The sequence below is a fragment of the Quercus suber genome, unplaced genomic scaffold (genome assembly GCF_002906115.3).
Source record: "Quercus suber isolate HL8 unplaced genomic scaffold, Cork oak 2.0 scaffold_32, whole genome shotgun sequence".
In the NCBI taxonomy this organism is placed as follows: domain Eukaryota; kingdom Viridiplantae; phylum Streptophyta; class Magnoliopsida; order Fagales; family Fagaceae; genus Quercus; species Quercus suber.
Genome location: NW_027069497.1, coordinates 247,672 through 369,008, shown reverse-complemented (window position 1 = coordinate 369,008; position 121,337 = coordinate 247,672). Strand labels below are relative to the sequence as shown.

The 121,337-nt window shown below is 35.0% G+C and overlaps 7 protein-coding genes and 1 pseudogene across 12 annotated transcripts; 2 read left to right on the top strand and 6 right to left on the bottom strand.

The window, feature by feature from the left end:
* Positions 1-18,838: 18,838 nt before the first annotated feature.
* LOC111998773 (probable aspartic proteinase GIP1) lies at positions 18,839-25,714 on the top strand (annotated as a pseudogene).
* A 3,654-nt stretch (positions 25,715-29,368) lies between these two features.
* LOC111998774 (uncharacterized) lies at positions 29,369-30,571 on the bottom strand. The gene has a single exon (XM_024030870.1). It carries the CDS (start codon positions 30,569-30,571, stop codon positions 29,369-29,371), a length of 1,203 nt encoding a protein of 400 aa, XP_023886638.1.
* A 13,965-nt stretch (positions 30,572-44,536) lies between these two features.
* Positions 44,537-47,576, bottom strand: LOC111998745 (uncharacterized). The gene is made up of 6 exons (XM_024030835.2): positions 47,426-47,576; positions 47,123-47,335; positions 46,120-46,431; positions 45,596-45,757; positions 44,999-45,082; positions 44,537-44,923 (listed from the first exon to the last, which is right to left on the bottom strand). Exons 1-6 carry the CDS (start codon positions 47,453-47,455, stop codon positions 44,816-44,818), a joined length of 909 nt encoding a protein of 302 aa, XP_023886603.1. The 5' UTR covers positions 47,456-47,576; the 3' UTR covers positions 44,537-44,815.
* Positions 47,577-68,272: 20,696 nt separating this feature from the next.
* Positions 68,273-75,063, bottom strand: LOC111998743 (uncharacterized). Of its 4 annotated transcripts, none has more exons than XM_024030834.2 (7): positions 72,196-72,344; positions 71,893-71,948; positions 71,619-71,819; positions 70,385-70,696; positions 69,314-69,475; positions 68,688-68,771; positions 68,273-68,600 (listed from the first exon to the last, which is right to left on the bottom strand). In XM_024030834.2, the coding sequence occupies exons 2-7, from the start codon at positions 71,920-71,922 to the stop codon at positions 68,493-68,495; spliced, it is 897 nt and encodes a 298-aa protein (XP_023886602.1). In that variant the 5' UTR covers positions 71,923-71,948; positions 72,196-72,344; the 3' UTR covers positions 68,273-68,492. The 4 variants fall into 4 exon arrangements, with proteins under 4 accessions (XP_023886602.1, XP_023886600.1, XP_023886601.1 ...); XM_024030832.2 differs by having other exon boundaries at positions 71,893-71,966; positions 72,196-72,343; XM_024030833.2 differs by lacking the exon at positions 72,196-72,344 and adding an exon at positions 72,047-72,181.
* LOC111998746 (uncharacterized) lies at positions 74,937-77,989 on the bottom strand. 2 transcript variants are annotated; one of them, XM_065770484.1, is made up of 6 exons: positions 77,856-77,989; positions 77,573-77,779; positions 76,285-76,596; positions 75,810-75,995; positions 75,337-75,420; positions 74,937-75,261 (listed from the first exon to the last, which is right to left on the bottom strand). In XM_065770484.1, the coding sequence occupies exons 1-6, from the start codon at positions 77,883-77,885 to the stop codon at positions 75,154-75,156; spliced, it is 927 nt and encodes a 308-aa protein (XP_065626556.1). In that variant the 5' UTR covers positions 77,886-77,989; the 3' UTR covers positions 74,937-75,153. The 2 variants fall into 2 exon arrangements, with proteins under 2 accessions (XP_065626556.1, XP_023886604.1); XM_024030836.2 differs by having other exon boundaries at positions 75,810-75,971.
* Positions 77,990-80,190: 2,201 nt separating this feature from the next.
* Positions 80,191-83,816, bottom strand: LOC111998747 (uncharacterized). Of its 2 annotated transcripts, XM_024030837.2 has the most exons (7): positions 83,490-83,816; positions 83,129-83,199; positions 82,565-82,673; positions 82,094-82,176; positions 81,677-81,835; positions 81,117-81,218; positions 80,191-80,727 (listed from the first exon to the last, which is right to left on the bottom strand). In XM_024030837.2, exons 1-7 carry the CDS (start codon positions 83,548-83,550, stop codon positions 80,575-80,577), a joined length of 738 nt encoding a protein of 245 aa, XP_023886605.1. In that variant the 5' UTR covers positions 83,551-83,816; the 3' UTR covers positions 80,191-80,574. The 2 variants fall into 2 exon arrangements, with proteins under 2 accessions (XP_023886605.1, XP_065626558.1); XM_065770486.1 differs by lacking the exon at positions 83,129-83,199 and having other exon boundaries at positions 83,490-83,814.
* A 6,312-nt stretch (positions 83,817-90,128) lies between these two features.
* Positions 90,129-94,572, top strand: LOC111998335 (stromal 70 kDa heat shock-related protein, chloroplastic). The gene is made up of 8 exons (XM_024030434.2): positions 90,129-90,791; positions 91,756-92,008; positions 92,159-92,238; positions 92,424-92,566; positions 92,680-92,778; positions 93,016-93,205; positions 93,413-93,811; positions 93,915-94,572. The coding sequence occupies exons 1-8, from the start codon at positions 90,264-90,266 to the stop codon at positions 94,332-94,334; spliced, it is 2,112 nt and encodes a 703-aa protein (XP_023886202.1). The 5' UTR covers positions 90,129-90,263; the 3' UTR covers positions 94,335-94,572.
* A 224-nt stretch (positions 94,573-94,796) lies between these two features.
* Positions 94,797-97,686, bottom strand: LOC111998338 (uncharacterized). Its single transcript, XM_024030438.2, has 3 exons — positions 97,583-97,686; positions 97,164-97,455; positions 94,797-95,777 (listed from the first exon to the last, which is right to left on the bottom strand). The coding sequence occupies exons 2-3, from the start codon at positions 97,387-97,389 to the stop codon at positions 94,933-94,935; spliced, it is 1,071 nt and encodes a 356-aa protein (XP_023886206.2). The 5' UTR covers positions 97,390-97,455; positions 97,583-97,686; the 3' UTR covers positions 94,797-94,932.
* Between the last annotated feature and the right edge of the window lie 23,651 nt (positions 97,687-121,337).

Genomic DNA, 121,337 nt, shown 5'->3' with positions numbered 1-121,337 from the left:
ACTCCATTTATATATATATATATATACATGAGGTAGGTTCAAATTATACACGATGTAACTTTAAAGAGATACACACTTTTTAAACTATTAGACTTAAGTAGATGCAACGGTTAAAAAAAAAAAAAATTCTCATTAATGCTAATATTCTGATTAGGATGTCATTAATTATCCTTTATTTATTATATTTTATATCTATCTCTAAACTCAAGAAATGTGTTATATTTGACTCTCTCTCTCTCTCTCTCTCTCTCTCCTTTATTGATGTTCCACCTCCATGGATAGATTGCTGGCAAAAGAAGGAAAAAATAATAATATTGCATTGTTTGTCTAATGAGAAATTGTTGATAATTAATTCATTGCGAGGTAGCACCTGAGGTTTGCTATTTAGATCTCCACCAATTTTTGCTGGGATGTTACCCCATGCTTGTGATAGATAGTAAGCTTTTTCAAGAAATTATTGGACCTAACCTAGTTTGATGTCTCCACGATTTGGGTTGAAGAGTATGTATGTATTTTCAACAAATAATCTTTGACTTTGGGTGGGTGCGGACATGGATGTTTTTGGGTTGACCTTTGGATATATATTTGGACATTGATTGAATTTGGATCATAGTTTGTCTTCCCAGATAAGATATAATAGTAGATGGGATAGGTGTTTTTCATTTCTCAGTTTTCAGTGATGGATATTAAAATTTATTTGTATATATATTAACAAAGAAACAAGATTCAATTATATAACGAGGCAACATCACATTTAGTAGCATCCTTCCTGATCACATGCAGAAACTGATCAAGTAAAATAGTTGCCGCTACACCAAAGTCTGAACCGAACCAAACCCAATTCTAAAATTAGTATTTTTTTTTTAAATTTAAAATTCAGTTGGCAAGTTGGCAATTATAAATAGACCAAGCAATAGACTCAAAGATTTCAGAGTTCTTTGTTTCTAAATTTATCAAAAACTTCATATTAGTGAGCTTCCTCCTGCTTCTCTTTCAACAGTAATTTATTTATTTATTTTTTTTCTAATTTTGGTTTCTCTTTCTATTCTTCATTATATTTCATTTCCCCCATTTTTGTGTTCTGAATAAATTTGATTTTTTTGCCAGATCTGCGTGAATCATGATCTAGATTTGGGGCATTGGATTTTTTTTTTTTTGATATAAACTGACGGCCGAGATTTCATTCTTCACAGGTTAGAGAGAGATCAGAAGGAAATGGCACGCAAGAAGATCAAACAATACGATTCCAAGAGATTGTTGAAAGAGCACTTCAAGAGGCTCTTTGGCCATGATCTACCCATTAAATCAGCCCAAGTAAGAGATAGAGAGAGAAACGTAAAGAGAGAGTCAAATATTACACTTTTTTTTTTGGATTTAGAGATAGATATAAAATATAATAAATAAGAGATAATTAATGAGATTCTAATAAGAATATTAACATTAATGAGGGTCTTTTTTTGACCGTTAGATCTACTTAAATCCAACGGTTTAAAAAAAATGAGAAGGTTGGAGGCAGCCAACGACCAACAAGACAAATATAAAGACCAAAATTATATTTTCGCATTATTTGAATACATTATATATGCTTAATTATGCAAGGGACTAGTCAAACACAATGGAATTTTTTTTTTTTTGATAAGTAAACACAATGAAAATTTGAAAATGTCTTATTTCAAGAGTACTAGTGTGATGCTTTTGTATTACAGTCAAGAATGATTTGATTATGATAAAACTTTGACATCTTACGTTATGAATGGGATGGAAACAGATTTACAAAGCCCTTCCAAATCTTTCAGGAAAAAAAAAAAAAAAACCCCTCAAAATCTCAAATTCAAGTATGCTGGCCTTGCTGGTAAGATTATCAGTCAAACTGACTAAGCATATATAATTGAATTCAAAGTTCTGTGATTCTGTGAGCTAATAACATATCATCGGATATGATTATTAAAAAAAAAAAAAAAATCATCGGATAAGATGGAAGAGTATTCATTGGCTGGCAAGCATCTTTAATTATTTAATAATCATAATAATTAATAAACCCTTCTTTTTAAAAAAGAAATCAAAGAGACAAACAGTTGCGGTCATGTTATTAACTTTGTATCCTTGACCAATGAAATTTGAAATATTAAAAAAAAAAAAAAGTAATAAAGAAAAATCTCAGTCAAGGTCAAAAGCATGCAATCTTTTTGATGGGAAGTGAATTGGCATAAATAAGGCTAGCTCCAGTTGACTTTGGCTTTTGTGTGTCCTAGAACCACATCTCTCAAAATTAGCACCTCCCTGTGTATTTGTTTTGTTTAGAAGCAGTTTATTTAATTAAAATTAAAAAAATATATATTAAAAATATTAAAAATAAAAGTAAAAATTAGTTATATAGTGAGACTCATAAATATTAAATAATATTAAAATGTACAATAGGACTTATAAATAGTAAAAAAAAAAAATTGACTTTTTAAGTCAATGCCAAACGCACATGCAATTTACAAAATATTTTTTTTTACATATTTCATGTCTACTTAATAGGTTATTATTGATTTTTATATAAGCATAATTAACTTCATTTTATTATTTATCATTAACAAGTTATCACATTAACAATTGTAATTAAAAAAAAAAAAAAAAAAAAGATAGTGGCAGTATATTGATATATCAGTGAAGGATAGATCCTCAATGAGGATGGTTGAACTTGAAACTCATGGTCATGGGGGAGTTTTCTCCACCCAGAGTAATGCTTTTGTATCACACTCATCAAAAAGAAAAACATGTCAAACTCTTGAGATCAATTCTGTAAACAGAAACATATGCAATCAAATCCTACCAAACTCATCAGTCACCAATGTAGAGCGATTAATCACTACTATATTGCTAATGACCTTTAGGTTCAATGGTATTTTTTAGTGATTCCAAGTCCAACTAACAGATTTAGGATTCAAATTCCCTACTTAAAATGTCTACTGTTAAGCCTATTATTTTACTAAATGAGTATTCATCTTCAAATGTAGTTGTATGATACTATATGATTCTCAAGTTTTAAACCGGAATAAGGAGGGATGAAAAAGAAAAAGAAGAAAAAAAAGTCTTAAACTGGAATTGTCCTTGAGCCCCCAATTTTGGGTTTCTAAGATTTAAATTAAAGGTAGGTGACCTTTCCATGGTACCGTTTTATTTTACTAAAAGGTAAGTGACCTTTTGAATAGACATTTTGTGATTTAAACACTGGTTCGACTATAGTTTGACAGTTTCCTTTTCCTATGGGTATTAAGAGGTTTATTGTCATTTTATTTGCTTTTTAGAAATGAAAATTGCACATATCATTGTATATAGTAGTGTCACAGTCACCTCATCTAAAATTAGATAAGATAGGACAAAGCGTAAGCTGAAATTTTAAAATGAAACCCACTTCCCAAATTTTCAGAAGGTTTTTGTACTTGTGACAAAAAAAAATATTTTATTGATTTATATGAGAGTTAGTTTGGGCAATGTGCATTAAACCCATTGGGATGTTGACATGTGTCAAACTTTTGCCACATGTCACCGTCTTAACAAATCTAATACACAGAAACAATGAACTTAGTCCTTTCCCAATTTATGTATCATCAAGAAGTGTATACTTTGATACACATTCCATATTTTATTCCACAAGTGGATATATGTTAAATTTTAGGATTAACTAACAAATATTAATGGAAGAGACATGAGCAAGGGAAAGGTAATATTTCTTTTTAACATAGAGCAAGGGAGTATATCTTTTTGAGAAATGCTATGTCTATAATATTTTTACAATATTTTCACAACAAATCCTAAATGGTAGGTTGTTACTAGTTGTTATTATTGAGACAAAAAAGTTATCTCAGTGGTAGATTCAAATTTGAACCAATAACAACTAATTACCTATGATTTCTTGAAAAATGTTGTGGACATAGAACTTCTCTCTATTTTTAGGGCAGTAAATGAGTCAAGCTGAGATGAACCGAGCATTTAAAGTTTAAGTTTTTTTGTTTTTTTTTGGGAACATAAGCTGAGCTTGAGCTCATCACCAAATAAGATTTTATATTCAAACTTTGCTCATATTCTTGTCGAGCAAGCTCAAGCTTGTCTACAAACTACTTGATTAACTTATTATTTTCCTATATATTGAGAAATTATGACTAAAATGATTTACCTCTTCACAATATTATAAATTTTTTTTACAAAATTATTTGGATTCTATAAGCTTGTTAATATATTTTTAGACAAGTATACATATATAATATAATATTATATATAGTTAAATTGAGCTCTCATGTTCATGAGCTTATTCACGAAAACATTACTATATTTGGATTTGGCTCATTTAATAATCGAGCATAAGCTTAAGACTTGAATTTGACTTATTTTTTAAACAAACAAACATAAATAAGTGTTTTCCTAAACAAACCTTGAATTATTCACAGAGAACTTAATTCATTTATAACCCTATATATTTTAATCTTTCACACTAAAAAAAGAAAGGAAAAAAATGTTTTTGAATGCTTTAAAGGTATTAATTTAAAAGCTATTTTTAAAAGGGAAATACTAAGGAATACCTTTAGAGCATTTGTTAATAATCTATTTAAAGAAAATTTTTATGAAAAAAGAAAAAAAAAAGTAATTAATGTTTAGACAACTTTTTTCCTTTCCTATAAAAGTGGTGTCAAAACTTTTCTAAAATAAATTGTTAACCAATGTCCTAAGGGAACTCATTAGTATGACCATTTTTTAAAATATTTTATAGAAAAATGAGAAATTTTTTTTGGGCAAATTACAATTTACCTACTTATGGTTCGGCTAAAATTTAAGTTGCCTATTCATGGTTTAAAATTTGACATTTTTCCCACCTTAGGTTTGACTGAAATTTAAAATGACTATCTATGGTTTAAAATCTCACGTTGCAAGTGTTCCACTAGATTATTTTTTATTTTATTTGATCTTATATTTTTATATTTTGTGTTTGGAAAAGAGAGACATAAAAGTAGAGCAAAATTACATATTTAGTCATGTTTTTAATAAAAGTGAGTTATAGAAATTTAATTGAGCTAACTTGAAGTGAAAAAAAATTAGGCATTTTTGGATATACACCACTGTCAATTTTTTTAAAATCTTCTTTCCTCTCCTTATGTATTAAATACTTAGTATTCTAAAATAAAAGTAAAAGAAATTTCAAATTACAAACGACTTTGGCTGCGTTTGGTTCAATGTAAATCAAATTCCGAGAGTAAAATGAATTCAGGGGAAAGTTAATTTCCGTAAAGAAAATAAAATCCGGGTGTTTGGTTGTGCAATGAAAAATAGTCTGGAAAACGATTTTTGGTATTTAGTAACATTCTAAAAATACTATTTTCCTACAAATTTTTCACATTTTTTCAGCCATTTTCTTAGCATCCAAACAAATTTTATTACAGAAAATTTCAATATATACACACTTAAAGGAAAAAAAAATCTGCTTAAAACAATTCATTAAACTAAAAATTTTGGTCAAACTGAGAGAGGGAGGAAGAGAGAGTGATCGAAAACTGAGGGAAAGAGAGAGATCAGTCATGGGTCATGGGCGATGAGATCAAGACAACGAGATCAGTCATGGGCGATGAGATTAAGACGACGAGATCGACAGCGTTGATGAGCTTTGGGTCGAGAACGAGATCGGTTTTGGGTGGTGACGATCTAGATGGTGGTGCCAGTGCTAAGGTGTGATCTCGATGAGATGATCTCGGTGGCGCGAACTCGACGGCATGATCTCGCTGACGCGTTTGGGGTTGGGGCTCTCTCTCTCTCTCTCTCTCTCTCTCTCTCTCTCTCTCTCTTACAAGAAATAGTAGCCTGATTTTACCAAGTAAACTCCAAATTGGGTATGAGGCCAAATAATCTTATCCTTCACCAACTCATGACCAAGTGGGATGCTTTTGATCATAATCACCTACTCTGGGCTGAATAGGCCTCTCAGTAGCTCATCATCCCAGCTTTGAGTTGAACGCTTGATAAGTGAGCTTACTCGTATTTCTGGGAAATCAATTCCCATTGAGTTGGCTAATCTTGGTGATTCTATGAAGGGTAACCAAGCATCACCCCATATGCTAATATCTTCCCCATTCCCCACACGCCATCGTGCCCCCTTCTTTAGGACCTCTCTTCCATGCAAGATGCTTCTCCAAGCATATGACCCCTTGGTAGAATCAGAGGCTTCAAGGATAGTGCAATCTAGAAAAAATCTTGCCTTGAAAACCCAGTCGAACAAGGAGTTTTTATCATGTAGGAGCCTCCAAGCTTGCTTAGCTAATAAAGCATAATTAAACATAGCTAAGGGCACGTTCGGTAGAATGTAATAGGAGCTGAAATGTAATAGTTATTCATATGGTTTAGTTATTCTTTAGTTTGGTTATGTTTTTATTACAAGGAATAATCATTCCTTATGAATAGCTATTCTTCAAAATGAGGAATAACTATTCCTCTTTAAAAGGTTGTATTAGTTATTTCTTAGTAAGTACAATAATTTCAAAACTTAATATGTTTCCAAGTAAACAAACTTTCCATATACATTAAAAAATCATAAAAAATAACACATATCTCTCTTAAATTTAAAAATAACAATTTTTAAGGAAATATAATTGTATGAGTAAGAAATTTCCTAAAATAAATGTTAAGTTTCATTCTAATGTTATAACTCACAGCCAAACTAATGAATAGGTTTAGTTATTACATTACAACACATTTTATTCATAGTAATAAAGATTACAATTCCTGTTGTAATCCTCATTCAGTGTACCAAACTTACCCTAAGTCTTCGAACCCCATCCCTCCTTCACTCTTTGGTTTACACATTGTTTCCCACTTTACCCAATGAATCTTTCGTTGCTCGCCCCTTTGCCCCCACCAAAACTTTCGAACAAGAGCTTCCAGTTCCTCACACAAACCAATCAGTAGCTTAAAACAACTCATCAAATAAGTTGGTATGACTTGGACCACCGCTTTGATCAAGATTTCCCTTCCTACCTTTGAAAGTAATTTCTCTTCCTAACCTTGTAATTTTTTCCACACCCTCTCCTTTATGTATTCAAACGTTGCCTTCCTTCTTTTGCCAATCAAAGATGGTAGACCCAAGTATTTCTCATAATTTTGGATTTCAGGGACGACAAAAGCTTCTTTGATAAATTGCCTCCTTGCTTCTGATGTAGATTTGCTAAAAAAGATGGTGGTTTTGCTTCTGTTTATATGTTGCCTAGAGCATAGGCTATAAGTCTCCAAAATGTCCAACACCTTCCTATATTCCTGTGAAGTAGACCTGCAAAATAACAAATTGTCATCTACAAAGAGAAGATGGGTTAGTTTGGGGCCCTTTCTACAAAGAGAAAAGCCGTGTAGCTCTCCCTCATTTGCTGCTTGGGAGATTAGACCATGTAAGCCTTCTGTGCAAAGTAGAAAAAGGAAAGGAGATAGTGGGTCTCCTTGCCTAATCCCACGAGTTGGCTTGATCATTCCCTGAGGTTCGCCATTCACCAAAATAGAGTAGGTTATAGTTTTCACACAAAGCATCATTAATCGAATCCACTTCTCTGTAAACCCCATTCTTCTCATTACTGCCTCCAAATAGGGCCATTCTATCTTGGCGTAGGCTTTACTCATATCCAGTTTCACTACCATAAAACCCTCTCTACCCGATTTATGATTTTGCATACTGTGAAGGGTTTCAAATGCAACTAGAATGTTATCATAAATAAGGTAGCTCTTAGTGAAGGCACTTTGATGCTCAGATATAATGTGACGCATGACTTTTTTCAACCTATTGGCTAAGACCTTTGAAATTTTTTTATAAAATACATTACAAAGGCTTATAGGTCGAAAATTAGAAACTAATTCGGGGTTTTTAATTTTTAGGATCAAGGAGATGTTTGTATGATTTAATTGAGGTGGAAAAGATGCAATATTCAGAAAATGAAGAACTGATTGGGTTACCTCAGTGCCAACTAATGGCCAATAGTTTTGGAAAAAGATTGGAGACATTCCATTTGGGCCCGGTGCCTTAAGGGGGCCCAAGAGCTTCTCATTCAAATCTGACGTGATTATGCTACGTACTGCCCTTACAGCTACATTGGGTTGATTAGGATTTGCTGAAGTAAAGAGCTCCTAGTAGTACCGAATCACAAAGTCCGTCACTTCGTCTCTGTCCGAGCTCCAAATCCCATCACTGTTTTTTATTTTCTCAATGAAATTTTTACGGTACCGCTTTGTTGCTTTGCTGCGAAAGAAACGTGAATTCTTGTCTCCTTGTGTCGCCCAAAGAGTTTCGGATCTTTGTAACCACATCCTATTCTCCCTGTCAAGCAATACGTCAATTTCCCTCTTTAGGTCCCTAACTCGATAATTCAGACCTGAGACCATGGCTTCCTTCTCGACTTCAGCTAGGAGTCTCCTATTTCGATCCAACTCCTTCCTCACACTCCCAAACTTCTCACGGCTCCATCTGGTAAGTTCTGACCCACACTTTTCTATTTTTTTAATCACACGATCATCAGATTGCTCAAACCCGTTTAATAGCCAAACCGCTTCAACTGTGTCTGTGCATCCTTTGTCAAAAAGCCACATCTCTTCAAACCTAAAAGGTTTATTCTTCCTATCAACAATCAGATCAGAAGGAACTATCCATAAAGGGCGGTGATTAGAGGGACTTTTACCCCTGCAAATTTACTAAGCCATTCATAGTTGGCAAGGCCTCGGTCAAGCCTCTCCCATACCGAATGTCCTACTGCATAGTGTTTACTCCACATAAATTAGGGACCCACAAAACCAAGATCAAGGAAACCACATTCATCAATTTCATCATGAAACAATTGCATTTGAGACTATGAACGATGGCTACCCCCACACTTTTCTTCACTATGCACTATCTCATTAAAGTCCCTTGCACATAACCAAGGAAGATGAAATCTAAAGTTTAATTGTCGGAGCTTAGACCATGATTCATGTCTCAAATGGGTGGTGGGTTCCCCGTAAAAGCCAGGAAACCTCCATGCATCCTCCCTCCCTTTGTTAATGATAGAATCAATGTGGTACTTTGAGAAAGTTTCCACGTTTAAATCAATTGAGTTTCTCCAAAATAAAGCAAGTTCCCCCCCCCCCCCCAATTAATCTTATAGTCTTGCTTTGTCTTTTTCCACGTTTAAATCAATTGAGTTTCTCCAAAATAAAGCAAGTTCCCCCCCCCCCCCCAATTAATCTTATAGTCTTGCTTTGTCTGCCCATGTTTCGGCTATAAACACGACAGATGGATCTTCTACCCAGACTAAAACATCAAATTCTTTCTCTGTACGTAGGTTCCCAAGCTCACGACAGTTCCAAACTAAGCAACTCGTTGATCTTGGCGGGGCTGCCTTGCAGCCTCTGCCATTACGTAGGAAGAGTCCAATAATTCCTGAGACACCTGAATTTTCTTGCATGGAGCTCCTGTTTGTTCTATACCACATTCGTCACCTGTTCTTTTTCTAGAGCTGGAACTTTGCATGGATGAGTCATCAGTATGAGCCAATCTAGCCAATTGCTTCCACTTCCTCGGTGTATGGTTACCCGTAGGCACGGTGATTGAATCTGATGTGGCAAGAGTTCCGTTGGGATTTCCTGAAATTTTGGGATTGCATTCATCAGCATTAATTGATACTTCGTCCATCAAGGGGTTCGAGATCAATTGAAGGGAGATTTTTGTGCCAGCTGTGTCCATCCTAGAATCTGTCAACGTATCATACTTGTTTAATGCCAAATCAATTTCTTCAATTTGACTTTCAAAAGACTTCTACTCAGTATGGAAAGTTGGAAGTAATTGGTTTGGTTGACTCGCATTATTTGGAGCGTGATTCAGGAAGGCATTAATGTCCGAATCTTGTACCATCAAAACAGGGTTTCCTAAATTAGTCCCTCTGCCTTCCATGCTATCTTCGTTGTTCGCCGTGTGGGAAGACGACAGCGGCGAGGTTGTTGCTCCGACAGGTTCCTCAGGGGTTACCTCCTTACGAGAGTGATGCTGCTCAAAAACTTCCACACCTAGTACAGAGCAGAACGTCTTCCTCCCTGCACTGAAGGGCTTGCTCTCATCCACGCCCCAAATTCCTGTGAATTAAGAGGCAGAGACCCTTTACTAGACAGCCACCTATCACAGTCCTTGTCATCGTGGCAAACCATCCCACACTAGGCAGTTTTTCATACTTAAAAGAAATCCAAACCTCTTCCTCATCATCTGTTACCACCATACGGCCATGGCAACGGGGTTTTGAGATGTCCACCTCCACCCTAACCCGCATGAAATCACCACCAATCATGTCCGATTCATGTTCTAATTCTGAGACCATGCCTACAGTCTTCCCAATCTGAATGGCCGTGGGAATGTCCAGTCTGTCTACTGGGAGGCCATGTAGTTGCACCTAGAATTTCGTGGATGTAAAGTTTAAGTTACGAACGTTCCTCGCGCCATTGAGACGACGAAACAAGACCAGATGTTTGTCGAAGCTCTATGGTTCCTTGCGTAGCACCCTTTTAACGTCGTTTGCTGCCTCAAAAAAGAAGAGGAATAAATGATCTCCCACCTCTCGAATATCAAAGCTTTTGCGAGTTCTCCATAAAGATCTGAATGTGCGACCAATAGCATCAACGTTCAGGGCCCTTCTGTTAAGGAACTTAGCTGCCAAGACAACTTCATTGGTGACAGAAGGCTGAGAACGTTTCTCCAGTTTGACCCTATCCCCCTCTTTGTCCGATAACGAAAATCTATTCCAACCCTCGAGAATACTATCCATGACAATAGAGCCAAAAGAGAGTAAAAAAAGAGAAAAGAAAAGCATCTGTTTCCCCACCCCTAAAAGAGACCCCACTAGCCCTACCAGTAACGGTGTTACAAGAGGGGACCAAATATCATTCCAGAGGAAGATAAGAGCGTTCTACCGCCTAAGCAGAGAAAGATGAGAATACCCTTTTTGCCCAAACCTCAAACAAGGTTAATGAAATTTGCCCTTTTTTTTATAATAATAATATAATAATATAGTGGCTATAAAGAGTTAGTTGACTCTTGACCATAGAGTGTGAGATGACTCATGACTAAGGGTCCGTTTGGATTGAGCTTATTGTTGCTGAAACTGAAAACTGAAAATACTGTAGCAAAATAATTTTTAAATGTGTAAATAATATCGTGGGACCCATTTTTAATGAAAATTTTGTTAAAAAGTGATATTAGTGGGTCCGTGAGCAGTGCACGAATGCACTGTTCACAGTGGAAAAGTCAGCCTTTGCGGCTGAAAGAAAAAGAAAAAAAAAAACAAAAACAAAAATGTGTTTTCATCAAAACGCAGACGCTAAACACCGAACCCAAACGGCCACTAAGTGTCCTACGCGTTTTGCAATTTTCACAAAGAGAGAAAGTGCGAATCTTCTTTTTTCTTTTTTTTGACAATGCGCTTTCATGTGCAAACATCTTTATCACTGTAGGTTAGGTAGAGGCAGGTGGGAAATAATAAAAAAAGTGAAGAAAAATATTATTTTTAATAAAAAAATGTGTATAATAGATAAACTAATGTAGGTGTTTTGTAAAAATAAAAGTGTAAAATAGAAAAAAAATAAGTTTTTTTTATGTAAAATAGACGAAATCTTTTAGACATCACATACTGATGCGGTTGCTCTAACTTCTTAATTCTGTCCTTGAACTTAATTAAAAAAAAAAGAAGTGAGTACTCCCTCTGAATTTTTTTTTTTTTTTTTTTTTGCTGAATTTTTTATTGTTTCTTACTACATAACTTCTTGCACGTAAAAGTATACTTCTCGTGAAGGTTGAAAAATGATAAAAAGGGTTTGTAAAATATGAACAAATATAAAAGTTAGAGCATTTGCAGCAGTGGAGCTAAATAGCTATAATGCTATTTTAGCTCCACCAAAATACCAAAAAGGGCCACGCAGCAGTGGAGCCATAGCAATAATTTTTAGCTGAATTGCTACAGTGCACATCTATATATAGATGTGCACTGTAGCAGTCATCTAAAAAAATATATTTTTTTTATTCAACACTCCCGATTAAAATAATACTTGCTTGTTTAGTTTTTTCATTCTTTTCTTCTTCATCTCACCGTCCTCTCTCCATCACTCTCAAGCTCCCATCTGAGAAATTTCTCTCAAGCTCTCACCTCTCTGAAACTCTCAAGTTCACCTCACCATCTCACCATCTCTCAAGCTCACTCTCACCATCTCACCATCTCTCAAGCTGACCGGCGCCGTCCCAGCCGAAGCTCAAGCCACCGCCGTCCCAGCCGCCGATTGCCTCAGACCGAGCCGTCCCAGCCGCCCATCTCTCTCAGACCGCCTCAGACCTCGGCGTCCCAGCCGATCCACTTCAGGTCAGTGAAATTTTCTTTTTTTTTTTTGTGATGAATTAGCGAATTTTTTCATTTGGGTGTTCATTGTTTGGTTTATTTTTTCTGCATTTGTGTCATCATTTATGGTGTTATTTTGTGGTGAAAAATGGTGTGTTGTCTGGTCAGTGAATTTTTTCATCTTTTTTTTTTTTTTTGGATGAATTAGTGAATTTTTTCATTTGGGTGTTCATTGTTTTGGCTTAATTTTTCTGGGTTTGTGTCATCATTTATGGTATTATTTTGTGGTGAAAAATGGTGTGTTGTCGGGTCAGTGAATTTTTTCATCTTTTTTTTTTTTTTTTAATGAATTAGTGAATTTTTTGGTGGCAGCGGTGGCAGTGGCGATGGCGGTGGCGGCGGCAGTGACGATAACGGTGGTGGTTGAAGGTGGTTGTGATTGTTGTTTATTGTATAGGATATATTATTTTATTGTAGTAGATATATTATTTTATTGTGATGTTTATATTATTTTATTGTGTTAAAAGCTAAAATAGATTCATTGCTGCAGCATGCATGTAGGTAAAATAGATAAAGTAACTTGTAGTGGAGCTAAAAAGCTAAATTTTTAGCTCCACTGCTACGAATGCTCTTAAACAAAATTAACGCAAACTTGTTGCTGTCAATTAAGACTGAAAGTGAGAAACTAAACATATAAAAGATTAAAATAATCTTAAATGAAACGTAATGCTGACAAAGTCAAACACATAGAATCAGCTTTAACTTTTTTTTTTTAATTATTATTATTTTAAAATAGTGTTACAATAAACAACATTTTCATAATTGACAACAAAGTCTAAGTGGTAAATTATTACTGATTTCTATTTAGAGTTCATAAGTTATATCACTTTTTTACTTACCATTTGATGGTGAACTAAAAGTTGATTAAAAAATTGATGAACTCCAATATCGTCCATAAGAGTCGTCTAGGCCAAGAAGACAAGAGTGGCCATGCCTAACGAAACAGTTGTCCATTAGCTTGTGGGTCGTCCATGGGCCTATGGTCGTCTATGAGGATTGTACCAAGACAATCCCCAACACTTAGAAAAATTCCAAGGGAAGTTTATCTACGCAAACTAGTAAATTGAACCACGTGTTATTATTCTAAAGATGTAAATAAGGCTCCGCTTCATCACTACATCTTCCTTCTGAATACTTAACTGCCATTAACGGTTATTGAAGATGAATATACGATAACTCCCATAGTGGTTGTGGAAGTTATCCTTGAACCCTCTGACTTCCTCAAATGCAGGGGAAGTTACATGTCAAATAACCGCTCCAAGAGTATACTATATAAACACTCATTTATGACAAGAAAAGGCAAAAGTGTGAAACATTTCCCAAAAAGTTGGAACTCTAGAATTTGAGAGAGAAACTAACTTAAGCATCGGAGGGTTCTTGACCGGTTCACACCAATCACCTTTGATTGTGTTTTTTTTATTGTGTTTTTTCCTTTCAGGCCTTTAAGTGACTACTAGATCGATTAACGCCCGGAGCATTCAGCCTACTGATTTCTTGTGTATCATCAGTTGGTGCCGTCTGTGGGAAAGATCATTTGTGAGTTTTGTAGTTTCTTTCTTCGACAAAAGGTTGCATGATTCGGACAAGATCGAAGGCCACTAGCCTAGGCCATCAGGAGAGTAGGGATGCCTCTAGTAATCCCCACCGTGATCGTCAGTCAGTGCCTGCCATGCAACCGCCTTCCGTTCAACACATGCAGTCCATGGCAGCTGCCTTGGTGGAGTTAACCCGTCAGAACCAAGAGTTGACTAGGAAGATTAATCTAAAGAGGCAATTGCATGAAGTATACGCTAAAGGACAAGCCCAAAGTTAGGAAGATAAAGGAAATGCTAATCTCGAAAGCTAGTCAAGGGGTACCACTTCACGAAGGGTGCCTCACTTGGAGAGGGAGATGGACCAGATGAGGAAGGTTATGGATGAAATAAGGGAGAACATGAGAAGGGCTAATCCCGTAAAGGATTTAGTTCACCGAACATATTCCCCTTTTATGGCTTCCATCAACGGTCACCCCCTGCCTCCAAAGTTCAAGAAGCCTTCCTTGGATTCGTATGATGGAACGCGTGACCCTTTCGATCTTATTGCTACTTTTAAGACCATAATGCATCTTCAAGGGGTTCCGGACGAGATTATGTGTAGAGCCTTCCCTACCACCCTCAAAGGGCCAACACAAGTGTGGTTCAGCAAAATACCTTCGAATACAGTGAGTTCTTTCGAAGAGTTGAGTATGTTGTTTGTCAATAATTTCATCGGAGAACAAAGGCACAAATGTTCCTCGTCCAGCCTGCTAACCATAGAATAAGGAGAAAATGAAAGCTTGCAGTCTTTTTTTACTCATTTCAATAGGGAAGCCCTGACAGTGGACGAGATGGACGACAAGTTATTATTGGTAGCCTTCCATAATAAGGTTAACTCTGACTTATTCATCCACAAGCTTTATGAGCAAAAACCTCAAACCATGGCTAAACTCATCCATTCGGCCCAAATTTTATGAATGCAGAAGACGCGATTATAGCCAAGAAGAGGAAGAGGGCTGAGAGAATGGAAACAGATCTCCTGCGCCACTCTGATCAAGGACCTCGTCCAAAGAAGGGGCGGACGAGAGAAAAGAAAGACTGAGACAACAAAAAGGCTGGCTTTTCAGCACGGAGTCAGCAATACATGCCCTTGAATATGCCACTCGAATAAGTGCTTATGCAAATCAAGGATGATCCTTCCTTGAAGTGGTCGGAAAAAATGAAGGGAGATTCCAATAAGCGCAATAGGAACAAGTATTGCCGCTTCCACAGAGACCATAGGCATGATACGAACGACTGTTTTGATTTGAAGCAGCAGATAGAAAATCTCATCAGGCAAGGGAAGTTAAGAAATTTTGTTGGACGAGATCACAAAGACGAGAAGTTAAAGGCAAAGGTAGAAGAGCCGTCACGACCCCCATTTGGAGAAATAAGAGTTATCATAGGAGAAACCTCGGCAGGGCAATCTTCCAAGTCAAGGAGGACATACCTAAAGGTAGTGTAGAACATCCAACTCTCAGGACGATCTCCAAGGATGAGAGAAACTGAGGAGCAAGCCATTACATTCACAGACAAAGATGCTGAAAAGGTTCACCACCCACATGATAATGCGATCGTCATTACTTTGCTTATTGTTGATTATACAACAAGAAAGGTGTTGGTGGACAATGGTAGTTCGGCAGACATCTTGTATTACCTTGCTTTCCAGCAAATGAGGCTTGGACGAGACCAGTGAATTCACCCTTGGTAGGATTTGAAGGGATGAAAATGCAGCCAATGGGTACCATTACGCTACCTGTGGTGGTGGAAGCATATCCACAACAGATAACCAAAGAAGTAAACTTTCTCGTGGTGGACTGTTCATCATCATACAATGCCATTATTGGAAGACTAACTTTATACAGTTGGAAGGTAGTAACGTCTACTTACCACTTATCAGTCAAGTTCTTAACAGAGTACGGGGTAGGGCAGGTGCAAGGAGACCAGTTAGCAGCAAGAGAATGTTACTTAGCCATGTTGGCTATGGACGAGTAAGTTCAGACACTGAGCATTGAGGAAAGAAGAGTTGTTGCAGAGCCAATCGAGGTGCTGGAAGATGTCCTTTTGGACGAGAATAATCCTGAGAAATTTACTAGGATTGGAAAAAGTATGAAGGAAGAGATGAAGCAAGACCTCGTCCAATTCTTAAGGAGCAGTATTGATGTTTTTGCATGGAGTCATGAAGACGTGCCAGGAATCGACCCAAGTGTTATCACTTATCTGCTGAATTTGTATCCATCTTCCAAGCCTGTTCGTTAGAAGAAAAGGGTCTTTGCTCCTGAGCGAGACAATGTTATTAAGGAAGAGGTCCAGAAGTTAACCACCACGCAATTTATTCGAGAAGTCTATTACCCGAATTGGTTAGCTAATGTGGTGATGGTCAAGAAGGAAAATGACAAGTGGAGAATGTGTGTAGACTTCATTGATTTGAATAAAGCTTGCCCTAAGGATAGTTATTCGTTGCCGCGCATTGATCAGTTGGTGGATTCAACAACAGGTCATCAGTTATTATGCTTCATGGACACTTTCTCAGGATATAATCAGATAAAAATGGACGAGTCAGATCTAGAAAAAACGTCATTTATCACTAGTCAAGGTTTGTTTTGCTATAAAGTGATACCCTTTGGTTTGAAGAACGCAGGGGCAACTTATCAAAGGTTGGTTAATCACATGTTCCGCCCACAAATAGGACAGAATGTGGAGGTTTATGTGGACGATATGTTGGTGAAGTGCTTGGACGAGCAAAAGCATCTGGACAACCTCTAAGAAACCTTTGAAACGCTTAAACGGTATAACATGAAGTTGAATCCAAGCAAGTGCGCTTTCGAAGTTTCGTCAGGAAAATTCATTAGGTTCATGGTTTCACATAGAGGAATTGAAGCAAATCCCAATAAGATTTAGGCAATACTGGATATGAAGCCACTAAGGAATATGAAAGAAGTCCAATCTCTCACTGGGTGAGTTGCTGCCCTTAATAAGTTTGTTTCTAAAGCCATTGACAAATGTTTGCATTTTTCAAGGTTCTCAGGAAGGCATTTGAATGGACAGACGAATGTCAAAAAGCCTTCCAAGACCTTAAGACCTACCACGCCACCGCTCCTCTTTTAAGTCCGTCCGTACCTGGTGAAGAATTATATTTGTATTTGGTTGTATCCCCACATGCAGTAAGCTTAGTGCTGATTAGAGAAGAAGGAAAGGTGTAAAAGCCAGTCTACTACACAAGCTGAGCACTGAGAGGGGCGAAAGGACGATATCATATGATGGAAAAACTAGCTTTTGCTTTGGTTACAGCTTCAAGGAAGTTAAGGCATTATTTCCAAGCTCATGTCATCAATGTCTTGACAGATCATTCATTAAAGAAAGCAATGAACAAGTTGGAGGCTGCAGGATGATTAATCCAATGGGCCATAGAACTTAGCGAGTTCAACATTAGGTATCATCCAAGAAGCATGATAAAAGCACAAGTATTGGCAGATTTTATTGCAGAATTCACTCCAAGTTAGGGAGAGCTAGACGAGCTAGACAAAGCTTGGAGATGGGTCATCCATGTAGATGGATCGTCTACATTGCATACAGGAGGAATAGGAGCTGTTTTACAGTCCCTAGAAGGAGATGAGTTGAAATACAAGGTTCGTCTGTAGTATTCAGCAACCAATAATGAAGTGGAGTATAAAGCCCTTCTTGAAGGATTAGAATTGGCGAAGTTCTTAGGGGCAGAAATAATACTCGTCCAAGGAGACTCCCAGTTGGTTATGGGTCAAGTGAATGGAACATATGAAATTAAGGAAGAACGGATGAAGAAATATCTTAATAAGGTAAGATGCCTTATGAAAAGTTTTAAAGAAGTTACTCTCATTCAAATCCCTAGAGAAGACAACATGGACGCAGACGCCTTAGCAAAGGAAGCCTCAGCGGTTGAATTGATGGATGAGTTTGATGAAATTCAATATATGCCTAGCATAGATCTTCTAGAAGTATAGTAGATAGAAGGCGAAGAAAACTAGATGACCCCAATTGTGGCCTACCTGAGGGATGGAAGGCTTCCAGAGGGAAAAGACGAGGCCAGAAAGTTAAGAATCAGGCCAGCTAGATATGTCCTTATAGACGAGGTGCTATATAAAAGAGGCTTTTCTCAGCCTTATCTAAGATGCCTAGCTCCAAACGAGGCAAACTATGTATTGAGGGAGATTCATGAAGGAGCATGTGGAAACCACTCAGGAGCAAGGGCACTAGTCCATAAAGTCGTCTCTGTAAGTTATTATTGGCCAACCATTCAAGTAGATGCAAAAGCTTACGTTAAGGCATATGACCAATGTCAATGCTTCAGCAATATCTAGGGGTGGAAAAATAAGCCCAAACCCATTTGCTCACCCAAACCCACCCACTATAATTGAACCCAAACCTACCCAATTATTAGTTGGGTTAAATGGGCATCAACCCAATTAGACCCAATGATTATTGGGTTTTAATTAAAAACCCATTGAACCCCATTTAACCCAAAAATAATATACCCAAATTCAACCCAACCATTCCCAAAAAAGAAAAAAAAAACCCAGCCTTCAGACATTTCAGTTTCACGGGGTTTTCATTTTCCCTCATTTTCTCGACCTTCAATCACGTATTAGTCGGAGACCCAATGATCTTTTTTCTTTCTTTCTATTCACCACTTTGCACTGTTTGGTCTCTGAGAAATGATCTGGTACTTACTTCCCTTGTCTTTCTCTCCTCCCTAAACCTATTCACTTCTTTATGCTTCTCTCTCTCTCTCTCTCTCTCTCTCTCTCTCTCTCTCTCTCTCTCTCTAAAATTCTCTTTCTCTCTGATCAATCAATCATGCTTTAGAGCTTGGTTCCACAATCTACAATATCTAACATGAATCCAAAGTGCGTGGACCGCGATAACAGCTCCGGTGACGAAACCATCACAACAACGAAGCGTAGAAATCTCTCCGACGAAGCCTCCATTTCTGGCGAGAAAGCACTCGTTGAAGAACTACACCGTGACGAGAGCGAGCCGAGTGGGCTCAGACTCTTAGGTCTCCTTCTGCAGTATGCCGAGTGCGTCTCCATGGAAAATCTCAATGACGCCACCGATCTCCTCCCCAAAATCGCCGAGCTCTCATCTCCCTACGGTTCTTCGCCACAGAGAGTAGGCGCGTTCTTTGCTCACACGCTCCAAGTGCGTGTGATCACTTTGTGCTTGGGCATTTGTAATTATTGGCCATAGTTGTCCTCTGTTTGGTTGTCGAGAAAGTGGAGGTAATGGAAGGAAAATGATGTTTGCTTAATTTTAATGTTGGTGTTTTGCTGGCATTTGAATAATGAGAGATCTCGGTTTCTCATTTTTTTAATTTCTCTTCCCATTTTCTCTATCATTTTATCGGCAACCAAACGAGGAATAGAGGTTTTGTCTTCTTTTATTTTTGTTTTCTTTTTTTCTCGGCAACCAAACGGTGGACCAGTTATAGTTTCTTACCTTATTCCTCCATTTTCCTGTTGCTGAGCTGTTACTATGTTTATGGGCATTTTGGTAATTTTGATAATTGGAAGGGTTTGGGTTTACCCATTATAATTGGGTTGGGTTGGGTTGGGTTGGGTTTGGGTTAGAAGCAATTAATTAAATGGGTTTTAATAGGTGAATGGGTTCCATATACCCAACCCAATTACACCCACTCCAAACCCACCCATTTGACACCCCCAACAATATCCCCAGGCAGCTGTCAGAGTATCTTACCCCAATGACGGCCCTGTGACCCTTTGCACAATGGGGGTTATATATCTTGGGTCCCTTTCCACTAGGAACCAAGTAGATGAAATTTTTAGTGGTAGGGATTGACTACTTCACTAAATGGCTAAAAGCAGAACCCCTAGCAAAGATCACGCAGCAGAATGTCAAGAACTTTGTGTGGAAAAACATTGTATGCAAGTTTGGGGGTGCCTAAGGCATTGATATCAGACAACATACGACAATTTGATGACACACTTTTTAGGGATTTCTTTGAACACTTTGGAATTCAAAATCATTACTCGTCACCCGCCCTCTCGCAAGCAAATGGTCAAGCAAAAGTGGCAAACCGATCCTTGTTGAAAATCATCAAGACTCGGCTTGGGGGGCAAAGGGAGTATAGCCAGAAGAGTTACCAGGAGTTTTATGGGCCTATAGGACGACTGTGAGAACCCCTACAGGAGAAACTCCTTTCAAGCTAACTTATGAAAGTGAAGCAGTAATACCTGTAGAAGTGTATATAGCCAATTACAGGGTGATGAATTATGAAGAGAAATGTAACGAAGAGTAACTCTGCCTTAACCTTGATCTAATAGATGAGGTAAGGATGGACATGGAACAAAGGACAGCCAGGTATAAAAACCTTATGGCCAGACAATATGATGCAATGGTGAAACCCAGGCGCTTCAACATAGGGGACCTCGTCTTGAAAAGGGTCTCTTTGGTAACCAGAAACCTAGCTCATGGGAAATTAGGACCTAACTGGGAAGAACCTTACAGGGTTATCAATTGCAAAAGGCAAGGGTCGTATTACTTAGAAGCCATGGATGGGAGAAAGTTGGAGCACCCTTGGAATGTTGAGCACCTAAGAAGGTATTATCAGTAAAATATGAGCCTAGACGAGCATTATCTTGGACGAGACCTGTCATTCTGGACGAGCCAAAGTTGAAACCAATGTTATGGATGTGAAAAACATTCGTCCATACAACATGTTTAATAGCAAATGAAAGTAATGAAAATAAAGCATTCATTCATTAAGTTTAAAAAGGGGTAGACGACCACCGTCCAAAAACCCTTATAAAATAAAAAAGAAGCCTAAAAGGCAATTGTTTGAAAGCTCGTCCTAAATGATATAGACTAGTGAAATATACTTACATAATTTTAAATGCTCCTAAACAATGTACCTCATTAAAAAAAAAAAAAAAAAAAAAAAAAAAGGAATGAAATTCTTAATGATCGAATATGGAGTCATGCAAGGAGTTATTGGGATAAGGGTGGTATTCTTGAGTCTCCGGATTCCTTTGTGGAGTCGTTAGTGCAGCATGTTCACAGAGACAGATTCAGGTTTGAATTGGGAGATGCTAGTTCTGGACCACGACTCCACGGGCCCAATCACGCACATATGAGGTGGATCGGGCTAGAGATAACGTGGGACATGTGGGCTTTGGGAGACTTCAGTCAGCCCATGGCCCATTTAGTCAAGAAAGCTTGGGCCAGTTGAATTATTTCGTTCAGAAGATCACTACAAAAAACAGCCATGTTTCTAAAATGTGGCTGTAGACCCTAAAAATGCAGCTATAGGCCCATTTGGTCTATAGCTGCATTTTCTATAGCTGCACTAACACATGCAGCCTAAACCCCATAACTATAGCCCCCTGTGGGTTTGTAGTTGCGTTTTTTTAAATGTGGCTATAGGCTAAGACTTAGAGCTATGTTTTCCAAATGGGGCTAAAGCCTCCTATATGGGTTTTGTCTATAGCCGCGTTTATAAAAAACTATAGACAATTTTTTTTTTCTTGCAAAATTACAAATTCTTGCCCAAATTGCATGAAGAAATACAAAACAAGTTCCCAACAGATACAAAACAGATACTTAAATTTCTGAAGTACATTACCAAAATTTTGCAAGTTCCCAACAAAAATATATCAGTTTGTAAGTTCTACTGATAAAATGTTTGAAATTTAGAATTATTAATCGAACTTGTTTCCAGTTGAAAAAATAAAGAAATTTTCTAATTAGCAGGAAGGGGGCAATGGCAAAACTATGAAGATACACAAAACCATAAAAATCCTCCCTAACAAGCAATGTCTTTCACATGAGTCTATACTAGTTTGGGATAGTCAATAAGAAAAACTCACCACCACAGCAGAAGCCTGCAGCCCCAACTGCAGAAAAACCTTTACCTTTTACAGCTTTAACTACTGGCTTTGCCTCCGCAAATCCCTTGTCCTAATGAAATAATTATAGAGCTTCAGACACTATTAGTGCATACTGAAAATTGCATAGCAATTAGTAGAAAGCAGCAATATCATGGTTGCCAAGCAGATCAATAATTTATGAAGTATGAATCAATGATTTTATAGAATATACAAACATATAAATGGAAAAGGGGGGGGGGGGGGTGGTAGGGGGATATTAACGACTATGACTATACAAAAAACTAATCATCAAGAAAAAGAACACCCATAAGATATAATTTCAAACTTTGATACTGATCAAAGCCTTTTTTTTTTCCCTTTTTTTTTCCTCTATGTTTCCACAAGAATTCTTTACATAGTTATGTGAGAGATAGTTGAATGTAACCGGCAACAAGAATTTAGCAAAACTATCTTTGCTTTTAAAAGGAAGAGAGAACAAAAAAAAGACAAAGAAGATAAGGGTTATTTTGTTTTTGCTTTTAAAAGGAAGAGAAAAAAAAAAAGGCAAAAATACTATTTACGTCCCTATATTTTCATCTCATTTTCACTTTGGTCCATACTTTTTACTTTTACTGTGTTTAGTCCTTATTTTGAAAAACGCGTTCCATTTTGGTTTCTACCGTCATTTCAGTAATAGAAATATCTTACGTGGCAAACAAATTGTTGTGTTGGCACACAAAATGATGACGTGGCCAATAAAATAATAATAAAAATTTTTAATTAAGATTTAAATAAATCCATGTCAGCATTTAAAATATTAAAAAAAGCCATATATGATTTTTAAAATAAAATCAAAATAAACAACAAATCAAAATAAAAATCCAAAACCAAATAAAATAATAAATTAAAATATACATAACATAAATTACCCATTTGGTTGATGAAAAAGTTGAGCTAAAAAAGAAAAAAAAGAAGCAAAAAGCAAAAAAGTTCACATCTTCCAACATGTTTAGTTTTTCTACATTTTCTGGGCAACCAAACGGGGTTCAAAGGATTGAACTTTGCAAAAATAAAATCATAAAAAAGAAAACCCAGCGCCCAGATAGTCAATGCGCATTTCCCAACATCTAAATCCAAATTTAATATTTTCAAAAACTAAAACAACCAAGCCGATCAAACACAATAAATAAATACCAAACTAAAAGCAAACTGATCACAATAAACCAAAAAGTACAAAAAGAAAAAGGAAACGAAATGTACCATTAGAAGGGTCAGTGGTGGCTAGAACAAAAGGAACTAAGGAAGAGAAGCAAAGATCAAGGCAATGAACAGTGACTCAGTGGGTTGAGAACGAGTTAGAGAGTCCGAAAAAGCAGCTTGTTTGTTAGCCATTGTGAGCTGTGTGATAGAGAGTGAGAGTACTGAGTCCAGTGCTATGTTTGCAGGCAGTTTCAGAAGTGGGGTTCAGGTGAGGTAGAGTAGAGTGCATGCAAGAGGAACATGGACTCGAAGAAGAAGAAGAAGAAAAAGAAGAAGAAGAAAAGGAAGAGAGGTTGAGATTGTAGAAAGTGGTTCTAGACATGGTCATTAAGAAAGGGACATAGAGTGAGATGGAGATTCGAAGCTTGGAGTGACGAAGAAAGAGAAAAAAAAACCATAACAAAGTATTCAAAGAAAAAAAAAAAAGTGTATACATATGCTTTTTAAATGCTGACATGGATTTATATAAATCTTAATTAAAATTTATTATTATTATTTTATTGGCCACATCATCATTTAGTGTGCCAATACAGCAATTCGTTTGCCATGCAGGATATTTTCGTTGCTGAGATGAAAGTAGAGACTAAAACGGAACATGTTTTTCAAAATAGGGACTAAAAACAGTAAAAATAAAAAATAGGGACCAAAATGAAAATGGGTAAAAATGTAGGGACGAAAATAATATTTTCACCTAAAGACAATTCTACTGACCCAATCTAGTACATCGTCTAGGTTTACCTTCAAACCCTTCTCCAACCCACCAAATTAAGCCTTGACCTAGACTCCCCATTTTTTGTGGTGGATTGTACCAATGACTATTCTTCCTCCAGTTACCAGTACGTTCCTTGTGATTCCCCTATCTATAGTTCTCTTGAGATTATTGGTGAAACCGAATGCTCCAATTGCAGTGACGTCCCTGGCCCGTCATGCTGCAACAACATTTGTGCTTTCGGTTCTAATGGTAAAGAAATTATTTTGTACACTCAATGCATTACATTTTCATTTTGCTTGATCTCATGAGCAACACACACACACGGGATCATCTTAATATGAGATGATGATGTTGTAGAGCATGAGAAATTATCTTCTGCATCATCCCTCTCACAACGTGTGTATCTTACATGATTGTGGAATAGTTGACCTATATGTTACAAAACAATGTGTCGATTCACAATTGTGAGAGACGATACATATATCTAATTCATTTGACATTACATATATATTGATTTTGATTTGTCTCTCATAGAAAACTTTCTCACTGACTCATTAGCATTGCACACCACGGATGGGTTGATTGAGTTGGGCCAACTAGGCCATATTCCTAAGTTTGTTTTCTTGTGCTTTGATGGTCTAGGTCATATTAAGGCTTTAAGGGTCAATGGTATGGCTGGGCTTGGTAGCTCCAACTATTCACTCCCGACTCAAGTTAGCATTGTAGTCCCTTTTTCTCGCTATTTTGTCCTGTGCTTGTTCGATTCCCGCTTCAAACTTGGTCCACTCTTTTTGGGTACTGGTGGGCCCTACATTTTTAGTTCAAAAAGAAAAGACCTCTTAAAATCACTTACTTATTCTCCATTCATTTGGAACTCGAACTTGGCATGGACCGACACTACAAAAAACTGGACCTATAGTGGCGTTTGTGAAACACCATTATAGGTCCAAAAAATGCCACTATAGGCCCATTTGGGCTATGGCAACATTTGCTATAGTGGCGTTTACAAACGCCATTATTGTACTGCAGCTATAGATAGTGGCGTTCTACAAAAACGCCACTATAGGCCAAGAAGGGTATCTCATAGATTTGACTTCCATAAAAGTCAAAAACAAGGTCATGCCTCTCAAAACCTCGTACCTGAGTATTGATAAACATGGGTACGATGGGACCAAGATCAGCACCTTAGAATCATACACTATGTTAAGTAATTGAGAAATGTTAAAGTGCTTGTCAATATTTTCCTATATGCGTCCCACTTAATAAAAATGACAAAATTATTAAAAGGGTTCTCAAAAAAGAAAAAAAAAATTGCTAAAATATTTTCAAAAAAGACAAAAAGTAAAAAAAAAACTGCAAAAAAAAAAAAAACGGTTGTTGTTAACGGCAATTTACAGTGCCGTTAACACATCCTAAATAATTATACATACGTTGAATTCAGAAAGGTGTTTGTCAGTGAAGCCTCCTCAGCTTTTAACCTAAACTCTGTAACAGACCATACTTTGTCATTTGATTTATGCTATGAAGCAAAGGATGTCACAACTACACCTATGGGACCAAGCGTCCCAACCATTGATCTCATAGAACCGATGCTGTTTGGAGAATTACTAGGTTGAATTCAATGGTTAGGTCTACAAGGGATGATGCTGACTTGTGGTGCTTAGGGTTTATGAATGGTGGTCTTTCTATGAAGACATCGATTGTGATTGGAGGGTATCAAATGGAGGATAATCTTTACAGTTCGATCTTGAATCAACCAGACTTAGATTCACCTCCTCTGTTTTGCTCTAGGGAACCACTTGTGCTGACTTCACTTTTTCTTCAGTTACAAATACACAACCACATTCAAATAAGCCTAAGCACCCTTTTGTGTCTATACTATTTCATTTTTTGTTTTTTCTCATTTTTCTCTAAGCACCCTTTCATTTTAAAGCAAAATTACACTTTCCTTTACCCTAATCTTTGACCTCGATTACACTTACTGAGCTATTGTAATGCACGATCGACCCTTTATTTTAAAAAAGGCTATCGACAATTTACCAATTTATCTCTTTGTTGTCTGTTTTGGAGAGGTATAAATTGGTGTTTCAATCTATCATACTTAACAACAAAAGTGATGGTTAGGGTGATTTTGAAACAAAGTTACAATTTTAGGGGTCAATCATGCATTTTCTTTGTTCCAGGAATTAAGTGTACTTAGGGTAAAAGTTAAAGTGAAAAGGTGTAATTTACCGTATATCTAGTGACTTTAAGAATGTGGAAATACGTATGGGTGAAAACTGAAAATTATTGTTTGAAAACATTTGTAGAAATACGTGTGGGTAAAAAAATGTGTTGAAATGCGTGAAATGTTGTTTAAAAACTGAAAATTATTTTTTGAAAACACTAACCAAACACCCCCTAAAGACTACTTAAACTATGGTTTGATAGTTTCCTTTTTTGTTTTATTTTATTGTTTCCTCTTTTTTTGTCCCTTATTTTTCTAAGCTTCTTTTTATTTTACAAGTGTAAAAGGTTACTGATGACCCTTGGAATAAACATTGTGTTCTTTTTTGTGACTACTTCGAATCTTTGACAATTCGACTATAGTGACAATTTTTTGATGTATAGTTTTCATGGGTATTAAGAGTTTAAGGTGGTCATTTTTAATTATTTGGTTTTCAAATGAAAATAATCCATTTGTTTTTGTTAGTATATAATCATATATAATGTCACATCATCTAAAATTAGATATATATATATATATATATAATCATTCAAAACTAATACGAGTATTCTATCCCAATATATATACTTAGAACTAAAAACAGAATACTAGCAGTAGTTTTTGATTCACATCAAGAAGCGAGTACTTTTTTATACCCATATTCCTTATTCTAGTTCATAAGTAAACACATCTCATTAGTTTTATGATTAACTAACAAATTTAGAGGGAAGGAAATACTTAATTCTTAAATATCATGAAATTTATATACATGAGCAAGCAAAGCGTAAAAATATGAAATGAAAATGTAACATAATCCGATTCTCCCAAAAAAAAAAAAAAAAATGTAACATAATCCCACATCATTTAAAATTTGAAATAAAGTCGCATTTAATATATTTCTAAATTTGTAATATTTAATGTGAATCATAAAATATATCTGTTTCAAATTAAGTGAATTATTTTCAACTCAACTCACATCACTATGCATTTTTGCATGTCACCACATGACACATCAGAATAGTGAGCATTGAATGGTTGTGATGTGGGAGGACCTTGGGCTTGTCCTTGTGGAGGATATCCATATGGTGGATAACCCTGTGGCTGTGGAACATGATTGCTTGGTGGTGAAGGTGGTGGTTTAATGAATTCAATGTTAAAAGTATGATGATGGGGCAAGTTTTTCATTGCATTACAGTTAAGATTTTCACAGCCACCAGCACCAGCACCAGCACCACCATAGCTAGAAGAAGCCTCACAATGACTTGAGCTAGCAGCTTTTGCAGGCTTAAGGTTAGGCCCATCCTTCTTTTCACTTTGAACATCACCAATAGATGCATTTGCATGACCCCCTTTGTAATCATTAAATGTCATTTTCAATGTCCTAGATTGAACAAGCTCCACGTTTTTCAACCTCTCAAGTTTAGCCAATTCTTGAAGTTCTGCTATTTGGAAATCTCTGAATTGCTCTTGTCCATTTTGGTTGTTAGTAGCTGCAACATGTGTGTTATGGTTAGGCACAGAGTGTGGTGATGGAATATGCATTGTTGCACATGGTAGCTCTCTTTTGATATATATTCCTTCAAGACGGTCAGCAAGTGTGTGAGGATCTATTTCAGTTGTAACTTTTACTCTCCCGGATTCTCCATCAGCCTCAATAGAATACACTCCTATCAAAATAATATAAAATGTTACAGTTTTGCAATTTTGACAAAATTTAATCATTATATAAAACCAAAACTTGAAGTTACCATGAAGTTTTGACAACAATTGCCTCACCCTCCTTTGACATTTCAGACAAGGTAGTCTGAAAACGTAAGTCTGTAACAAAATCATTCAAGGAGATTTTATAAGAGTTTAAAAACCAAATAAAACCTATATCATATAATTTCTTTGACGTAAAAGTTAAGGTATTAGTGAAGAGCCTTCTAGCCCAATGACGTTGGTCGGTTTTCTCGATCGAGATAATTTGGATATATTACTAAAGATACACTCATGGATGTATAATTACATGAACGTTTACTAATATATATACTAAAAAGGATCCTTAGTTCCTTAGTCCTAAATTGTATAGTGAAATATATTGGAGAAAATTAACACAAGATAAAAAAAAAAAAAAAATTGACATATTATACTATAAATCGTATGCTAATTAGAAACAAAATAAAAAACTAATTGGCAAGTATAGAACTTTTGTAATCAAAATTGCAATCAATTGCTGTTAAACTCGAAAACCAATGAATCCAAACAATAGGACAAAATGTTGTCTTGCAGCTTGTGACTTGCTTAGAGGACCAACATGACTATCATAAAATATGTAATAAAACCTTACACTAATGCTAGAGGAACTAAAGATAAAAATTCATGAGCCAGACTTCTAAATTCCATGCAATTATCTAAATCCTGTAGCATTCAGCAAGCTACCTGAGGAGCAATATGTGAGTCCATTACATGTGGGTGGTAGTACTCCATTACTCCATTAAAAGGATCTTCAAAAACTTCACAGCCAAATACAAGTACAGAGATCTTCTGTTGCCTTCAAATTACTTATGTTGTTGGGTCAGGATGTACTCGGGAATTCTTGCAAGTGATGAATAATTTTAACAAAAAGGCAGACAGAAATTCCTTGCAATTTGAAGGAAATAAAAAGGCCAATATTTATAAAGGAGAAAAATGATACCTGTCTTAATTTAGAAATTAATTATTGATCTAATGTCATTAAAATGATGATCAAATCTTCATGAATCTTATTTATATCCAAATTAAATGTCAATATGGTGTCTGATTTCATTTTGCTTTTGAAATTTTAGGTGCCTATTAGTAAAGCATTAATTGATATAAGATGAAATCTTATGTTTAATGAGTAAAGATTTGGTGACTACAAGGACTTCACCTGAACTACAACCTGAATTTTTTTTAAATATAATATATCATCAAAATTTGTAGCTATAAATACTGAGGGCATGAGGATTAAGATAGTATCCTCTGTCTGATCTCCTGAAGCAAATCTTTGGATTAAATTATTGGATGGAGAAGATCATTTGCATTTCCTATGGGGAAATGGTTGTGTAAGTTTTGCACAAAGTAGTCCTAATGGAGGAAGAATATTAGGATTTGTTACACGAAAGACAATCACTATTAACACTTCTAAAACAGACACGGGTATGTGTATAACACGATAACGAGAGTGTCCGTGCTTCCTAGACTTCAAAAGACAATAAAATTTGCAAAAGAAAGGAATCAGCTGTGTCGCTTGTTTAACCCCATTAACTATCATTGATTTTTTTTTTTTTTTTGAAAAGGAAATGTATGATATCATTAAACACAGGGAAAAGAAATACAACAGGGGCCAAAGCTAACAACAGTCAGCCAAGGTCTAGCTGAATCAAGTGCTGCAAAAACAGAGGATAAACATCTTTCCATACATAACTGGTATTATTCCATTTGGCAAACTGGGCAAGCCCATGGGCAACCCTGTTGTAAACTCTTTTGACGTGTCTGAAGGAGCAACTTGAGAAGGAAGATTTAGCACTCTGAATTCCTTGAATCAAGTGGCCAATTTCATTGCCACAATGATCATGCAAAACGGCTTGGATAACAAAGGCAGCATTCGATTCAAAGATGACATTGGGAATAGCTAGATTCTGAGCCAATAGGACACCCTGCTCCAAGGCAAAGAACTCAGTCCACTCAGCTGGGTAGTGTGAAGGTAGTGCCTTACTTAGAGCAGCAACAACATTGCCCTTGTCGTCGCGGACAATTGCACCAACCCCCAAGACCCTATGCCCATCTAGAGGTGATGCTCCATCCACAATAACCTTAAAAAACCCTGGCGGAGGGGCCATCCAGCCATCACATGTAGCTTGCATCGCAGGACAGAGCACTGAGTTGGCTTCATGAAAATCATCTATAATACTTTCTGCCAAATTCCAAACTTGTAGAGGAGAGAGGCCCTTTTCATTGTGAGCTAGCAGATTCCGATTATGCCAAATTGCCCAAGAGATTGCAAAAAAATATTCCAAGTACACAGCATTGTGACTTAAGCACAATTTATGCACAACATCAGTGAGGTCCGTGGCATTCAAGAGCAGACTCAAAGGACAGTCCTGCCAAAGCGACCAAACAGAAATAGCAAAATCACATGAAATCAATGCATGAATGAGATTTTCAGGTTCATCACCACAAACTGGACAATCCCAACCCAGATGTATACCTCTTTCCACCATCTTTGCATACACTGGGAGACCATTCACACAGGCTCTCCAGGAAAAAATCTTAACCTTTGCAGGGAGTTTCAACTTCCACAGATTTTTCCAAATAAGGGCATTTAAGTCTCCAGAAGAGCTTTCTCCCATATCCTTACCAGCCTGAAGCTTTGCAGCAATGAAATAGGCGCTTTTGACAGTGAACACACCTCTTTTATTCCCGATCCAAATGAGAGTCTCTTCTGGCAAATTCTGACTTAGAGGTATTTTTAGGATTGTGTCCGCTTCAAAAGGCAAGAAGAGCGCCCTTACCACACTGGCTTTCCACCACTTAGTCTCTTGATTAATGAGAGAGGAGACCATGGGAAAGTCTTCAAATTCCTTAGGAGGGGTGATTACTTTGTATGTGGAGGGAGTAGGGAGTCATTTGTCCTCCCAAATGTGAATTAAGCGCCCATTCCCTACTCTCCAACGGGTTCCATTCTTAATGACTTCAAGACTTTGAAAAATACTACGCCATGTGTAAGAGGGGCTGCTGCCAAGGCTTGCGCTTAGAACGTCATCATAAGGAAAATACTTTGCCTTTAGAATGCGGGTTGCTAAGGAGCTCGGGTTTGTAAGGATCCGCCAAGCCTGCTTTGCTAGCAAGGCTAAGTTAAAAGCTTGCAAATTCCGGAAACCCATACCACCAAGGGATTTAGGCTTGCACATTTTCTTCCATCCGACCCAAGCAATCTTTGTCTCTTGTTGTTTTTGCCCCCACCAAAAGCTTCTCAATTCTCTTTCAAGGTCTTCACATAGGCTCTTTGGAAGAAGGAAACAACTCATTGTGTAGGAAGGAATGGCTTGAGCCACCGCCTTAATGAGAATTTCCTTGCCTCCCAACGAGAGCAACTTACTTTTCCAACCAGCCAACTTCTTGCAGACCTTTTCTTTTATCTCCGCAAAGATTTGCTTTTTTGATCGCCCAATGATTGAGGGGAGACCAAGATACTTTGTGTGGCTATAGTCATTCATAGGTCCCAAAATGCTAAGGATTTCATCTTTAAGCTCCTGTGAAGCATTTGGACTGAAGAAAATTGAGGACTTATCGGTGTTGATCTTTTGCCCCAAGGCAGATTCATAAGTTCTAAAAATTTCTATCAGCTTATTGCATTCGGCTCCATTGGCATTACAGAAGAGAAGGCTGTCATCAGCGAAGAAGAGGTGGCTGATTTTTGGAGACCCTCTACAAATGGCAATACCATTTAGTTGCTGGCATCTTGTTGCTTCATTAATAAGAGCTGAGAAGCCTTCAGCACACAACAGGAACAAATAAGGAGACAGCGGGTCGCCTTGTCTGAGTCCTCTAGTAGGCACCGATTGTCTTTGTATTGATTGTGACATTCGTATTGATCAGGGGCTATTTTTTCATGCTAATGCTGGTTGTGAAAGAAAAAAAAATGATAATTTTTTGTTCAAATGGATAGCAATTTCAAATGGGGAGCAATTTCTAATGCAAAAGCAAAAGCCAATGCCTATCAAAATGCTGAATATGAAATTTGAGGAGAAGTAATTTTCTTTCCCTTGCTCTTAACCACATGTTAAAACTTTGTTGCAATAGATAATGTTACTTACAATAACTGGTTGGAACTGAGAATTTGTCAGAAAAAGAAAGAGCAGAGAAGTATGAGAAGGCATTAGCTTTCCTTCAAGAACAAGAACATGGTATAAAATCTGGACAATTAGGAAAAGGTAGGAAGAGGGGAAGATGAAGCTAACTTCTGAATCTTGTAGTACATGCTATTATTATTTAGGTGGTGTTTACGTATACATAATATTCTTGGAATTGAAGTGAATTGAAGCCTTGGAATTGGAATCAAAGGCGCAATTTTGATTTTGTTGTATTATTATTGTTAACTTAAGAAATTATAAGCAAGTTTTTCCCTTCTCATATTGATTTCATTGTATTTTAAGCAACTGTCCCTCACGCTCATTGCATATTTTTTAAGTGTACAAATTAGAGCCTTAAAGTGCAGCACCTAAAGCAACACATCTAGTGATCTAAATCAAAATCGAAGAATTATTAGAGGAATCAATGGAAGAAGGATCTTATCCCAAACAAAACATCACACCAAGCTCAATATTCTGTTCTAGCTAGTTTGATTTATGTTTTAAACAGGCTGAAGCTAGTTGTAAAGCTTTCTTGGTTGATTTTTTTCCCTTGACACATGATTAATCATCATGGAACATTCGTCCAAATTCTTCTTCACCATTTTCAGCTTAATCCTAACTAGTTTAGCATTATAAGCATCCCTTTTCCTTATTGTTTTGATACACCTCTCACTTTAAGGTTGAAAAGGAGCATACAGTTAACTGCTCCAAGTCTTTTTCAACAACACAAGCGTTGGTCTCTTGGTATTCTCCTCACAGGTAGCATTTTACACAAACATCTGAATCTTCCAATCCTGTGAGCCTTAACGTAACATTGATGCTAGTGAATCTTCCAATTTCATATCAAAACTCTTAACAGAATCTCTATGCTCACCCAATAAGAAAAATTCTAACAATGGATCTAAGACCCTAATTTGAATTCTATCCAAAAAAATTAAAAAAGCAACTTGTAAATCATGACTGATCAATAATAACATGTTACCTAGTAATTGTGCAAACTGCAAACAAACAACTAACCATAGAGGCATTTTCCTGAGGTAACACACAGACAACTAACCATTAATACTACCTAAGGTAAAAGAAAGAATAGTACTAATCAAACCACTATACATAAGATCTTCACCCCCTACCCAGAACCAACATAAAAATAATCAAAAGTTCCAGAGTTCCATTTATACTACAATACAATTACCTGGCACATTGCCAAACCTGATATATGCAATATATGACCAAAATGTTAATCATTCTTCAATAACAACTAACAATACAATCACAGTCATTACCTGGCACATTGCCAAAACTTGATATATTCAATCACCTGGCACCAGCTCTTCCTTTTCCAACACCAGCTCTAGCATCTTTTCTAGATCTACCAACTCCATTGTTTCCAGTAACAATTGTTTAGGTTGAGACCTTTAATAATAGAAACATGGTAAATATGCATACACAACAAACTAAATGACCAAATATTGGCAATTTGCAAATAATAAGCATAATGTATATAATATAGTATGGAAAGTATTATAGTTGGTTGGCTTTTAGCAGCACTTGATGGGCGACAATCCTCTTCCACTCTTAAGCCCTTAAACACATGATTGCCTCCTGTTCTCCTAATCTACAACAAGCTAAAAAAATTTGCACTTATCAACTACAATAAGTAGCATATATCAAAACTTAGTTAGCAATAAGCATGTATGTATACATGATTTTGTCTCCCTACAGTAGATGTTGCTCCTTGTCTCTGCTCAGTCTGGCCCTCACTTGCATCATTAGATTTGGGGGGGTACTTTTCATCCTCTTTTGTTGTGACCTAATTGTCCGCAATTTGTACATTTTTGAGCGGCAGATGACTTTTTCAACTTATGTGAAATTCTTCATGCCTCATCAGCAACTTTCTTCCTTTTGTTCTACTTTGGTCTTCCAGGCTGTAGTAGCATCTTCGGAGGTAGAATTTTATCACTTGCTTCCTTTGGCCAAAACTCCTCACCATTGGTAGGCTGGATAAAATGTGAGTAAGTTCTAAGGTAAGTCTCAACCTTGTAGTAGTGATGCACATAATTTTCTGCATTTTCTTTCTTGTAAGCAATTGTTGAAACCGCATGCTTACAAGGGATGCCTGTTAAATCCCATCTATAGCAAGCACATGTATGCTTATCTAGATCAACTACAAATTGTTTTCCCTTACAATGCACTTCAAACTTTGATCCACCAGACCATGTGGATGTGCAATCCCTAGTTGCTTCCTTGTTAACTTCTAATTTATCTTGAATCCTAGGACAAATTGGGCTAGACTTTTTCAACATTGTATCCCTATTTCTTGGGATCCTTTTCATAAGATACCTATAATCATCTCACACATAGTCAATATGGACTTATCCCTAGCATCAATTATCTTGGAATTAAATGACTCACAAAGGTTGTTTAACAACATGTCACACTTAGGCAAAGTACTAAAAGCATATCTACTCCAATGTGCACAATCAATACCCATCAAATGCCCATAAGCATTGACATCTATATTTCTCATCATCTCCATTTTTGCCTTAAACCCAGATCCGGTGGTCTCTCTTGCTGCTGCCCACATTAAATCCTTCAATAGTTTACCCTTATGCTCTTTCTTGAAGTTGGCATATAAATGCCTAACATAGAACCTTGTATGTGTTTCAAGAGCAACTGTTGCAAGAGCAGGAAGTAAGCCCTACATTAAAAAAAAAAAAAAAAAAAAAGGATATTATGTAGATATTAAATAATTTGAACACTAAATTTAAATATAAATATATACAATGAATACAACATTAAACTTACACAAAAAAGAAACACATACCTTCTGTTAGTCAGAAGTAAAGGTCCAGCCACGTTCCCTCATAGGACCAATATCAGCTAACAACAACTCTAGAAACCATGACCAACTGTCCTTAGTCTCACCCTCACAAACAGCAAATGTTATTGGGTACATCCTATCATTCCCATCAATCCCAACAGCTGCCAATAGTTGACCCTTCAAAAACCCTCTTAAATGATAAGTGACAAGACTAATAATTGGCTTACATTCCTCCATAAATCCGGTTTTACAAGCAGCTAGGCACACATACATTCTCTTGAAGTGCAATGTGGGTGTGTGTAGATTAATTTTGGCTGTAGTGCCTGGATTAGAAACTCTCAACTCTTCACAATAATCTCTAGCTCTTTCAAACTGATAGGCAAACCTTCCTTTAAGCATTTCCAATGCAATCTGCCTACCCCTAAAGGCTTTGTCCAAGGAAATGTTTACTTGGAACTGATTTTTTATACCTTCCTTTATCTCAGTACTTTTGATGTTGGGTCTTCCTCTAAACACCTCAAGCCATGCAACCGCAATCCACCTTGTAGAAACCATCCTACTATGAAAGGCCCTGGAACATGTATGTTTTTCTTGATAGGTTTTCACAAGCAAAGAGTTTTCATCACAGTCCCATGAAGCATAAATTTACCACTCACAATTCTCACATTTGTAACTCACCTTGTGAGACTCATTCTTAACAATTAACAATGGATATCCATGCTTGATTCTATAAGATTGCACAGCCCTTTTAAACTCCTTGTGGTCACTAAACAACATCCCTTTCTCAAAAATGAGGTCGGGCATATCCACCTCAGCTCTAAATCCAATGTACTTGAGGTGCTCTTCATCATCCTCAGAGTTAACAGGTGTGCATAAAACGTCAGAGTGCCCATAATCACTTTCCCCACTTTTTATATTATGCTCCTCATCACTAAAGCAAGTGGGTACCCAATTTGATGTGTTCTGCTCATAAGGGTTTACGTTCAATTGGTCATAGGCAGTGGTTTAGACAATGTGAATGGATGGAGCAATGTAAGTGGATGGGTTAATGGGAGAGGATGGTCTTTCATATCTATCAAATTCATTGTCACTTACAAAATCAGCATAGTCCTCATAAAAAAAAATTCATCTACTCCAACTCCTCCATCAACTTCTTTATAAAATTCATGCTCATCATTACCTTCATTACCTTGATCCTCATCAATTACATACTCCACATATATGTGGATCAACCTTTCAGGTGCAAATTCTAACCAGTCACATAAAGCCCTAACATCATCATCTTTTTTCAATGGAAATAGGCCATTATGAAGTTCCATATGAGGAATTCGGTAAAAAAAATTTGCTACATTCGTAATACCAAGATCTTTAGCATACTTAGGCATATCAAAAACAGCAAAAGTGTCATGATCAACATCTGAGACCCTTGATTCAGTCCCTCTAGCATATTCAACATGTGTATAACTATGTGTAATGAATACCCCTCCATGATGTATTGACATATCGAATGGTTGATCCATATTCAAAGCCCTGCACACACATATAAATGCATTACTAAAACATTATATTTAATTAATAAATTAATAAAATATAATTCACATACATGTGCAGACAAGAGCTATAAAGCAGAACACATGAACCACTCAGTTGGACCACAACCATTCCACTTAGTCAATTTACCAAGTAAAAATTTGCATTATTTTACACCATTCAATACACATAGGTCATCATCACAGGTTGAACCACTAAAATTAAATATCAATAAAGTAAACAATTCTAGACAAAACACAACCAAATATATCATAAACCATTGACAAAATTCTATGCATCTGGTTCCAAGTAATAAAGTAACCAGTTTCAAGTATCAATACAGTATATATCAATACAGTAACCAGTTTCACTTTCAAGTAATCCAAACATTTTGTGTATCCAGCAACAAAATCCCAAACAAAAAAATTGAACAAAAACCTCAACAAACCCCAACAACAAAAGCCCAACCAAACGCAATAAAAAACCCAAAATTCCAATCCAGCAATGACAAGAAACATCCAAAAAGAGAGGGAGAGAGAGCCATAGAGAATTTTTGGCCGTACCTGTCGCCGCCGTTGTTACCGCCTTGGAGATGAACTGGAGCCGACCTGGAACCATCAATGAACCTACTCACATCTGGGTTCATAGTGCAAGGAGCTGGTTGCAAAGCCGATGGGTGGTCTGGGTTCATAAGGGTTAGGAAGGGAAGGGTTGGGTTCGTGGGTTAGGGAGCTAAGGGCTGGTTCGTGGGTTTAGATTTAGGATTTTGAGATTTTTTGTTTGTTTTCTTTCTAGTCAAAACGATGTCGTTTAGCATGTGCCAAGTCATCACATCATTTCCATTGCAACTGTGTCGTTTTGAGCTTATTTGGCAAAAAAAAAAAAAAAAAACATGCCAGTAAGATGACTTGGTAGTTAATAGCAAAATCTAATTGGGGGTGTGATTTGCTAACGGAACCAAACGTTGGGGTATAAAATCAAAGTTCTGAGACGTTGGGGTGTAAAATCCAATCACCCCCAAACGTTAGGGGTGTACTTTGCAATTTAGCCTTACCAAAAATGACAATGTATATATAAGAGAGTTTATTTTATACTTAAATCAAGGACTTATCAGTAGGTACAACCACTATCACATGTCTGCCATCAATCGCACCGATGCAATCCTAATAAAAACATTAATAGTTTTCAGTTCCACATGCATTGTATTATCTTATAGACAATAGCACTTATTCAAATATACAATAGTACACATACTTGGAAATGTGGCCAATAAATTGGATGGTCTTGTAATCGGGTTGGAACTTCACTAAAAGTTGGATCCAAAGGCTTTACATATGCAGTTGCAAAGCGACCACCCAATAGAGTGATTATCTTCTCAAAATGTCTACTTATGGTTTCACCCGAATGCTGAAATATTTCTTGAGCCATTCGGTTATATGTTCCATGACTAAGTATCAGTAAACAGATTGTCATTGACTCTTCTAAACTTTTATTCCTTGAATGTTGAAGTCCATAGTCATGTTGTAAAACTTGACACAAATTATGAAACATCTCCTTTTTCATTCTAAACATGTTGTAACACAATTTCTCATTACCTTCCATACAGCATCTCACCCAAGCCCACCCTGTTCGTTCAGAATCATAACAAAGAGTCTTATTAATGTACTTATTGAAATATGTCACAGCTGCTTCACATGTAATTGCCATAAGCTGGTAAAACTCCTCATCAGAATCATCATTACTATCATCATCATCAGAATCATTGTCACTGTCATCATCACTGTCACTACTCTTATCATCATTGTTATCACCATCATTATTATTGTCAACATTGTTATAATTGCCATCATTCAAGTCACCACCATCATGATCATCATAGTAATTTCTGTAATCCCCATCCATTAACAGTTCCATATAGCCACCCTCATGAGTACCATTATACTCATTCATATTGGTTTAGTCTATACAACAAAGTAACAAATAATCAACCATTGCTAATACTACTTTAATATAAATCAACACAATAATCAACAAAGTAACAAAAGGCAACAATAACACTTTAATGAAAATTTCAAATGTGTTTACATTACACATATATTCGTCCAAAGCTAATACCAAATATCACATAACTTAGTTTAAAGTTAATACGACATAGCTAATACAACATAAAGCTAATATTAGTCCTAAACTAATACAACATAAAGTTAATATTAGTCTTAAGCTAATACAGAGTAACACATAAGGTTGGTCACTTCTTTTGGTTCTAAATCATTTCTTGTAGCCATTGCAGCTGTGACTCTGGCTCCTTGAAATTTAGGAACATCTCCCTACTTGACCTTTTCATTAAGACATAGGAAGCTTGAACCATAAACGTACTGTGCACTCTAGGAAGTTCTCTCACAATCTCCATGACATTATCAATTGAACTTGGTGACTCTCAAGAAGTACCTGTAGACTTATTCTGACATACATTTATTAATTGACTAATACGATCGTCCAACATTGCAACTCCTCCTATCTTCTTCTTTTTCTTCTATGAGGATATTGATTCACTAGTTCGCTTTTGTCCTGAACTACATGATTGACTACTATGTCCTTGCTGCAAACTATCAATGTCTAAACTCATGTCACATTGATTACCCTTAAATTTGAAGCTACCAGATGAATCACTAGCACCCTCCTATGGCATTGTTGGAGGGAGTGTATTTGAAGAAGGGGTCCATGCAACTACTTTAGTTGCTGCAACATCCCTAAACATTCTATCAAGTTATTCTAGATTCTGTAGACCTTTATGTCAAAATTTTGTAGCTTTGGGTACTTCCTACGAAATGTAATTGTCATTTCACTCATATTATAATAATATAAAAAACTATCTCCAACTAACTACATATTAATAAAATACTCAACTCACCTTCAACTTCCGGTCCCACCAATTATCACTAGCATCAATCGTTCCCTTCACTACATCCCAACCTAAACCTCTGTCAAGACTCTTCAATTTTTCCCACACTCTCCAATTTGTTTTTAAATACATCCCACCTACTTTTTAATTAGTCCTTACCATAGTTTAGACCGGTCTCATCATCAATTTGGTCACCAAATTGATCCAACCTTTGGTACTAAAGACAGCACCTTTTGTTCTATTCCTGGCTTCAATCTGTTCCACACAAAGGTTACAAAAAGCAGTTGTCCAACTTGGATCTCCCCATAATGCTCTAGCCTTTTTTGCCTCGGAGTTGGAAGTGGTGTTTTTACCCATCTATAGAGTTAAGCAACCGTAAGATATGCAAAAAATAGAATTCATAATATTCTAATCTAGTGAAATAGTTACAAACATGATCTAATAAATCCACACACAAAAAAAAAAAAAAAATTGATGATTTGGTGTGAAACAATTTTTAGTGTTATATGAGTGAAATTCTCAACCATTGCTCAAACTATGGGCTAGCACTATTAAGTGCCTTATTCAAAGATTACGAGGCATTTGATAATTATAGGCATCCAAGTCATGTTTAATTGTACAGAGCTACTTATATTATAGATAGAGGCATCGTTTAAATAGGCTAGAAGCCACATCTGCATCAATTTCACCTTAACTGATACCACTTCTCCCTAGTCTAACACCCTTTAGTAACTAACTTTAAGCCAACTATGTAACCACCTTGCCAGCCCATTCCCTATAACTAACTAACTATATCAACTAACTCTAATGCCACACAAGACTGATGTAAGCATATCACCAATACAAGTAATACAAGTATATCTATATTGTTAGGATATATGTGGTTCACTTGCTAAAAACATATGTCATTCTTTTATGTAATTGGTTAATCCTTTGACAAAATACACTTTATTTGTAATTGGATAGTTCTAGATGTTTTTAATACTTCAAGAAACTGTGTTTCAAAATCAAGTGTTGAAGTCATCAAGTTTATCTAAGAAACAAGCTGAAGAAGTGCAAGTTCATTAAAGCTCGACAGCTAGCATGTGTCGATGTTTAGAAAGCTGCTCAAGCCCGTGTGCTCGACACTTACTCAACACCTCCTATCTGTCGAGATTTAAGAAAAACAAATTTTTCTGTTTTGTTTTCTTGGGATCCGTGTTTATGTGTTTGTGCCTTCTTTTCTCCTAATTCTAGACATATAAAAGGATTGTTTTAAAGGCCGTCAAAGGATACACAAGTTACACAATCATTGAGCAAAGTTTGTTCAAGCAGTTTGTGACTAGAGACAAAGTTTTGCCCTAGTTCATCATTCTTGAAGAAATTGCTGTGTATGTGCACCTTTGGGTTTTGTGACCAAGCATCTTCTTGATCTTCATCGTTGGGATGAACTGAAGAACTTTGCAGCCAACAACCTTCTACAGTTGGTGATTGAAGTTGCGTACTGGAATCCGTACAATTGGTTAGTCATGTACTTAGGAGCCGTGCATAAAAAAGGAAAAATTATCACTACAAAACAAGTCCAATTGGGTATTGGGGTAAGGGTTCAACTGTAGGTTGGTATAAGGTACTGAGATTCCTTTACTTGTAACCACTTGTTGTGATAATAATGGAATTTCAAAAGTGGTGACCTGAAAATCACCTGATGGGGTTTTTGCCGTTAAGTTTTCCTTATTTGTAAACAAATCGCCATGTTATTTATTTTTCGCTGCATAATTAGTTTATTAGTTATTTGTTTATACTACCATGCGTTTCCATATTAATTAACTTAATTAATTCACTTGGCTAAATTAATTGGTTAATTTATCACAAGAGGTCAATTTGTTTTTGGCCTATCAAGTGGTATCAGAGCAGACACATTCTGATTAGGTTTTAATATTGCTGTGTTGATCCATTGACCCTTGTTTGTCATGGATAGAGGACAGTCGTTAATTATATCTCCTTTATTTGATGGCATTAACTATGCATACTGAAAAGTACGCATGAGAGTTTTCTTGCAGTCTTTAAATGAGAAGGTGTGGCAAGCTGTAGAGATTGGCTAGACCAAGCCAAAAGAAGCGTCGGCCGATTGGGATGAAGCCAAGATTAAAGCGGTAAACTTTAACAGCAGAGCATTGAATGCTTTATTCAGTGTGGTTACTAATAAGGAGTTCAAGAAGGTATCCTCGATTGAAACTGCTAAAGAAGTGTGGACCATTCTCCAGAAAACCTATGAGGGTACAAAGGCTATCAAGAATTCAAATTTTCAGAGGCTCACTACAAGCTTTGAAAAGATAAAGATGGAGGAGGATGAGTCATTCAATGAGTTCTATGTCAAGCTCAAGGACATAGTGAACTCAGTCTTCAATCTTGGGGAAACCATTCCTAAACCCAAGATTGTGAGTAAAGTGCTCAGATCTCTACTCGAGAGATTTCATGCTAAGATTACGGCGATCAAGGAATCAAAGGATATTGACAAGATTCCTTTGACTGAGCTAGTTGGAAACTTGCAGACCTACGAGCTAGGGTTATTAAGGATCGGCAAGTTGGGTAAAGGCAAGAGCATGGTTTTGAAGGCCAAGAGCAGTGACACTAATGAGTCTTTAGATGATAAGAATTATAAGATAAAGTCCTACATTACAAGGCAGTTCAAGAAGTTTATGAAGAATGCATGAAAAACGTGAATCAAGCTGGACCACTCCCTCATTTTCACCCTTAAAATTTTTAAAAACACTCGATTTGTCAGAGAACCGTTTTGGGGGTAACTTCCCCCATCTCGGTAACTAACCTTACCAATCTTGAGGTGCTTAATTAGTCTTAACTTCAATGAAAACGAGGGCTTCAACTTCTGGCCACTTCCAGAGAATATTTCAAGGCTGAAAAAGCTCAAACGTATGATCTTGTCAGCATCCACGTTGCAAGGTCCAATCCCTGCAACAATAGGATACATGACATCACTTGTTGATCTTGAATTTAGTGGAAATTACCTTGTGGGTCAAATTCCAAAAGAGATTGGATTGTTGAAGAACTTGCAACAACATCTTGAGCTTTACCGCAACCTACTTAGTGGAGACATACCAGAGGAGATATGAAATCTGACAGAGCTCATAGACTTGGACATGTCAGTGAATTGGTTAACGGGCAAGATCCCCGAATCCATTTGTCGCCTTCCAAAGCTCCAAGTCTTGCTGCATTACAACAACAGCCTTGGAGGAGAAATCCCAGGTGTGATTGCAAACTCAACAACCTTAATTAACTTCTTTGTCACATGACAATTTTCTGACAGGTGAAGTTCCACAAAATCTGGGACAATCATCATCTATGGTTGTTCTAGACCTGTCAGAAAACAATCTTAGAGGTCCTTTGCCAGCAGAGGCTTGCAAGGGAGGTCAATTGCCTTACCTTCTTGTCTTTCAAAATATGTTCTCTGGAAATTTGCCTGATAGTTACACAAAATGTGAGTCTGTTTTACGGTTTGGAGTTAGTTATAACCTCTTAGAGGGGTCTATGCCTCAAGGACTTTTAAGTCTTCCCCATACTTCACTCATTGACTTGGCTTACAATAATTTTACTGCTCCTCTTCCTATTACAATTGAATATCCCAGAAACTGGTCACAACTGTATGTACAAGGAAACTGGATTTCAGGTGTTATACCTCCTAGTATCTCTCGAGCATCCAACCTAATAAAACTAGATCTTAGTAATAATCTCCTGTCTGCTCCAATACCTTCTGAGACTTGAGTTTAAAGTAAAATTATCAGCTAGAGCCACATGTAGCATTTTATGTTTGTAACTTGAGAATGAAAATTTAATGTAAGAAAAAAGAAAGTGATGGGTCGGGAACAGCTTTAGTATTTGAGTTTGTTAGGGTCAGATCAGAGATCATATTAATGTTGGCTAATTAAAACTCTTTCATGTACTTGATTTGTAAGTTTTGAGTGTCTAGATAGTGGTTGAACTTGAAGTATGATATTCTTATTCAAATTAAGTTGCATTGAAAATAATTGATTTCTTTGAAACAAGGTCTAGCAAAAGACGAAAGCATTTTTGTATTTTTTTATTTTAATGAAAGAGACAAAAGTAAAAATTTAAAAACACGGAATCAAGAACATATAACATATATTCCTCAAAAAAAAAAAATTATATATATATATATATATATAACATGATAATAACTCTCCACTTAAGTTAGAGGAAAATAATTATTTATTTGTCCAACTACTCAAGCAACATGTTCATATTTTATTACTATTATTTTAACTTTAATAATTTGTGTTTCCTCTTTTTAATGACTTGTAAAATTATTAAAATAGTTGAAGTTGATTTTCTTAAACATACATATATAAACTATAAGATAACTTATTGTAAAATATTTTAAAATGCACTGCACATTATACGGAATATTGGCTAGTTATTCAATAAATGATGATAAGTAATACAATTAAACTTAATATATATTCAAATTTCATAAATAAAAAATAAGTCTCAAAAATATCAAAATAAACCAAACTAACAAATATAAACTAAGCTTTAAAATCCAAAATAATAAATTTAAATTACACATTTTTTAAACTATTACTAGTGTTGTTTGAGTCAATTTATTCTGGTTAAAATTTTATCAACTTGAATTTGACTCAACCTAAGTTCAAAAAAATTTAGAACCAACCTATCAATCCTGGAAAAATCAACCCATGGTGTCTAGTTGATGGGTTGAATGCACAAACCTTACACTGAACCCCCTTGTGCATTTAGTAAAGTGAAAGAGTTAGTCTTCCCATTATTATTCATGGAATTATACATGTATTGCACTTGTGACATAATTTAGGAATCCTGTAAGGCCTTAAATCCTCAAGTAGCGGCTCTCTATGACAAAAAAGAACACAGAAACCAGCAAAGTGAAAAGGAAGCAAGTCAGTACCCTTTTAATTTAACTTTAAATTTAAGATAATAATTTTGAAAACCTATATTTTTTTTTAGGAAAATATTAAAGTTATTACCAATATTAATACAAAAGACTTACAAAATGAGGTTGTGTAAAATATATGAAACCTTTCAAGAGTAAAAATTGATTTTCTATATTCTTAGTAGCTTTTAAAAAAAAACAAAAAACAAAAAACAAAAAACAAAAAACAAAAAACAAAAACAAAATTCTTATCATCATAATCCTTCAAATGTGACAAAGGAAATTATGATAAGATCATCATATTTTAATAAACGTAATTTTAAATTCCTCAAATAACGAAACATATGCAAAACCACAATCATTAAAAGTTTGACATATTCAACTATATGTGTTTTTTCGTCTTGGATCCCTTTGGGTAGTTTTTTGTTTCCAAGATCTCAAACAATGGAGTGCAAAGTTTCACCCTTTTCAAAGTAAGAATTTGACAATTTTAAGAAGGCATTATAGAGAAACATGAGGCTGTATTGAAAAGAGAAAACTTGCCTTGACAAACATTGTTATGTGGAATAGTTATTGAAAATTTCTCTTATGGATGAAAAATATCACCTTACAACCTATACACACCCTTGCAAATACAATTTCACAGAGTAGGATTATAACAAGACCTTGAATCAGCTATAGAATTTGAAATTCCTACCCTAGCTCGGGATCCTTCCACCCAGTAATAGTCATTATTTCAATTGAAAAATATATGCAATATGGAGTTTTAACTTCAAATGTCTAAACTAAAAGAGACCCTTCCATGATGGTAACAGCTTTTCCTCGCAGTAGTACTCTCTGGTTTTGTTCGTCTAGATGAATGTTTAGTACTCCACTTCTAGCTGATGCCTGGAAACATTGTAAATTAATATGACAAACACAAAAATACAATTATGAGTTTGCGATAGACGTGGTGAAAAATACCTGATACGCAACAAGATCACACTTCCCTAGTTTTTTGCTCCAGTATGGTGCTAGTGTACAATGTGCACTCCCACAAACAGGATCCTGAAACACAAGTAATATACCTTTATTGATATCACAAACTCACCTATTTGGTACTGCATACCTAGTATCATCAAAGTGCTAACGATCAAAGAACTTAGAACTTACTAGAAAATGTCTAGTAGGTTTTGGGTTCCAAATAAGTGAAATGTTATTGAATTATCAAACAATAAATATAACTCATATAAGAACTAGTAAGCTATCCAATGTATGAAGCATATATTCTTTAAATGCTGGCTGTAAAGATAATGAAGTTAAATAACATATCTTGCTTGTTTATGGCAATAGCATTAGCATCATAATTCCATTCTGTAGGCAATGATTATACATTAAAAATTATTGAACTTACAAAAGTTCCTTCCACAACCTTTTGAATTATGTATCTCAAGAGATCATGCTAACAAAATTATAAATACACTATTAACACAGTAAAGAGATGCAATAGATATTTAGCTATAACGTCATGCACTTCACAAACATTGCAATTGGTTGAGACCAAAGACTGACAAATGTTACCTCATTGATCCCAAGTTTTGGCCAAAAGATCCGACTGTAAAAATCAAACCCAGATCCTGAGGGAGCAGCCCCTGAAACAATTATCCCCAGTCCAGGACATTTACATATAGCATCAAACTCTGGCTGTATTTCAATTACACTTTCTCCTGATGGGAGTACAACCTGCAAAATTGATAAGCTTGACTCTTTAAGTACTTAGAAAGTAGTCATGAATCAGTAAAAAATATGATGATGCTTCATTAAGAATCATTTTAAAACACGAGGATTAGAACAAATATATTAACCAACCACACATCTAAGTCCAATGATTCAAGCAAGAAAGTCATGATTCTCACTTACCGATGAGACACCAACTCGTTCATGCGTCATTTATTTTAAGCAAAGATTAATCTTTTGAAAGTTTTGCAATGCATATTTACAACAACAACAAAGCCTCCCAAAAGATAATTGACTAAAGATAATTAAGATACTAACAAATGTATGGAAGAAAAAGAAAACAATTATAAATTGGAATAGAGCATTACAAAGAGGGCATCTGAAGTAGTAATTTTCTTTATATCAATCACAGAAGCACCATTCAAGGCACTGGAAACTGATGAAGCTTCTGCAGAATTGACATCAATTGCTGGAACAGTAGGAAAATTCAATTCAATAAGAAAGCACTCTTGCGCTTCACCATTCTGAATATCTGAACTATCAGATGCCTTAATTTCAAGGAACTTCTTAGCAGTTAGAATTCCGGATAGGGTGACAAACTCAATAATGTTGGAATTCACCAAACCAGATGAAAACAATGTATGTGCAGCTGCCAATGTAGCATGGCCACAAAGCTCAACCTGCCAAAAAGGCATCCAATATAATTATTAATAATCACTTCTGATCAAGAATTTGCTAACACTTACCTATAAGATCAAGACACACCAATTAGAATCCAAAATACAGCAATAATCTTATTATATCACAATAAATCGTATAGCAAAACACTTACATGCGATTAGATCATGGTGTGATGCTCAATTTTATAAGTACACAACCATAAATACAACAAGGTATATCTAATCCTATAATAATTGAATCTAATTGTGATAATGCACTTAAATCACATTCAAGTAAAATCATACTCTCTATCACAATTTTTAAAGAAAAAAAAAGTATAATAAACCATTTATCATTATTTAGCCCTTATTCTAGCATTCTACCTCGTTTGATCTAGACATTCTCTAAATAAGTAAAAAGTGAGGCAAAATAAGTAGAATTGTCCAATACACTATTATAATTGTTATTATAATTCTAACACTTCTGCTCACAAGTGACTTAGACTCCATCTTAATGATTCACCATAAGAAAATTATAAAACAAGAGAAATTACTACTATTTTTTAAAAGGATGTATTATTCTAAAGATCTGAAATTAAAATAATTTAGATGATCTAAGAACACCCCACTAAGGCAAATATTAAAATTCAAAGGGTAGCACTTTGAAACAAATACTTTTTTTAAGAGTGGAAGTGAAATTAAGAAGTGACACCTCAGCTACAGGAGTGAACCATCTGATATGGAACCTAGGATTGGGTGACTTAAGAGAGTCGGATCCTGGGTCAGTGAGGCGAGTCAAGTAACAAGTCATGGAGATGTTGAACTCAGCTGCCACAGCTTGCAGCCATTGCTCATCTCTCTCTTCCTCTAATAAACACACTGCTGCTGGGTTCCCCTTGAAAGGTGAGTCAGTAAACGCGTCCACCTGCCAAGTCCCACTACAAACTCAGAATCCTATTCATAAATATATAAGACATACTTAAATATTACACAGATAGAGAGAACTGAGAAGTACCACATAGTACTTTACAGGTTTCTTTGCCATGTTCCTGTGATGTGAGAGAATTGCAGAGGAAGTGAAAATGAAGTTGAGTTGTAGGTTTTGTCTTTCTTGTCTTTTCAGAAGTCCATAACAGAGATTGGTCAACACACTCAGCTGGTTTGGTCTCAATTGACAAATGCAATTTCTTTAGTAAATTGAAACACATGGTAATGTCAAATGTAATCATCCTTTTTGTCTCTACCAAAATATATATGAGTAATGCTACCGTAACAAACTATTTTACAGTATTTTTACAAATTAGTTTTTATTTAAACTCATCATTAATATTACTTTTCATTTACTAATAATCACTCACCACATCAGTAGTTTGTAAAATAATTTGTATTTCTAGCATTATTTAAAATATATATTACTATTCTATAACATAATTTATTGGGGAATTTTGTAAAGATGTCAAGAATTTATTCCCTAATTTGGATGAGGTCTCAAGCATTTAATTTTGTCAATTAAAATCCTAGAAGTATGAAACAGTGTCCATTTGAAACTCATGTTCATATTTGTTATTCATTAATAGTAGTAGTTATAGTGCATTGAAAAATGAGAAATTATTGATAAAACTATACATGTCACATAATCAGTTTTTTTGACAATTAATTTCTCACTAGAAGTGAAACTTTCTTTTTTTCAAATGGATCTTTCTCTCTCTACCCTTTCTATCAAGCCAAATTGATTTATGAAAAGTCTAATGGTTTTTCTTTTTTCTTTTGTTTTTTCTTTTTTGAGAGAGAGATGAAAAGTCCAAGGTGAAACTCAAAGTTCAATGTTTGATTTTTGCGGCCATAGGGTTACAGTTGTGAAGACCGATTAAGGTGTTACAGTGTAGACTGGGGTTGCCATCTGCTTACAATACTGAGGGTTGTGAAGGAGAGGCTAATGAGGTTCTGGGGAAGAACAAAACGGTGAGGGGTTTGGGTCCCAAAGCAGAGCCATGCCCTAGCCGAAAGTGTGGGCCCCACATGTGAGGACGCGTGTACTCGTAAGGGGGGTGGATTGCAGTGACCCAAAAGGGGGGTCTTGCATTCTATGGAATCCCATATTGCTTAGGGAAGCACATGAGAATGTGTTTATAAGGAATGACCTTCCTTCAATGTGTAAAGGCATTTTCCCCAGCGCAACCTGGGGAAGAACAAAACCATGAGGGGTATGGGTCCCAAAGCGGACAATATCTACACAATTGGGGCAGAGTCGTTACAGAGGTGATTCTGGAATTCTTCCTAAAATTGGACCTGCTTCAGAATGGAACTTGAGTTGCCTTATATAGACTGGAGGGAGCCTTGGATTCTTCTGAAGATTGCTAAAAATCCGAAAGGTGAAATGCTTTTGCTGGGGTGAAAATCTTTTCCGCCGAAAGCAAACAGTGCTTCAGGATTATTGTGTAGGGTACTGTTCATGAATAGTGTCTTGTCTCCCTACTTTTCTGGGGTACTGTTCAGCAACAATGACTGATGCTGTGGATGAATAGTAGCTTGTTTGGAATCTTGCTGAGTGTGGGTACTGTTCATGTATAGTGACTGGTGTTATCCAAAATATCTAATCGCTATCCAAATTGTAACCATCATAAGGATCTTGTGAATCCTGGAGGGGATCAAATGGATTGCGGTTGACTGAGGCTTCTGAAAAGGCAGGAGAAACCTTTTCTTCTGACTCTAACTTCTTTGAATGGATAAGCAATTGCTAGGCAAGATCTTTTAATTCTTTACTAGATTATCTAGCAATCTGGATGAAATCTAGGCTAGACCGAGACCTTGTATTATAAGCAATGGCTCTCTAAACTGAAGGAGGGAAGTCTTTATGAATCTGATTAATGACTTGGTCAATCCTAAGGCTATCCTACCATTTGACCGAGAATTCTCAATCCAAAAGGCTGCCGTTAATTGCATAATTCCACATACTAATCCAGTGAATCCTATACATGACTGTCATATGTAGTATTACTGGAAACTGGGAACCATGATTTGAGGCTTGAAATTTAGAATCAAAATACCTGAGGGCATCTTGTAAGGGTTTAGGGAAGATCTGAAGTACTGAACCAAAGATTTCCCGCCATTTGAGGAACCATGAAGGTATCAGGCTGGAGAACTTCTTGTCAAACATTAAGAACCATAAGTGGTCATAGTTATTATTTTGGTAAAAGAGGACTTTCTCAAAGGCATCCATGTAGTCATAATAACTGTAGTGGAGTTCTGAGCCTATGAGGGATTTGAGGTCTATAAGAGTCTTGAGCAAAGAGTGGTGCCTTCCCCATTCTTCGCAACTAACAAATCCTGTGATGATGAATTTGTGATAGAGGACTACGGAGGGGTCCCCTTTGTTCATGATGTTTTCTATTCGAGCAGACTTTTCTTGGATGAGGATGCTCTTATAGAACTTGATATTTTTCTTAGGGTGCTTTGGGAGGAAGTGCCATTCTTGGGGCAAGACTTCCATGGCTAAGCCTAAGGGATCTTTTATATGAACTAAATGTGGTTCAAAATAAGAGATATGCTGGACGAATGGCTTCTTAACGTAAGGAGACCTTCCTTTTCTGGATGGGAAGGAAGAAGGCTTTTGGGGCTGGATGTGGCCAAAAGGTTCTTCTACTGAGTATGGCGTGATTGCTTTAGGAGGTGGTGTTACTAAAGCTGAACTGTAACTGTGTTAACCACGGGGTGGCCTTTTGTAGTTTGGTTTTGGGATAGTGGAGACCAAATAACGGTTGGCAATTGTTGATGGTGGCACAAGTACGGGGTTTTTTGGTTGACTGGGAGAGAATGGTACTAATTGGCTAGGGTTCTTTGCCGGGCAAATACCATTGGTGGTTGGTTGTTTAAGTAACTTTGGGGGTTGGGGTTGTATAGGTCTTTTCCCGGACATTGTGGTTTGGACTTTGCAAAAATTCACGGGTTAGGAATTCAAGGATACTATTTTGAGTTCCTTCTATGAATTCAATGTCAAGGTCAAAAACTGAAAGGATGGCTTGCTATCGTGCGAAAATCTGTTTTGATGCAATATTTTGAACATCTTTTTCTAAAACATGTTTTGCAGATTTACAATCAATTCTTAATAAAAACTTTTGATTCAAGAGATCACTTTGAAATTTTGATATGCATAGTACTATAGATAGTATTTCCTTTTTTATAGTACTGTAATTAACCTGAGTGGGAGTCCAAATTCCCGAATGGAAACAGACAATCTGTTTAGGTGAATTGGGACTGATATGCTGGAGGAGGATGCCACCATAACCTATGTTAGAGGCATCAATCTGGACAATCTTGAAGGAATTTATTGAGGGAATTCCTAAGAAAGGGAGTGTCTTAACGTATTTTTTGATTTCTTGAACAACGGTAGTATGGGCTAGAGTCTAAGGAGGAGGATTAGCACGAAGTCTATCAAAGAGAGATTTGCACTGTTGCCTGAGATTTTGATAGAAATCTGCTATGTAGTTGAGAGATCCTAGAAATATTTGAAATTGGGTTTTATCTAGTATTTCATATGGAAACTTTTCCGCAAACTAGATAGCTCTATTTATGGGTTTGATGACTCCATAATGAATATCAAAGCCTAAGAATTGAACTTTAGTCTGGAAAAGCTTGATTTTTGGGGCTGAAACAACAAGACCATTGAGCTTGATGGTATGGAGAAAAGTTCTAAGGTGCTTCCAATGTAGTTCCAATGATTCTAAAAAAATGAGTACATCATCGATGTATACAATTATATGACTAGAGAATGGATTGAAGGTCTCATTCATGATATTTTGGAACTCAAAATGTGCATTTTTTAGACCAAAGGGCATTACGTTCCATTCATAATGGCCAAAGGGTGTGGTGAAGGCTGTCTTGTACCTATCAGACCCTCTGATTTGTATTTGCCAAAAACCACTCTTCATGTCAAACTTACTAAAAACCACTGCTTTGCTAAGTCTATTGACCAAGTCTTTTTTGTTGGGAATTGGATATCTTATCCATTCTAAGACTTTGTTAAGAGGCTTGTAATTGATGACTAGTCTAGGGACATCTCTTTCAATCTCAGCATTTTTCTGGACATAAAAGGCTGGACAAGACCAAGGGGACCTAGATTTCCTAATGATTTTCTTTTTAAGAAGATCCTCAATTTCAACTCTACAGGTATCCATAAGTTCTTGGTTCATTTGGATAGGTTGAGCTTTGGTTAGGATGTCCTTTTCTGGAAATCTTTGACATATAGGAGAGCAACTTCGTGCCTCTTTCTATGCCAGAAGGCTGTGGGTAGATCAGAACAGACTTCTTGCCTAAGTTTTTCTTCAAACTTTCTGATTTTTGTTTGGATGGTTTTACAAGCTAGTTGTTCCTCAACTCTCTTGTGTCTCACATCCTCCTGGAGGTACCTAAGATGGTGGGTCTTGGCACTAATCATGTTAAGGGTCTTGGAAACAGAAACATCCTAGAGGCTGCTAATCTCCCTAGGTTCAGGGCTTCTAAGAAACTTAAATTTAACCGGCTGGCCAAAAGGATGGGTAGTGATTCCTTTACTATCCGTGGTGAAAGGATACAACAGACACATGAATGGGTTTCCTAGAATTACCCTATCTATCATATTCTTGACTAGGACAAATGTGGTTTTGAAACACGTGTTGTCTTGACACACATGAGCTTTAGAAATTTTGAATTCAATTTGCATTTTTCCTCCACTTGCAAAAGTTAACCTTTCTTTGGTCTTTCTGAAGTACTTGGAAGGAATGATTCCTTCTTGAATGTAATTGAGATTAGCACCTGAATCTATTAAGGCTATGACCTCGAATTCAAAATCTTTGCTGATGATAATCCTGACTTTGGAATGCCATTTCTGGAAGTTAATCCCACTGATGGTATCTAAGAACTTCTCACTGGATTGTTCTTAGACCATGTCTATAGTGGGGTTAACTATTTCATCATCTTCATCATCAGAAGGGTTCTAAAATAAGGGACCTTCCTCATTGCCTTGATGAGAAGTATTTTCCAAATGTTTAACTCTTTGATCAAGGAAATTGTGACCAACTCTAAGAATGGTTAGTTCTTGCTTAAGGGTTTTAACCTCAGACTTTGTTTCCTTGATTTCTCTTTGAAGGTCGTTAACTGTAACTTCCTTCTTGGATTTGGTAAACCTATTGTAGATTTTTTCCAAATCAACTTTGGGTTCTTGAATCCTTGGTTTAGGTTTACTAGTTTCCCTAACTAAGGTTTTATGAAACTTAATAAGCCTTTGGGCTTTGATGACAGGGTCTTCGATCTGTTCTATGAGATCTAAGAGGAGCTCTTCTTGCTTAAAGAGAACATTGATAGTCTTGTTCCTACAACAACTATCTATGCATGGCATGGGTGCATCCAAGCCACTAGAGGTACTAGAAGAGGCTCTAGAGGATTCTGAGGATGATTGGTATATCTAGCGGATCTCACTATCACTAGAACCACTAAGATTCTCGCTTTCTAAGCGATCTAGTTCAAGGAGCTTAAAGATCTCATCTTTTCTGGTTTGGTCACTAACAAGGGTGTTGATAAGGGGTTTAGCCTTAACTTTACACTCTTTTCTCAAATGACCTCTCTTTCCATAGTTGAAGCATTTTCCTGATGCTTTTGGTATGGGTTTTCCTGTGAATTTGGATTTTCTTTTCTTATAGAAATCATTGTCCTTGAAGTAGCTGTACTTTTGTTTTCTATAATACTTGGATGTAGTTTTCTTCCTGTGGAATTTCTCAGAGAATTCTTTGCCTCTATATTTGGATTTTCTCTTGGGAATAACTAAAGGTAAGCCATACTGGGTACAAAAGTTTCCTACTTTGTACTTGGCTTTACTCTTGCTGGCTTGGCTTTGGATGTTCAAATCTCTGCACATCTTCATTCCTTCACTTCGGATTGTGCTAGAGATATCACCATAGGTTAGGTTGTCATAATCTATGACACCTAAGGGGCTGCAAAGGGTTTTCTTTGACCTTTTTTGCCAAACAATCTAGGTAAGCCATTGATGAACTTCTCCTTCTAGAATGGAGAGTTACAATCACTTCTATGCATGACTCTGGTGGTGAAAACATCTTCGTACCACCTGTAGTTGCCAAGGGTTTTACATCTAAGGTTACTCAACTGGTCGTAAATCCTAGATGTGATATTGCTAGGTTTTCCAATGAAGTGTTTCATGATCTTATAGATCAGGGTATTGACTCCATCAGGAATTCCTTTTCCTATGCCATCATTAAGATGGGGATTCCTTCCTCATCTTTTTGGACAGCATGCTTGTTGTCTTCCCTAGACTCTTTTATAAGGCAATTGTTTTACCATTGCAAAAGTTTTTCTATGAATCCTAAAGCTATGAGCTCTATGACCTTTGTGTGGGGACATCCTTCATTTAGGTAGTTATTGACTACCATGGTCATGTGCTGTATCTTGTTTAGAATTTCCTGTTTTGACAAACCATCTATATTCCATTTATAGAGTTTACTAGAGAATACTGAAAATTGGTTGCTAACATTCCTTTCCTCGAACTGGAGGTTAGAGGGTGTAGGTCTAGGATACCAATTCTTGGTTGAGCTAGTTTGGGTAGGATGGTGAAGCCTTTTCACCTCTAAATCTCGAAACGGTTTTTCTAGTTGTCCAATCTCCTTTTCATTGTCTGAGGAGGTACTACTGGAACTACTAGAGGCTGTTAAGTCCTTGGTTTTGTCTAAGACAACAAGTCAAGGATCTTTGTTGGTTGAAGTGGTGATTGGTGAAGGGGTGACTGGTTCCTTCTTCATAGGTTCTTTAAGCTTTTGGGTGACTATCTCTAAGGCTGTTTTATCCTTAAGGTAACTAAGACTGGTTTGCCTAGTTGTGGGAAGCTTGACTAACTCAATGAAGTTGGAATTCACCAAACCAGATGGAAACAATGCATGTGCAGCAGCCAATGTAGCATGGCCATAAAGCTCAACCTGGCAAAAAGGAAATCCAATGTATTTATTATTTATTACTTCTGATCAAGTATTCACTACCACTTAGTATATCATAAACACCTCAATTAGCTAAAGATTAAGACACACACCAATCAGAACCCAAAGTACAGAACTAATTGTGTCATATGATTATAAACCAAAACAAAACACTTGCATGCAGTTAGATTATGGTATGATCAATGATGTTCATTTTTATAAGTAAACAAACAATCATAAATACAATAAGGTCTATTAATCCTATAATTGAATCTAACTTTGATAACGCACTTAAAAGTTAATCACCTTCTAGTAAAATCATACTCCTTGTCACAAAATTTAAAGGACAAAAAAAAGTATAATAAACCATTTATGATCATTTAATGCTTATTCTAGCATTCTACCTCACTTGTGTGATCTAGACACCCTCTAATAAGTGAGGTCAAACACATAGAATTGCGCAATACACTATTATTCTAACACTCATGTGGTTCATACTCCACCTTAATATGTAGGGCCCATTACTTGAAATTCTAAAGACCAAAGAGTAATGATAAATATACAATTAATTTTTCTACATAAATCTTACAGACCGATGTGTTAGTGATCACAAAAAAGTAATCAATATATTATTTATCATATCTTTGAAGTGGCAACAATCTCATTCATCCCCACATCAATAGCATTACTATTTTCCAATTGTAAAACACGATCAACTACTAAATGATATTAAAGCTTAAAAGCTAATAGGAAGTACCCAATTTAAAATTTTGGGATAATTACACATAACCCATCTGTGGTTAGGGCAAAATCACTTTGCCTACCCGTGGTTTGAAAAGTATCACTTAACCCACCTGTGGTATATTCTATTTGTTTTCCATAACCCACCTCTGTTCAAATCAGGGTAAATAGGTATTTTGGCTCAAACTTTATGTCTTTCTCCTCCCAAAACAAAAAATAGAGCAAAAATGTAAGAGAAACAAGATCAAAAAGTAATATTTATCTCACTCTCCATTCACACAGATTTTAAACATGAAGAACATGAGGAACATACCTAAAAAACCCATCGCACAGTCACACAGACTTTCCCACAACTCCTGTTTTTCTTCAGTCTTCACAGAAACAAATGGTTCCAAACCCAACATCACTCACCCGCAAATCCCTACTCTCTTTCAGTTTCATGGGGTTTTCTCGCAAACTCATTTCGCATTCCACCCAAATTCCCGCAAACCCAGTTCATATTAGTGGGTTTTGTACTTGTTCTTCGTGCCACTCTTACTCTCACCTGTTGAATTCTGGCCATGGAGCCAAGTTTAAGAATTTGGGCCGTTCTGAAATGCAATTTGGGCAACTAGGTTTTTATCATTTTCTAGTTTTTGCGGTTTCGGATGGTGGGTCGGGTGGCTATGGAGGTTCTAGTGGGAGAGGTGAAGGTAGTGGTGGTGATGGTGGTGCTGGCAGTAGTTTATGTTATGCTTTTTGGTTGCCAATCTTTTTTTTTTTTCTTTTTTCTTTTTTTAATTTGAGGAGTTAGCCAAAGGGTTGAGGGTGGCAATGGGGAAAACTTCTATCTTTCTTTTCTCTCTATTGTGAACCCATAACCATCGTGATTTTTGCAAAAAATAAAAATAAAAAATAAAGCACACCCAAATGCAAAAACCAACAAAACCCACAAATGGTGACACAAAACCACCAAATGGAGAGCCACAACTCATTAATGGCGAGAAAATTTGTAACCACTTATGGAGAGCCAGAACCACCATGACAAGATGAAACCACCAGGCCGAGATAGGTTGAAAAAGAGATATAAAAACCACGAAGAACATGTTGATCTCACCACAAGTCTCTCTTTTGAAAAGTTTTTGAGTTTTGGGTGTTTTGATTCGCATTATGTTGTGTTTTGGTGTTAAAAGGTGTTTTTGTAACGGCTCGGCTTGAGGTGGGTTACGGAGATTGACGGAAACATATCACAGGTGGGTTAAGTGATACTTTTCAAACCACGGGTAGGCAAAGTGATTTTCGCCCTAACCATAGGTGGGTTATATGTAATTATCCCTAAAATTTTTAACTATTATTCTAATGATCTAAAATTAAAATATAATAAGATGAACTAAGAACACCCACAAAGGAAAATTATTAAAATTCAAAAGGAAGCACTTTGAAACTTTTTCTAATGTTTTAATTTCTTTTTTTTTTTTATTTAGTGGAAGTGAAATTAAGATGTGAGACCTTAGCAATAGGAGTGAAGCATCTGAGACGGAACCTAGGACTGGACGAGTCAAGAGAGTCAGACCTAGTTAGCCGAGTCAAGTAACAAGTCTCGAAGATGTTGAACTCAGCTGCCACAGCTTGCAACATTTCCCATCTCTCTCTTCCTTTAACAAACACACCGCTGCTGGGTTTCCCTTGAAAGCTGAGTCAGTGAACGCGTCCACCTGTACCCAACTCAGAATGCCATTCATAATATATATAACACATACATAACATAACACAGAGAGAGAGAGAGAGAGAGAGAGAGAGAGAGATACCACATAGTACTTGACAAGTAGCTTTGCCATGTTGCTATGAGAGAGTTTTTAGAAGCAGTGAAAATGGAGTTGTTGTCACTTTTTTTTTTTAAGCTGTATATGTAACATTGGAAAATTCCAGGTAATTCGAAATACGAAGAAACGATGCTCCCTCGTTTCATATTTATGGTAGACCTCACTATAAATTTAATGAGTGAATCCTACCATATGTGAGAAGAGAGAGTATCATTCTCTGTACTCTAGTTACCTAAGAATTACTCTCTAACATTGGTCATCAACGCACATCAGCAGGTTGAGAAGGAATCTGGTGTTATAAGGTCACATGGCCTTTGGTGGATCTCACGCCTTTTGGGGTCCACAACTTATGTGTTATAGACTTATGTATAGGATCACATGAAGGACAAGACAAAGATTACAATTAAGTTTCAACGCACTAGAGATAGGCAAGAATACCGCATAAGCATTACCGAAAAAAAAAAAAAAAATCACACTTCCCCAGTTTTTTGCTCCAGTATGGAGTGAAGGCACAATTTGCACTCCCTGTAACGGGATCCTAAAAGAGAAGTGATAAGTAAGAGGAAACCCCACTAAAAGAGCACAGTGATTCTGAATTCCCACACTTTACAACTATGTGGTGGGGACTTTCATATATATATATATATATATATATATTGATCGAGGGATTATAATATTTACATTAAATGTAAATATCCTCTTGAGGAATTTCCTTTATTTGGCACGTATTTGACTTTGGCTACCAGCTTTGGTGTGATTGCTTGCTTCAAGGAGCCTTAATTCACGTGTGCTTGATTCATGGGTCTTGATTCCGAAATATCTTCAATACTCCCCCGTAAGCTCAACGAGAGGGGCTGGACGTTGAGCTTGGAGTGAAAAAAGGAGAATCGGGTGGAAGACAAGGGCTTTGTGAGATCATCTGCAAGTTGATCTTTACTAGATAAGAAGCGAACATCAAGATCACAACAAGCAACTTTTTCGCGGACAAAATGATAATCAATTTCCACATGTTTGGTGCGGGCATGAAACATGGGTTTAGCAAAGAGGTAAGTGGCACCAATGTTGTCGCACCAGAGAATGGGCGAGTTGGGAAGGAAAAGACCAAGTTCCCGAAGTAGAGATTGAAGCCAAATCAATTCCGCAGTAGTATTGACTAAGGCTTTGTACTCCACCTTAGTGCTAGAGCGAGCCACAGTCGGTTGTTTCCTTGAATTCTAGGAGATAAGATTAGGCCCTAGAAAGATACAAAATCCGCTAATAAAGCGTCTGGCATCAGGGCAACCAGCCCAATCAGCATCAAAGAAGACGCTAAGTTAAAGAGAGGGATTGCAACAAAGAAGAATACCATAATCCAAGGAATGTTTAAGGTAGCGCAAGATGCGTTTGGCAGCAATCCAATGAAGATCTGTTGGCCTATGCATGAATTGACAAACTTTATTAACAGCAAAAGAGATGTCAGGTCTTGTGAGAGATAAATATTGGAGAGCCCCAACAATGCTGCGGTATTGAGTGACATTAGAGACTGGACTGCCTTCAAATAACAAGAGCTGATGGGCTATAGACATAGGCGAACTGATTGATTTGGCATGGAGCATGTTGGTCCTCTTGAGTAGAGAAAGAATATACCTCTTTTGACATAAAAATAACCCATCTTGTGAACAGTGGGCCGCAATGCCCAAAAAATAGTGTAGGTCACCCAAATTTTTGACAGCAAAGTCAGACCAAAGAGATAATATGAGAGAGTCAACAGCTTGAGAGGGGGACCCAGTGATGATGATGTCATCGTCATAAATGAGAACATATAAATGAAACTTTGCCTGGTGAGAAATGAACAAGGAAGTGTTTGAGAGAGAGTTGTGAAAACCCAACTCAAGCAATTTCGAACTAAGCCGAGAAAACCAAGCACAAGGGGCTTGCTTTAGCCCATATAGTGCCTTGTGTAGCTTGCAAACATGATGAGGATATTGAGGATGAACAAAGCCGAGTGGTTGTTTCATGTAGACTTCTTTATCTAAAAACTCATGCAAGAATGCATTCTGGATATCAGCAAAGTTGAAGGAATCAGCAAAGTTGAAGGTATCAGCAAAGTTGATGCCAGGCAGTTGATTGAAGCCTTTAGCAACAAGGCGAGCTTTGTGGTGATCAATAGAGCCATTAGGCTTGTGTTTGAGTTTAAATGCCCATTTACAACCCACAATATTCATGGAAGGATGAGCAAGAACTAGGGACCAAGTGCCATTACGTAAAAGAGCATCAAATTCGACATTCATGGTGGTATGCCAAGGGGCATGTTTAACAGCTTCAGAAAAACAAGTTGGTTCAACATTCTTGCTCGAACACACCGCAATAAAAGCTTTAGAAAGAGGATATTTGACAACACCATTAGAGAACACTTTTGGTTTAGTGATATTGTGTTGTAGCCAAGTGACCATGAGGTGTGTGCGCACAGGAGGAGGTGGAGAAGGAGGAGGAGATGGATGTGAAGATGGTACCATTCCAATGGTGCTAGTGGTTTATTCAGCCTCAAGCAATTAAGGAGAGGAAGAGGTAGCAAATGGTGAGGTAGGGGAGTGAGCACGTCGAGAAGGAGAGTGAGACACATGAGAAGACAATAATGGAGGTGGTAGGACACAATGGAGAGAACCACGCGAAGGATGATGAGACACCACGGGTAATAAAGGCGAACGAGATGGCGAGGGAGAAATAGATGTGGGCACATGTGTACGAAGGGCATCCTGTCCAACAACGGGAGAAAAAATATTAGATGCAAAGGGAAAAAGATTCTCATCAAATATAACATGTCGAGATATGTAGAGATGGCCGGAAGGAACATGGAGGCATTTGTAGCCTTGATGAGAAGAACTATAGCCTAAAAAGACACACAATTTTAAGCGAAAGTCCATTTTGTGGGCATTATAAGGCCGAAGATATGGCCAACAAGCACATCCAAAAGTTCTTAGAAATGAGTAATCAGGTTGAACCTGAAACAATTTTTCAAATGGGGAAACATTGTTTAAGACTAGAGAAGGTAAACGATTTACTAGGAAACATGCAGTAGTAAATGCTTCATCCTAATAACACTAAGGTATTGAAGCTTTGGCCAGTAAAGATAAACCAGTCTCAACCAAATGGCGATGTTTTCGTTCAATGGTACCATTTTGTTCATTGGTATGAGGACATGATAGGCGATGTAGAATATCGAGAAAGGAGAAATACTTATGGAGGGAGCGATATTCGCCACCCTAATCAGTTTGAATGGCTTTGATTTTTCTGTCAAATAAACGCTCAACATGCAACTGAAAAACTTTAAAAACATTCATAACATCATATTTAAGCTTAATAGGAAATAGCCAAGTAAATTTAGAAAAATGATCCACAAAGCTAACATAATATCAATGTCCATTACTAGAGCAAATGGGGGAAGGTCCCCAAACATCAGAGAATATTAGATCTAAAGGAGCATTGGAATGAAAAGTAGAATCATGAAAGGGAAGTTGCTGGCTTTTAGCTTGTTGACAAGCACCACAAACAACATGAGTTTTATTCTTGACAACTAGTAATGAGAAACGAGAGATAATGCGTTGAACAATGCGATGAGCAGGATGTCCAAAGCGATAGTCCCACATATCAAGAGGAACACTTACTCCAAGAAAGGCTTGAGGGAATCGGCAAGATGGAAGTGAGGCAAGGAATGGGTAGAGTCCATGTTCACACCGACCATGAAGAAGAAGTCTCCCCGTGGTTTCGTCCTTAACATAAAAATAGTTAGCATGAAATTCAATGAAAACATCATGGTCACAAGTAAATTAACTAACAAAAACTAAATTTTTTTGAATGTCAAGAACATGGAGAACATGTTTTAAAGGGAAAGAGGTGGAGGAAGCAAGCAATTTTGAAGAACCAATATGCTTGATATCCAAACCTATTCCATCCCTAATGCAAATTTGGTCTAGTCCTTAATATTCTTCGACATGTAAATTAAGACTATTCAGATCAGGTGTCAGACGATTGGTGGACCTCGAATCTGGATACCAATTAGCATCAAATTGAGATGGAGGACCAGCAACAAAGGCAGCCATATTGGGAGATACACCTTGAAAGGAATGATCAAAGCGATGGTAATAAGTGAGAGCAATATGTCCAGGTTTCTTGCACACCTGACAGATCGAACGTGAGTTGCCATTAGCTGCATTATGTCCACGCCCGCAATCACGATTATGGTTATGTCCATGATAAGATGGTCCTTGATGAAAGGACTGAGAGTGTGGTGGAGATTGAGTACTACGTCCACAAGAATTAGAGGAGCGAGTGGCAGTATTCGCATAGGGGAATAGGATATCTAGGGCAGCATGGTGCCGCTCAATGCATTGTTCATGGCTAAGAAGATGACTGAAAAGGTCTTCCAATGAGATGGGGTCGACTCAAGTGGTAATTGATGTAACCAAGGAATCATAGGTGGAATCTAAGCCGCCCAAGATGTAAGAAACCACTTCAAAGTCCTATAGAGGTTGGCCAATGGCTGCTAAGGTATCAGCAAGTGTTTTGAGTGCTAAGGTTGCCTCTCTGCAAGGTAGAGAGTTGACATCGAATCCTGAGAATACGAGCCTGAGATTGAGATGAAAAGAGACGATCCAGAGTGGTCTATACTTCATGGGAAGTGGCAAGGCCCACCACATGAGCCATAACTTTTTCTGAAAGGGACGATAGAAGAGTAGACAAGATCATTTGGTCATGTTGAAGCCATAAATCAAAGGTTGGATTAGGTAGCATCTACTGTTCAGGTGAATCAGTGCAGGTAGTATGATAAAGCGAGCTGGTGGAGGGATAGAGCCATCCACATAGCCGAAAAAATTCTGTCCTCTGAGAAAGGGAGTGAGTTGGGCTTTCCAAAGTAGAAAGTTGCCGTCAGAAAGTTTGATGGTGATCCGATGATTAAGAATAGTTATAGGAGTAGTAGGCTCTGGTTGTGAGGGCTAGGTAAGACCTGTCGACACTCTCAAAGAGGCCATTGATAAAAGTAGAGAGGAGGTTGGCTAGGGAGGAATATTTGAAAAAAAAGATGGTGTTAAAGCCTTTATGGCTCTGACACCATAAAAGGGCATAGTGATTCTGAATTCCCACACTCTACAAATGTGTGGTAGGGACTTTCATATATATATATATATATATATATTGAATTTGTACACAATGAGAGGCAACAAATCTACCATTATAATATTTACATTAAATGCAAATATCCCATTGAGGGATTATAATATTTACATTAAATATATATTTCCCATTGAGGGATTTCCTTTATTTGGCACATATTTGACTTAGGTTGCCAACTTTGGTGTGATTGCTTAATTCAAGGAGCCTTGATTCACGTGTGCTTGATTCATGGGTCCTTGATTCCGAAATATCTTTAATACCCACTAGTTCATTTCAATTTTAGACAATAACAGAAAGAAGAGTTTTTTTTTTTTTTTTTCCTAAATTGAAAGAGGAGTTACTCTTTTTTTCGGGGATATTTGCCATGTAGCATGATTTGGAAAACTATTTTGTTAGTAAGTGCATCTTTAAAACAATTTAAGAATCTAGCATCTCAAGCCTATGAGGAACGAGTTCAATGAAAAAACTCGAGTTTTAAAGACTCGAGTTTCAAGCTAATATGGATAAATAATTCACACGGAATTCAAGTCTTAAGAAGGAAAAAAAAAAAAAAAAAAAAACCATACACAGCACACACAAACCCAGATTTTCTTTAAGGAACTCGAGCCTAAGAGAGTCGAGTTCCACATAGAATATTATCCACAGTTAGTTGTGTGCCAGCACTGGAATTTGAGTCTTAAATGCTCGAATTTTGTCACCAAACTTGAGTCGTAAAGACTTTTCCAAATAGTTTTAGAAATGTGACAACTAACGAAATTGTTAAAAAATTAAGGCTAAACCCAAAAAAAAAAAAAAATCTTATTTTATTCCCTTTTCCTTTTTTGGCAAAATTTGCTGAATATTATCTTTTTAGGAAAATTTTAGGTGAATAGCATTTGTTTGAAGTCATTTAGTTATGTAGATTGTTTTTGAAACTCGAGTTGTTAAACTCAAGTTCCAACCTAAAATCGAGTCTAGCAAACTCAAGTTTCAATTAGTAGTCGTCTGACATGGATTTTAAAAAAAAAATAAAAAAACCACATGGAACCCGAATTTTGTAAACTCAAGTTCCAGCCAAATAAATAGTAGCGGCATGTACCACAAAGTCCAAAGTAAACCATCATAATCACGCCCCATGTTTGCATCATTCAAAATTCTGCAATATTTTCCCACATGTCAGTCCAATAAAGAACACAACAGGTTTTCATCCATACTTGTTATCATGAATAAGAATTTGAGTTGTTTTAGTTCTCGTCTTTATTAGACTTACACGTGGGAAAATATTGCAGAATTTTGAATGATGCAAACATGGGGCATGATCATGATGGTTTGCGCTGAAACTCGAGTTTGCTAAACTTGAGTTCCAAGTTGTTTTTTTTTTTAATCCACGTTAGATTATATTAATTGGAACTCGAGTTTGATTTTGAGTTTTCAAAAACAGTCTACATAACTAAATAACTTCAAACGCATGCTATTCACCTAAAACTTTTCTAAAGATATATTATTCAACAAATTTTGCCTTTTTTGGAAAAGATTTGTTGAATAGTATCTTTTTAGTTCTGAATTCTAGTAGCACCCAGAAACTACGGATTTCTAAGGTTATCTAGAAATTGATTTATAACATCAAGTTTTTGAAAAGCATTACATTGTTTGAGACCAAATATTTTACCTCATTGATCCCAAATTTTGGGCCTAAATATCGATGGTAATAGTCAAATCCAGACCCTAGGGGAGCAACCCCTGAAATAATTATACCCTTCCTGGACATTTGCGTATTGCATCAAACTATGGCTGTAGTTCTTCAACAGCTTGTCATGATGAGAGAATGTCCTGCAAAACACTAAAATCTTAGTTTCTAGTACTCAACAAAAATTTCATTTGTCAGTCAAAAAGATGCCTTTTGCTTTGAGAATCACTTAGGCACACAAAGGCTAATAGACATATTAAAACCAATTATGCATCAAATCTATTGATCATGGCAACAGATAAGACCATTCATGATTCTTAATTGGTTCAAAAACAATACACAAAATAGTTCATATCATTCATGTTAAGCCAACATTATATTCTCTAAGGGAAAATGCATATATTACTTTTATAGTTATGATACTCTAAACTTATGAGTAAAAGAAATATTAAATCAAAGAGAAAAAGTATGGATGCATTACAACGATATCATCTTTAGTAGTTGTCCTCTTTATATCAATCACAGAAGCACCATTCAGGGCATTGGAAATTGTTAAAACCTCAGTAGAATTTAAATCGGTCATTGGGGTGGTAGGGAAATCCAATTAAATAAGAAAGCTCTCATAGATTTTCAGAAGAAGTGAAAATGGAATCTGTCTTTTTTTCTCTCTAAAGTCTAAAACATAGTATATTGGTCAACTTACAAAAACAATTCACAAAAGATTACCCAATAAGGGACAATTTAGGTAGGTATAGTTAAAGCACAATTCACAATTCTTAATTATTAGGAAAAGTTCAATTTGATTACTTTATTGTCAATATTAGTCCTCAAACTTTCAATTATGTCGATTTAATTCCTCAACTTAAAAACAAGTCTATTTTATCTTTCTATCTCTTCTTCACTTGGATTCGATCGAAATTAGTTATTATAACAAATATAGGAGCACAAGTTAAAATCTGTTTTAGAAAGTGTAAATATTTTAAAAATCTAGTCAATTTCAACTATTTCGGTCCAATTTGTTTTATTTGGTTCACTTTGGTCTATTTCAATCCATTTATTTTCGGTACACTCGGCCCAATTCAGTCCACTTTGATCGATTTCGGTTTATTTGGTCCAATTCGGTCCAATTCGATCTACTTCGAACTATTTTGGTCCAGTTCAGTCTAATTCAGTCCACTTCAGTTTATTAGGTCCAATTCAGTCCACTTTGATCAATTTCGGTACACTCAGTTCAATTTGGTCCACTTCGGACTATTTCGGTCCAATTCGGTCAGTCTACTTTGGTCTATTAGGTCCACTTCAGTACACTCAATTCAATTTGGTCTACTTTAGTCCATTTCGGTCCATTTGGTCCAATTTAGTCAATTTTGATCTATTTGGTCTACTTTGGTCCATTTAGTCCACTTCGGTGTATTTACTTAAGAATGGGAAAAGAGAAGTTTAGGTTGAGAATTCTATCAAATCTTTTGAGTCATATCAATTGTTGTAAGGTCACGTTTTACAGCCTAAGCCCAAAATGTATGGAATATCAGCCCAATGAGCCCAATACAATAAATTTGTAGAGAGTGGGTCAAAGAACTAGACCCTAATGAGTTGGACAACGGCTAGTATGGATTTGGAGGATGATTAAGCAAAAACAAGAAGCACTGAGCTGAATGAATTCACTGTCCGAGGAGGTAAGTTTTCATATAAATCAATTAAACAGATTACTAATGCAATGTTGATTGCTATAGTGTTCTTTCTTGATTTTTCCAATCCCTTTCCTTTGGAGCCTCCCCACTAATTTATGCCATGTCCTACACGTGTACGGTTGGTTGCTTTATGCTGATACTTGTCCCATCAGCCTCCTCCAGAAGTCTTTGGAGGTGGTTGTAAGGCTGAAAAAGTATTGTTCAGCAATCACTTCCTCATTAATGCGGCCAAAAAATTAGCTACAGAGCATTTAATGTGGTGGTAGCAGCTTTCCCTTGGATATTTTTGGGTTCCCATCTTTCTTGTACATTTATGGTGTACATCCCTATCATTGGAGCTTCCTAGAAGATCGCCTAGATCATTAGGATCTACATTAGATCCATGTTTAGCTTATCCAAGGAGGTATTCCTCCTCGGACCACCTTTACATTCTTATCATACTCATGAAGCTCTGAGCTTAAACCATTTACTACTATTTAATCGTCCTCGGATCACCCATGTTCTCGGCCAAGGCCCAAGGCCCAAGGCCCAATACTGGATTTGAGCCTTTACCCCTACAATTGTAATTATATGATAAGTTTTGGTTATCTTGATAATCTCCTTAAGAGAATGAGTTGAATAATAATTTAAAAATGTTTAAAAAAAATTAATTGTATCAAAACAAATTAGGAAAATACAATGCATAATAACAATAGTTAGAAGAATATGGACCACTTTAAAAATGAATAATATCAATAAAAAAAAAAAAACACTAAAAATGATAAAATTATATATTTGTAAATATAGAGAGTTAGAAATTACTTTTAGTAATTGTTTAATTTTTAGGAAAAACAAATTATCTACAATAAAATTTAGATAATAAATTATACATTATACCACATCTCAAAATAGTTATATATTCCCCCGCATCATGTGGGACTACAACTAGTATAAATTAAAAGAAAACCCGATTATGAAATTGATTTGATTTTAAAAATTGAGAGACTCAATTAATACAATAAATAGTTTAGAGAATAAATTCATTTTTTAATTATTAAAGGACCAAATTAGTAATTTAAACGTTAGGAAATGATAGTATTGATAACTTATACTTGGAAGTATAAGATGATATTTCTTCTTAACTGATTTAGATGCTGAAAAATCATCAATCAATATATATATAAAAGTAGAGACCTCATGCGGGAGTGCACGAGCTCCTGCCATGTGGCGCTCTAATTTTGCATTTAGCTCTTTTAACCTCTTTCATTAAGTTTTTTTAATTGTTACCCAATAGATCATAGTAACTTATTTTTACTCTTATATAAAATATGGGTTGTTATTGACAATTACTTTAAAGAATGGACTACTTTTTAAAAATAGACCAAACCTTATGAAAAGCCTAATCCTATTTATTACCTTACAGATTATGACCTAGGCTTGACCCTCCCCACGTGTACATGAAAGGCTTTGCATGTTGTAAAATCTATTATTTTATATTTCCTTGTCTCCTTAGGCCTCAAAAAGTTATGCTTCTATAATTTCTCTCCCAATATTTGCATTCCATTTCAGAAAGGTACGATTGTTTTCAAAAAATTTTGTTCCTCTTAAATAGTTTATTTATTTATTTATTTATTGTTGATCCCAAAATATTATGTTCATTTGAAGTATTTAGTTTAGCTCTCTAAAAACTATATATACTTCAATAATAATAAAACCAATTGTTAACCCCACAAAAAAAAAAAAATATTGTTGTTCAATCCCAAAATATTATGTTCGTTTGAAGTATTTAGTTTAGCTATCTCTAAAAATTGTTTGTAATTCAATAAGAAAGGAAATTAAATAATAATAATTGTTAACACACAGAAAAAAAAAATTTAATTTGTTTGTTGAATCCCAAAATATTATGTTCATTTGAAGTATTTAATAGTTTATAATTCAATAAGAAAAAATTAAAAAAACAAACAAACAAACACAACAAAACAAAACAAAACAAATGAAGTATTTTTCAAATAACTTTTCCTAAGAAGGCGTGTGATCATGTACAAGAAAAAGATTGCATAGATGCATTACACAAACATAGAGTTGTCAAAGAAATTTGGAGGTGGAAGACATAGGAGGAAAAAGCCTAATGACATAGTAATGATCCATGACACTGATAGTTGTAATAGAGCAAGACTTAATAGGTGAATGGTACTAAACGTTAACCATACTTAGGAAAATAGTTCAAATGATAAATATTTACGGTGATCAACCCCTTCACTTATAAATGTTTTTTTCTCACTTGGTTGTTGGGCTTAATGGTGATGTTTTTTCTTTTTCCTAAACTAATGGTGGCATTGCAGTAGCAACTATTGTGCAAGAATTTGGGAGACATCTTCCCTAAAAATATCAGTGCTTTGGATGAGCATACAACAGAGCTTACAAGTACTAATTTAATAATTGTTCATGATTGTACTAATTTAGCAATTAGATTGGTTAGAGTATCTATATGGTTGTAACATGCCTAAAAGTGTATTGAATCTTCACTTAGGCTAAAGTACAGTCACCCTTAATGTACTCATAAAACATGATAGTGATAGGGATTAAAAAGAAATATTTCTTATATAATATTTTAAAATAAATTTATATTGTGCTTGTGCATCGCACGAACATCAGCTAGTTACATTAAATAAACAAACAAATTCGAAGCTATGATCTTTAAAAGCCTTGCTTTATATTATTCACTTATATTTTTTTTAAATCCTAGACTTCTTTGGATCATTAATTTGTTTTCCCTTTATCTCAAGGTGTTACATAAAATAAAATTTTTTAAGACTAAAACGAAAATTATACAATCTAAGTTTGGATCAATTTTGATTTTTGTCCCTTTAAGAAGTCTGCCAAAAAACGTTTGTTAAACTGTTTTTACTTATAGTCCCAAATATAATCAAGGCCAAAGATTTCCTTACAAACTATTTTTACTTTTTTTTTTTTTTTTAATGATGAAAATAAACTGTTTTTACCTTAAATCAACTATGGATTGAAAATTTCAATCCTAGTCATAGGGGAATTATTTCATTGCAAAATACATGTAATATGGAGTTTTAACTCCAAATGTCTAAACTGATAGAGACCCTTCCATAACAGTAACAGCTTTTCCTCGCAGCAGCACTCTTCGGTTTTGTTCATCAAGATGAATGTTTACTACTCCACTTCTAGCTGAAGCCTGAACAGAATCAACAATGTCAATTAGTATGATGAAGACAACAATTACAATGATGAGTTTACATGCACTAAAGAAAGGCAAGAATACCGCATACGCAACAAGATCACACTTCCCTAGCCTTTTGCTCCAGTACAATGCTAAGGCACAATTTGCACTCCCACAAACATGATCCTGAAAAGAAGTGAAACGAGTAAAAGGAAATTTCACTAGTTTCATTTCAGTTCTAGACAATTACAAAAAGGGGAGGTTCTTTTTTCTCATTTTATTTCTGCATTCTAGTATCATCCAAGGTACAAAGTCATTACTTTATAAAAAAATTAGATACAAGAATTACTCAGTTATTCAACACATGAAGAAGCATCCTTTAACATGGCGACATTTACTTAGGTCTAATAACATTCTATTAAACACAAGAGCCGTATTAAGTAAAGGGTATTACTTGGGTCTAATAACATCTCTCATTTGTTTGTTTTTTGCAATCGAATAATATTAATCAATTCATTATACGGGCTCTAATAAGTGCATTAAACTGTGTCAACCTTAATAGTCCCTCATGACTTGTTGAATCATGTATCCAAAGATGTTCAATGTTCATTCTAACATAATCATAAACATGTTATTAATGCAATAAAGAGACCAAACAGAGATTGAAAATATATCAAGTTCTTGAATAACTTTACATTGTTTGAGACCAAATGCCAAACATATTTTACCTCATTGACCCGAAATTTTGGGCAAAAGAATCGATAGTAATAGTCAAATCCAGAATCTAGGGGAGCAGGCCCTGAAATAATTACCCCCCTTCCAGGACATTTACATATCAAATCAAACTGAGGTTGAAGTTCTACAACAGTTTCTCCAGATGAGAGTATTACCTGCAAAACATGATAAGCTTTTCAATGAATGAAACAACCAAGTGCTAGTTCCAAAATTATGGGATCAGTTATGAATCCTCAATAGACTAGTCAGGGTTTGATGAATTAGATACATTATTGAAATAAATAGAAATTTTCAATACAACTGAAACTTGCAGCTGAAGAGCTGCTACCATAGGAACAAAATAAGCTTACAAAATACAAATGCTTACATATCAACTCCAAACATAAAAGGAGAAAAAACAACTAGACAACATATTACAAACCTTCAGCCATTCACTTTAACTATCACTTAGACCTTGGGGACACTAGAACAGATAGAGAAATTCCCCATTTACTACATAAAGCTCTATTCAGAATGGAATTCATATACCCCCCCCCCTCTAGCCTCAATTCTTGCTTTTACTTCTCTCTTAATGGACTGAATAATTCTTTATTCTGTCTCTAAACCCCACCATGAAGGATAGCACTTTGTTGCCAAATGTGATGGACAGCAGCTGCCAAGGCTAATTTACATATCTTTGCTCTTATGGTTTTCCCATTCCAATGCCTTTCCTCCCACAAAATCTTAGGAGAAACATGATAAGCATTACTTTAAGGTGCTTAATAAATATTCTAAAACCAAACAAAAAGATGCCATTTTTTCCATTAAGATTCACTTAGACACACAACATTTAATAGACATACTACAACCTATTATACATCTAACCCAATAATTATGGCTGCAAATAAGAACGAGCCATGATTCCAATAGGTCAACAAATCATACACAAGTTAGTTCATATCATTCATTTTAAGTATATTTTATCGAAGATTTTTCAATGCATATATAACTACTATAGTTATGAACTTTGAAAGTTAAATATTAAAGAAAAATTAAATCAAAGAGAAAAAGTTAGGACATGTTACAATGAGATCATCTTCAATTGTTGTTCTCTTTATATCAATCACAGAGGCACCATTCAGGGCTTTGGAAATGGCTGAAAACTCAGCAGAGTTGAAATCAATCATTGGGATGGTAGGAAAATCCAATTCAATAAGAAAACTCTCTTGTGACTCATGATTCTGAATATTTGAACCATCAATTGTTTGTATATCTGCAACCTTTCTAGCAGTTAATGTTCCAGATTTTGTGACAAACTCAATGACATCACAATTCAACAAACTAGAAGTGAAGAGTGTATGTGCAGCAGCCAGTGTAGCATGACCACATATCTTAACCTGCAAAAGGCCAGGTATCAATTACTCAATTGATCAACAATTCAATGCTAAAAGACTTACAAGTAAATAAATAATGGCAAGATGTTCAATTTTGAAAGAAAATAAGCAATCTTAAGTACATTTAAAAGTAATTATTACTTGTATGAAATTTAAGTGATAAGCAATCTTAACTCAAACTCATTGTTAGAAATGGCAAGACATATCTCTAAATACAATGTTGGAATAAGAAAAAAATAAAGAAAGATCATAAAGAATTCAAGTGGTTCAACTTGGAGGTGTAAGTTCATAGCCAAAAAACCTCTAAACGTCTACCCTTTTACTATTTAGCTTTGTGTGTTACAAATGAACAGAATAAGCATTGGACTATTTACAGGTTAACCTTGAACTAACCTTAAGGTTATAGTACTATGGTTAGGACTAAGATTCCTAATACAATGAACTTGACAAGAATAGTACAACTTGGGGCCTTGATAGTTGATATCACTAAGGCCTTGTTTGGGAGGAGAGAAATTAATAGAACAAAAAGGAACGAAAAGAATAATTTTAGAATATTTTTCTCTTCCTTTGTTTGAGAGTTTTAATGGAAGTAATGGAAAGCAAATTCCCTTATTTAGGAAGGAACACTCATTTCTCTCTATTACCTTAAAACATCAAATTTTCATTTTCCCGAAATTGGAAGAAATGGAACGGAACGAAGGACTCATTCCTCTCAAATTTTCTTTAATAATCGTATCACAATATAAAGAAATTCAAAATTCATAGGATTTATAATTTGAAATTATATTACTTGGGACGCCCAATTTTTATCAAGAACAGCTAAGCATGCTTAAACTAAATATATCTCCTTTTGTGCCAAATAAATATATCTCCTTTCCTATATATTATTGCTTTCTCAGACATGTATGGAAATGAAAGTACATACCTCAGCAACAGGAGTGAACCATCTAAGACGGAACCGAGGATTGGGAGAGTTGGACTGAGTGAGGTGAGTCAAGTAACACGTGGTGGGGATGTTGAACTCGGCTGACACCACTTGTAGCCACTCCTGGGTTCTCTGATCTTCCTCTAAGAAACACACCACTGCTGGGTTCCCCTGGAAAACTGAGTCAGTGAACGCGTCCACCTGCCAATACCAACTCAGACTTCCGTTCATAAATTGATAACACATACATATAAGATTATAACACACAGAGTACCACATAGTACTTGACAGGTTTCATTGCCATATTCCAGTGAGAGAATTCCTGATGCACTGAAAATGAAGTTGTTTCTGTAAATATAAAATGGTCAACGGACATCAGAAAGCAAATTGAGGAAAGAATTGGATTTATAAGAAAAAAAGGAACTTGCCAACTTGGTGGTTTGTGTGTATATATATATTTATAAGCTATTCCACTTCGTGTCCACACGAGACATTCAAGGCCGGCACAACAACTTAGGAAAAGCAAATAGAGTCATCATTTTCATTTTTGGAAAGGCAGAGAGAGGAAGAAGATTACCTCTGGTAGCTGTGAATTGAAGGTAATCACAAAGAAAAATTTCAGGCTAGACCGTCTGAGTGAGTTTATGAAAAAAGATCAAGAATCAAGATGAAGATTAAGAAAAGAAAGGTAAGAAGATAGATAGAGAGATGAGAGATTTTTCTTTTGTTTTTAAAATTTATAATCTTTATTTTAACATATTTTAAGACAATCACATTGTATTATTAATGAATTTTTTTTTTTTTGTATTAATTTTGATTTTAACATATTTTAAGAATGGGTTAATAAATTTGTCTCCTAAAATTTAATTTTGTTGGTTGAAGTTTGACTATTTTTGTTTTTTTCCTTTTTAATTTTCTGCATTTTAGGATACAATAAAGCTTTTTTAATGTATTTTATTGACTAATAAAAATACTTAAAAAAATTTTAATTAAAATATATAAATAAATATATTATATATATAATTTTTTTTATAAGTAGGGCCTTCTTTTATTTGGGGCATTAGGCAATTGCATCTTCAGCTATTGAGCCGGCCCTGGAGACATTTTAGAAACCCCATAAACTAGATAGAATATATGACTAATTGACTACCTGTGGCTGTACTGTGAGCTGGTTGGTTTGTATGTATTCTCAAATCGTATCACACGTGCAACATACATGAATAAAGAGTAATGACGAAAAGGCCCCCATTTTCGTTAACCAAAAAAAAAAAAAAAAGCTTCTATTCACTTCACTCCAAATGCACAAGGGGGTAAAGTGTAATATTGAAGAAATCAGCGAGAAAACTGATATGTCTCTAAGTCCAAGGGAGTAAAGTGTATTTTTAAAAAACAAAATATGAAAAATATACTTATTCAATCGCATCTTATTGGTCTTTTATTCCAGTTTAACATATAAGCAATATATATTCCTAGGCCAATAGAGATATGTTATAAAATCTCCTAATTTAACCTTTATTTTATTTGAAAATTTAGTTTTTTTAATTCAAATTTAAATTAATTTAAGAGAATTATTTTGAAATATTTTATTTTTTTCAAGAAAAGTAATAAAGTTATAACCAATTTTACTATTCAACCTTTGTTTCATTTTAGTCCATTTGGTCATATTTCGTAAACTTTGGTCTTATTCGGTCCATTTTGGTCTTATTCGGTTCTCGTCCGTCCATAATGGTCCTATTCAATCCACTTTGGTTCTATTCGGTTCACTATGGCCCTATTCGGTCCATTGAGTTCTATTCCCTATTCAGTGCATTTTGTTCACTTTGATGCTATTCGGTCCAATTCAGTCTTATTCGGTTGAATTTGGTCTTATTCGGTCCATAATGGTTCTATTCGGTCCATATGGTTTTATTCGGTCCACTTTAGTTCTATTTGGTCCACTTGGGTTCTATTAGGTCCACTGTGGTCCTATTTAGTCCAATTTGGTCTTATTTGGTCCATTCGGTCCTATTCAGTCTACTTTGGTTCTATTAGGTCCACTATGGTCTTATTCGGTCCTATTTGGTCTTATTTAGTCCATTCGGTTCTATTCAGTCTAGTTTGGTCCTATTTAGTTCATTTTGTCTACTTCGGTCCAATTCGGTCCTTTTACGACCACTTCAATCTTATTCTGTCCACTTCGGTTCTATTCGGTCCACTTTTGTGCTATCTGGTCAACTTTGGTCCAACTTGTTTACTTTAGTCCTATTCAGTCTACTTCGGTCCTATTCGGTCTGCTCTATCCACTTTGATCCTATTTGGCCCTATTTGTCTACTTCGGTACAATTGATCCAAATAGATCCATTTTGGTCTACTTCAATCCATTTGGACCACTTCAGTCCATTTTGTGCACTTTGGTTCATTTCGGCTCATTTTTGTGCACTAACATAATGAGAAAAGACAGTTTTGGATTAATAGCACCTATTCTAAATCCAAATTTATTAAAAACATATATAAAGATCTCAAACTCATAATATCTAAAATTTTAAGCATAATATTTATTGTTATTATACTCTTGTTGAGTCACATAAATGGCATTTTGATCCACTTTTGTCCAGTTAAATTTAAATGAAAGTCTTTTTAAACGCAAAGAAAATGAATATACAAATGTAATCTTTAAGGCAGTTACTCATTTGTTTTAACATCATTACTTTTAAATGAATTGCATAAGGTTGATTATATCTTCAAGCAAAATAAATAAATAAATAAATAAATACACATATATATATATATATATCTAAAAGCTTAAGCGTAACATTTATTGTCACTTCGCTCTTTGTAAGCTACATCAGCATAGTATTTTGGTCCATTCAATCCATTTTAGTCCACTTAGGTCCATTGTGTCCATTCACATGATATTTAAACCATCTAATAATATTATTAATGATATAGAAGAACATTTTATACCAAAAGACTGAGGGAGACGTAAAGAAACGGTGATAAAGTTTATCATAAAAAAATTATGATAAGGCGAAATGCTTAATAACATGTTATAGTTGATTTTTAAATAATTGTACTTACCCAATAAGATAAAATAAAATAACTGCAATACCTGTATGTATTTGCTAAGTATTAATCAAAACTAAGATCATTCTGTGAGGTTGATGCACATGATGTTTGAATATTCCAAGTTACTAGTTTCTTCTAAATTCTTCATAGAAAATCAATGAAAACTTAAGTTTTTAAAAAGCAAATGCAATCATTTTGTCTCCTATATCTCAAACAATGGAATGCAAAGTTACACCCTTTTCAAAGTAGGAGTTTGAAAATTTTAGGAAGACATTATAGAGAAAAATGAAACTGTATTTGAAAACTTGCCTCGACAAACATTGTTATGTGGAACAGTTATTGAAAGTTTCTCTTCAAGGGGGGATAAATATCACCTTACAGCTATAGAATTTGAAATTCCAACTCTAGCTCCAGGGGATTCTTCCACCTCGTAATAGTCACTTATTTCAATTGTAAAATACATGCAATATGGAGTTCTAACTTCAAATTTCTAAACTAAGAGAGACCCTTCCATGATGGTAACAGCTTTTCCTCGCATTAGCACTCTCTGGTTTTGTTCGTCTAGATGAATGTTTAGTACTCCACTTCTAGGTGATGCCTGAACAGAGTAAACATTGTCAATTAATATGACAGACAAAAATACATGAGTTTGCAATACACATGGTGAAAATACCTGATACGCAAGAAGATCACACTTCCCCAGTTTTTTGCTCCAGTATGGTGCTAGTGTACAATGTGCACTCCCACAAACAGGATCCTAAAAGGCAAGTTATATAACTTTATTATGCAGATGTTTTGAATTCCAACTAAGGGAAATCATTAAATTATCAAAAAATAAATATAAGAACTAGTAAGCTATCCAATGTATGAAGCATTTATTCTTTAAATGCTGTTAGTAAAGAGAATGAGGTTATATAACATCTTTTGCCTGTTTATGGCAATAGCGTTAGCATCATAATTCCATTCTGCAGGCAATGATTATTACATTAAACATTATTGAACTTTTTGAATTATCTCAAGAGATCATACTAACAAAGTTATAAATTATTATTAACACAGTAAAGAGATGCAAAAGATATTTAGCCATAGCATCATGCACTTCACAAACATTGCAATTGGTTGAGACCAAAGACTGACAAATTTTACCTCATTGATCCCAAGTTTTGGCCAAAAGACCCGACTGTAAAAATCAAACCCAGACCCTGAGGGAGCAGCCCCTGTTACAATTATCCCCAGTCCAGGACATTTACGTATAGCATCAAACTCTGGCTGTATTTCAACCACACTTTCTCCTGATGGGAGTACAACCTGCAAAATTGATAAGCCTGACTCCTGAGTACTTATGAAGTAGTCATAAATCAGTAGAAAAAATGGCATTGCTTCATAAGGAATCATCTAAAAACCCAAGGAATGGTACAAATATTCTAACCACCACACATCTGTGTCCAAAGATCTGAGCAAGAAAGTCATGAATGAGACACTATATAGTTCATGTCATTCATTTTAAGCAAACATTAAGCTTTTGAAATTTTCACAATGAATATTTCACTAAAGATAATTAAGATACTAACTAAGGTATTGAAGAAAAAGAAAACAAATAGAAACTGGATTAGAACATTACAAAGAGGGCATCTAAAGTAGTAGTTTTCTTTATATCAATCACAGAAGCACCATTCAAGGCATTGGAAATTAATGAAACTTCTTCAGAATTGAAATCAATTGTTGGAATAGTTGGAAAATCCAATTCAATCAGAAAGCATTCTTGTGATTCACCATTCTGAATATCCGAACTATTAGAGGCCGTGGTTTCCTGGAACTTTTTAGCAGTTAAAATTCCGGACAGTGTGACAAACTCAATAATGTTGGAATTCACCGAACCAGATGAAAACAATGCATGTGCAGCTGCCAGTGTAGCATGGCCACAAAGCTCAACCTGCCAAAAAGGAAATCCAATGTATTTATTATTAACTACTTCTGATCAAGAATTCACTACCACGTAGTATATCATAAACATCACAATTAGCTAAAAGATTAAGACACGCACCAATTAGAACCCAAAGTACAGCACTAATCATGTCATATCACTATAAACTGAAGCAAAACACTTGCATGCAATTAGAGTATGGTATGATCAATGATGTTCATTTTTTATAAGTAAGCAAACAATCATAAACACAACAAGGTCTATCTAATCCTATAATTGAATCTAAATTCTTTTTTTTTTTTTCTTTTTTAATGGGAATTGAATCTAACTTTGATAATGCACTTAAAAGTTAAATCACATTCTAGTAAAATCATACTCGTTGTCACAAAATTTAAAGGCCAAAAAAAAGTATAATAAACCATCTATCATCATTTAACCCTTATTCTAGCATTCTACCTCACTTGTATGATCTAGACACCCTCTAAGAAGTGAGGCCAAACACCTAGAATTGTCCAATACAAAATATTCTTCTAACACTTTCTCTCATATGTGACTCACAATCCACCTTAAGATGTAGGGCCCACCACTTGAAATTCAAAGACCAAAGAATAATGATAACTATACAATTTTTTTTTTCTGCACAAATCTTACAGACCTATGTGTTAGTAATCACAAAAAGGTAATGGATATATTTATTTATCATATCTTTGAAGTGGCAACAATCTCATTCATCCGCACGTCAATAGCATTACCATTTTCCAATTGTAAAACATGATCAACTACTACATGATCTAAAAGCTAATAGGAAGCACCCAGTTAAAAAATTTTAACTATTATTCTAATGATCTAAAATTAAAATATAACAAGATGAACTAAGAACACCCACAAAGGCAAATTATTAAAATTCAAAAGGTAGCACTTTGAAACTTTTTCTAATTTAAATAATAATAAAGAATTAAGTGGAAGTGAAATTAAGAAGTGAGACCTCAGCAACAGGAGTGAACCATCTGAGATGGAACCTAGGATTGGACGAGTCAAGAGAGTCGGACCCAGATAGCCGAGTCAAGTAGCAAGTCTCAGCGATGTTGAACTCAGCTGCCACAGCTTGCAACCATTTCTCATCTCTCTCTTCCTCTAACAAACACACCGCTGCTGGGTTTCCCTTGAAAGCTGAGTCAGTGAACGCGTCCACCTGTACCCAATACACCCAACTCAGAATCCCATTCATAAATATCACATACATAACAAATAGAGATAGAGAGAGGTACCACATAATACTTCACAGGTAGCTTTGCCATGTTGCTGTGAGAAAGTTTTAGAAGCAGCGAAACTGGAGTTTGTTGTCAAAACATGTTCGTAGATTTATATATAGCATTGGTCAACGCACATCAGCGGGTTGGTGAAGAGGTATCCTCCATTCCTCCCTCACGTGGGGTTAGTGGCGGCTCTAAGATTTTGTTTTAGGGGGGTCAATAATGGCGGAGTCAAAAATTTATTGGCGGGGGGGCACGCGCAAGTGGAAAAAATAAGATGATTAATTGTTATTTTTGGTTTTTTTATATATAAAACTTCCAAGTTTTAAAAAATTATTAACAGTTTGAAGATCGTTAAGAGTCATAAGACAACAATCATTGGATGTATAAACAAATAAAATTAAATAATTAATCATACATTTTTTTATCAAATTAATAATAACTTATTATATTTATAAATTATATCAATTGAAAAAAAAATAGAATAAATAAGAATAGTAGAGTATTTTAAACACTTTAGTGCTTTACCTGTAAAAAAAAAAAAAAAATAGTAACATGGTTAGGAGTAGGGCTAGGAGTAATTGTGAAACTAAGAAAAATAATACTCCAATAATAAATTTTTGCTTTTGAAGTGTATGGTTTTATAAATATACATGGAGTAAGCCGTAAAAGATTTCTTAGGCTTGGAAATGTGTAGAGCACTTATCAAACTACTTGATTGAACATTGAGAAAAACTAAGACAACATAAAAACTAAGGATCATATTCAAGCTTATTTCCATTAAGTTTAACCAAAAATTTAAAGTCAAGGTGTTCATATTTTTGTTGTAGGGGTTAAAACAAGATTAAAAAAAAAAATTGTATATAATTTTTTTGGGGGGGACCAGGTCAGGGGGTTCATTTGAACCCCCTGGGCTGCTCTTAGAGCCACCCCTGTGTGGGGTCCATCCCCTTGCGAGCGTGGGGTTCATCCCCTTGCGAGGAAGAGGATGCATGCTTCCAAAATATGTAGGACTTTACACATGTGGGGTCCACATGAGAGGAGAAGTAGGATAAATAATGTATTTTATGATATCAGGTATTATAGGGTTTACATGGTCTTGGTGGATCTCACCCCTTATGTGTTATTGGGTCACAACATGGGCTTGGGTGGATCTGGTTATGTAACAAGGAGACCCCCTGCTTTACCTTTTGGGCCTAATCTAGATCTAGCGCTTTTAGTTAAAGTGGTGCTGTCCAATGATTCTACACCATTGTTATAGTGAATGATTTGCTCCTTAAAAAATAATGCAAATGCGGGTCTCTTTGGGACACAAGTTCCGTTTATTTTACTAAAATTAAAAAATTTTTACTAAAAGTACTGTAAATAATGGTAAAAGTTATCTGAAATAATATAGTGAAACCTATGAATAATACCAAAAAGTACAGTAAGACCCATAAATAGAAACAAAAATAAAATGAATAGTAAAATAAATTAGCAAAATTAATCATGTCAAACGGACACGTGATCATGGATTTCTATTTTATAAATGTCTAATGCTAGCACCTGGGTGTTTTGGTGAATTCAAGACATCTCTCTCTGGTGTCATATCATATGTTAACACTATTCTTCAAAGGAGCTGCATTGTGATCAGTCACCAGTATCACCGCAATGAAGTTATGTTTAAGAGTGTAAAACAGTCTGCGTTTATGAAGCGCTAGTGCTCAGTAAAGCTTTTGTTTTGCAGGTATGCAGATGCCTATGATGTACAAGTGATGGATCAAAGTAACTGCTGGAGAGCACCAACGCACGTGCCTAGTTGTGGAGGGACGCCGGCAGAGATGGTGCAAATGGGTTGGTTTTTCCCATGCAGCAAAATCATGTTTCGGTAGGAAAAGTTTCTGCAGGTTGCAGTTATGCCATTTGCAACCGAATGGCAGCCAGATGCCTGGCTATTCGAAAAACATTAATCAAGGCTATAGATCTTGGTTTTTGCAGACTTGTTTCAATAAGTTCTAGAGGAGTTGAGGACCTCTTTTTGGGAATTGGGAAAGAAGGTTCACTGGCAACTTCTTGTGCTGATTGAAGACCACAAGTGCATGGAAATTGGAGAATGCTGTTGGTGTATAAATGTTGTGCATGGGAGAGACACTGCAGAGGATATGGTGTACAAATGTTCCGGTAAATGACTTAGCCAAATGGTTCTGTAATAATATTGAGGGATCCATTCCTCTCTCTCTCTCTCTCTGGAAAATGCACAACTATATTTAACTGCATATTGGTCAGAAATTGGGGGCAAAGAACAACATTTGTTACAAGTTGTATTGCTTCTCCTTTCCATTTTCTGCGGTCAACAACCCAACCACCCAAATAAAATTAATACAGCACTTGTTGACCATGTTATTTTATGAAGCAACCAACATTTGACATATTGGTCATTGTACAGAAAATAATTACAAGTAACCAATAAATTGAAAGTTCAAACTACACTACCCATCATAAACAATATCTTCTAAAAACAAATTACATTAAAAAAAATTTTACAATTTCCTTTATTGAGCCTAGGCCCTAGCCACAATCAACTTCTTTTGCTGATTAATGGGAATGAAGCATTCACAAACCAGCTGTTCCAAAGCTACATGTCATTCAACTACTTTTACAGATAATTGGGGATGAATATGATACATATGCATACTTTTACGATAAAGTATGCTTTTATTATATTGACATGAATCTGTGCCCCCACCAGATGGAATCACCAAATTCCTTCCTTGGACATCCTCAGAAAATGTATCAGAGTGATGTTTGGGAGCTCAGCAACACCCTTTTTCTTCTTTGTTATCCTCGTCATCTTTGGTGATTCTGCATCCTTGGACTTGGTCACCGTCACTGAGACCAAGTTGTAGAACTGTTTCAAGGACAGCATTCATGTATATTACACCAAGAACAACCTCAAAAAAAAAAAAACAGATACTAACAAGAACACTTTGATGTCATACTTTCAACAAATCTTTTAACAATGCATTAAGCGAACCAAGCAACTTCTTGGTCATGGTGAACCTTAAATTGATGGATGATTTTCTTCTTTTTCCAAGTTTTAAATATAGTGGCAGCTAATAGTTGTCTTCCAAAACAAATTATTCTTCAATGTCTACATAAGAAGCTCAGCAGCGCCCTATAAATACCCATTTAGGATATGGTTGCCATACTTGGTCAGAAGCTAGTATAGCTCCAAACCTCAACATGAATTAAATCCTTCCAAATCCAGAATGATATAGTAATATTTGGAGAACATACCTCACAGACACCATGTAACAATAATCTATGAAAAGGATCTTGAACCCGTAGCTCTAGAGCATCCCTATCTCCACTGTCCGTGATGAATGCTCGAATGCATTCCTAAAAAAAGAAAAGAAAATAAATTATTTATTGATAACAAACAATATTAGTTAAATTGCAAAGGATGTAGGTACCAAAAGTCCAATCCACAATTAATTGAGATGAAAGTATGCAAAGAATAAAATAGCTCTGACAAAGAAGGAAAACAAGAGAGTGGGCCATTAATAGAAAAAAGATGCAATTTGTGAGGCATTAAGGACAGAAAACTGAACTATAGCAGAAACTTTATCAAGAGACCAGCAAGATTGGGGTAGGCTGCGCTGAATACTTTTTTCCAAAAAAACCAAGCAAAATAATCATTAATAATTTGATAGTTTATTATTATTATTATTTGCAGATTATTGTCAAGAGTAGACACCAATTACATTAATCTTTTCTTTAAAAACACGAGGCAAAAATACTCATAAGTCATCATACCATTATAAAAAGGAAATTTGCGTCTTATTAATCAGATATACCTCATAGCCCTGAACAAGTTCCGAAAGAAAGCTACGCCGAAGAGCCTCTCTTGTTTTACAATTAACTCTATGCCATGCATTTAATACAGCAGTCTTATCAGCATCAACACGACCTTTCCTTTTTGTGGACGATCTTTCTGAGGCATCAATAATATTCGCCTACCAAAAAGAAATAAAAGCTAGAGTTGGAGCATGTTGCTACATTGCATGTAAGAATTGCACAACTGATAACAAAAGTTACATACCATATGAAGCATATTAAAAGCATTTTATACACTCAAGAATAAACGTCTTTCTCAACATCAAATTACATACCATATGAAGTATATTAAAAGCATTTTATACACTCAAGAACAAACATCTCTCTCAACATCAAATTCAATAACATTGAAATGTGCTTTAGAGAAGCAAAAAGACCTCTTTATCCATGTCTATATTCCTAAATTTGTCCCACTCTCCAACATTAGTCATGCAAAATGGTGACAGCGGTACGTCATCACCTGTAAAATGAATTTCATATCAATATTAATATGAAACATGATAAAACAGTAATGGCCATAAACACACATCTGTAAAGTGGGAGTTTGTGAGTTCAAACCCACTTAAAAGTACCAAAGCCCAAGGGGTTCAGTAATAAAGGTACAAGAGTCAATACTTCAATTACTATGTAGTGATAAAGTAGTTTCCAGCTATTACTTCCCTTATCTGTAGCTCGCTTCTCACATTTTTCAGAACACGTTACATATAAACAAGTAACAGCATCAAGTTCAGAACATGTTGAGGCTTAATCATATATCTTTCATCAATGCACAGAATAGTAGTTATTACTTATTGCCCATAATAATAAAAGAAAATAACATGGTTGATTTTATTCATATATATAATTACCAAAAGGTGGTGGTGCAAACAAGCCTCTAATTTCTTCTGCATTTAAGCGAGGAACAAGTTCCATAAGAAGACGATCATTTAACCATCTGCGAGACCGTCGGTTGCTAACCTGCAAAGTAAAAAGAATTAGCATTAACATGACATGCAAACTTTTAATGGGATCAAAGTATGAGTTTCCAATAATGGTCAACAGCATGATACTCTAGAAGAATAAATACAATCATGATAAGGATTTAAAGAAAAAGGCAGGTGGGACATTTGGAGAAGCTATGATGATTACATAATCTTGTGGAATACACCAAATGCCTCCATTGGGACGTGCATATATTAATGAAAATGAAACAACAATTGTTCCACCCACAAATAACAAATTAATAAACCAGAGAGCTATACTAATTTCAGCTAAATTTGAGATTCCAAGATGAAAAAGAATCTACAGATCACAAATCACAATGGTATCGGCAATAATTACAGAAAATGGACTAGAACAAGTTCTAGCACGATCCAATTCATTTCCAATTAAAATCTGAACAAGAAAAAAAAAGATCCATTATAGAAAATTACCGGTCCAGTCAAGCTCTCAAGAAACTCGATTTTCTTCTCAAGTGACATCCCTTGAGACTTGGCAGCACTCTCTGCTGGTACAAAAACCAATCAATTACTAAACTTTTTTCCTAAAGGGGGATCAAATTAATTATTAAAAAAAAATTATCTGGGTACTCAATTTTTTTTTTTTTTTTGTTTTTTTTGTTTTTAATACCAAAACTAAATATCGAACAAATACAACAAACCCAATACTCTTCACGCTGCTTCATCATTCACAGCACAAGTAAAGGCCAAATTCCACAACTTTAAACATAATTTTCTGTACAGTCAGCTACATTTCAGTTGCATTTACGAAAAACAAAAGAGAAAAAAGAAGTACCTTTACGAGGATCAAAGTGCAGAAGGTCATCTTGTTGCTGAAGAACTTGTGGGGTCGCCATGGTTTGATTGGTTTTGAAGCAGATCTAGGAGCTGTGTGTTTCTGGGTATTTGAGGGATAAGGAATATTTGGGATAGAAATTTGACTTGTGCCTGAGCCGATCTGGTACGGAGAAAAGAGAGACCTTTCTCTGAAATGATATAGAGAAAAAGAGAGAGAGAAGAGAGACGGAGAGTCGGGATAAGGAATTTTTTATTTTATTTTATTGGAATAAGGAATATTTGAACAAGGTTGAAACTTGAAATGAAACAACAATAAAACGTCAAGAGTACCAAGGTTGTTTAGATATATGCTTTTCTCTGATGCTAATTTAAGGTTAAACGTTTTACTTGTTCATTTTGTCTTTAGGTTGGTAAATGCTATACGTCCACGCAACGCAGTTGATTGACACGCGTCCTTATTTTTTGGGTGGTGTATCTATGTTCTTCCTTTTTGTGTGTCAACCCCAAAAAAGAAGAAAAAAAAAAATGATTCAAATCTTCTACATTTTTACATTTTTTGAGGTACTCCACCCGATATATTTCTCTAAATTTTAATCATTTTTTTATGATTTAATGATCTAGATTTTGTCATTTTAGTATTCTATTATCAATAATTTTAATTATTTTGTTTATAACATTATTTTATTATTTTATGAGTATTATTAGTGAAATGATGATATTACAAAATCTAGACTCTTAGATCATAAAAAAGTCGTTAGTATTTAAAAAATAAAATAAAAACTATTAGTAAAGTACTGTGGGAAATTTAGAGAACTAATCCTAGCAAAAAAAATATGTTCTTTCTTTTTATGAGGGTTTTCTTGGGCCAACCCTTACTGTTGATAAGCACATAACATTTGAGTTTAAGCCCAATCTTGTATGTTCTTGTTCTTTCGGTTGAACCCATTTTCAAACCCATGGTGCAAAGCAGCACGTTGAACCCCAAAAAACATATACAAGTGGGCCAGGCATACCTTATGGCTTATGCAATTGGGGAAATGTGCAGAATAACGGTGAAAATCATTTGTATATAGTTAGTTAGGCATAGCTTGAAACTATAAGGGAAAGTAGACATCTCGAGTTTTAGAAAATCGAGATCCATTTACATAAATCTCGAGTTTCTAAAACTCGAGTTCCATGCAAAAATTTTTTTAGTTTTATCGCCCCTATAGTGGCGTTTTTAAGTTTTATAGTGGCGTTTTAAAACCCTATAGCGGCGTTTTTCTGCAAAATTTTTTCATAAATGTTCAATACTAGATTCAGTGAGCCCTATAGTGGCGTTTTTATGCCCTATACTGTTTATAGAACAGAGTCTATATATGTGTGTGTGTATATATATATATATATTTGTACAGCTATTGATTCAATCAATGAAATCATAATTTTCAGCTTTCATCAAAATCAATTTTCTAATAGTTTGTGTGTATTTGAGGGATAGGGAATACTTGAACAAGGTTGAAACTTGAAATGAAACAACAATAGAAGGTCAAGAGAAACAAGGTTGTTTAGATATATAGAAGATGTTGAGGAACATAGAAAGATAAGTAAAAGGGATCTTTAGTTAACATAAAAAGTATAACTAATTTTTAGAGATTGTTTTTTATTAAATTTTTTTGGAAAAAATTATATCTCATAGAAAACTAAATAAAAGAAGTTAGAAGGCTATTTTTCAACTCATTTAAAATTGCTACTAAACATTAGAAAATAAAATAGTTTTATAAAAAATACTTCTTGAAAAATTACTCATTTTTTAGAAAATATCATTATTGAAGAAAACGGAGCTCAGTAGGAAAATATTAAAAAAAAAAAAAAAGTTTATGTAGATTCATTTCCATAGTTTCCAAAGAAAAAAAAAAATCTCTGTCCCTTGACATTTCTCATACCGTGAAAGCCATACTAGAAACAAGAGGGTTTGTGATAGATGTTACTTGTGCTTTGTGCAATGAGCCCCCGAAACCATAATCCATGTGCTTAAAAGTATTCCATATTAAAAAAAAAAAAAAAAAAAATTTGAGAAACGTATTCCATATTCTTTAATATGGAATTATGCTAAAATGTGACTCAGGGAATTTTATTCTTTGGAAAATTTTCCTTACCTTGGCTATTTGAAACATTTGGCTCCATAGAAACAAAGATGATTTTTAAACTTGTGAAACTTGAGCTTGTTAGAGAAAGTAAAGCATATATTCGATCCCTTATAATATTTTCTTTGCACTGCTGTGTCTCAAATGAGCAAGAATAAGCAGGTAGTTAAGAGTGAGATGGACCAAACTTGAGAAAGTTTGGTACAAACTAAACTTAAGAAAGGTTGGTAGAAACTAACATTGATGGCTCTTCATTAGGTACTACCAACCTATCTGGTGGTTGGGGTGTTATCAACGCCCATAGAGGCCTTTAGATTGCGGGTTTTACTTGATCTATAGGCATGGCAATGCATAGTGAGTGTTATGATTCCAACAACGGTCCTGGATATTGTTGCAAGTGCTTCTATGCAGTGAACCTTCTGGTAATACTGCAGTAAACTAATGCAGTAGAACAGAAATTGAAAGGGAATTAATGGAGAAAGTGAAGAAAAATGTTGACTGGTTTGAGGGAGTCACCCTCCAATAGAGAGGGAAAAGAGAGGGAGCACAGAGAAGAAGAGGAAACAAATTGTAGTCTTATTTCTGGTTGTTCTTTAGAAGTTCCATCACAAGTATTTAAGCTAGGCTCACCTTTACAACTGCCAATAGGAAGCCAGATTTAGTAACTAATTTCCCAATAGTCCAGCTGTACAATTAACCCCACTACTAACTAACTAATGCTCTATTAGTGGACACAAACCACTTGCATCCTCATGCTCTGCTATTTGCAATTTGCTACACCTGATTTAATACTCAAATTCACTAGAGCTGAGCTTCATTACATTCTATGACTATCAATAAAACCCATACCTCCTTTATGGTTGTCAAGCTACACTACAAAAAAAAAAAAAAAAAAAAAAATCTTTATTACTATGAAAAAAATTGTTGCAATAATTTTAGAGTCATTGCAATAATTTATGTAAGGTGTTGTAATAAAATTTGAGGTAATAGGTTAGTGCTACAAAAAATTTCGTTGCAATAAACTTTAAATATTTTAATGACAATTTTGACATAATAATATATTTGTTGTTGCAATAAAAAATTTCTACTTCAAATATCTTGTAGCAATAGGCTATTATTTCACCAATTTTATTGCAATAGATTACAAATAATTGACAAAAATAATTTGAGTTAAGATATTGCAACGATATCTTCCTTGTAATAAATAATTGTTTTATATTTTTCATTACAATAGATTGTAAAATAATTTGTGTTAGATTATTGTAATATTATATTCGTTGCAGAATAATTGATATCAAATATCAATGAGTGTGAAACTCTAAACCCCTGCAGCAGATGACACCACAATTTTCCTGAGGGTTTCAATTGCTTTTGTTCCAAGGGTTATCAAGGCGATGGGACTAAAAATGGAATGGGTTGCATTCATATGGACAGTCAATCCAAGATTATCATTATTGCACTATGTAAATATATATTGTTTTTGTATTGTTTTTTCTATTACTCAATCTCAACAAAAATTTTGATAAGATTCTGCCGAATCTTATGGTTGTATGGCTATAGAGTTATGGTTGATTCAAGGAAACCATAATCCTCCTTAGAATGAGAGATATAGAAGACTAAGAAGAGAGAAGTTAGAAAGAGAAAATTCTAACTAATCCTAATTCTAATTATGCACTTGCTTAATAATTCCTAGACATGTTACATTGTAATTACGCTTAATCAGTTTAGTGCACATCCAGCTTAGCATAATACATTCCACAGCGGAACACTCACACATCACTGCACATCACAACACACATTTGACCAAGGACCCTAAAGTATTCTAATTTCTTCATTGATGATTGAGAGTACAAAAAAGTTATACTTGATCATATTTAATTTGCAAAACTTATAAAATTTAGTCATATTATTTTAGTTTTCTTGATTTAAGCTACTAGCAAGAACAAACATAAACTTCTAGGTTAATTGGCTTCTTCTCTACTGAGAAAGGAATGTTAAGGTTTTAACAATTGAGGTCAAATTCAAAATTGTGGTTCACCAGTTCTATTTTAGTGGTATGTATTTTTAATATTGATTTAAGTAGACATGACCATATTTGAGAGCTGCTTGCAGATGTATGCTTATGCAGCAATCACTGAGTTGTAATTCTAATTATCTTCATATTATAAATGTGTTATTTATTAACATATTTAGTTCTCAATTGTGTCAAAGTATTTACTGTTATTTACTGTTACAAAAACAATGGTATTGACAAATATATGTTTGAGCTTCTGCAGGTGGTAGTGTTGGCCTTTTAGTATTGCTTATGGGAGGTTTTTGGATATATTGGGATCTGAAAAGAAGAAGGCTCATCAACTCAAAGAAAAATTCTACCAACAAAATGGTGGCTTAGTGTTACAAGAGAATTATCTAATTTCCACTGATCTATTTTACATTGCAATTTATTAAAATATCAATTCTTCTTGATTTTCTTAATTGTTCTTCTTTCTTCACATACAACCAAGGAAGTCAATACCATATTGGAAGATACCCAATGAAAAAAATTGTTGCAATAATATTAGAGTTGTTGCAATGCAATAGTTTATGTAAAGTGTTGCAATAAAATTTGAGATAATAGGTTTGTCTTACAAAAAATTTTGTTGCAATAACTTTAAATATTTTAATGACTATTTTGATGTAATAATATATGTTGTTGCAATAAAAAATTTACTACTTCAAATATCTTGTAGCAATAGGCTATCATTTCACCAATTTTATCGCAATAGATTGTAAATAATTGACAAAAATAATTTGGGTCAAGTTATTGCAACAATATCCTCATTGTAATAGATAATCGTTTCATATTTTTTATTACAATAGATTGTAAAATAATTTGTATTAGATTATTGTAATATTTATATTCATTGCAAAATAATTGGTATCAAGTTATTATAATGATTTTTTCAATTTAAATTATTGCAAAAAGAATTTCTTAATGCAACTTAGTATTAAAGCCTCTATTGCAACTAGAAAGTATAAGTTATTGTTACTAATTATTATTTCTTTTCAAAAAAAATTATTATTAATATAAATGAGATAAAAAAAGGCCACCAATGATAATGAGAAGAATAGAGTCATTGGCAAAGGAGGCTTTGGAATTGATTACATAGGAGTGCTTCTAGATAATAGAGTGGTAGCCGTTAAGAAGTCCAAAATTTATGATAAGAAACAAGTTGAGCAATTTATAAATGAAGTATTTGTGCTTACTCAAATTATCCATAGGAATGTGGTTAAGTTATTGAGTATTGCCAACCTATCTAGTGGTTGAGGTGTTATCAAGGACCATAGAGGCCTTTGGATATTGGGTTTTACTTGATCTATAGGTGTGGTTTCTAATGTCAATGAACTTTGGACTCTAAGAGATGGCCTTAACATATGCATAAACCTTAATTTACAAGCGGTAGAAATATAAATTGATGTTAAAGCAATCCTTGATTGAGTTACCGATACTCATAACAACATCTTAAGCCATGTCTCTCTCTTATCTTGAATTACGAGAACATCTCATATATATACCTCAGATTTATGAAGCATTGTTTTCTTGAGGCTAACCAATGAGCTGGCTAGAAAGTGACATTATCTTCAACAAGATTTTGTTGTTTTCAATAGTCCTCTCGTGAATGTTTATATTTTTCTTTATCATGACATGGTGGGTATATACTATGAGAGGTCATGTCCTAAATCATTTTTTGTTTTGTATTTTTTTTTTTTTTTGTTAATTCGATAGTTGGGGAAAAGAGATTTGAACTTTGTATGTTTCCATTAAAAACACATGAAAATACCAATTAAGCTATAAGGCTCTTAGCCTAATTTAATTATTTAATATATGGCCGTCCTCTATTTACAGGGGGAAAAAATTAACATTTCTTCATATATCTTCAATGAAAATTTTGAGCAAATTACATTTTTCCATCATAAACTATTACTCTAAGTCTCTGATTACAATTAACCCTCTATATGATTGAAACACATGTTTGTTTTGCTATTGAGTCTAATAGAATTTAGTATTAAAAGACCAATCTACTATTTTACTATTCTCTCAAAATAGACAATTGAGAGATAAATAGGTCTTTCAATAATAAATTTCATTAAAGTTAACAACAAAATAGATAGCAAGAGGTTAAGTGTAACACAGTTTTAGAATTAGGGAGTTGATTTCAAGTTTCAATAGTTTAAAGGGTTAAGTGTAATAAAATGGAATAATTTAAAGTGGAAAAATGTAATTGGCTTGAAATAGTTTTAAATTTTGTTTATTATACAAAAAATCGGAAGAAGAAGAGCTTAAGCTCAAGCCCATCTAGCATCATAAAATGAACCCAACCCAAAAATCCATATCTTGGGCCACAACCTCACCAAACCCAAAGAAAAAAAAAAAATTCAATCTAACGGTCAAGATTCCCTCATCAACCCATCTTGTCTTCTACCAAGCAAAGCTGGAGATAATTCTAGAACTCTCCGCGTGTCACTACCTAACCCCCACTCACTATTAAGCTCTCATAAACCCTCTTCTCTCACTTTTATCTCTTCCCTCAACCCCAAATTCATTTATCTCTGTCCCCCAAATTTCTAGGGTTAGGGTTTATCTTTTTCAATTTCCTTTCAATTCTTCAATGGCGTCTTCAACCTCTGCCCAAATCCATGGCCTCGGAATCACCCCTCGTGGGTATTCCGGGAAGCTCAATTTGGCTTCTTCCAAAGCGTTCTTCTTCGGACAGAAGCTTCACAAAACGACGGCGTTTTACCCGAAGCTGAGAGCGAAGAGGGTGGGACCTTTGAGAGTGGTGAACGAGAAAGTGGTTGGGATCGATTTGGGGACGACGAATTCGGCGGTTGCGGCGATGGAAGGTGGGAAGCCGACGATAGTGACGAACGCCGAGGGGCAGAGAACGACGCCGTCTGTGGTGGCGTATGCGAAAAATGGTGATATGTTGGTGGGTCAGATTGCGAAACGACAGGCCGTTGTGAACCCGGAGAACACGTTCTTTTCGGTGAAGAGGTTTATCGGGAGGAAGATGACGGAGGTGGATGAGGAGAGCAAGCAGGTTTCGTATAGAGTTGTGAGAGATGAGAATGGAAATGTGAAGTTGGATTGTCCGGCGATTGGGAAGCAGTTTGCGGCTGAGGAGATTTCTGCTCAGGTATGAGGGAATTGGGGTTGTGGGTTTTGTTTTGTTTTGCGTTTTTGGTAGTGGGTTCTTGTCAAAGTTTTTGTTGTTTAGGAATTTTTGATTTGTGACATTGAAATGGTGTTTAGAGGAAGGGAATTAGAAATGGGGTTCTGGGTTGGGTTTTGTTTTGTGTTTTGGGTAATGGGTTTGTGAAAGTTTTTACCTTCTGGAAATTGTGACATTGAAATGTTGTTTAAGAGGAAGGGAATTAGAAATGGGGTAATGGGTTTTGTTTGGTTTTGTGTTTTTGGTAATGGGTTTGTTAAAAGTTTTTGTCTTTGTTAAAGTGAGAGCTTTATTAATTAATTAATTTTTATTGGTTTAATATTACGGTATTTGGTTTGTGAATGCGGTATTTGTGCTTTGGTTTCTAGTTTTTGGTAATGGGTTCGTATTGAAGTTATTGTTTTTGGGCTATGTTTGGTTGGTCACTAAATGTAGTAGGAGGAGATGAAAGGGGAACAAATAACTTCAATGATAGTTTTGAGGTTTTGGATAAGGGAAACTTTGGTTGGGTGTGGGCTGGATTGTTAAATTCTCAGAGTTGATTGGAGGCAGAGATTGTGTTTCTTCATTCTTGACACGTTTTTCACTTCCTGGATTAGAAAAATATTGCAATTCTTGCAGATGTATGGTGGTTGTTACTATGAACTTGGTTGTTTGTGTTTGAACTTAAAAAAGTTATGCCAGGTGGTTTTATTCCGCTCTCTCCCTTTTTGATTATTCCATTTCAGTTGTTACATGGCATCAGCAGGCTAGTTTTTATTGCCAAGTATACATCATTAGTTCCCTTTTCTTGCTATTTTATTCTAGTCAATTGAAGTTATGTACTGTTTTGGGTGAATGGTGGCATTATATAGTTGCAAGTTTATAATTTAAAGGTCTTTATGTTGTTTTGGCACGTGGGTTCTGAATTCATTTATTTCTGGTTTAGGTTTTGAGAAAGCTTACGGAAGATGCTTCAAAGTTTTTGAATGACAAAGTTACAAAAGCTGTTGTTACTGTGCCTGCTTACTTCAATGATTCCCAAAGGACAGCAACAAAGGATGCTGGTAGAATTGCTGGTTTAGAAGTACTTCGAATCATTAATGAACCTACTGCTGCATCTTTAGCATATGGGTTTGAAAAGAAGAACAACGAGACCATCTTGGTATTTGACCTTGGTGGTGGTACTTTTGATGTGTCAGGTACTAAATGTGTTTCTAGACTTATGTAACTCCTTGCCATGTTCATTAGATCATTGTGATTATTCTAGTTCATTTTGTCAGTTTGTATTTGGACATTCTGTATTCCTGACATAGGCTTTCTATAATTGATTTTTCCTTTTTACATTGTAGTGCTTGAGGTTGGTGATGGAGTTTTTGAGGTTCTTTCCACTTCTGGAGATACTCATTTGGGTGGTGATGACTTTGACAAGGTTGGAATCTTCTCTTTTTCTACCCCTCTGGGCCTGTTCAATTATGAGCAACTTAAATTTTTTTACTCTGTTGTCCTCTCTCTCTCTCTCTCTCTCTCTCTCTCTTCTCTTTTTGGGTGGGTGCAGGAGGGTATGATGAATTATATAGTGATACTTAAGTGCTAAGTGTTTCTTAATGCATGCAGAGAATTGTTGATTGGCTTGCTGCAAGCTTCAAGAGAGATGAAGGAATTGATCTGTTGAAGGACAAACAAGCTCTTCAGCGATTAACAGAGACAGCTGAGAAAGCTAAAATGGAGCTTTCAACTCTAACCCAGACAAGCATTAGGTATTTTGCATCTGTCAGAATGTTTTCTTGAGTACTCTCTCATTCGTGCAAATGGGTGTCTGTGAGAAGTTCAACTCAAATTTTATATTGATAAAGATATTGTCTTCTTCCAGTTTGCCTTTTATTACTGCCACTGCAGATGGCCCCAAGCACATTGAGACCACCATCACTAGGGCCAAGTTTGAAGAATTGTGTTCTGACCTTCTGGACAGGTACTTAATATTCTTCCAGACATCCAATAGTGCTTTATTTTCTTAATCATTGCATGCTTTTGTTTTAATGCTCCCTCATCTTCTGGTGTAACTTTATTTCTGTTCCTTTTAATCTATGGATTGGTTAGAAAGGGTTTTTTCTAGCAGATTTTTGTTACTTTTATTCTTAATCTCCTTAAAACAACTGAAGTGGAATAATACAGACTATAACATATCATGTCTGTTATTGTATGTTAGGCTTAAAACACCAGTTGAAAATTCCTTGAGGGATGCAAAACTTTCCTTCAAAGATATAGATGAGGTAATCCTTGTTGGGGGATCAACACGTATCCCGGCTGTTCAGGAGCTTGTGAAGAAGTTGACTGGAAAGGACCCCAATGTGACAGTTAATCCTGATGAAGTTGTTGCCCTTGGGGCTGCAGTTCAGGTGAGGCCTACTGAATGCTTTCACATTAACTAATATGTTGTCTCCTTTGTCTTGTGTGACAATTTTGATGATTTTTGTTGTGATATACTCGTATAAGATTGCTCTAGTTAATGTTTTTCTCCATTCTTTTAAGTTGCAAAATGCTTGCTGGTATTGTGTAAATAACTTTGTTGTTTGTTTGATTCATGTGTGACAATTTATTTTCAGGCTGGTGTTTTGTCTGGGGATGTCAGTGATATCGTGCTTTTGGATGTTTCACCATTGTCACTAGGTCTTGAAACCCTAGGTGGTGTAATGACAAAGATCATCCCAAGAAATACTACTTTGCCAACCTCCAAGTCAGAGGTGTTCTCCACAGCCGCAGATGGGCAGACTAGTGTTGAGATTAATGTTCTCCAAGGGGAGAGAGAATTCGTCAGGGACAACAAATCTCTTGGCAGCTTCCGTTTGGATGGTATCCCACCTGCACCTCGTGGGGTTCCTCAAATTGAAGTGAAGTTTGACATTGATGCGAATGGTATTCTTTCGGTCACTGCGGCTGACAAGGGCACAGGAAAGAAGCAAGACATTACCATTACCGGTGCTAGCACATTGCCCAGTGATGAGGTATGTTATAATATAGGGTTTGGATAGTTTGAGCTTTATTTCAGTTTGTAGCATTAGATCAAACCTTGAAAAGGAACTAAGCTAAATGTGTCAAAATATGCAGGTGCAAAGGATGGTTAATGAAGCAGAGAAGTTTGCAAAGGATGACAAGGAGAAGAGAGATGCCATTGACACAAAGAACCAAGCTGATTCTGTTGTCTACCAGACAGAGAAACAGCTTAAGGAACTGGGAGACAAGGTTCCTGCCCCAGTGAAAGAGAAGGTGGAGGCCAAGCTTGGAGAGCTCAAGGAAGCAATTTCTGGGGGTTCAACACAAGCCATCAAGGATGCCATTGCAGCCCTCAATCAAGAAGTCATGCAACTAGGTCAGTCCCTTTACAACCAACCAGGTGCTCCTGGTGCTGGGCCTGGTGCTGGTGCAGGGCCTGGACCTGCACCTGGCGGTGAATCTGGGTCTTCAGAATCATCAGGCAAGGGGCCTGAAGGAGATGTTATAGATGCAGATTTCACCGACAGCAAGTGAGATAGCAAAAATTTGAAATTTTTTTGCCACCCTTTTCTTCCTTTCTAATGTGTATAAGAATTGATTTTGCGGGATCAGATTTGGTTGTTTGGTTAACAGTTCTAGCCATTTTTATTAGAAATAGAGTTGAAAACCACTATAATAGTTTCCATTGATATCAAAATCTCTGGGTGACTAAAGTCCAATGTACTTCATTTAAAACTACTATAAAATGAAATATGATGGATTTGAGAGGAAAGCTTATTTTGCCATTTTGCTTGCTTTGTGTGTGTAATATATATACACATGATTTGTGGGTTAGCGTAGGGCCCTTTTTTGTGGATGCGTTTTGTTGGAACATATACCAGATAAAATGTGCATTAAACGTCATATTTACAAGTAACACGTAGACTACATGTAGTCTATTCCAATTCTATGCGACAGCCATATGCAACATACAAAATCAACACCAAATATTAGGTATAGAAGGAAGAAAAAAAAAATCATCTATACCATTGTTAAAAGTTCTGGTGAGACTCCATTCGATGTGCGGTGTCTCACATGAGAGAGGATATATATGAGATGTAAGATAATTATTGCTTGAATACTTTGAAGAACTTCATGCCTTCTCACTCTTCAAAAAGGCATTTCTTGGACTCCCAGATCTACTTAGCCTAGTGCACGCAAGGACACCATGTTCTTCATGGTATCCCCAGTTGATGCAGCCTCCAGACTCTCTATGGTGGCAACTTGATGTGTAATGGGGGTTTAGGCCACGACCCATTAGGCCCCTCCCACCATCAACCCTGCCCAATGACCAATTTCGGGTTAACATTTCTCTGCCAACATCACCTCTGTGAGAATCCATTGGTTTAGGATGATAGCCGTGATGAAGGTGGTGTTGATGGTTTAAGTGGTAATGTTGGTGGTGCTGGTAAAGGTGCTGGTTTCCAGGGTTATTGCTAAGATTTTGGAAATTGTTGAGGCAGTAAAGGGTAGGAGAGCTTTGAACTCTAGGCACTGAAATCTTGCCATTTTGGTTGACATTTGACAAGTTGCTTTCATGGGTCATAATAGCATCAACATTTTGGCCATCAGGGGAATTGCTATGGGGGGAAGAACAACCAGAAGAAATGCTGAAAGTGGATTTATTTGTATTGATAGAGGTGAGTTTAGGATAGGGAGTTGTACGAAATATGCCATTGATGGCGTCAATATAGCGCTGCTCTAATACATGGGGTTCAATAGAGGTTGCTTGGTTCTCAAGTATGATTGGATTGGATGGGAACAGGAAGGCTCGGAGCTTCGGGTTTCCTTCACTTTCATGGCGGTCATGTTCATCAAGCATATGCTTAAGGTCCTCGTCTGATCTTACAGTCACCAAGGCATCAAGTTCCTCAGGGATTACTTGGTACTTGAGAACCATGTCCCCATCAATCGTTGCAGTTAGCTTCTTCATTAGCTCTGTTAACAACAAAGAGGTCAAAACAACAAAAGGCAATGTTATTTAATATTAAAAGGAACATAAGCACATTTTCTACTTTTATTGACAGCACTCTAAATGACACGGTGCACAACACAAGAAGTTGCTAATACAATGACTGTTGTTCGTTCAAAACGACATGTTCAAGAGGACTTGAGCCCAAGATACTATTCACCACTTGTTTATAATCTGTTAAAGGTATTTTTATTTTTTAAGTTGTAACAGTTAATACCAAGTCATGTAATAATCCAATTGATGAATATCATGTGGGAGGTTGGTGGGTTCAACTCTTACAAAGAAGTATAAAATTAATTATATAACATTCACTTACTTATTGGGTTGTTACACAGGAGACTTAATAACTATTACAAAAAAATCTTTCTCATGTAATGGATATGAGTCCATTTGTTTACGAAATTGTATCACACATGAATTGAATAGTAATGAATGGGAACAATTCAAACACCATCGGGCAACTAGAGTTCATTAATTTACCGAAAGCACAATTAAGTACCAATACCCATCTAAGTTTATCGCATGTAGGGATATGTTAGAATAATAATTAAATTTGTTAGATTTTAACCATTTACGTTTTTGAAACAAAATTTTCTTGATATCATAACATGTGGCCTCCTCAAGATTAATAGAGCTTGCTTAACTGTTATAGTATATCTCCAACTCTTTGACATATATAGTTTAAATTAATTCCTGTAATTTTTTGTTTAAATTACATCACTTAATAAGGGATCATTTTACATTTCAATAAAATGGAACAAATAATTTGTATTCTGGTAAAAAGTTCTAGAACAATTATTGAATTAACTTATTAATATTATCTTCAGATAGAAATTTGAAGACTTTGGGAGTTCTATCAAATCCAACTCCATAATATTTCTCTGTCAATGGAACATATGCACATGTTCACGTCCAAGCTCATTTTCAAAGATTACACGTAAAAATAATAGAGGACTTAAGTTTTCACTAGGTTATAAATTTTTATTAAACAATGCTTAAGTTATTAAAAAAATTATTCTATAATTTAAATGCAATGCTCTCTTTTCTCTCATAAACTATGAGTTCTATCATAAATTTAATTAACAATTTTTTTTTTTAATAATTCAACATTACAATAAAAATGGAAGATTTAAATTTCAGTCATTTTTATTGAAAATACCTTAAAATATCAATCAAGCTATCGACAATAAAACCTATTATTACATAGAAACAATAATCTTGACGATGTTGCTCAAAATTTAGACCACTTATATCCACCTCATCTAATTTAAAAATTGCCCACCATGAAATTATTCTTATGACTCTTAAAGAATCTCAAAATATATTTAAAAAAAGAAAAAGAAAATAAAAACCTGAGAAGCTGATATCGCGAGGGACGGCAATGACACGTGTCTCGCCACCAACATACTTGAGTTGACCATCGGTGGGCCTAGGGACAATCTTCCCACCATGGCTGCACATGAACTTTACCCTGCTCACCGGCGACGACGACGTCGTTTCTTCCACCACTCCACCACTATCATTATTATTATTATTATTATTATTATTATTATTATTATCAACCTCACCTCCCATCATATATATATATATATATAACTCGCTCCAGCTACTCACTCCAACTCAGTCCCGTTTCAAACATCAACTCTGCAATATAAAGAAAAAAAATAAGAAACCCATCAAAACAAAACAAGTTTATCAAAATAACATAACATAATTCAAACAAAGATTGTATTAAACAAAAAATGGAATGAAATATATTGAATATACGTACGTGAAGGAGTGAGAGCAGAGCATTAAAGATAATGAAACATGATAAAATTGACAAAGAAGAAAACAGAGAAAAAAAAAATTGTTTTTTTTTTTTGGCTTTTTTGTTTTTTGTTTTTGGGGGTTCTATTTTGAAAGATATTGAAGAACACAAATAAAGGAAGAGAGAGAGAGAGAGTTTTAAGGTTGTTCAAAAGCTTTTTTTCGGAGGAACCGAAAATAGGAGTTCTGAGAAAAATGAAAAAAAATGGATGGGATTCGTTTTGTTTGGAAGATTCTAAAACTATAAGGTTTACTGGTTCCACGCTTAGACCAACAAATTCACACACAGAGACACACATAAGACATAGAGACAAAGAGCGAGAGACACGCGCACCTCTGGATTTTCTCTGTGTCTATCGCTATGTATCTCCGCCACTGTATTTTCAACGAATTGCAATTGCACTCTCACCCCTACCTTTTTATGTCCCATATTTTCATAGGACAAGACGACATGTTTGTATTATGTTGAAGTTACGAAATTAGCCTATTCTTTCTTTTCTTAAAAATTTGCACCTTTTTTATTTTTATTATTATTATTATTACTTTTTACAAAAATCCATATTGCACTAAACTTTTATTTACCTCTTTAAAGTTTATTTTTTGTCATTTTATTTTATTTTATTTTTTATAAATATGGTAGAATTCTAACCTATAAATTGTTTGATCTTTTAGTTCTTGAACTTTCATCCATTGCAATTTATAAAATTGTTGGCATGTTGTGATTCATGCAATTTTATAGATGGAAAAACAAACTTGACTAAAATTGTAAAGGTTTAAGTACTAAAATGCTAAATATATAAATATGATATATATAGGAATGAATAATAATTCACTAAGTTTAAAGGGTGTAATTTGGGCTTTTAGCCTTCTTTTTATATATATATATATATATATATATATAAATTGTTAAAATATATTTTTTGTCCTTAAAGTTTGGTTGAAGTTTCTTCACTTAAAAATTGTTGAGAGATGCTACGTCTATAACAATTTTACAATATTTTTACAACAAATCACAGGTGGTTAGTTGTTATTGGTTTAAATTTGAAACTAACAGTAAGATTACTTTTTTGCCCTAACAATAATAACCAGTAACAACTTGTCACTTTGGATTTGTTGTAAAAATGTTGTAAAGATGTTGTAAACATATCATTTCTCAAAATTGTTAAATATAATTAACCCATGTGCATTAGATTTGTGACAAATTAAATATTAATCTTCTAGTATTATCTGTTAAAATATAGTTGAATTTTGTCTCATGATTTACCAATAATTTCTGTTGCATTGTCAATAACGTTAAAAAAATCATTATTTTCGGTTGCTTAATGGTTGCGACTGTCATTAGCAAGTATGTCAATAGCTGTGAACAATCTTGCATGTTTATAGAAGTGCAGTAAGTAGTAACCCTTGGCTTTGGCTTGCACTAAAGAAAACGAAGATGTTTATAGTTAACTGGTGTTTGTGGACGTTCAATATAGCAGTATAGCACTATCATCCTTGTTTAAAAGTTGTTTAAAGTGACAATGTGATTATGGAAAATATGAGTTTTATCTTGATATATATATATATATATATGTATGGGACACGTAATTTTTGGATGATTAAGTACGTAGATTCTTTTTTAATGAATGATGAAAAAATAGAATACGTAGATTTGGCTTTGGGAGAAAGAATATATAAAGTAATTGATACCTACACTACACTAGACTCTTACCATATCAGTGAAATCACTTCAGAAGCTTCTAAAATTCCATCATATATATGAAGTTATATTATTTAACCATTTCAATATATTTTTTTTATAAAGTTAATTTTTAAAAGAGAAATTCTTTAAGAACGAAAGAAAATGTCCCCTTCAAGCCTTCAACCTTTAAAACAGAATAAATCAGCTTGTTAGTGCCATAATAAAGGTATCAATTATGTGAAAAGAAATTCTCTCGCTCTAACCTATACAAGTGAACGATGAAGAACAAAAATGCTTGAAAAAGGTTCACAATAAAAGAAGTTTTTTAGATATTTTTAATGGCTCGCATGGTTTCCCGTAAAGATATACAAAATCAACTTATTCTTTTATATCAAAAAAGGAAAAAATTCTCTCCTCCAAAAATTCTGTTGTACTTGTATCCTCATGACAAGTGTTTATACTTTATATTCTACTTCTTCAAACAAAGAAAAAAGGCTTTTTTTTTTTTTTTTTGGCTCCTAATGCAATTAATTTATTTTAGGTGGAATTGAGAGCAGCGCATTCTCATCCAATGAGGCATATCCCATCAAAATGCTTAATATATGATAATATTCACCAAAAAGCACAAACATAAAAAATCTACTTTTGTTGAGGTATTTTGCAACCAAAAAAAAAAAAAAAACAGTGAACTTATATGTTTACATGTTCATTATAACATGTAAAAGTTTTTTTATTCCCTTTTATTCTTACTCTCCTCTACTATAGCAACATGTAAAAATTTGTTGTTGGTGTGTACAAAATACAGTATTATTTTAATAAGGGGAATTGTAAAATAAAGAATATGTTAGAGTTATTGTGCAAAATAGATAAATTTTTTTTTTTTTCATAGAAGAAATACCAGGAACTTTTATTAAAAGGAATTAGCTATAATTGGCTAAAACTATATCAGTAAGTTGTGGAAGAATATTTTCCATTCACATAAATAAACCATTAACATATTTCGCATGTTTAACTACCATAAAATTACCTAATTGTCGAGTATGGAAAAAAAGATAACACTAAATAATTCCATATATAAAAAAAAGTGGGGGTTTTTTTTTTTTTTTTTTCAATGTAAAATGTATTGTTTTTGTATTTTTCTACTTCTTCAAACAAAGAAAAAAGGCTTTTTTTTTTTTTTTTTTTTGGCTTCTAATGCAATTAATTTATTTTAGGTGGAATTGAGAGCAGCGCATTCTCATCCAATGAGGCATATCCCATCAAAATGCTTAATATATGATAATATTCACCAAAAAGCACAAAAATAAAAAATCTACTTTTGTTGAGGTATTTTGCAACCAAAAAAAAAAAAAAAAACAGTGAACTTATATGTTTACATGTTCATTATAACATGTAAAATTTTTTTTATTCCCTTTTATTCTTACTCTCCTCTACTATAACAACATGTAAAAATTTGTTGTTGGTGTGTACAAAATACAGTATTATTTTAATAAGGGGAATTGTAAAATAAAGAATATGTTAGAGTTATTGTGCAAAATAGATAAAATTATTATTTTTTTTCATAGAAGAAATACCAGGAACTTTTATTAAAAGGAATTAGCTATAATTGGCTAAAACTATATCAGTAAGTTGTGGAAGAATATTTTCCATTCACATAAATAAACCATTAACATATTTCGCATGTTTAACTACCATAAAATTACCTAATTGTCGAGTATGGAAAAAAAGATAACACTAAATAATTCCATATATAAAAAAAAGTGGGGTTTTTTTTTTTTTTTTTCAATGTAAAATGTATTGTTTTTGTATTTTTGGGATGTGAATGTATTGAGCTTATATATTTATATCCTCGTTCATTTACTTTGAAAATATATTTATAATTTTATTCATGTCCTACGTAAATTAATTAGGGCTCGTTTGGTTTAAAAGTGTCTCAGTTTTCATAACTTAGTTTTCAAAATCTATAACTCAAATTTAAAACTCATAATTCCTTACTCAAACCTCACATTCACTCAAAAATTGCAAAACACATGTTTGAATTCAGTTCTCATTTACACATCTCTAAAACTTTTCCCCAAAATTGTAGACCCCACCACTGGTGTTGCCTACTGTTGTTACTCGCGTTTGATTACTTCTTTGTGGAAGCCCATCTTCTTCTGTACTTCTCCCAAAAGAATGCACAGGAAACCCACAACCAAATCCCACATTGCCAAAGAAGAAGAAGAACAACATAGAGCAAAAAAAAAATTAAGCCAAAAAATGGAGCTCCAACCCACCTGTCTCACGATCTCAAGGTTCGCGTGTCTCACGATCTGGCCTGGGCTTAGTCTGACGTCGCTTCTCAAATCCCTTGTTGTCGGTGAAGCTTTCGATCTCAAGGTCTGCGTGTCTCATGATCCAGCTTGGGCTCAATTTGACGTCGTTTCTCAAATCCCCTGTCGTCGGCGAAGCTTTCGATCACAAAGAGAGCTCTGTGAGATTTGGTTCAGCTCTCTCTCTTAATGAGAAGAGAGAGCTCTGGGTAAAGGAAAAAAAAAAAAATGAAGAAGGAGAAGTGACAGAGAAGAACGAGTTGGAGAGAGACGTTACTTGATGGGACAAGTCATACGGGTGGGTCTTCTTCTTTGCTTAATTTTACAAAAATGCTACTGAAATTCAATTCTTAAAAGTTGAAAAGACCTATTTTTTGTTTTATGTTTCCATCACTCTAACTCAAAATTTGTGAGTTTTGAGCGATGGAAACACAATGTAAAAATCAAGTCAAACAAAAAAATTTGTGTGGGTCTCATATGTTTTGATAAGTCAATTACGAGTTTTAGATCATATCACTCAAAATTCCTTTAAACCAAACATGCCCTTAATTTTCGTGACTATTGTACGTTTTGGTAAATTGAAGAAGAAAAGCAAAAATAGAAAATAGTATTGCTACTAAATTAGACTATACTTCTCCTTAATTGCCTAAAGCGAATTTTTTGTCGCTTTGTCGGAATCTGCCAAATACTGCATTAAAACGTTGGAACACATATACAGTACAGCACAGCACTTGGCAAACTGTTTTAGCCACGAATGCATTTCCTATAGGTCCCACTTAGGCTAAGCCTCTTCCCAAGTTTGCATATTCTTCGTGGGTCCCACAAATAGTACGTGTTCACTGATGACGTCGCATAAACGTCGCATCTCTGGCCGGAGAACGATGTTGATAGACACACAGGACAGCAGATCAGCCGAGCAGCAGCCTTTTCCGTGGGACCCTTTTTAGTTTTAATGGCCACCCATCAATGATCACGTAATAATGTTCATGGGAATAATTAGCAAGAATGCACCACCATTAATTGACAGCCAGATTGTAGGTTAACTTATCCTCATTCATGGCTTGCATTTGCCTCCAATAATCCAATGAAATGGTGCCGGCACAACATGACGCGAACACGTGTTTGAATTATGTTAGCTCAAGTATACTAAAGTTGAGCCCTAATAATTTTTGTATGTAAGACAAAATCTAGAGTATCACTTTTGTAACAATTTTAAAGTCATCCACCATATGCAATCTCATAAAAAAAGAAAAAGAAAAAAAAAAGGTAATGTATTAATATGAAAGTTGTTGACATAGATGTGTTTCAAACACTTTTAATATTTTAGATAATTATGAAAAAATAGTCGTCAAATAATAATGGATAGACTAGCGGTTAGACTTTTATGAGTTATTAGTAACTAATAACTATATACTATTATTGTTATGAATAGCCTTTCACCTTAGTCTTTTAACTACTCTATATTTACAAATACAATACTCTCTCTGTCTCTCTCTCTCTCTCTCTCATATTTGTTTTTACAATTTATACTTATAACTTAAGGAAAAACAGTACAAGGTTGTTCTTGACCCTCTTTGAGTGAAAGTACATCCATCACGAAGGTTGACATATAGTCTAATATTAGGAGGTTGTTTGGCAAGGGAACTAATCACACCAAATTTTACTCTAGATGGCATGAATCTACCCAAAGATGGAGCTACGTTCGGACTTGGGGGGCAATGGCTCCCCCAACTTTTTTAAAAATTCCACTTTCATATATATATATATATATATTCCACTTTCATATATATATATATATATATATATGAGAGAACTGAGTGAGATCTTGCTTAAATTAAAAAAAAAAAAAAAAAAAAAGGGTAATGTATTAATACCAAAGTTGTTGACATTTTCAAACACTTTTAATATTTTAGACAATTATGAAAAAATAGTCGTCAAATAATAATGGGTAGACTAGCGGTTAGACTTTTATGAGTTATTAGTAACTAATAACTATATACTATTATTGTTATGAATAGCCTTTCACCTTAGTCTTTTAACTACTCTATATTTACAAATACAATACTCTCTCTCTGTCTCTCTCTCTCTCTCTCTCTCATATTTGTTTTTACAATTTATACTTATAACTTAAGGAAAAACAGTACAAGGTTGTTCTTGAACCTCTTTGAGTGAAAGTACATCCATCACAAAGGTTGACATATAGTCTAATATTGGGAGGTTGTTTGGCAAGGGAACTAATCACACCAAATTTTACTCTAGATGGCATGAATCTACCCAAAGATGGAGCTACGTTCGGACTTGGGGGGCAATGGCTCCCCCAACTTTTTTAAAAATTCCACTTTCATATATATATATATATGAGAGAACTGAGTGAGGTCTTGCTTAAATGATCTGATATTATCTGATCAAGGTTTGAAACAAGAATCAATGGAGGATCTGAACAAACCTTGTCGTTGACACTATTGCTCGCTAGTATGTCTTCATCTTCTGCTTCATAGTTCAAGCCGTAACATTAGCAAGAATAGAGAGTGAGGGAGAGGGAGAAAAACTCGGAGTTTTATAGAGTGTCAATAGAAAATGTCAGCAAAGGATAGAGATAAGATTCACTGAGATTTCAAGAAAGAGAAATATAGAGAGAGAGAAGATTATGTTATAATAAAAAATATTTCCTAAAAAAATGGGTTCAATTCAATAACATTTTCTCAGGTGCCATACCTTCAAGAAGACATCCTTATTATAGATACACACACTCATATCAAAATTATATTTTAAAAATTTGCGTAGGTACTAAATATATCATCATACCAATGATTGTTATTAAATATAAACTCAGTAAACACACCTTAGAATTTTTTTTATTAATTAAATTTTTTTTAGTTTGTGTACTTTTCTTAAAGCTTTAAATCAATGTAAATAAGATAAGAGATTAATTTAATTCTAAATTCCTAATTTATGAAAATATATTTTTTCATTTAGTAACCTTCAAACTCCCGTATGATTACATCAAAAGGTTACCCAACGAAAGTTCTTTATTTTTCTTTCCTTTTCGTTTTCTTTACAGGAGATAAAGAAGTTCAATTTTCATTAAAAAAAATGATATATCAGTTTAGGGCATAGTGAGATTTGATGATCAGTTTTAGATTTGCCAAATTTTGATTAGGAAATTACTCTCTCTCTCTCTCTCTCTCTCTCTCTCTCTCTCTCTCTCTCTCTCTCCTTTTTTGTTGGGTTTTATAGAGAAGAGATAAGTGTCAATAGAAAATGTCAGCAAAGGATAGAGATAAGATTCACTGAGATTTAAAGAAAGAGAAATATAGAGAGAGAGAAGATTATGTTATAATAAAAAATATTTCCTAAAAAAATGGGTTCAATTCAATAACATTTTCTCAGGTGCCATACCTTCAAGAAGACATCCTTATTATAGATACACACACTCATATCAAAATTATATTTTAAAAATTTGCGTAGGTACTAAATATATCATCATACCAATGATTGTTATTAAATATAAACTCAGTAAACACACCTTAGAATTTTTTTTTTAATTAAAATTTTTTTAGTTTGTGTACTTTTCTTAAAGCTTTAAATCAATGTAAATAAGATAAGAGATTAATTTAATCCTAAATTCCTAATTTATGAAAATATATTTTTTCATTTAGTAACCTTCAAACTCCCGTATGATTACATCAAAAGGTTACCCAACGAAAGTTCTTTATTTTTCTTTCCTTTTCCTTTTCTTTACAGGAGATAAAGAGGTTCAATTTTCATTAAAAAAAAAATGATATATCAGTTTAGGGCATAGTGAGATTTGATGATCAGTTTTAGATTTGCCAAATTTTGATTAGGAAATTACTCTCTCTCTCTCTATCTCTCTCTCTCTCTCTCCTTTTTTGTTGGGAAGGGGGTGGGCCTTTATTCTCTAATTTTCCTCTTCAAGAATGCCCTATCAATATCCCATGTAACAATACAGCAAAAAGAAAAAGTAAAATCCCTTTACAACAAAAATTGTGCTAGCCAAACATACTTGCAATGTGAAACAAAATATAAGAGAGAAAATAAAAAATTATTATAGTATTATAATAGTTATACTGTAGTTATGTAATGTATTATAAACTCAGTTTAAAATACTAATATTATTATTTTCGTATGTATTCTAATAAATATACTGTTTACTAAAAAAAATCCGACAAAGATACCATAAAAATACCCAATGATTTGGGCTTAGCAAAAATTACATATGTAAAGCTTGACCCAGCTGACATATCTGCCACAAAGGGCCTAGTAAATTCACTTCACTCTTACTTAGCCAATATATATATATATATATATTTAAATAACATTACCACATTAATGTTACAAGCCAAAATAAGTCACTTACAAACTTTAAGGGTCCTGCTTCCCTTGTATAGTTGTATAGTTGTACTTTAATTTTCTTCTAGTTAAAAAATAAACAATAAAAAATTTCTCAAGTCTCAAAAGGTGAGTTTCTCTCTCTATTTTCTTGCTTTATTTATATAAAGTATACATAATCTTACAACATAATGAAAAACGTTTTTGGAATGATTCTTAGGGCCACAATCAAATATAGCTAAACAACGTTTTCATTCTCTTTTAAAACCAATTTGAAAAACTAATTCATCTCTCTTTCTTTAACCACACAACTTTTCATCCCAATTAATTCTTTTTCCCGGAAACCCCACCCCCAATATATGGAGAAGAAGAAGAAGAAGAAGAAGGATGAACACAACTTGTAGTAACGAAGTTTCATGTGTAGAATGTAATTAATGTTCTCCAGCAAACAAAACAGTCTTTGTAAAGATTTGTAAGAAGAATAATTTGTTTCAATTACAAGTTCTCATCAATACTTTCTTGTGCAAACCCTCTCCAAGAATTCATTAATTTTCCCTATAAGTGATTAATGCCTCATCAATTTTGCAACATTCGAGGCGTTCTTATCATCCGAAGGCCTTGTAGCTTCAAGAGGTTTGATTGAGAAAATCAAGAACGAAAGGAACAGCACTTTGGCAACAGTGAAGAGAGTTTTCTTCCACATTTTTTAGCTAATGGAGAAAGAAAGATGTGTAGAGACTGGAGATATGCTCTGTCTATTTTTTCTTTGGCTATCTTTTATAGAAGTGAACGTCTTAAGTATCTAAAATATAGAAGTCAACCACTTGACTAAAGATTAAAGAATGTGCATGCTTACTTTGGTTCAGTAAGTTTGTAACGTGGCAGAAAATCCTTAATTGTCAACCTTTAAAGCCCGTAATATACTTTCTCTTTTCCTTGACCGGAATCGAATTGAGGATGGTAGAATATCGAGGTTGACAAAAGCAAAATCTACGAGTCAGGGTAAGCTGGAACTTTTTGTTACATGACTTTCTTGTTTGTTTTACAGGCCGGCCGTTCCAAAATTCCTTGAGAGCATTCAAATCAAAGATGTGAAAAATGTTAAATCCGAATTTCATCCACATCGAGCATACTATTTTTAACATTTTTGACATCTTTACTATAGTGGAGTGTCATATTTGACACCTATTGTAGCAAGTTGCCAGAGGTTTTTTTTTTTTTTTTTTTTTTTTTTTTTTTTTGTTTTGTTTTTTCCTCTCTCATTCTCTCGTGTTGTGCCTCTTTCCACTACTTTCTCTCTCTCACTTGATTAAAATAAATCATATTTTAAAGAAGTGGTNCCTATAAGTGATTAATGCCTCATCAATATCCGATATAACATAAGAAGGAAAGATGAAAAATTAAAAACAGAAATTGTGCCAGCCATCATATCATAACTTGGAATCTGAAATGAACACATAATAAATAATAATAATAATAATAATTCGAAGTAAGAAAGCATTCAGAATTTTACATCTACCACAATAAATCCAATAAGAAAAAATCTAGGAAGCCGCATGTAAAAGTATCCCACGATTATTCGTTTTAACAAAAAAAAACCCATGATTATTCACGCTTACATTACATACTAGCTAGAAGTTAACAGGCATACATACTGTTGGTGCAAATACTAACATAGACCAAAGCTAAAGCTTGTTCATTTGTTGCAATGCCCATTACCAGGTCCAGGGATGTATGTGCAAGGATTGGGGCCAGAAGGTGGAACCGCTGCAGTATTTTCCTGAAATGTCATCTTCTTTGCAACATTCGAGGCGTTCTTTAAAAAAAAAAAAAAAAAAAAAACCTCTGATGTTGGATGTATTATAAAGCGGAGTGTTAAAATAAATAAAATAGTTTTTTAAGATGCTAAATGCTATATTTTTTGACATGTTTGATGAGAATAACTTTCCTTCATTATTTTTCCAAAATAAAAAAGTATCAACTTTACTTTACTTTTTCTTTTCTCATTTTTTATGAAAAGTTTGTAGTTTTTGTTTGCTAAGAGCATTAGTATTGGTGGTGCTACCACTACGCATCCTTGATGCGATGGTTACTCTACATTATAAGTGCTTGTGGGGTGTGAGAGGCATTGCTAGAATTCAAGTCTTTAAGAATGAGCTTCACACACATATACACTAAGTTAGAGTAAAATTTTTATCTTGTATAAAAAAAATATTGGTGGTGATATATTGCTAAATTTAACAACCAAATATAACAAAAGTGGGTTGCATTAGTGGAGGTAAATCTAAATTTTTTGGCTGTTGAGGTATAGTGCACAACCATCTTTGGCAGTGCACTGCAGCTCGGATGTTATAATAAAAAAACTATATTTTGTTTGTCTTCCACTATAGCTCAAATTATTATATATTTTATTTGTGGTTATGATGGTTATTTATTATAGTGAATATATTATTTTATTATTTTATTTATATTATATGTGTTGAATATTAAAATAAAACCACTTATATTAGATACTTTATAAAATAATATGGTAAAATAAATAATGTAACTTTTTATAATATGAAAGTTAAAATTTTTGGCATAAGACGAGACCAATGCTCTAATTATCTCTTATTCTTTAATCATGCATGTCTCAATCCTTGAATCTTGAGCCATTTTTGACATGTATTGTGCTAGACTGCCAAGCATGTGATGTGGATAACAGAGTGAAAGTTAAAATTTTTGGCATCACACAATACCGATGCTCTTAAGTATCTCTTATTCTTTAATCATGCATGTCTCAATCCTTGAATCTTGAGCCATTTTTGACATGTATTGTGCTAGACTGACAAGCATGTGATGTGGATAATATACCTAACTTTGAAACCACGCTGTCCACGCATAGAAGTCAAAGCTAGGCTTTTTTTCTTTTTGAGATGAATGGCAGAAATTGTATTGATATAAAAAGTATACAATCCCGTCGACAAAGCCACAGGCATGAGGGGCCCCAGCCATTTAGTTATGCTGAGTCCATGCAGTGAAGGAAAATAAATACAACATATGGGAAAACAAGTTACAAACTCATGCTATCCTTTGTGTTTCCATCAGACATTGGTATTCCTCTAGCAAGCCCGTCGCCCCCTCCAGGATTATCTTCGGGTGGGTCTGGAATTGTTCGAAGATCACCTTGTTTCGTGCATTCCACTGAACACGCAGTCAGCCTTTTAATTATTACTTGATTAAGCAAATCATGGATGAGAGAGTTGTGATTGAAGATAACTAGATAGCCCTGCTTTAATTTCCTCTAGGCTGTTCTTCTAGATGATGCAATATATATTTTAGTTTTACTACTATCAATAAAAAACATATGGTAGGAACTTTCAATTGTAAAGTCAATTGCAACTTGCAAGAAGAGAACAACACACATCTTTGAAAGTTCCAAAACCATTTAGGTCAGTGAAACTCCTGAACTGTCACCCAATATGCTTTGCTTTACTTGCTTAATACTGCATCAATCAAAAGTTGATTATATTGACTTTGGTGAAGTTATTGTGTTTCTATGTGTCTTAGCTAACTAAACTAGCCCACTAACTTAATGGAAGCACAATTAATAGATTGCGTGACATACTTGAGGTCTCGGATTGCCAATTCACATGTCCAATGCATAATTAATTTCTCAATATTCAATTTAAATTTGTGTGCTCAAATAAATATAAGCACCATAATTAAACATTATGGTAACATTACAAGAGGCTTATAGTTCAAGTAATTGACACCTCTTAATGTTTTCAATAAAAATATTCAGAGTTTCAATTTTTCTATTCTTAATTATCGATGTATTATAAAAATAAAAATTACAATAACAGATAACATAGTGTAGTGCAAATATATTTTAAGATATAATCTAGCTGATGTTAACTAAAGCATAGAGGAAATTATTTTTTCACACTTCGTGATATGTATACTACTCCATACACACAATGTCCACACATTCATATTAGATGTCCACATTTTTAAGAATATCCATATTTAACACATGATGTATATAAAAAATTTATAGAGAGAGTGTGAGACAATTAAAGCCCTTCCCTATGAGTATATGCTCTACACGGTTAAAATCTAGTATGTGCAATCAATCGTTTTTCGGGTGTTTCCTTTAGCAAAATCAATTGTATTGTTACAACTTACAAGTAACAACATGCATTATATATTCACCCTCCTAAATAAATAATTTGGAAAAATACCGAACTTTAGTATATGGGCGGTTATGACCATTTTATTCTTTGAAGTTTTTAAGTCCTATCAAACTTGAAGTTATCACTTTTGGTCTTTCGGTCAAAGTCCATTAGAGGCCGTCTAATGGAACCATGTCATGACCAAAATAAAAATGACAAGTGATACATGTTAAAAGATGTCAATTGGGTCCCAAAGTTTGTGTGATAGAGTGGCTGATTTATTGGCCAAATGGGGTTTTTGTTTTGCCGTGTTAGGATTTGAATTGGCAAAATACCCATGACAATGTATTACACTATTACTTGAAAGAATTGAATTCTTGATGAATTGGCTTCCATAACTATTGAGCTGAAAAGAAAACGAGGTCCGGAGATGTATGTGCAAGGATCAGGGCCAGAAGGTGGTACCAATGCTCTATTTCCTTCAAATGGCATCTTCTTCGCAGATATTGAGGTGTTCATATCATCCAAAGGCCTCGTAGCTTCAAGAGGGTTGATTGTGAAACTCAAGAACGCAAGGATCACCACTTTTGCAACATTGAAGATAGTTTTCTTCCATATTTTTTAGGTAAGGGATGGTTGGGGTTAAAGGCTTTTCCTCCATGCATGGTTCAGGCTTGATGCAGTGTCCAAACTCCAGATATTATTGCATTGGTATGGAAACACTGTTCACCCAGGTGTAGTCTTGCGGCTCTTGCCCTATTAACAGATGAACCCCGGCAATCTTTTATAAAAAGTTTTGGGACAAAATAGGTGAAACTCTAACCAATGCAGCTTTTAAAGGACTCTTGTTAAAAGAGGTCAATTGGGTCCCAAGGTTTGTGTAATAGAGTTTATTGGCCAAATGGGGTTTTTGTTTTGCTGTGTTAGGATTTGAAAATGGGCAAATATCTATGACAATTTATCACTTAAAAGGGTTTTAATTCTTGGTGAATTTGTGAAGTTGAAAAATCTGTCTTGAAGCTGCTTAGATTTGCTATAAGAAAGATCTCTTACTTGTGTATGAGAAGATGAGAGAATTGGCTTCCGTACTTATTGAGCTGAAAAGAAAACACTCAAATAGAGGCTGAGCTATTCTTGCACAGCTATAGAGGCAGTGAACTAGGATTTGAGTAAAAGCTCCTTGAGCTATTTGTGGCCAAGGTAGGAAAGAGAGAGAGCTTGGGGTTTGAAGCTTGAGACAGCTTCCTTGGTGACCCCAGGTACAGGAGTTAACTGAGAAAACTAGAAAGCATTTCATTTATAAGCTCCTGAGCCGAATGTGAAGCTACCCGAGAGAGCTTTTTCTTTAGCTTCCAAATATCCTTCGATCTCATTTAGCTTTGGCCCTTGCTCTTGTGCATTTGTTTGCATCCAATATTAGGATTTGGAATATTAACCATTTCTTTTTTCTGTCAAAAAAATATTAGGATTTGGATCAGTGCAATAATTGCATGCCGCAATTACCATAAATGTTTGAGATGTAAAAAATAGAAAAGTAAAAAACTTTCTAATCGAATGGTTAAGATTAAAAGTAAGTTTTTAACTTTCAATCACACCAAGTAATTCACTATTACATGGTGCAACTATTGCATCATATCTGGAACCATGTTATAGCCAAGATCATAATAGATACTATGCCAACGATAAAATACTCCTTTCATTATCCCACTCTTCTTTCAATCCTAAAAGAGAGGTGTTCATAACTTTAAGACTGTATAGTCAAATATTGAGTGAGATTAATTGTAGTCAAACCTTCAAGGAGGTTCTAGTTTGGACTTTGGAGGAAATAACTACTTTAGGAATTTAGAGGTTCTGAGACTGCCACGATAGGAAGATAAGCTGAAGGTTCAAAGAGGTCGTATAGAGCCTAGGCTACAAAAGTTTTATCAGTCGTTGACTGGTTTTGTAAGTTATGATCGGTAAATTCTAAATGGTTTGTGATTAATATATGTTGAAGTGTGGGCCCATATGTGTGGCTTGAATTGCCACAAGCCCAAGTCAGTCTAAGATGGTCACTTGACCGAATACAACTAGGAATGTATCTCCTAGTCTTGCCGACCTATGACATATATATATATATATATTTATATTAGGTTTGGGATGAAGGGCAGCCGTGTGAGTAGAGAGAATTAGAGAATTCCTAAAAACCTATCAACAGCCGCATAAGAAGAAGAATATTGTTTTCTTGTCTTGTGGGTGTGAGAGAGTTAGGGTGTATTGGGATTTGGGTTTCTTGAGAGTGTTCTTGTGCACTATTATATCTCCCTATTTTTTATATAGTGAAATTTCTCCATCGTCTCCGTGGAGGTAAGCAGTTTGCCAAACCACGTAAATTCTTGTGTTTTCTTTGTGTGTGCTTGTTATTTAATTTCTGTTTATTTACTGTTATTGATTTGAGTCCTAGGGTGCTATTTGCGCAACAAGTGGTATCAGAGCAAGGTTAGGATTCAATCTTTTGAATATAGTAAAGATGTCAAGCACAAAGTATGATGTAGAGAAGTTTTGTGGTAAGGGAAATTTTTCACTTTGGCAAAGACGGATGAAGGATCTCTTAATTCAACAAGAAGTTCACAAGGCCTTGCTTAGGAAGGATAAGAAACCGGAAATGATGAAGGATGTAGAATGGGTAGAGATGGATGAGAAAGCAACTAACGCTATTCGTCTCAATCTAGGTGATGAGATCATTCACAACGTCCTTGAAGCAAAGACAACAAAGGAGGTTTGGGAAAAACTAGAAGGTTTTTATATGAGAAAGAATTTGACGAATAAGTTGTACGTGAATAAGCAATTGTATAGTTTACATATGAAGGAGGGTTCTGATCTGTTGGAGCATCTCAACACATTTAATATGTTGAACACCAAACTATCAAGTTTTGGGGTGAATTATAAGGACAAAGATAAAGCGTTACTCTTATTAGCATCACTTCCTACTTCTTTTGATCATCTAGTGATTACGTTGATGTACGGGAAAGAGACTATAGTACTCGATGAGGTGACTAGTGCTCTCTTGTCACACATAAAGATGAAGCAAGATGGTGATGGTTCTCAGGTTGATGGACTTATTGTAAAGTCTAAGTCAAGGAATAGGGGTAGCAGCAAGTCAAGAGGACGGAACTCCAACAGGAATAGATCACAGTCTAAATCGCGTGCAAAGAAAGATGTAAAGTGATTTTATTGTCACAAGAAAAGGCACCACAAGAATCAGTGTAAAGAGTTGAAAGAGCATTTAGAGGAGAAGAAGAATGGAAAGAAGCCCTTAGAATCAGCTAGTGTTGCTGAAGAAACATCAAATGACAGTGAAGTTGGTGCAGATTTATTTTCAGTCTCATCAAGTAACAATGTTCTATTGGAATCTTGGGTTTTAGGTTCAACATGCTCATATCATATGACTCCAAAGAAAGATTGTTTTGACATGTATAAGCCTTACAACAGTGGCATGGTCCAAATGGGTAATAATGCTACATGCCCGGTTATTGGAATTGGTACCGTGAAGATCAAGATATTTGATGGAGTTGTGAGAGTTCTTAGTAATGTCAGACATGTTCCAAATCTTAGAAAGAATTTAATTTCTTTAGGAGTATTGGATGATTTGGGCTATTCATACTCATTAAATGGTGGAATCATGAAGATTACTAAAGGTGCTTTGATGGTGATGAAGGGACAGAAAGTAAGCACGCTTTACAGATTGTTTGGGAACACAGTTGTAGGAAGAGTTGCAGTCACCACTCTGGTGGAGTCTAGCACTGACGACACAAAATTATGGCATATGCAACTTGGTTATATTGTTGTACGTGGTATGTTAGAATTGCATAAGAGAAATTTATTGAAAGGGGTGAAGACACACAAGCTAGATTTCTACAAGTATTGTGTGTATGGGAAGCAGCATAGAGTTAGTTTCAAGACAGACTCTCATACAAGTAAGGGTGTTCTTGACTACATTCATTCAGATGTTTGGGGCCTAGTATCAGTTTCTTCTCATAGCGGTGCTCAATACTTTGTCAGTTTCATTGATGACTACTTTAGAAAGGTATGGATTTATTTTATAAATCATAAGTCTGATGTGTTTGACATATTTAAAAGTGGAAAGCACAAGTTGAGAATCAGACAGGTAGGAAAATAAAATACCTTAGAATAGATAATGGGCTAGAGTATAGAGATAAAGAATTCATAAGATTTTGTGAATTAGGAGGCATTACTCGTCACTTCACAGTTAAAGGAACTACACAGCAGAATGGGGTTGCAGATAGAATGAACAAAACCTTAGCAGAACGAGCTAGATGTATGAGATTGAATGCAGGGTTGCCTAAGGTGCTCTAAGCAAAGATAGTTAACACAACAAGTTTCATTATTAATAGATCTCCATCATCAACCATAGATTTCAAGATTCCAGAAGAGGTTTGGATAGGTAGACCAGTTGATTATTCGAGTCCAAAAATCTTTGGTTGTCCAGCTTATGTGCATGTGCAGAGTGGAGAGCGTTCTAAATTGGATTCGAAGTCAAGAAAATGCGTATTTCTTGGTTTTGAAAAAGGTGTTAAAGGCTATAGGCTTTGGGATCCAATCTCAAAGAAAATGGTGACCAGCAGAGATGTCATATTTGATGAAGCCTTTATGTTGAGACAGAATGAAGCAGAGACATGTGATGATACTCCACAGGAGAAATTAACTGTTGAGGTGAAGTTTGACGAGAATAGTTCACCCAGTGATAAGGGTGATACTAAGATTGATTCACAGCAGCAACAAGAAGAGTCTTATTCAACTGCTAAAGGTAAAGAGAAGTGGGTTCATAAAGCACCACAAAGATATGGCTTTGAAGACTTTCATAATTAGTAGTTGATGTGAACCTCAATCAACACGCTTTGAGACCCAACAAACAGTATTGGAATAATTGCCAAAGAAAGCTAAAATTCAGATTTTGATAAAACCCTAACCTAATGTTTATAAGTGAAATGCGAACCAAAGATATAAGTAACAGACCTTGACCCAATGATTATAATTGAATCACGAACCAAAGGTATAAAGTTTGAACGCCACAAGGAAGAATCCTTGATAAGTTCACAGTTCTTGAAGAACTAAAAGAAGAGCAAAGCCTCACATTTTCTAATTTTTATTCCATAATTCTCTCTATTACAATGAGTGCATGCTATTTATAAGACATGACTGAAAATAGAAAATATAAAAAACGTACTAAATAATAAAACCCTAAATAAAAGTTGATTTGGTCTGAAATTAGCAGATCCAAAATAGGAAAAATAGCTAAAAACGTTCTAAATAATAAAAGCCTAAAATTAAGGTAGATCTGGTCCAAAATTAGATGTTCCAGACTAGGAAAAATATCTATTAACTGATATGGAGCTGGAAAATCAATCAGCCATTAATCCACGTCATAAATCAAGCCCAATCAGCCCTCAATAGCTTGAATTAAATTTATTACGCCTTCATCTTCCTTTGGGCCAAGCTTAGAATGTCTTGTGTTAGAATCAACCCAAATATCTTGAATCAGCTTATCAAGTGCTTCTTTGATCTTCTTGAATCTTGCTTTAGTAATAGGCCCAACTAGAACATGCAATGGATCCTTGAATGCTTGTTGATTCTCATCAGTAGTGGAGATCCATTGTTTTACAGGAATGTAGAAGAGCTGGGGTCACTACAGAAGAATAAGACTTGGGAATCCTCTAGTATGTTGACAAAGTCAGTTCTAACAAATAAGTTCAAGGGCTATTTAGACTTGGTTGATGTTTGTAGCTTGTAAGCCCTCAAGGGCTAAGGTGGAGGCAATGGAGGAGTTTGCTCGAGTAGCTTAATCAATTCAAGCCAAGGTGGAGATTTGTTGAAGTGGGCTCGTGTGTGTGGCTTGAATTGCCACAAGCCCAAGTCTGTCTAAGATGGTCACAATTGACCAAATACAACTAGGAATGTATCTCCTAGTGTTGCCGACCTATGACATATATATATATATATATATATATATATTAGGTTTGAGATGAAGGGCAGCCGTGTGAGTAGAGAGAATTAGAGAATTCCTAAAAACCTAGCAGTAGTCACATAAGAAGAAGAATAGTGCTTTCTTGTCTTGTGGGTGAGAAAGGGTTAGGATTTATTGGGATTTGAGTTTCTTGAGAGTGTTCTTGTACACTATTGTATATCCCTATTTTTATATAATGAAATTTCTCCATTGTCTCCGTGGAGGTAGGCAGTTTGTCGAACCACGTAAATTCTTGTGTTCTTTATGTGTGTTTGTTATTTAATTTCTGCTTATTTACTGTTATTGATTTAAGTCCTAGGGTGCTATCTGCATAACAATATATAATAATTTAGTATATTTCAATTAAAATATTGATCCTAGAAAAGTAAACTTTCATAACTAAAATCCAATGCTTCCATTTTTATTTAGAATCGACACTCCTTTTAGTTTGGAACTTAGTTGAATTTTTAAAGAACATTTACAAATTAGATCTACACAAAGGGGGATCCAGATTCTCTCCATTTCATTAGAAATGGAGAGTGTCCAGTTAAGAGTTGAGATTTAATTAAAATCAATCTATGGTCTGAAATATACCACGTCATTTAAAAGACACTAACCTAACATTTCACAGAGACCCATGGGCAAACAAATGTTAGTTTCACTTTGTTCTTTCTTTTGACTCTTGGCTCTCTCACTCATCTCAGTTTCTTTCTCACTCTCAACAAAGTCCAGCCATGGCCGACCTCTCCTTGCACGCACATCACCTCTATCGACAGATCTTATGACCGGAATCACCCCAAATACCTAGTAAGGAAGTTTTGATATGAGCTTTCTAAACCCCACCCAAAAAAAAAACTGAGACGCGGTAATTTATTTAAAATAAACCTTTTTTTTTCTTTGCTAATAGTGAAGTGCTAGGTCCTTTGTGGCAGAGGTGTCATGCTGGGTCAGGCTTTATATGTAATTTTTGTTAAGCCTAAATCATGAGGTGCTTTTATGATTTCCTTTTTGAATTTTAATTTTGGTAAAAGCAAATTTTTTTGGATGCTTTCTTGTTCATTAATTTTTTTTTTCCTGTAAAAAAGATCAGATTAATGTTCTTTGCTTTTTCGTGCATGGAATTTTTTAATTTGCTCCTTTTGTATTCCGTTTCAGATTGCAAGTATGTTTGGCTACTATTGTAAAGGGATTTTACTTTTTCTTTTTCCTGTTTTGTTACATGGGGTTGAAATATGGCATTCTTTAGGGCTGAAGAGGAAAATTAGAGAAAAAAAAAAATTTCACCAAAAAATAGAGAGTACTTTCTAAATCAAAATTTTGTTAAATCTAAAACTGATCAAATACCACTATACAGTATAATCTAAACACTTTCTATTTTATTCCAATTGGGAAAAATAAATTCGAAAAACTTTTCTGTTTTAATGTTTGTTGTTTGATTCTGATAAAAAATGATAATTGTTTCTTATTTTATTTTACTATAAATTTTTTTTTATTGAAAATTGAACCTCTTTAGCTTCAGCAAAGAAAAGGAAAAGAAAGAAAGATGAAGAGCTTTCTTTTGGGTAAACTTTTGATGTAAGCTAAAGAAAATGAAAAGAAAGAATGATGAAGAACTTTCGTCTGGGTTAGCTTTTGATGTAATCATATGTGAGTTTGAGGGTTACTAAATGAATAACTAATTTATCTAAATTAGAAATTTAGAATTACATTAGGCTCTTATCTTATTTTCATTGATTTAAAGCTTAACGAAATTACAAACTAACATTAAAATATAATTTTGTTGTGAGTGTGTCTATGATGACAAATTGAACCAATTTTTTTTTTTTAAGGTAAATTATTGATTGTCCATTGTGATTAATATTATAGGAAGACAAATTTTCTTTTGACAAGCTTTGCCCACCAACTACAGTACTGGATCTGTCAACAAGCTGAATTAAGTGCACTGCAGAGTAAGCCACTATCTCATGTGGGACCTCTCAAAGTAGTCCTCAACAAAATCTAAACCCACCTTTTGTGGGATCATGTTACAGTACTAAATAAGTAGCTTACAAGTTGCAGACTTTAAAGGGTTTTGCCTCCCCCGTATAGTTGTGTTTTTTAAGCGGGACATATGATATATAGCATACTGACTTGAGTCCAGCACAAATAATACTAAACCCAAGGCATAAAATCTTTTTTTTTTTTTTTAAATCAACAAAAAATAGATCAAAAGAGGCGTAAAATGTGTAATGTTTTTGAGAAGGCCATTTACATGAAGCAAATCATCTCATTTAGTTTTTACGCTCATGGTCAACAAATTATGCACCTATCTTTACCAATGGGGCTAACCAAATTTTCTCAGGTTGTTCTTCTTGTAGGCTGTTCTTTTTAGCTGAAGCAACACATTTTGCTACTCAATAAAATGCATGCTAGTGTGAGCGCGTGTTTAGAGGTTTTTCTATTTTTTAGGAAAAAAAATTAATAATTTGCATCTATTATAATTTAGGATTATTACATTTTTCATTCACAAAAAAACCTAGGAGTGTGACGAAAAATTATTTCACCTGCAAACGTATAATATTCATCACACCCCTAGATTTTTTTGTGATTGAAAATTGTAATAATTCCAAGTTATAATTGTGGGGCCAGAATATCAGGCAGCCTTGGCCCACTTCAAGCCAGGCCCAAGGGCCTGTGCTGAGGATGCATGAGGGGTCCGAGGATGAAAGCGCGAGGACCGGCCCCCGAGGAACATATCCGAGGATGGTCCCGTCCTCGAGCATCCGAGACCTCGGAAAAACACGAGCACCGCCTCACCAAAGAGGGTTCCTCTTGAATATCCGAGGAGGAGAGGGTCTAGTGCCACGCGTCGGCGACGGGAGTACGGCGAAGGAGCAAGCCTTAGGCGAGCTGTCACCTCTGCATTGAATGCCCTCAACTAACGTCCTGGCCGCATTAATGAGGACAGGATTCCTGAACAGTGCTGCCTTGGGTGCTGCAACCCACTGGAGGAATGGGGATGCGGCTGATGGGACAGGCTCTCAAGTGGTGGCCTGACTGATCGACAAATGGAGGGTTAGGATCAATTTAGAGAGGTATATAACGTAAGGAGTCTCTCTTGAAAGGGGGACGGGAGATCAGCGTTAAGAAGTTCTGTAGTGATCTGTGCCCTCTGAATCTTTGTAATCAATCTTAAAAGAAATAATAAGAACATCAAGTTTCGGAAGACTAGTCCGAGGAGCATCATTGTGCATCTCAATCCATGTTTAAGTTGATAAATCCACATGCAACCATGCAGGGCAGTTGTACCCCTTACTAGGGCCTAGTTCTTGAGCCCACTCTCTATAAATTCATTGAAGGGCAAGCTGGGCTTGGGTCCACTCTCACCACCTGAAGAAGTGTCCCAAATCTGGTCTCTACAATAATAGATATAAATCATTAACTTTTTCTCCAAAAAATAGAAAAGTCTCTGAGCACGCGCATGAGTGCGTGCTTAGAGGCTAGTTATTAGTACTTATCTTTAATCTTAACATTTAGCCACTTACTACACATCCATAAAAAAAACAAAGTGCAAAATTTTAACCGTTTTTATTTATTTTTGTTACCGTAAAAGGCTGCCATTTTTTTGTGTTAGTTTTTTTTCTCTTTTATTTTTGTTAAATGAAAAGCATCCAAGATCCACGTTTGTTTTTGTTTGGGTGTTGTTGTAGATTTTTTTTTAATTTTATTTTATTTAAAATGTAGTGTTTTAATCCTAAAATTTAGCCATGTATTACAAATCCGTAACAAAAAGTTAAAAAGTGCTTAAATTTAAAATGTAACAACTATACTTTTTTTATCTTATTTTTTACGGTAAAAGGCTGACATTTTCAACTGGTGTTGTTGTTGTTGTTGTTGTGTTTTTTTTTTTTTTTTTTAATTTTATTTATGACATTTATCATTTTTTGTTTAATCCTAAAATGTAGTTTTTTAATCCTAAAATTTAGCCACTTACTACACATTCATAAAAGAAGTAAATAAAAGCTTAAATTTAAAATTTTGCAACTATTTTTTTTTTTTAATATACGATCAAAGGCTCATAGTGTTTGTGTGTGTGTGTGTGTGTTAAAGGAAAGGCTCAACAATTATCAATTTTTTTAATCCATAAATTTAGTTTTTTAATCTTAAAAGTTAGCCATTTACTACACATCTATAACAATAGTTAAAAAGAGCTTAAATTTAAAATTTATCAACTACCTTTAAAACCAAGAAAAGGTACGTAACGTTTTTGATATTGTAGTAAATTAATACTTATAAAAAAAATGTAAATTGAATTTCACATATAATTATACAAATGATAAATATAGTTTCTGTTACAAAAGGAATTTTTTTTATAACAATTTCTTAAATAACAACCAATTCATTCATGTGAGGTTGAATCATACAATAATTTTATAAATTCTTTCACCTAAACTTATCTAATATTCCATTCCAATACCTCCTCAATGCTAATGTTCCATTCCAATGCCTTCTCAATGCAATCCAATAAATTTGTGCGTATGTCAACCTAAGAAAAATAGAATAATTAATGTTAAACCAAGTATTAAAAAAAAAAAAAAAAAACTTTAATCAATAAACTAAGTACCTAGCATGCGTGTTATTAAAGAGTTTATTATAAATTCACTCTTTTTCTATCAACTTAGCGTGTCATTAATGTGCATTTAAGTATTCCATATATTGGGTATGTGATTTAAAACTAAAAAAACAATTCAAAGGCAAAACAAATACGAAGTGTCTATAATTCATTTTGATTCAGGTTTTTGGAAGAATTTACCAGAGAAAGTAGTGATGGTCCTAGTCAAAACTTATCCACCATCAATGATTTTGAGATACTTTATTAGAGTTTGTGTTTGATTAGGAAAGCAAGTAGCAGCGTAATCTCTAAAATTAAAAAAAAAAAAAAAAAAAAAAAAAAAAAAAAAAAAAAAAAAAACAAACAAACAACAAAACAAACCTAGTAGCGTAAAGTAATCCCCTCAGAAGAAAAAAAAAAAAAAAGAGTTTGTGTTTGATTGCAAGCCAAAACAAAGAGAAAGAGCTCTTACCAATATTCTTTCTCAAATGGTCAGTTCAAGCAAAAACCCTTTTTAAAAAAAAAAAAATTTAAGTCAGCCACGGGTAATAAGCAACTATCAAACACCCTTGAATTCCTAATCAAATCCATCCAAAAGTAAGTACTCCTTAAACTATGAATACAT

Coding starts and splice junctions, on each gene's coding strand:
- LOC111998338 (XM_024030438.2), bottom strand. CDS start 97,389: ATGATGGGAGGTGAGGTTGATAATAATAATAATAATAATAATAATAAT. Junction 95,778..97,163: donor TCGCGATATCAGCTTCTCAG/GTTTTTATTTTC, acceptor TGTTGTTAACAG/AGCTAATGAAGAAGCTAACT.
- LOC111998774 (XM_024030870.1), bottom strand. CDS start 30,571: ATGGTCTCCTCTCTCATTAATCAAGAGACTAAGTGGTGGAAAGCCAGT.
- LOC111998743 (XM_024030834.2), bottom strand. CDS start 71,922: ATGGCAATGAAACCTGTCAAGTACTATGTG. Junction 71,820..71,892: donor AACCTGTCAAGTACTATGTG/GTACTCTGTGTG, acceptor TGGTATTGGCAG/GTGGACGCGTTCACTGACTC. Junction 70,697..71,618: donor GGTTCACTCCTGTTGCTGAG/GTATGTACTTTC, acceptor GGCCTTTTGCAG/GTTAAGATATGTGGTCATGC.
- LOC111998746 (XM_065770484.1), bottom strand. CDS start 77,885: ATGGCAAAGCTACCTGTGAAGTATTATGTG. Junction 77,780..77,855: donor TACCTGTGAAGTATTATGTG/GTACCTCTCTCT, acceptor TATTGGGTACAG/GTGGACGCGTTCACTGACTC. Junction 76,597..77,572: donor GGTTCACTCCTGTTGCTGAG/GTCTCACTTCTT, acceptor CCTTTTTGGCAG/GTTGAGCTTTGTGGCCATGC.
- LOC111998745 (XM_024030835.2), bottom strand. CDS start 47,455: ATGGCAAAGAAACCTGTAAAGTACTATGTG. Junction 45,083..45,595: donor CAAAACTTGGGATCAATGAG/GTAACATTTGTC, acceptor CTTGTGTTTCAG/GATCCTGTTTGTGGGAGTGC. Junction 44,924..44,998: donor GTGATCTTGTTGCGTATCAG/GTATTTTTCACC, acceptor CAATGTTTCCAG/GCATCAGCTAGAAGTGGAGT.
- LOC111998747 (XM_024030837.2), bottom strand. CDS start 83,550: ATGGCGACCCCACAAGTTCTTCAGCAACAAGATGACCTTCTGCACTTT. Junction 81,836..82,093: donor ATATAGACATGGATAAAGAG/GTCTTTTTGCTT, acceptor TCTTTTTGGTAG/GCGAATATTATTGATGCCTC. Junction 81,219..81,676: donor AACTTGTTCAGGGCTATGAG/GTATATCTGATT, acceptor TTCTTTTTTTAG/GAATGCATTCGAGCATTCAT.
- LOC111998335 (XM_024030434.2), top strand. CDS start 90,264: ATGGCGTCTTCAACCTCTGCCCAAATCCATGGCCTCGGAATCACCCCT. Junction 93,206..93,412: donor CCCTTGGGGCTGCAGTTCAG/GTGAGGCCTACT, acceptor ATTTATTTTCAG/GCTGGTGTTTTGTCTGGGGA. Junction 93,812..93,914: donor GCACATTGCCCAGTGATGAG/GTATGTTATAAT, acceptor CAAAATATGCAG/GTGCAAAGGATGGTTAATGA.